The sequence below is a fragment of the Cricetulus griseus genome, chromosome 3, assembly GCF_003668045.3.
Source record: "Cricetulus griseus strain 17A/GY chromosome 3, alternate assembly CriGri-PICRH-1.0, whole genome shotgun sequence".
Taxonomy (NCBI): domain Eukaryota; kingdom Metazoa; phylum Chordata; class Mammalia; order Rodentia; family Cricetidae; genus Cricetulus; species Cricetulus griseus.
The window spans coordinates 155,183,908-155,328,086 of NC_048596.1; the positions used below are offsets into that span (position 1 = coordinate 155,183,908).

General features: G+C 43.2%; 1 protein-coding gene across 1 annotated transcript; it reads right to left on the minus strand.

Annotated features, from left to right (window-relative positions):
- Nucleotides 1–32,898: 32,898 nt before the first annotated feature.
- Smad1 (SMAD family member 1) lies at nt 32,899–97,477 on the minus strand. Its single transcript, XM_027404890.2, has 7 exons — nt 97,345–97,477; nt 70,887–71,461; nt 52,029–52,286; nt 49,193–49,309; nt 45,395–45,616; nt 40,015–40,271; nt 32,899–34,260 (listed from the first exon to the last, which is right to left on the minus strand). The coding sequence occupies exons 2-7, from the start codon at nt 71,284–71,286 to the stop codon at nt 34,117–34,119; spliced, it is 1,398 nt and encodes a 465-aa protein (XP_027260691.1). The 5' UTR covers nt 71,287–71,461; nt 97,345–97,477; the 3' UTR covers nt 32,899–34,116.
- Nucleotides 97,478–144,179: the final 46,702 nt, after the last annotated feature.

A 144,179-nucleotide genomic window follows, 5' to 3' on the forward strand; every position in this document is an offset into this window, starting at 1 on the left:
CAAGTGCCAGGACAGCTTCCAAAGCCACAGAGAAACCCTGTCTCGGGAAAAACAAAAAAAAAAAAAACAAAACAAAACTGGTTAGAAAAAAGCCTAAGGCAAGATCAAGCTTTCATAATAAGTCTCCATGTTAGCTGCAGGCTGGCAGTCCCAATGAGAAAGCACACTACATGCTATGGCACAATGTGCAGTTGCACATACGTTACTAAATTTAAAAATATTTTTAAATACTTAGCAAATATTTTTAAAATGTTCCAAACAGACCACATTTCTAGTCTCTAATAAAGATAAAAATACCAAATGAATAAGGGGTGGTGGTGATGGACCCATCATTTGGAAATGTAGGGTGTATGTGTGTGCACTGTGTGTGTGTGTGTGTGTGTGTGTGTGTGTGTGTGTGTATTACTGCATATCTTAAGACAACAAAAAATCAAAGTATAATTGTAGAATCTTGTGGGTGATAAAAGAATATGAAATAATAAACCTAATGGATGTGCACAGATATTTAAGTATTTCCATTGTATAAAAGAAATTGAATGAAATATTCAACTCAAAAATTAGAAAAATAACTTCTTCCTTAAAAAATTACCAGAAAAGAAATAATCTCTCCCCCTGCCAAGTTATAAGAAAAGTAAACATAGAAGTTCATGAATGAAGTCCAGGTGTGGTGACACAGCCTAGTGCTCCATGAGAGGTTCAGTGCAGGAGGGCCTGGTGCATGGGTCTGATGTATGTAACAGACTGTCTCAGAAGGAGAGCCACGAAAACATAGGAAACATGGTTACAAAGTAGACTTAGAGTTGTGCCTTTGCACAAACGATAATACAAAAGCACCTTGGAGAAAGCATGCACACCCTATTATTAGTATTTGAATGTATTTGAAATACCTTCAAATTCTTCTAGATAATTGAAGAGTGAGAAAGGGGGCAGAAATTGTATGATTTTTTTTCTTTATAAAGATTACCATTCTAACAATATGGCAGGCAGGCTAGCTTATTCAGACCAGCCCTCCCAAATGGGCTTGGGTGGGGAGCACAATTGAAAACTGATGGGTAGGTGGCTCATCAAACAAATTCTTTAAAGCAATAGGACCTAGCGAGGCAGTAAGGAGTTCCAACAAAGCCTGAATGGAAAAGGATGCCAAAGGTAAATTGCTGTTCTGGGAACATTTGCTGAGCCAGGTAGACCCTGGCTTTAGTCCTTGTGAAGGGTTGACAACAAATTATAGCCCAGGGCTAAAAAGATCCAAAAGGCAACTCTTCTCTCCCAAAGCCAAGTTCATGAGGGTGATTTGCTCTGGGTAAGGTTGAGCTGGGAGTGGCCCTGCCTTGCACCCAAGGGTAGTTGCCTCAGTTCCAGATAAAAAAGACTGGGAGATAAAATGTGTGTGTGCGTGACTGTATATGTGTGTGACTGTGCCTGTGTGTGTGACTGTATCTCTGTGTGTGTCTCTGTGTGTGACTGTGTATGTGAGTGTGTATCTGTGACTATGTGTATGTGTGTGACTGTGTGTGTGTGTGTGCATGTATATCTCTGTGTGTGTGTGTGTGTGTGTGTGTGTGTGTGTTTGTGTGTTACCAGAGATTGAACCCAGGCCTCACATGTGCTAAGCAAGTGCCCTACCACAGCTATGTGTATAGGCCACTGACAAACCTTAAATAGTATGTTCATTCAGGAGGTCAAACGCAAAGTAAATTAATAAACATCAATAATATTCCTTTAAAACAGCAAAATCGTTAGAAATCACAATAAAGTACGCCTAGTTTACAGACCAATAAACTCATGGGAATGGTGGTACCACATGCCATGGGGAAGGAAGCATTGCTTAATAAGCAGTCCGGGAAGATTGGTTCCTTAGGTGGGGAAGCAACAGTCCAGGCACCTTTGAAGCCGGGCTGTTGTCACTGTGCCTCCCTTTGGAGACCCTTGGTAAAAACAACAAAGAGGTCAGGTGATGATGTGTGCCTCTAATCCCAGCACTCTGCAGGCAGAGGCAAGAGGATCTCTGAGTTAGAGGCCAGCCTGGTCTACAGTGAATTCCAGGACAGCCAGCGCTACACAGAGAAACCCTGTCTCAAACAAAGGACAGACAATGTTAGTTGGAACTATCTCCCAATGTGCTGTTTTAGTTAAGTAGACAAAGATTTTGTTCGGATGGACAACTCTGCAAGTGTGAGGGGCATTTCTAAGGTCATTGCATTTGTTTCCTTGTTTCTGTGACTAAATACAAGAAGCAACTCAAGAGAAAAATGGATTACTTATGTTCACAGTTTCTCATGGAGGGGGAGACACAGTGGTAGGTGTCTGTGGTAGGTGGCTCCAGTGTGGAAACCAGAGTGGATAGAAAGTGGAACTGGGGTGGTAACTCTCAAACCCTTCCCCAAGTGACCATCTTCTTCCAGCAAGCTCCACCTCCTAAGGTTCCACAACATTTAGAAATAGCACCCCCAGCTGGGGACCAGGTGTAAAATCGTACCAATGTATGGGGGACATGCCTCATTCAAACAACAGTCATCAAAGCAAGGCTAACATCCCCACAGTCTCTTTCATAATAGTAGCACTAGTTGACAAAATCGACATAGATCCATACACCAAGAACATACTTATGGGATGTATGTAATCATGCATGCAACCATATTAATCTGTGTATAAAGTGGGAAAGCTACAAGTGTTTGTTTGGACTGCTCCTCACCTGTCTAGTGTGCTTTGGGGTGACAAGTGGAAGAAAAGCCTTAAATGTACTTTTTATGGAAGGATATGCACTTGAAGACATGAAGAAATGTATTTAACAAATACAGATGAAATTAGCATTTAAAAGCAACACCAGGGCAGGTTTGAGATGACTCAATAAGTAAAGGCAATTGCTCCCCAGCCTGGTGATGGAATTTCAATACTGGGACCGACATGGTAGGAAAAAAAAAAAAAACAAAACTAACTCTTAGAATTTGCACTCTGATCTCCATATGCAAATAAGTAAATGCAACAGTAATTAAAACTAATACAAATATGTAGTCTGTGTAGCCTTGTTTGTTGCTGGCCCCAATGAAGACAATTGTGAAGCATGATTAAGAGATAAGATCCAACCCAAGACAAACACTGAACGTGTGCATTGTGAGAGAACTGATTTCAGATCCCAGGATACTCATAACACCTCCTCTAGTCATAACAGCCTATGTTCAGGAGCATCAATAAAATGGCAAGCAAACTTTATCTTTAAGAATTTTCGAGTAAAAATACAGAGTCTAAATGAGGAGTTTCAGGTACTACAAAAACACAGGCTGTCTATGCAACATCTGGGATATGTTACTACTATATTTGTATTTTTTATCTGACATCAAATGTATCTAAGCGTCTTGTATTTGTTAGTGACGTAGTCTAAATGTAAATGCATTTGGAATTTCTAGAGCTCCGATGATTACAATCACCACAGTTATCTTAGGATAGTGGTTTATAATCTTGAACAAAGAGCTAAGATGTAAGAAGTAGAAGGGTATCAACATTTTTTTAATTGTTACATTTATAAACATTTTTGTATCAGTTTTGGGAGGTTATTGGACAGCTTCAGAAAGCAGCTTCTCTCCTTTTATCAGAAGTGGGGGGAGGAGGTCTCAGGGATCCAGCTCAGGTATCACCCCACAGTGATGGCTCAGAGCTTGCTGTGAAAGCATAAGGACATGAGTTCAGATCCTTAGTACCCAAGTAAAGCTGGGTATGGCTGTACATGCCAGCACCGGAGACAGGCAAGAGGATGCTGGGGACTTGCCTATGGCCAGCCTAGCCAGAATAGAGAGCTCTGGTTCTCAAAAATTGGCTGGAAAGTGACTGAAGAAGATATCCATCACCTGCCTCTGCCTCCTCCAGACACTAGTGGGCATAATAATTGCCACACTCTAACCCACTCTTTACCACGCTGTCCTAAGTAGACAGTGGACAAGGTAGCATGCAGGGCCTGTGACCACAACATGCTGTAGGCAGCCTGTGCTTTCAAAATGTGTTTCTTTGAAAATGTTCAGGCTGTTTTCAGGTGGAAAACCACCCCAAATTCAGACACAAAACTACACAAAAGCTTGTCCCTAAGCTAGGCAAAGAGCAATATGATATATTTTAAAAATAATATCTAATGATGGACTTTAATTTCAAAGAAGGCAGTACATTTTTTAAATATAGTAATAGTCCAAGCTGTTACCCTGAACAATAATTCAATATTTATCCAATTCTTTGTGCATCTTTGTTGAACTCAGTAACATCATTCAACCGCCTGTGATAAATACTCCTTGCTCCCTTTGTCTTGTTTTGCTTCTTTTCAATTTCACAAGAAAGGGGACAGGACTGGAGTGCTGGCTGTTTCTTGATTGATCCCAGGCACTGTTGTCAGCTTATGGAATAAATGAGAAATGCCTGTTGATTTAATTAAAAGAACCCCATTGGCTGTGCTCGCCTATTTTCCTTCTGATGCCCAAGCAAGAACATTTATAAAGAGATCAAACGCTGCACATTCCATTGTCCCAGATTTCTCTAGTCTGTCTTGACAGCTTTTGAGAGTGAGTCAATCTCTCAAAAATGGTTTATTGTAAGCCTTGCAAACCCAGTTCCTACCTGGTACTGTAAATCATTATTTTATCCCTAGGGAGAGCTGGTGAGATAGCTCTAAAATATCTCCTTCTTCCTTAACTCAAACAGCTGATAGGAAGAGGCCAGCTGTCTCCAGGGAATGCTGGCTGGCCTCCACCAAGGGATGCGGAGGAGAAATGCCCCACATCAGTGCAGACTCCGTTCCTGCTCCCAGACACAGCTCAGGGTAGACAACCTCTAGTAAAGACTCCTGCAGGCCCAATCACAGAGACTATTGAGAGTGATCAGAAAGTCCATGCACAGCTGTGTCAGTCATTCTACAGACAAATTACCACTAAGACCAAACTCCAGGAGAAGAGCAAGGTGTCGTGAGTGGCACGGGTTGTACATCTGTAACACCCACTTACCAGCCCATTCTACATCGACAGTATAAGTTTACAGGACTATAACCCTTTAAGCATGTGATTAAATAGTCAGGTGATATTGGGTAAGGGTATGTTTGTTTTTTTAAAGATTCACGTGTGTGTGTGTGTGTGCGTGTGTGTGTGTGCGTGTGTGTGTGTGTGTGTGTGTGTGTGTGTGTGTGTGTGTGGTGTGTGTGGTGTGTGTACCTGAAGTGGCTAGAAGAGGGAGCTAGATCCCCTGGAGCTGGAGTTAAAGTCAGTCATGAGCCTCCTGATGTAGGTCCTAGGATTCAAACTTGAGTCATCTAGAAAGGCAGCAAGTGCTCTTTTTTGTTTGTTTGTTTTTTGGGGACAGGGTATGCCTGGCTGTCCTGGAACTCCCTCTGTAGACCAGAAGAAGCTATGCCTAGGTGTTGGGATACTGCCTACCTGTCATTAGGAAAGAGTAGGTGGTAAATACTTACAGAGAGTTGTCCCTAAAAGTTCCAGGGTCAGACCACACTGCTTCCCTGCTTGCCTTTGACTTCTCAGCTTAAGCACACATCCTTTATTATCTTCCATAGCACTTCTTTTTCTTAGTTCTTACACAATTGGTGTTAATAGTTGGTGATTTATTGGTGTTTCTGAAGTTCATCACATACCCCTAAGGCAGAAGCTATATCTGGTTTGTATGTACTCTGTCTCAATAGCACCCTTCACCATGTGACCTTCATGTTAACCCGAGGTCTGTGGATGATGGTGTAGTACTTCAGAGGATAGGCAGCCACTCCGACATCCCCAAGTTCTTCCTGCAAGGATAGATGAGCATCTCTGTTACTCCCGGCTAGAGAGGGGGTAAAGGGGAAGTTGTGATTTCGTGCATGTCTGCTCTGTACACTGGAGTTTAAGACTGGCTTCTGTTTTGCAAGAATGCGGTCACCTACTTAATAATTACCATGTTCCCAAAAGACATTCAGCTCAGCTAAGAGCTAACGGTGTGCTTTCCTTAACTATTAAATTTTATGTGTTTAAATGCTATTATCTAATCTTACATTTTGCATTGTGTGTTATTCACACAATTCACAGCAATAAATCAGTGACTTAGAAGTTTGCAAGCCATGATGGAAATTAGAATATAAATAAGAAAACAATGTGAATGTGAACAGAGAACAGAAATCTGATGCAAATTTGGAATATGCAGCTGGATTCACTGGAATGAATACATGAAAACTGAATTGTACCAGAGTAGCCATCAAAATGCCTGGTATGTATTGCACTGGTGAAACTCTGTTAGAGTCTGGCAAGAAGCCACGGACCCTCTTGTTCTCAGAGTACCCAGGCCTTTCTGATAAGCCAATTGGACTTTTCCTGAACAATCACAAAATAATGCTTTCACACAGGAAGTTGATAAGTTGTGTCATTTAAAGGAAGAGAAGGACACAGAAACAAAAGCAAGATGATTCAAAATGGGCACCCCAAAACAAACACAGAAGTCCCAGTGTGACCAACGATGCTCAGGAGAGATGCTAATTAGATCTTGGACTCCCCTTGATCCAGATGGACTGCTGTACACAATGTGCGAGACCGTGTGTGTGTGTGCTGACACCGGGAAAGAGTCAGAGAAGGCGTTCTCGATCACCCTGTGCAGAAAGGTACGATACTCTGTGAAAGACAGTCAAATGCAAACTCCTCCCCCTGCCTCCTCTCTCTCCCTGCTTCATGCCCAGGGTCCATGAAAGAGAAGGCAGGCCCAGGGGAGCAATTTCTCTTCTCATTGTGACGTTTCTCGTCAAAGATCCTTAAATAAACTAAAAGTCTCACATACGCACTCCCCACAAAAGGAGAAGAAATGTATAAAAGAAAGGTGTTCGAGACTTCCAGCCAGTGTGCTGCCCCAGTTCCACACGGAGGAGCTTTACCGTGTAGATAGGATAGCAATTGGCTGTGAACCATGATGGGGCTCACGTGAAGGCAAGGCACCGACAGCAGCAGTAATGGGGCAACAAGCAGCAGTTTTCTGCTCAACAGAGCCCTTTTCCCAGTCATCCATGATTTTACCCCAGGAGAACAGCTTGTGAAAGAGCTCTGAGCTTGGTGGGGAAAGTGGACAGCAACCACATCTTCCTTCCTCCTTCCTTCCCTTCCTCCCTCCCTCTCTCCCTCCCTCCCTTTCCCCTTCCTCTCCCTCCCTCCCTTCCTCCCCGCCTCTCCCCTCCTTTCCTCCCTCCCCCTCCTTCCTCCTCCCTCCCTCCCTCCCTCCCTCCCTCCATCCCTCCCCTGTCTTGATCAGAGTGTAGACTTTGTCATTTTTCTGACTGTAGTTACTGGAATTTCTTATGAAAACAGAAGCATGGTATAACTATCTTAACAAGCTTGATTGCCATACTTTACTTTTTTTTTTTTCCGTTCACCAGAGAAACCAATGACAAGATGAGATATGGGTGTATTCACATTTTAAAAGAACACACCAGTAGAAGGAAATCCAGACAAAACTCTCACACTGGAAAAATACTTTGCAAAGCCAGGTGGAGACAGAGTGGAGTAGGGCTCTTTTGATTACCATCTCCAAGGGGAACACAGAACATCCCATGTATTTCCATTTATTTGTTTATTTATTTATTTGTGTGAGGGGTATGAACACCTGTACATGCATGGAGGCCAGAAGAGAGCATCGCGTGTGTCCCTCTCTATCACTCTCTGTCTTACTCCTTTGAGCCAGGGTCTCTCCATCAACCCGAGGCTCTTTGTGTTCTTGGTTAGGCTGGAAGCCAGCAAGCCCCAGCAAACTTCCAGCCCCTTGAATCTGGAGTATAAGTGTATCCAGACAGGGTTCTCATGATAGTACAACAAGCACTCTTAACTGCTGAGCCATCTTTCCTGCTATTCCATAACACAACAACAAAACAAAACAAAATAACCCCGAGGTCATGTTAGGACCATACATCTAGAGATGGCAGAGGTTTGGGACAAGCTTGCTAACACTGATGCTAATAACTGTGACTGTGACTTTCTATTTTTAGAGGCTACAGTATTAAAAAAGGAAAGACCCACGTGAGAGGTGACAGCCAGTCTGTGCCTCAACCACCTCATCTTTGACATTGTCACAAAAATTTTGGTGAAAGGTTACACATAGGATCTTGCTTTCCCTATAAGAAATTATTATAAGTTATGACTGTGATTATATTGATCACAATTATTGTGAACAAAAATGTTACATTTTAAATGAACATTGGGGAAATCATGATAAGTGAATTACATCAGGAACAAAAAGACAAATACATACTGCCTGATTCATTTTATATGAGGTGCTTAAATAGTAAGTTCATGGAGAAGGAAAGTAAAATAGAAGCTGCTAGAGTTAGTGGGTCCATTGTATCTTTTGGAATAATGTGAACATTTTTATGCTGGCAATGACAGTATGGACCTACCTATATACCACCAAAGCATATTCCTAAAAGTGGTTAAAACAATAAACTTCATTATGCATATTATACCACAGTAAAATTGTCTTATTACTGTTTTAAAATTATAACATGACCACATTTACATGTGCCCTAAACTGTTACTCTTGGGAGGGCGAAACCCCCAGGGGGAGGCTGGAAGCCAGCTCTGGACATTCTTGGTAGAGAGCATTGTTCCTGTAGAACGGAAAGGGGAGAGAGCAGATGGAAAAGCAGGAGGTGCCCTGACCCTGAAGTAGCCACTGAAGCTCCTCCATGCTGGCTGTGGACACTTGGGGGACACCTGCTGGTCCCCACAAGTTCTTACTTACATGTGGCCTTGCTACACACTGCTCTGTACAATGGACTTCCCTCCTGTTTGCATAGCCAGTGACAATGCCACACAAGGGCTCTCGTTCCCTCCTCACTGAGGAGAGTCCTATGACAGACTTGGCTGGGCTATAGAGAGAAACACATTTGTTGATATTTGGGGCACTGATTTATGTCGCACTTTACCTTAGTGAGTACCTTGACAGCCTGGTTGCAAAGTTCCTTGTTTAGGTAAGGTAGTCAAAACAAGACACCTTTGTAACTGAATGAGGACCATGGACCTTACAAGAAGATCACATTTCCTGTGGAACACAATTCCCACTGGGGGACTTTCTGGAATACATTTTAGATTGGCAAGGGGGGGCGGGGTAGAAGCCTTCCTATCAATGTTCCTTGGGGTGAATGCTAGGGATCCAAACCAGAGCCTTGTGCATGGCAGTAAGATCTCCACTCACGCTACTTTCCAATCCCATCTCCTACGTGTGAGCTGTTTAGTTCTCACTATGGGCAGGTGTTTGGGAAAACACAGTTTGGGGAGGGATGACTTGTAAGTGAAGGGACCAGCTCCCCTTTTGGCAGTCATAACAGCCAAACATGTGCTTGCCATAATCTTGCTTTGGTCACTTAGAGGTCAGATGCCTGTCTCGTGACAAGGAACCAATCAGAAGTTAGCTGGTGGCGCTATGCTTTATGCCCCTGGGTGTGCTTTACGGACAAGCGAACAGCAATGATGCACAAAGCATAGCAACCACCCTGGGAGGGCCTATGGGCTATAACAACCAGTTGGCCAATCAAAACAGGGCAAACCCTCCAAGCCTGGAGGCACACCAATCCTGAGCCTGTGCGTACCCTTAGACACTCCCCTTATGCTGCCCTATAAGATCTCTTGGGCTGTCTTTTGCTAGCCATCCGCCATGGCGGGTGGGTGAAAGACCCGAGCTAACATGGGGTTAGCTCGTTAAATTACAATAAAGCCTCGTGCAGTTTGCATCAAGCTCTCGAATCTGCCTGATGATTGGGATGACCACGAACGTGGCCTGGGACCCCGGATACCTGAGTTTTCTGGGGGGTCTAACATAAGAAATAACCATTTATATTGTTACCCACTAGTGTCTCATCATCTACTTTTCTGTGGTCTCTGCTAAGGTCAAGTGATCTAGAACAGTGAGACATACTTTTTATTATTCTGCAAGCAAAGAAACTTTGAAGAACATAGGCAACGAAGATCAACAAAGACTCATTCCTTACTTAGAGGCAGTCACCGTCAGCCACAATTGCTACCAATTCATCTCTCCTTTTGCTAAAACATTTGTAGACACCAGTGCCGCCTTTCAGTATGCATTATTTCAGCCTGATTTTTAAATTATCTGTCCCCACAAACTTCTCCCTATATTAACAGTGTAATTTGTTTGTTTCTGTTAAGCCCAAGTCTTGCTATGCAGCCCTGGCTGTCAGCCTGAAACTTGCTGTGTAGACCAGGATAGCTTTTAACTTGCAGCAATCCTATTATCTCTACCTCCCAATGCTAGGTTTACAGGCCTATGACACCATGCCTGGCCATGTAAGACCCTCAGAAAGCTGAGCTTCCAGAATCTTATCCCAGGACGGCGGCCACCCCAAACACAGAATGGAGGCGAAAGCTTGATGCAAACTGCATGAGGCTTCATTGTAGTTTAACGAGCTAACCCCATGTTAGCTCGGGTCTTTCACCCACCCGCCATGGCGGATGGCTAGCAAAAGACGGCTCCTACGGGCTCCCAAAAGATCTTATAGGGCAGCGTAAGGGGAGTGTCTAGGGGTACGCACAGGCTTATGCACAGGCTCACGATTGGTGTGCCTCCAGGCTTGGAGGGCTTGCCCTATGTTGATTGGTCAACTGGTTGTTATGGCTCATAGGCCCTCCCAGGGTGGTTGCTATGCTCTCTACGTCATTGTCGTGCACTTGTCCATAAAGCACACCCAGGGTCGTAAAGCATAGCGCCACCAGCTAACCTCTGATTGGCTCCCTGTCACGAGACAGGCATCTGACTTTCTAGTGTCTAGGTCAAGGTCATAGAAGCACATGTTCGGCTGTTATGGCTGCCAAAAGGGAAGCTGGTTCCTTCAGCCATAGTATTTTTAACGTTAAAATTTGTGTCTTTATAAGCAAACATCATTTTAATGTGCAGGTCTGCTCAGATTCACAGGTTCAGGAAATGTCTATTCACCCTGGTCCATGTTGCATGCAATGTTTCATGAGAGGATCTCATCAGTCCTTCCCATTCCTTCATGGCTTTATCTTTGCTAATTAGATGGGGCCACAGACGATGGATGCTATACATAATGATAACACATTGGCTTGTTTTTTCAGTAAGATATATTTATTTTTGTTTTATGTGTATGGAAATTTTGCTTGCATGTATGACTGTGCATCCCATGTATGCAATAACCTCAGAGGACAAAGTAGGACATCAGATCCCTTGGAACTGGGTTTGCATGTGGTTGTGAGCCACCATCTGGGCCCTGGGAATTGAACCCAGGTCCTCTGTAAGAGCAGCCAGTGCTCTTAACTGCTGAGCCATCTCTCCAGCCACATACCCTGGCTTTATAAAATAACTCTTAGAGAAATACTTGAAAAAGATTCATTTGTGAGACACCTCCTAGACGCTACATGACTTTATTGAAGCAGATTGTTGTCTCATTGCATGCTGAACTGTGAATGGTAATCAGCAGCTGTCTTAGTCAGGGTTCTATTGCTGTGAACAGAATGCACGAGTACAGCAACTCTTATAAAGGAAAGCATTTCATTGCGGTGACTCACAGTTTCAGAGGTTCAGTCCATTGTCATCATGGCAGGGAGTATGGTGGTGTGCAGGCAGGCAGGCATGGTACGGAGTAGTAGCTGAGAGTCCTACATCTTTCAGGCAACAGGAAGTCAATTGAGACACTGGGTGGTATCCAGAGCATAGGAGATCTCAAAGCCTATTCCCATAGTGACACTTCCTCCAACAAGGCCATACCCACTCCACCAAAGCCACACCTCCTAATTGTGCCACTCTCTATGAGCTTATGGGGGCTAATTACTTTTAAACCACAACATCAGCTGACATTCGAAGTTCAAGACAAGAAATTGGAAAAGCACAAAAGACACTCATTATATAGTTGGAATGAGAACACCCCCCACAGACTCAGACATTTGAACACTTGGTCTTCGATTGGTGGTGCTGTTTGGGGAGGGTTAGATGGCATGCCTTGTCGAAGGAAGTACATCACTAGGGATAGACTTTGAGATTAAAAGCCTGGAGGCACACATCCAGTTTGCTGTCTCTGCAGTGCTTGTGCTTGTGGTTGAGGGTGTGGGCTCTCAGTTTCCTGTTCCTGCCATCACTCTTGCCACTTGCTGCCTTGCTTTCCTGCCATGATGGCCTCATCTATCTAGAACCATAAGCTCAAATAAACCTGTCCTTTAAATAAACCTTGCCTTGGTCATGGTGTTTCATTGCAGCAACAGATAAGTAACGAATACACACACCAAGGAACTGGGTCTCTGAATTGAGACTGCCAAGAGATCAATTTTCTATGGCCCATGCTGTCTAAATACTTCATGTACACTTCAAACTCCATTTGCAATTTGGGAGATCCAGTGACACAGAGGACCTCCCTCTACTGTAGGAGCCTTTGCTTCCCAGACAGGAAGAAATGTGCCTCATAAGGCAGAGCATCCAGCCTTGGCCTTTGTTCCACAGTTTGTCCCTGCTACCCCTCAATGGCCTTTCATCTTTGCTTTCTGCTTCGAAACTGCTCAAAGGGACCAGCAGCGTCACAGCTCCTGTGACTTTAGCTAAAGCACAGGTCAGTCAGCCTTGCCACCAGTGAAACATCAGGCTCACCAGTCAGTCGGCACCCCTGCCGGTGAAATAATGGACTCGCTTAAAATTCATGGCCAAGTGTGTCACTAACTTGAAACTCCTGAAGAAAGAGGGTTTAGTCCTAGTAAGGAATTAAAATTTTGAGGGGGTAGGAGCACAGAGTTGTGGCAGAGTGTTGGCATACTATGCAAGAGGCCCTAGGTTTGATCACAGTACCTTAACTAAAATATTCAAAAGAAACCAAAAGTGGGGCTATAATTAAAGATATCTTGAGACTTGCTTAGAAGACAAAAGTATATATCTTCACTTAAACATGCATGGACAATTAACTCATATCACTGGATATCACTAATGAAGGGTGAGGATAATTAATTGTTTTGTTGTTGTTGTTTTGCTTTGTTTTTTTACTCTACTCTTTGGGGGCTTATTCTTCCTTTTAAATGCCTGGTCTTAGCTTGGCTTATTTCTAGACAACTTTCCTTAACTTAATATATACCATCTACCTTTTACCTCAGGGCCTTTTCCTTTTCTTTCTTCTGTATATCTTACTCACTCTTACTCCATGATTGGCATTGTGGCTAGATGACTGGTCCCTAGTGTCTTCCTCTCCCTGTTCTTACTCCTCCTTCATCCTCTCCTCCCAGATACCTTCTTCTATTTATTCTCTCTGCCTGCCAGCCTACCTCTCCCTCTCCTACCTCGATATTGGTCATTCAGCTCTTTATTAGACCATCAGGTATTTTAGACAGGCAAAGTTACACAGCTTTTTTTTAAGGTTTTGTTTATTTATTATGTGTACAGTCTTCTGTCTGCACGCCAGCAGAGGGTACCATATCTCATTCAAGGTGGTTGTGAGCCACCATGTGGTTGCCAGGAATTGAACTCAGGGCATCTGGAAGAGCAGTCAGTGCTCTTAACCGCTGAGCCATCTCTCTAGCCCCCCAACACAGTTTTACAGAGTTAAACAAATGCAACATGAAAGAACTCAACACATGTTTGCATCATTAAACAAATATTCCACAGCATAAACAAATGAACACATCTTAAAATAATATCCCACAACAGAAACCACCAAAGAACAAAGGGTTAAAATCATACAGACCAACAAATACAGCTAACCCAACTCTAAAAGTGAATTTTAGATGTTGATTTTGTAGTCCTACGGTTCAAACCCAGGGTCTGGTGCATGCTACACAAGCGCTCTTCCCTGGCCTTTGTGGCGGTCACTGATCATATGCAAATTTCTTCTTTCAATTTGTCAGATCATCTGGACAACCTAACTCACCATTTCTGAGGACTGAACAGAAAATCATCTCATAATTTCATAAGAATTGTTTGTTACATGAACAGTGTTGGGACCCAGCCCCCCCAGGGTCTCTAAGAGTTGTTTTCCAGCATAACCACAGGTACCTCCTGTTTTCCTGACCTCATCCCACTGGGATCAATATCCTGTTGTGAACCCTTTGACCTGGGGTTTTTGTAAGTTTGTATATAAGGCTGTTCCACAATAAAGATGAGAGTCATTCTCTCAGAAAGTGGACCAGGCGTCTTGTGGTTCATCCAAATCTCCAGGCTTTCACCCGATACTCAGACTTAGTGGTGGCCAAGGGCAGCCACAGAGCAGCACGCACAGACAGACTCAGCCATCTGCTGGCATAGACGATGTTTCCACAGCAAGGGTTAACACTGTCATCCTAACATGTCACAGATTTTCAGGTTTAAAATAAACCCAAGAGACAGAGTCTTCTGGGAATACATCATGTCTAAAAACTAATCAAAATGCCTTTCTTTAGTCAACATGACTCCCAGAAAGAATGAAATACGTGTTTGCTCATGTCAAGTCATTTTAAGTGAAAAGGGAAATTATTTTTATATTTTATGTACATGCTTAACTATCCTCTCTCTTCCCATGTGTATATAAGGAAATGCTCATACATATGATTAAATAATGCTCAAAATTTTTTCGAAGAAAGTATTTTAGAACAGAAAGTACATGTAGGTATGTGTACATGGACATATATATGTAATGCAAATTTGACTTTTAATGAACACATTCAAGAGGTAGCTTTAAATATGGAAATCACCTAGCAGATCATTCATTCACCCAAGTTCTTTATTTCACAGAAAAAAAAACACAAACAAAATAAAACATAATGCCCCTCCCCCCAGAAGCTGAGTACTCCTATCAGGCCTGCCTGTGCAATAATGGCACATGCACACACATAAAATGCGCAATAGTGCTCTTCTTAAGTCCAGTCACACAGGTACATTCTTCTCCCCTTGAGTCCGGGCCAGCACCCCCTCTCCCCAGGCTCCTGCAAAGCACTGACCAGCCATGCTATTTTCCAGAGGTTTGTGTGATTGCAGCAGGAGGGGGTGCCCTGCAATCTGACTCACTCTCGCTCACCACTGCGCCTTTAGCACCAGGCAGTAATCATTTAACTGTGCGGAGCAGATATTTAACTGGGCATTGAATGAATGATAATCACTGTTATGAACAACTGAAAAAAATTAATGCTTCATTAATGTCCTTTTCCCATCGTTTTGGAAGTGTGGGTAACACCCTGTGCTGTCTGTAGGGTACAGCCTTGTATTCCGAATAGCTGACTAGAGACTTCACATTCCCTCTGGGTGGGTGTCTCTTTCTCTCTTTGGTTCCGAGTTTGAAGCAGGGTCCTTAGAATTGCTGAGATCATGTTCTGTTCACTGAGCCACACCCAGCCCTAAACGGAACTAACAATTATTCTGATGATAAGGGCTTCATGCTTTGCCTGTGGCAGCGTGCCCTGACCTTCAAGGCACAGCCATGTTGGGCTTTGTGGATTTCCTGACACACACATCATCACCTGGTGTCTGGAGCATTGAAGTTCATGAGAGCTTTCCCATAAGACAGTAGACCAAGGGATGTGAATAATCTGTATAGAAAGTGAGGATCCATTAATATCATAACTTAAAATAATAACTTCCCCCAGCAATAACAATCATTTAAAAACAATAAAGACTTTATCAGTTTCTGGAATATATAAGCAGGATGACAAATGCTGGTAGGGAGCAGCACCTACTACCTTAGAGGTGAGGGCCACAGCTGTGGGCAGAGCACTGGCAAAGACTGATGTCACCCCAGAGGAATGGGAAACAAAGCAGAGAACCTTCTTCTCATCTCAGTCATTACCTAGGCTTTTGCTTTATTTCATCTTCTGGGGGTCTCTTGCATCTCTTGGCTTGTTGCCCCACCCTCCAGTTTCAAGGCCAATAACCTAGCTCCTTTCTATCATGCTTTCTCTGCTTCTGTTATCACATGTCCTATTCTGACACCAATTGTTTTCTTCCATTCCCTTTGAAGACCCCGAGGCTGCATGGGACACCTTGGGATGCACTCTCCATCTTAAGACCTGCAGCTTAGTCACTCGTGCAGGTCTCTTTTTGCCAGTAAGGAGCAGAAGATTAGAGTACTGGAGAGCTGGAGATTCCCAGAACCACCAAATCATAATTTCAGTGTGTGAAACATAACAAAAGGAGCCAGCAAGCTTTCCATGTGTAAAACTATGCAAGCTGGGGCTGCAAGAATGGCTCAGTGCCTAAGAGCACGCATACCGCTCTTTCAAGAACTGGAGTTCAGGTCCCAAAACTAATATCAGGTGGCTCACAACTGTCATTCTTCAGCTCCAGGGGTATCTGATGCCTCTGGCCTCTGCTGGTGCCTATACTCACACCCCCAAACACTCTGCCCCCCACAAATAAATGAATCTTTAAATATAGGTCATATGCTGAGTTTGATGTTGCACACCTCTAATCCCAGCACTTGGGAGGCAGAGGCAGGCAGATCTAGGCCAGCCTGGTCTACATAGAGTTCCAGGTCAGCCATGGCTGCCTTGGGAGATCATGTCTCAAAAAGAAAAAAATAAGAAGAAATAAAAACTGGTCACATAGAAGAGACTTGTCACAGACTAGAATCAGTGTCTCTCCAGCAATCCTGGATGACAAGGAAACAGTTGTGTCAATACCTTTGGAATCCTCAGGGGGAGATTGTTTCCAGAATTCTCCAGCTGTGAATCAAGAAGAGAGCAAAATTTCATAAAGCATTGTTTAAAAGCTTACCTTCATATTTGTTGTTGCTGTCTGTTCGCTTTAGAAAATGATGTAAGTGGGTTCCAGAGACTAGATCTAGAAGGCTCAAAAGCATCAGGAGGCTGGAGAAACCAAAGGTGCTCTACAGGGGTGGAAGAAAAATACATTAGTTAATGTCCACAGAGAAAGAGAGGAACCAATAGAAGACAGTGAAATACTGAGATGGCAGACAGAAAACCAGAAGATAAGTAGAGAGACGACAGTCAGACAGACCGATGATAGAGGATAGACACACATGGGTTAGATAGAAGACCGACAATCGAGAGGTGACAGACAGCCAGCCAGGTTTAAGGCAAGGAAGTAGCTAATGTAATGGTGGCCAGTAAACAAAGGAACAAATTAAAAAATGAATCTAGAACTGCATGGAGAAATCCAATCATTAATAAGTTACAGTTGTTTCCTTAATTTTATTATATGTGTCTGTGTGTGCGAGCATGTACTTGTGAGCACACATGCATGCTACAGTACACAAGTGAAGGCCAGGGATGACTTACAGGAGTCAGCTCTCTTTCCACTTTGTGGGTCTTTAGGAATTAAAATCAAGTCATCAGGCTTGGGGGCAAGTATCCTTACTGAACCATCTTGCTATCAGGTTGTATTTGAGGCAGGGTCTTAGGTAGCCCAGGCCATCTTCCAACTCACTATATAGCCCAAACTGACCTTTGTTGTAGAATACTATTTTAAGCATTTGTTTATGCTATGGAACATTTGTTTGATGATGCAAAGATGTGCTGTATTCTTTTATGTTGCATTTGTTTAATTCTGTGAAGCTTAGCTACTTTGCCTGTCTAAAACACCTGATGGTTTAATAAAGAGCTGAATGGCCAATAGCAAGACAAGAGAAAGAATAGGTGAGGTTGGCAGGCAGAGAGAATAAATAAATAGGAGGAGAAATCTGGGAGGAAGAGATCTAGGAGTCAGAGAAGGAGGAGGATTCCAGAGGCCAGCCACCCAGCTACACAGCAAGCCACAGAGTAAGAAGTAAAGAAAGGTATATTGGATAAATGTAAAAGCCCAGAGATGCTGGGCATTGGTGACGCATGCCTTTAATGGCAGCACTCGGGAGGCAGAGGCAGGTGGATCTCTGTGAATTTGAAGCCAGCCTGGTCTACAGAGCAAGTTCCAGGACAGGTTCCAAAGCAATGCAGAGAAACCCTGTCTCAAAAAAACAAAAAAATAAAAAGCCCAGAGACAAAAGGTTTATGGGATAATTTAAGAAAAGCTGGCTAGAAATAAGCCAAGTTAAAGCTTATTCATAAGTAAGAATAAGCCTCCAAGTGTGTATTTATTTGGTAGCTGGGTGGGCTCTCCAAAAGAGCAAAGAGCCAAAAAGGAAAAGAATAAAACAAAACAACCAACAACAGACCTTGAACTCTTGATCCTCTTGCCTCCAGTTCTGAAGTGCTGGGATGACAGGTGTGTGCCTGTCCAGACATTGTGGTCTGAATAAAAACTAAACTGAAATAACAATACATGAAGAAGTATTTCAACTTGGCTTTGGAAACATTTTCCATTAAAGGGTTCAGCTGGTGGATCTTGGAGCCAGATAGGGGAAGGGAGAGTTATACAGAGCTCACTGCTTGGCCCCAGATGGGCACTTGACATAGCTAGGATAACATAGATGCTGCTTATTGCCTTGGGACAAATAATTGAGACTTGGCTTAATGTGGAGAATTGGAGAAAATGCCACTAGCCTTGATGCCACATATGTAAAAGTTCTAGTACCCAGGCCAGGTATGAATTTTATCTTCATCTCACAGTGGGCCAGGTAAAGGAGCCATGTCCTGTGGGTGGTAGGAGAAAGGGTGCAGTACAGTTTGAAGACATGAAGGCCAGGAAGGAAGTGACGATCGTGACATTGCTGTGCTAGGAGTAGGCAGGAAGGGGATGTGGGAGCTGGGGAAGTAAGCTAAGTCCTCTGTCACAGGCGGAAATCAGTAATAAGGATCTGGAGTTAATAAACCAGAAATAGATGGAGAAACTTATTATCTAGAGCTGAGGGGCTAGCAACCCAGAGGAAAACAATAACAAATGCTGGCAATGGCTCCCTGCTCCACTGCTGGGGAAGCAAAATTTAAAGAGGGGGCAATGGAGCCCAGGATTGTACAGGATGATGTCTTTCTGTAATACTTAGTTGCTAATTAGCGAAACAAATGCCACCGTAATAAAAATTTTTAAACAAATGTATTTTAAACACTAAAGGTACTAAACAAAACCAGAGCCATGAGTGATGTGTAAAAGATGAAATGAGGCATAAGGACATATGGAATGATTATTGGATTAACAAAGGAAGTCCATGGTGGTCATTCAGTTTCCTACCACCCCACTATGTCTGCAGTGAAACTCCCAAGGTTTGTGCTTGGAGACCAGTGGATCAGGTCAGTCGGCATAACACAGAAGGTCTGGACCCTGGGAAGGATGTTGGCCAGCTAGTCAAGGGTCAGGCGATAAGAAAAAAGCATTTGACCCCAGTCACAGCCCATCTGCGCCTTTCACCACTTACCCTACAGAGTGACAGATGTTTGAGGAACCCAGAGTGAAACAGATCATTTTACCAGGGTCCCTGGTTCTACTGGAATATGACCACACACTGCAGGCGACCAAGGCTCTTGCTGGACTGCTTCCAGGGTTTACTTCCCCCTTGTAATTTCCTGGCAGTCCTGCTCCAATGTCAAATGAAACCTTTCCTCTTGGCAGAGGGTCTCTGTAGGGGTGCACCAGGGAAACACTTATACATCTAAGTGATAATGAGAAGTGGGTTCTTCCCCCCCTTGTCCTCCCAGGCTTCCCATATCCTTACTCCCACCCCATCTTCCTCCTCCCCCATTTCTTCTGGATTGGGGTTTTGCCTGGCCAAGTCCTCTGCTCTCCTCTGCATTTGTAATTTGCATGCATTTGTCTCTTATATATGTATAATGCTGTTTTATTTTTTACCACATTTGCATAACGTTCAGATCCATTTTTCTTCTGGTTTTTGTGTCTTCACAATCTTTTTCATAAAGAATTCTTGAAGAAGGGGAATGAATGCCTCCTTCCCTCGCCCTGGCTTTTTCATAACAACAGACTCTTCAGAAGTTGGGCGCTTTTTCTACCTCTCTTTGTCCCCGTCCTAGCAAGTATTCTGAAGGGAACAGCTCCCCCTTTTGGCAGCCATAACAGCCGAACACGTGCTTGCCATAAACTTGCCTTGGTCACTTAGAGGTCAGATGCCTGCCTCGTGACAAGGAAACAATCAGAAGTTAGTTAGTCACTAGAAAGTCATTTGTCTGCCCCATGACAAGGAACCAATCAGAAGTTAGCTGGTGGCGCTATGCTTTACGACCCGGGGTGTGCTTTAGGGACAAGCGCACAGCAATGATGCACAAAGCATAGCAACCACCCTGGGAGGGCCTATGGGCCATAACAACCAGTTGACCAATCAACACAGGGCAAGTTCTTCAAGCCTGGAGGCACACCAATCCTGAGCCTGTGCGTACCCTTAGACACTCCCCTTATGCTGCCCTATAAGATCTCTTGGGAGGCCCTAGGAGCTGTCTTTTGCTAGCCATCCGCCATGGCGGGTGGGTGAAAGACCCGAGCTAACATGGGGTTAGCTCGTTAAATTACAATAAAGCCTCGTGCAGTTTGCATCAAGCTCTCGAATCTGCCTGGTGATTGGGGTGATCGCAGTCATGGCCTGGGACACTGGATACTTGAGTTTTCCGGGGGTCTAACAATTCAGCAATAAAGCCAGCTGTGAGTAGAACTGAGGCAGGCTGGCCAGAATCACAACATGACCACTCAAACACTGAAAATCAAGACTACCTCAACCAGCTGGGACAAACATGTCCACCAAGATGATCCACAGTGAAATGCTCTTTGCTTCATAGTCAATAGTCATAGTCACGAACTATTGGCAAACTCCATATTGGCAAACTCACAGAACTGGCTGTTTCCATTGTGTATCCGGGGCATGACTATCCACAAACCCCAAGCAAGGACAGAAGAAGGAAGCGAACTATGTTCTGGACAAACTTGACTCTTCCCAGAATTCCTCAACCTGTTCCCACCTTAGCTCATAAATAACCCTCCTGTCATTAAGATTGCATGGGAGATAGATGGCGGTTTCCTGTGAGGGCCACTTCTCTTAGAACGCCAGCTTTTGCCAACAGCAGGCATACAACCCTTTTGCAGTTCTCTGGTCTCATAGAAGAAAGAATTAAAGAATGAACTCTGAGAGGAACTGAGGGACTTTCTTGGAGGCTGGGGACAGAAAACAGCAGCACAGGCAAGCTAGAGATCCCAGCAGCTGCCTGATGAGCATTGGCAAAAGGAGAAAAAGAAAGCTCTTCAAGCTGGAGGTCACTAAAGCTGGCATCTAAACTACTGCAAGTCTGTGCGTGTCATTGCACGGTGAGAGCCTTTGGAGATCGTGAGAACACCCAGCATGCCAGGAAGGCTCTCTGGCAAGCAGGCACAGGATGTTGGCTAGTATCAGGAGGAGAAAACGATGACAAGGAGAAATGCTTTCTAAACTACAATTCAGAATTTGAGGTTCCCCAGCCAATTTGCATGAGACTCCATCAAGGGAGGAGCTTCTGGAGAGTAAGCACATACCTTATATAAGGGTCAGTTACACATCCTGTTTTCTGTTCACATCTGCAGGTGCGGCATGTTTCTTTCCAAATTCGGGCTTTAAGCTGGTCATAGGTTGTAAAACAGGATTTGTTTCTTACCAAAGGTCTGGCCAAGGGAAGCACCTGCTGCCCACATCAAAAGGGTATTCTCAGGCCACTAACCAAGCCATTTGGAAAGGGGTTTTCTGATCATCCACTAGGCTATTCAAGCCAGAGGATGTTGATATCCCACTGTCCCCAAGGAGCTCCAATATGGGAGGCACCTGCTGTCTACATCAGGAAGGATGTTATCAGCCATGGTTCATGCTGTTTGTACCAGAGGGAGCTGACGTAGATGCCCATGTGTCCCAAATGGTGCTGGGAAGCAGCTGGCTGCAAACGGCCCTTCTCACGCTCTTCCCTACTGCCTAGCATCTCTGATTGTACTTTCACTCTGTGATAAAACTTCCTCCCAATTCCTTACTTTGTCTCTGAATTCTTTCTTTGGCAAGAACCTAAAATACTAGGCAGAGATCTTAATCTCAATTGCTCTCTGTTTGCTCCTTCTTCAGCTTTCAAAACAGGCCACAGCTCCACTGTAGAGAGGTGCATAACCTGGGAAGAACTTCCTGTTAGCCTACAGTATTATTCAAAAGCCAAGAAAATAGGGCTGGGGGGCTGGTTCAGTTAGAAAAGTGCTTATTGCACAGCTTGAGGACAGGAGTTCAAATCTCAGGCACCCATATAAGAAGTTAGGTACTACAGTGCTTGACTGCAATTCCAGCCCTGAAGAGACAAGGGACTCTGGGACTCTCTGGGACTCAGTGACCAAGTGGTCGGGTCAAATCAATAATCAATGAGTTCCAGGTTGAGTGAGAAACCCTGCGGGGTGGGGGGTTGGTCAATAAGTCAAGAAGTGATATAGAAAAACATGCAGTGTCAACCTCTGCCTCCACACACACATGCACAGATATACACACCAACACATACACACATAATTAAATGCAATGAAGACAGATAACTGGATGTGTCAGCCATGTTCATCAGCAAGTGTACTAAAGAGACCGAATTCACCAGCAACAGAAGCACACAACTTCCTCTCTTTCTGCACCAGACTAAAGTACAGGATGCTTCTATTCCCAAACACAAACAGGAGGGACCAAAATCAGGAATCTTCCAAGAACTTTGGATTGTACCTTCCTACAGAGCAAGCCAGTAATAAAAATGCCTAGATCCTTTCAGAGTTAAATAGCATGGCTGGCCCACGAATAAAGCAAGTCATGTTTATTTTAGATACTAAGAGCCTATGAAACTACGATTTTAAAAGCTCAAACACAGCCCTGTAATTTCATTATGCATTTTGCATTTTGACAAAGTAAGTGGAATTAGAAAGAGTACCCACAGCATTGTGGGGGAAGAAAAATCAAAGTATTATAGTGTAGTTACATTATCTGGTGTGAAATGGACATCAAATGTAATAAGCATATTGTTCACCCCTGTTTTAAATATTATATTTAATTTAGGATACATAGAACACTGCCAACCATTTACAAAGTGGTTAGGCTTTGAATGTAAACTGTTCCCCACAGATTCACATATCTAATGACTTGTCCTCAGCTAGTGGCACTGTTTTCGGAAGCTGTGGCATACTTAGGAGGGAGGGACCTAACTGGAGGAAGTCAGTCTCTGGGGATGGGGTCTTAAGATTTACAGCCCCGCTCTTTGTCAAGATTATATAAATGCAGCCAAGTTCCCATCCCTGCAGCCCAAGTTGCTTCTGCCACCACCACACTTTCCCTCAAAGCATGAGCCAATGCAATCCTTCCCACTGTAAGCGCTTCTTGTCAGGTTCTTGTTCTCGGCAATAGGAAAGTAGTGAATATAGACTATTGGCACTGAGAAGCTCGGGTGTTTCGATGATACACTGACCATGTTGTTCTCAGACTTTTGGAACTGGCTTATGGGAGGGATGTGGGGCAGTTAGAGGTGTTGTCTAAAGAAGTTCTAGAATGCTGCTGAACAGCCTTTTTTACAGTGGGACTGTGAAAAAGCAGACTGACTGCCTATGGAAATACGGACAGTAAGCAGGCCACTCACAAGGCTCCGGAGTGAATTTGAGCTAGTCACTTTGTTACCTTCCAGCCACATCTCACTAGTGTGCTGGGAATTCTAGTGAGGTTGAATCAACAGTGACCAACTAATTTGTTTAGCAGAGTAAATTTCCAGACAACATAGCAAGCAGGCCATGGCATGGTTATTCTTCCCAGCCTTTAGTCTGTGTTACATATGGATTCGAAGCAGAAAGTAGAGCACTGAAATGGCACCAAAAGATAAAAATGTAGCTGGTGAGGCCAGGAGCAGGAGTAGATGCGCACAAAGCACCTGACACTAGAGTAACCAGCTCACAGAAGTGCTGTGGGGCTCCAGGTTCCCTGGGTTTCATTCACTAAAGACCCACAGTTCTCCAAGAATCGTCCTAGTCTTCATCACCAGATTGAGAATGCTAAGACATCCGGCCTCATGGACTGAACAGATAGCAAGTTTTCCATCTCTCTCCAGAAAATGACTGGCCATTTAGGGGAAGCCAGAGAGAGAGAGAGAGAGAGAGAGAGAGAGAGAGAGAGAGAGAGAGAGAGAGAGAGAGAGAGAGAGAACCTGTTCTGATAGTGAGGGACACAGTTTGTGGCTTCAGTAAGGGGTAGGGATTTTCTGAATGGTAACTATGCCTACATAAAGTTTAGAACAAAGCTGAGCATATCTTTTTCTGCATGGACACATTAGTTGAATCTCTGAAGATGGTATGTTAGTCATTTGCTATAAAACACTGAGCAGGGCACAGGCTTTCCCAATGACTAGCAGGCAGAATGGAGGGTCATCCCACAAGGGAGAGGCAACATTCAGCATCCTTTACTCTGCCTGCTAAATGCTAGGAACACACCCCCCTGCCAGCCCAGCCCACCTCACCCCACACATCCATACCCCACACCATCCAGCCAGCCACAACCACTCCACCCACTCCTCCCTACCCCACCCCACCCCAATCATATCCTACCTTATCACATCCCTCAAAACCCACCCAGCCCAGCCCAATCATGATCCTACCAGGAAATGCTCCCCTAAGATTTCACGTTCTCTCCAGGAATGAGAAGCTCCGGGGGAAGGCTATATGCACCTTAGGAAGGAGTCTAGAATTTTCTTCTAAGTGCCCTGGAAAGCCACAGGAACCTTTTATTCTGGGAAATAAAATAAATGATGACCTTCCCTTTTCTTCATGTGTGTGTGTGTGTGTGTGTGTGTGTGTGTGTGTGTGTGTGTGAGTGACACACTCAGCGCTGTCATGGGATTGGAGGACAGGAACTCCCATCCACACTCTGGCACTGTAAGCACTTTAACCACTGAGCCTTCCCCAAGCCCTGATTAACATTTTCACTGCCCAGAGTTTATGTGAAGAGTTCCTTTGTTTGTTTGTTTTGAGACAGGGTCTTACTGTGTAGTTCTGGCTGTCTAGGAACTCACTGTGTAGACCAGCTGGCCTTGAACTCAAAGAGATCTGCCCTGCCTCTGCCTCCTGAGTGCTGGATTAAAGGTGTGTGCCACATGTTGGCTTCATGTGAAGATTTAAGTGTAGCTAGGGGAAGCATGCAGGACAGCAGCCCAGATCAGTGAAGGTTCCAGCCAGGTTTCAACTTGCCTTCTGACATCCTTTGCACCTGAGAAATGTCCATGGTCCCTGAGGTAAGTAGGTATGTGAAATAAGGCCTGCAAATTCAATATTCACTGCCAAAAGAAATTCATTTTAAAATCATTCTTCAGTGTACATTTTTTACTGTTTATTAATGACAAGAAATTTTGCATGCTAATGAGAAATGTGCTTATTTATTTTTCATAAAGAATTAAATCTGGCAGACTATTTCATATTGTTGGATGTGGAACAGCTTCAAATGTTCTCAAAGTTGATTGATATTTTGCTTTTATAAAGGCCACGTCTGAAAACCACCTTGTATACATACATAGAACAAGATGGAGGAATATGTTTAGAGCATTTTGGAATTTGTACATCCTGCCATAATTTCAAGCAAAAATTTATTGAATAGTTGTTTCTATGGGGCTTACCATCTCAAACAGCAATTTTAAAATCAAACACTCTTATACAATACATCCCAAAGACATATTTGTTCAACGCTTACACTGGAATGCCAGGGGGAAATATTTAGTGTTTGTTTTCTGTAATTAAACCAGAGTAAAAGCAAGGCAATTAATAATACTGTACAGTCATCTTGAATCCGAGAGTGCATGTTTCTGGCAGTGTTTGTTGGTAGCAGCACGTTGCCATGTACTATGCAAAGTGTGCATGTTTTATGGTCTGAACCAAGACTGCAGTGAAGTCACATGATGCAATAGGGGTGAGCATTGCCAAAAATGCCTTGGATTCATTTTGACTTTGAATTAACTTTTGATCATTGTACATTTGCAAACTCTTTACTGATGCCAATTTTTGTAACCCTCCCACCCCCACATTCAGTTGTGAGACCACCTACATGTTTGAGACCCCGAAATTTAAGAAGCCATGGAAGGGGCAAGAGATGACAGCACCTTAGCCATGGTGGGAGAAGGAGATCTGAAAGGAAACGGATGCACTGAGGATGGGTTAAGGGTGCAGGCAGAGGGACCTTCGACGGTTGTGATGCAGGATGAGTTTCTTTAGCAACTGGATAAAGTGACCAAGAAAGGGAAGATCACAGTATGGGTGAGAGTGCTCTGGGACTCATGGGTTTAGTTGTACCCATGTTAATTTTGAGATGACATAGGTCAGGAGAGAAATGTCAAGGTAGATCTCCAAGTTCCTGAAAGGTGCCTGGCTGGAGACTCGCCCAGGGATCAGCAGTACACGGGAGGCATTTTGAGCCCTGGGATTGACTGAAGGTTGCAGGTCACACTGGGAGAGTGGGTGGATGGAGGAGAGAAGGGTAGTAAGGACAGAGCCTTGGGGACCCTATAATATTAAACAAAGCATTTCTCTATTAATTATTCCATTAAGAGGAGCACTGACTTGCACACATTAATTTTCATGGGAATAATTAATGATTGATGACACTAGTTTTGGCTTATGGGTAAAATTTTTGGAATTAATTATACTCATTTATCAAAGCATGAGGATGTATGTATTCCTTTATGTATTTCAAACTATTTCCCAATGCAGAGTATGGATGTCATAATATATTATAAAACTAGTGATTAATGTTTGCATTAAAGGCAGACTATAGAAGGGAGGTCTTGGGCTCATGAAAAGTAATAGTTGAGGTTCAGTAATCAATATTTATTGGTCACCTACAGCACAGGACTGAGGGTTCTCAGTTTAAAAGTCACTTTCATATTTTCTAAAGTATTCAATGGATTCCATTTTTTAAATCAAAGAAAATTCACAAACTTAAATTTAAGTATAACATCCACACTGTACACACAACCTTAATATCTTAACTTGAACGTGATTACAGTAAATTTTCAAGTACACACACACACACACACACACACACACACCTATTACCATACCAGCATAACCAAACAAAGTAATATAGCTACCATTTAATAGCTATTACGCAGGTAATAGGTATGATCAACAGCATTTAATTATTCCCACTCTTCACCTCCTTTTCATATAGAAAATACAGCTGCAATAGATCTGGAGAGCTTTCCAGAATGTACTCAGGAAGAAGTGCAGGAGCCGGGATCTGGTGCAGGTTTCAGTACCCAGAGCCTTGTCTTCTCCCCTTACACATTCTGCGTGGTCTCCTAAGAGACGGAAGCTGGAGTCTGGAATAAATATAGAACCCTTCCCCCACTTTGAAGCTAGATTAATGCCACAATTCATTGATACGGGAGTCTCGATGGTTTGAACCTTAAAGCACTTTACTGTCATACACGACTTAGCTTTAAAGAAATGTCTGAGTGATGTTACAGTTAGTGCTTACACTAAGCAGAATTACACAGCCTATTAATGTTAAATCCACTAACATTGTCTCTCTCCTTCGAGAAAGCAGGACCTATGCTGACTTAAGTTTCTAACTCTATTTAGGCAAGAGCCAAGTCTGGGATGGAATAACAGCATTGGGAGAGACAACTTAATGGATCTTACTAGATACAAGCAGGTTATTTATATATGATGACTGGTGACAGTAGAATGTGCTGTGTATTTAGGCAGTCACCCATGGCAGAGTGGCTGCCAGATCACCTAGTTACAGACCATACATTTCCAGAAGTAGGATAGAAGACTTCCGTGTCCTGATCAGAAGAGGTCAGATTACACAACCAAAATAAATCCTTGCCTACAAAGGGAGTATGAGAATTTGGGACACAGATCTACAGGGGAAGTGAATGGTTTAAGGAAGGGTGAAGGTGACACACACAGGCTGCAAACTGCAAAGTCAGTGAGGGGAGAGGACGAGTTCTGTAGGCGTAGTGTTTCATCCCCCAAACCATGTAAGCAGGGAATGGTGGCACAATCTGTAATCCCAGATTTGGAAGGTGGAGACAGGAGGATCAGAAGTTCAAGGTCATCCTTAGCCACACAGTGAGTTTGTAGCTAGTCTTCTGCAATACATAACTCACTGTTAAAAAAATATTTTGGGAGTTGTTAATATCTAATCTTCACTTTCAACTTAATGAGACTTGGAATCACCATGGCAACACATCTCAGAGCATGCCTGTGAAAGTTATCTTATTAGGTTAACTGGAAGTAGGAAGACCCACCCTAAATGTGGACGGCAGCATTCTATGGGCTGGGGTCCCTGACTGAATAAAAAGGAGAAAGCTAGCTGAGCACCAGAAGTCACTGTTGTCTGCATTCTGACTGGAGATGCCCTGGACCAGCTGCCTCAGGCTCCTGCCACGCCTTTCCCACTATGGTGGACTGCGACTTGCAATTGTGAGCCAAAAACCCTCTTTTCGTAAGCTGCTCTTGGCAGGTATCTGACCACAGCAATGAGACAAGTGACTAAGACAGGTATGGTCACAATATGGTGGAGATAAGCAATATAGCCACACAGCCATCACCCCTATGAGAGTCATGGATTGCTAGAACTTCCCCAGGACTGCTCTATTTACCAACCTCAGCTCTAGGAACTTGACCACATTCTTGTTCTCTGATGTTTAGTTCTAGCTGTGGAAATGCATAAGCAGCAGGCCTACTGCCCACTCAGTGAAGCACACAACTCTTCCCGAGGATGCTTGGTTTGTTAACCAGTGGTCTCTTCCCTCTCGCAGCAGCTGCTCTGACTGGCCCATCTTCAGCACAGTCTTCACTGCTTTCTGTGGATGACTCACCAGGGAAACAGATGTCTCACAGCTCCTGTCCTAGCACAGGCTTTCTTCCTATTTACTTCTCTTCCAGCCTCGGTGTTCTGTTCTCCACCTTTGTCTCCTTCTCACCAATAAACTTTTTGAACTCAAATATACTGCTTCCACTCCTTTCAGCTTAAGCTTCCAAACCTTCACATGTTGGCTGCCCGTCCCCAAAGGTTAGATAACTGTCAACCTCACAAAACCTAAAATCACCTGGGAGATGGGCACATGAACATGCCTGTAGAGCATTATGTTGTTATGTTTACTGGGGTGGGAAGACATGCCCACCGTGGGTGGCTTCATTCCCTGGAGGAGATCCTTGATTATGTAAATGGAGAAAGGGAGCTGACCTACAGCATTGCATACATTGCCCTCTGTTCCTGATCATGGATGTCATGTGACCAGCAGCTGCCTTGACTTCCTTACCATGATGGAGATAAAATAAAATCTTTCTCCCATAAGATATTTTGTCAGTGTATTTTATCACAACAATGGGAAAAGGAGCAAACAAACCCCTAAACTCATAGGTCAGCAATGGCTGTGTAATTCCTATTCTCAGGCCTTGCCCTTGTCTTGTGTTGGCCCTTCTGTAAATCAAAACTTGCTTGAAGAAACCCTGCTTTCTGTGATTCTTCTCTGTTCCTTTCTGGTATCCTTCACTGGAGTTGCATTGTGGGTGCATGTTTGATCCTCAAGTGATGTCATTGATCAAGGGTCTAAAATCATAGGAGGAAAACGATTCCCACCCTTTAGTCTGATGTGCCCAAGATCATTAATTGTGTGACTCCTGCCTAACTTCCCTACACTTGCATTGGTACTTCCAAATACACCTGGTTCTCCTACTTGTACTTTTCCATTGTTACCTTGTACATATTTTCCTTCACCAGTCTTTTGAAGGTAGAATCTCTAGTTAGCATGCAGATATCACAGAGGTGCATTTTCAGAGGTCAAACCAAATAATAGGCATATCACAGGTATGTCTGAACTGACTCTTCTACCTAGAAATTTCTCTAATTATCCAAATGTTCAACCTTGAATGCCACTTCCTCTGTAAAACCTTTACCCATCTCCCTTCAACAAAATTCAACATGATTTCCTCTCTTGTTGCTTTCTCCTTATTTGGCAGTAAGTTTGTTTATACTAGGGAACTTTGGACAAGATAGCTTCTGGGTTGGTTTATTTATATTAAACATGATGTGCAGTTTTGTCTTGAACATCACTGTTGTATGACCCTTTCCCGAGGAGGTGTGAACAAACTTCTCCAGAATGATTCTAGCCACATCAAGTTTGGTGACACAGGAAGTCCATTGTGCTTATGTACACTACATGGTGAGAGGCTACTTAGAGGAGCATGGGTAACCACAAGCAGTCACATCACTGAAGCCTTGCCCCATGTGGATGACTCCCATGGCTGTGTAGATGGGGTCTCTCTACTTCAGTTAGCCATCCGCACTCTATCCTACTCAAGCAGCAATCAAGACCACACACAACTTGTGGTTACCTATAGCTGGGATGGAGGGCCAGGAAGGAGTGGCTAGAATGTCAGGGGAGAGTCTGAGGACTCTTCCCTAGGAGAGAACATCAGGAGAGACCTGACTTTGGGAGTTTCTTGCAGGCAGTCAGGGCTGTTTTGCTTAAGGAGGTAATGGCTGGTATGCTCTGAGCGCAGCATTTCAAAACTGTCACTCAGTGGTCTATTGTGTTATAGGCTTAGCTTGCAGAATTGTGCTATCAGGAGATGATGAAGTCTTTGAGAGGTGGGAATTAGTTGGAAGTCTTTGGCCATTGGGGCATGCTTTCAAAGGGGATAGTGGGAGACACGAATCCCACATTCCCTTGCAGCTCAGCCACGAGGTGGGCAGTTAGTTCGTTTCTGCCCCATGCTCCTGTAATAACATGCTGCCCTCCGTCCCTCACAGAGTTGGGTCTGCCCTGTCAAGTCACAAATCACAACCTCCACACTATGCGCTAAGAAAAGACTGTTTCTCTTGACACACTGGGCATCTTAATCATTTATTCCAGCAAAGGATAACCTGAGTTATGGAAAGAGTAGAAACTATCTCCTGTGTTGTTGAGAGGAAGAGAAACAATGTGAGGAAGCCCCTGGCTTGGTGCCTACGGCAGAGACCCGGGCATTCGTACCCTGTCCTTCCTTTAGTCCCGCAGACAGGATCTTAATCAGAGCTAATCATTTACAGTGGAGCTCTAAGCGCTTTGTGTCTGTTCAGTTAATCTCTCGATGACCAGTCAGGTTAGCTTTACGGTCTCCATTGTATAGACGAGGGAACATGTGCAAGAAACATAGGGAAACTGCTGACAAGGCCAGGGCTGGAGCTTCAGTTCTGTCAAACGCTGGAGGTGGTAGGGCCAGGGCTCTCCACTTCTAATCATCCTGGCTTTGAATCTCAAAAAACAGCCCACGTCATCTTTGTCATTTTCTTGAGCTTCATTTGTTTTCTCAATCTCTAGACAAATAGATGCTTTGATTTTTCTAATTACTTTAACAAAACATTCCCGAAAGACTTGCTCATTGACCTCCTACAGCAGATGAGAATGTTTTTTCATTAAGATTTTACTAGAATTCCATATACCTGCTCTTAAGTACAAAAGGCCTTTTTATACACCACACTGCATACCCCAGAGTCTCCATCTAGTAGGTCTCAATGAATGGAATGATCTTTGTATTTTATTTAGTACATCTTCAAGGCAGTCACAGTGTAATACCCAACTCACTAACTGCCCAACAAAGGAACTCAAGAACAGCAAAGGCAGCTTTCCACCAAGGAGAGAACTTGACCTGAGCTCTTTATTTTTATACCATCTTCAGTTATACATCATTCTTAATGGTAACTTTATTTATTCCCATTTGTTGTTTTCAAGGGTGTGTATGTGCCCACGCGTGCACGCACATGCATGCAGAGGCCCAAGGTTGATGTCAGGAATCAGTTTTGATGGAACTTTTACCTTATTCTTTGAGGCAGGGTCTCTCAATCAAATCTAGAGCTCATGGATATGGCTAGTCCCCACAGCCAAAATGCTCAGGGGAATCCTATCTACCTTCTTAGGCTGGAATTGCAGGCAGGCTGCCACACCCAACCACACTTACGTGGGCTGTAGGGTGTAAACTCTGATAATCACACTCATCCTTTACCTGCTGGGCCTCTTCCCAGTCCAGTTTTAGTAATAATAATAATAAAACAACAACAACAACAACAAAACCTATCTTACTGATGCTGGTCACAGGCACACTAACGATCTAGGCCAATGGAAAAAACAGAGGGTTCAAGAAAGGTGGCTCTTGAATTTGTGACACATTTCTAGGGTATTCATAACTTTAGCTGAATGATCCCGGCTCAAATGTGTGATGCTGCCATCTCCACTCAGTCAATGAGCATGGAGAGGTCCACAGAAGCCAAGCAGTCTAGCAAGTAGCAAGGGTGGGCAGGAAACTGTAACAGTGAAGGTCTCCTGGCCTAAGCTTCCTCTGCTTGCCATTGATGTTTTTTGGAGGCAACAGTAACAAGCAGAAATTTGGATCACTGTTTATGGGGATACATTTTGTAGTTTCAGTGGGTGGGGAGCAAGGCATTCTTTTCTTTTAAAGTGGATTTCAATTGGTGGGGGGCAGTAGACCCTTAAATTTTGGGGTTGTACACCAATTCCAGGAGAGAATGTGAGGTAAAACAGTGGCATTTGTGTGGCTAGAGAACATGACCTCAAATTGTTTCTTTTTCAGAAAAAATTTTAAAAACTACCCATGGTGGGAAAGGGGGAGGGGGATCATCCCATCCCAGTAAAACTGCACAAAGGTAACTTTCTCCTGTGCGTTCAGTTTTTGGCCTGCCCTGGCTACATTCCCCTATGGTTACCCTTCAGATTGGGAAACTATGCTACTGCGAAGCCCCTTGAATAAAAAGCTCACACACTTGTGGGCTGCTGAAAGGCTCAGTGGGAAATGGGTTTGCTGCCAAGCCGGAGGACCTGTTTGATGTTTGAAACTCACATCATGGAGGGGACCAGCTCCATCAGCTACCCTGTAATCTGTACAGGTGCACCATGGTACATGCCCTCCTTCATTGCTTTTCCCTTAGTTTTTCCCAGCTTTATGTGTCCTTTCTCCTGACTTTAGATCACTCTGCTCTTTTAGCAAGCCAGGTTCTGTGTCCCCACTTTACCAACGAGCTTTTTGTATCTGGTGAGAGCACTCAAAAGACCACATCTTACCGATCCCAAATTTTAACAAGCAAAGAAAGAAAATGACACATTTTTAATCAAAGGAAGCAATAATGACAGGTTTATTTAAAATTGTCCAGTAGAGAAAACCCGCTAGTGTTGGGATAAAGGTACTCAGTGTATAAGAGCAGAGGAGAATAGAAAAAATTAACAGAAGAAAACAAAACCAAACAGTATAAAAAACCAAAACAAAATAAAAATGTTTGAAATGGATTCCAATAAGGATCTTCTTTAAACCTGTGACTAATGAACACGGTTACTAGGTTTGGCAAACAATTCATTTGGAAATTAAAGCCTATGCCTGTATTGTAAACTCTGTAAAAACTGCTCATTAAATTCAAGCCTTTCATATACCGGGCACTGAAACACAAAGCCAGTTGATTTGCAAATAAAAGGAATTATTCATTTGCTCTCACAGTTACAGGAATTAACCAGCTGCTTAACTTCCGTGTAGAGCAGATGAGATAGAAGAAAAGAAAGGAAAAAAGTCAGATAAAACTCTAAAAAACTGAAACACAGCAAATTCAGACACCAGCTTGCTCATTTAAGACAACAAACTCAATGTTATGGCATAGTCTACGTTTGCGGTTGTCATTTCTTTTCCCCGACCCCACCCACAAATACCTTCTAGATCCACTAGCCATTTAGACTATTCCTAACCTCCAAATATTCTGTATATACATATTTAGCAAAGAGTACAAGCCTGACGTCATTCAGACAGCACTACAGTCAGCATACGGTTTTAGAAAGAATACTATATATGTCATAAAGATTCACCTTTAAAAACAAAGAACCCCATTCATTTCTAAACAAACAGTTTTAAAATATTATGAAAACCCATGAGAAGATGATTCAATGTGGGCTCAGAACCTGATGAAGAGCATACTTCAAAGACTATTAGCGTAACATTATGCCAAACACTCCAAACAAAAGGACTGCTCAGGATTGTTCTTCTTCTAATAGATAATTTGTCCCTGGCTTGGCCATCTCTTTTAAAACTATACACAAAAGTCCTGCTAAAAGTCAACATTTTAGTTGATCATACAACAGAATGTCACAATGTAAACTAAACAGATTCTTGATATCAACAGCATGTTACCAAGGTTTGTTAATTTCTCAATCCAACAGTTGGTCACAGAGGTCAAGTATTATCAAGGCTCCCTTGTCAGGTCTTCACCCGTCTTGACATATCCATCCTTCAAGTACATGCAAGGCTCAACAGTTTGCAAGAGACAGAAGCCGAGGCCCTTTAAGACACTGAGGAAATAGGATTGTGGGGCGAACCCATCTGGGTAAGAACTTTATCCAGCCACTGGAGAGGGCCATGCAGATGTATCTCAATCCAGCAGGGGGTGCTAGTAACATCCTGCCTGTGGTACTCGGCTCCCCAACCCTAGGAAAAAGAAAGCACAATGGTGTCATTTAACTCTTTATCTCATTGAGTCACCCTACCAAGTAAAAAGATCATATGATCAGTTCACATAATTATGTTTGGACTCTTGGCTATGTCCCACAAGAAAACAAACATACCACAAATGCATGGGTAATTTGGTGGGTAATTTTTGGGGATGGACATTGGCCACCAAAAGTCTAGCCAAGGACCCCAGGATCACCTATTTTGTCTGGTGTAGTGGCACATGCCTTTAATCCCAGCATTTGGGAAGCAGGAACAGGCAGATCTCTGTGAGTTCCAGGCCAGTCAGGGGTACAGAATGAGACCTTGTTTAAATAAATAAATAAAAATTACTAGTCTTGGGTAATTAAAAATTTAAAATACATTGAATAGTTGTTTGAATAAAGATATTTTGGCCGGACAGTGGTGGTGCACGCCTTTGATCCCAGCACTCAGGAAGCAGAGCCGGGGGATCTCTGTGAGTTCGAGACCAGCGTGATCTACAAGAGCTAGTTCCAGGATAGCCTCCAAAGCCACAGAGAAGCCCTGTCTCAGAAAAACAAAAACAAAACAAAACAAAAAGATATTTTAAATATTTATTTCCCACTACATTACTGTTATGTTAAAACTTTACTTACTTACTTACTTACTTATACTTTTAGGACATATTCTTACTGAGTAGCCCTGGTTGGCCTAAACTCCCTATGTAGACCCAACTGGCCTCAAACTCAGAGCTTACCTGTCTGATTTCTGAGCACTGGAATAAAAGGCATGTATTATCAAACTGGCTTTACTTATTTTTTTAATATTTTATTTAAAAATTGTGCAAATATGTATGTGAGTATGGATTTCCCTATGAATGTGTGGTATCTGTGGAGTTCAGAAGATGTTGGATCCTGGAGCTGGAGTTACAGGCTCTCGTGATCCACTTCAGCTGGATGCTGGGACTGAACCCAGGGCCTCTTTAAGAGTCCTACACCTTTAACTGAACAATCCCTTGACCCTTTATCTGTGTGTCCATGTCTGGAGAGCACAGGGGTCTACACTGGCCGTCTTCTTCAATCACACTGCATTGTATTTTCTGAGATGAGTTCTCTTGCTGCACATGGACTTTTGCCAAACAGGCTAGACTGGCGGCCAGCAAGCCTAAGGGATCCTATCTGTCTCCCATGCTGGGACTACACACAGCCCTGCACCCAGCTTTTTGTTGTTGTTGCATATATGTGTATGTATGTACACCACAGTGTGCATGTGGAGCTCAGAGAACAAATCTGTGAAGTTGGTTCTCCTCTCACCTTTCACACGTGTTGTGTAGCAATTTCTTCAAAGATAAAACCTGTCTTAGGGGGAAGCTCCAGAATTGCTGAATGTTCTAAGGGGAGGTGAAACATTCCACCCTCTAGACAAACTCCTTAAAACTTAGGAAGCAGACATCTTAAAAACTTTAGAAAGTCCCTGAAACTGACCAGACTCACAAGGCCCTCCCTCCCCAGGCTGATATGAGCAGTAAGGACTGCTGAGACACTCAGACCGCCTAGGCTGCCTGCTTCTGGGATGACATGCTCCAGCCTGTTGAGCTGTCTGCATATAGGTAGCAAACTCCAGATTCTCAGCTTTTGAGAGAGGCCACCCATGCTGGGGTGGGCTCTTGGCGATGTAGCTGTCTTTGAGTCATTTGTGTTCCTCTAAGTAACCCCAATAAAACTCAATGGTTCTCCAAGCTGAACTTCAATGGTACCCATACTTTGGTCTGTCATTGGTTTCCTCTCTGAGGTGAGTAGACATTTGTTCCTGTTTCCTCAAGAACAGTGTCATACAACGTGCCTCATGGGAACCGAACTTGGGTGCATGCTTACCGCACTTACTGCACAGCATGCCGAGTGTTCTAAGAGGAGGTGAAACATTCCACCCTCTGTTTCATGCTGTGCAGTAAGTGTCTTTCCTTTACCCACAAAACTATCTCACCAGCTCCCTGGCATTTTTTTCTTTTTGAAATGGGTACTGGGGATCCAAATCCAGTTCTTATGGCTGCATGGGAAACATTTCACAGACTGTCTCCTCAGCCCTATTTTTTTTCTTCTTTCAGACACCGTTTTTCTCTGTAGCCCAGCTGGACTGAAATTCACTATATGGTCCAGCTAGCTGCAAACCTGTGGCAATCCTCAGGCTTCAGCCTCCCATGTGCTGGGATTACAGGTGTGGGTTACCATGATTAGTACCCTTCTACCCATTTCTGTGACACCAGGATGGAAACCCAAGGCCTCTCACAGGCCTCAGTGACATCCCCAGCCCTGTCACAGCTATCATTGAATTCTGCCTTTACAGTGAAGGTGATGTCAGACAGACGGACATTCTGCTTCTTCCCCACTGACATCTGAAATTCTTCTGTCAACAACACAGATCTCTTGATCTTTCAGTCTCAAGTGAAACTGACAGAAGAACAGTTACACATTCCCAAAGTTCTTCTTGATACCTAGTCATTGCCCTGAAGCAACAGGTTCTGGCATGCATCTGGCCAAGAAGGTGGTTTGCTAGATGGCTTCAGAATGACCAGGTAGGACAAGAATGCTCCACAGAAGTCACCATGAAAGCCAGGTAACAGGATACACCTGTAATCTCAGCACTAGTGGGAGGCTGAGGAAGAAGGATCATGACTTCAAGGTCAGTCTGAGCCACACTGAGTTTGAGGGCTAACCTGGGTTATACAGTCAGACTGTCTTAAGTTGAAAATAAAAAATGGTGTTCGTGTGGGTGATAAGAAAAGCATAAAGTTCTGCCTGATCCTTGCTTGTAAAGAATAATAGCCACTAGAGTCTTTGACCTCTGCTACATACTTTCTGCATCAGTTTTAAGAAATACACAGAATATGAAAACTTTTAGGACAAAGTTGGGGCACATGAACTCCACCCATGTATATGCATGTATGTCCCTGGGTTTGAATATTCAACAGTGACAGTTACCATGCAGGTCTGTCTCTTCAGAGAGTGAGTTATTTGAAGATGGGGGCTTACCACTGACCTCCAGCATCCAAGATGGTCACCAGTATGTGACAGAAGCTCCACAGATACTTTCTGGGCCAAACCGATTTGGATTTTTCAGATAGGGAGGATTTGGTTTTTAACATTCATTAAAGTATAATTTTATGTAAACAACAAAAATCATCTAAAAATAACATGAGACTGCCTATTAATGGTAGAAAGACACCCTGCACCATTTCTACAAGACACTTGGAAGAGCAGTGAATTGAGGCTCCTTCTCTGCAGAGCTACAGAAAGTATGCAAAGCTTTTGAGGCCAACATATGATGTCTTGTGTGGTGATGGTTATGTTATGGTGACCGAGCTTTCAAGAAGATTTATTATTTATTATGTGTATGTGCAAGCATCTAGTGCATGTGTCCGCATGTACCCATGGAGGACAAAAGAAGGTGTCAGATTTTTGGAGACAGAGTTACAGGCAATTATGAGCTGCCTGGAGTGGTGCTCGAAACAGAACTCAGGTCCTCTGGAAGAGCAGCAAATGCTCTGAACTGCTGAGCCGTCTCTCCAGCCCACCAGCTCGTTCTTTAGTAGGATTTGTCTATCCTAAACCCCCAGCCATATCCATCACACCTTGCACAGGCTTCCATGCTAGTGCATGTTAAATTTTTTTTATGCTGTGGTATTATTATTAAACCCACTGGGAGCCATATGCATCTTGAAGGTAAATGTTTTAGAAGCATTTTTTTTCTCTTTGTATTGTCTTTTTGGAATAGTGGTAAGGTATTTGCTGGAAGAATGATGTTAACAAATTCTGAATGTAGCTTTGGGCTGAAGAGATGGGTTATCAGCTTAGAGTACTTGCTGCTGTTCCAGAGGACCTGAGCTTTGGTCCAGAAACCCACCGCTTCTAACTCCTGGTACAAGAGATCTGACACCCTCTTCTGACCTCCATGGGTGCGCACACACACACACACACACACACACACACACACACACACACACACTGATAAGAGTAAAGGAATAAATCTTTAAATACCTTATATTAAAGTAAATGTTTTTAGCTATACAAAAGTAACTATTAACTGCTAGTTGTGTAATGCATTTTTGAAGTCAAATGCAAGGAGAAAGCTTATTGGAGCACAGGAACCAAAGCTTCTTTAAAAACTCAATAATCACAGCGCCATCAAGGGACCTTGAGAATAATTACCAAGGTCCCAATGCCACCCAGACCCATTTTACAGGTCAAGAGCAGAAAGTCTGAGAAAGTCCTGTACCTCAACCAGTTAACACAACCACTAAGGAGTTCTCCCTTCCAACAATAAGCACTTCGGCAAGTTGCTGGCCTCATTTTAAAAATCATCTGAGCCAAAATGTGAAGTCAAAAATAAATGGCGCTCGTGAATAATGAACAAGGAGAGACTCTGTGGTCACATTTGTATATGACACACAGGACAACTTCTTCAAGGGGCAAAGAAAGGCCTCCTTTAGGGTTAAAGAGGCACCACATTTGGCCAGAAGGAGGAAAACTCCTTTGATCTGGATGACGATGAACAAAGCATGGCTCTGGACTCAACCCCGGTGATGAACACATCACTAAACAGGCCCAACAAGAAGTCAGAGAGCTTTTGAAGACAGCACATGAAAGATGACTGCCTCACCCAGGCGTGTAATTAGCACTCTTCCTCAAGGTAAAGCGGGATAAAGACTTATCATGGAGACTTCAGAGACCAGGCAGTTACTAGACTGTGCTGTCATCAGATACACACTTAAAAAATTATTTTTCAATAGCTTCTTAAAAACTTCTGTCTTAGCCACAGAAGAGGACAGAGCTAAGCAATGACTTGGATGCTCTCCTTTCGGCGATATTGCAGAACACTCAGCGTGAAAGGCAAGAGCCCTGCTAACTTTTGAGGTATACACAAGGCACAAGATTTACTAGAAATACTTAAAAAAATATATGACCAACTTAAAATAATTTCCAGTGTGGTTAACTTTCCACTTACTTATTTTGTTACATTTATTTCCCTCCAGCCCTGTGTGTGAGTGGATATATACACACGTGGAAGCCAGAGAAAAAATTAGAAGGAGTTGGTTCTGTCTTTCTATCACACGGGTCCCACCAAGAATCTAAGTGCCATAGGTGCCTTTTCTTCCTGAGCCACCCCACAGACCATGCAAGATCATACTATCTATAACCAATAAGCACCAGCATCCTGACCATACTAAAAGCAGAGAAGAACAAAGACACATTTATTTAGCTGATCTCATAGAATGGTCGTGCATTTAAGCTTCATGTTAAATACATAACATTTTCTATGATATTATAGTAGCTATGGGTCCGAGGACAGCACAGTGAGTGGGACACTGGCCCAGCATACCAGAGCCCCGACAATGGGGTGGTAGAGGCACACAGGCCTAGAATCCTAGATGTAGAGCTGATGGATCAGGATTTCAAACTTATCCTCAGCCAGCTAGAGGCCTGCCTGGACTACATTAAACCCTTAGCTTGACCAGGAACAAACAGCAAGATGGCTGGGGGGCAGGGGGAGATAAAGGTGCCTGCCATCAAGCCTGGAGGCCTGAGTTCTATCTCTGGGACCTGCATGGTGGGAGGAGAGGACTATATTCTATGTTCCCATGACAACCTCTTGGACACTGGTGCTCTTGCTGGGCGCTGATAGGAATATATACCAGGAAGGCACAGGTATACATATTGGAAATAGCAGGGGTGGGCGGGGGGTCAGGCCTGAATGAGATGGGCGGGCACTGCTCACCTTCACGAAACTCATTCGAATAGTGCACATTTTGGTGAGTTCATACACAGTCTCAAAACCATGGTTCACAGACTGTGCCAATAGCTGAGCAAACTCTTGGTTGTTGAAAATTTTCAAGCTACACCCACTGGGGATCTTGCAGACAGTGGTGGGATGAAACCCATGATGGTAGTTGCAGTTCCGACTCTGCACAAAGATGCTGCTGTCACTCAGGCATTCGGCATACACTTCTCCTCCAACATAGTACAGGTGGACGCCTGTGAGAGGACAGATCATGTCAGTCATAGGGTGAAAGGCACCCAGGCAGAGTCAAATTTGGCCACTCACATAGCCATTCTGACAGACATCTAGCTAACCATATTATGCTTGTGATAACCAGTGTGTTAGGGAACTAACAAAGTCTCTCAAAAATAATAAAGCATGACACTTTCATTTTGGTGTTTGATGTCCTGCTTGACCAGAGTTGAAAGTATATGCACACTCTAAAAATAGAGCCTAATAAAACCTGTAGTTTCCTGGGGTATCCTGTGTGCTTAAAATCTTCTGCATTTATGCCAAGGCTAAAGTGTTCAGAAAACTTCAGAGAGAGAGAGAAGGGATGACCAATAAACACGGAGGAATGAAACCTGGGTTGAAGAATACTGCTGGAAGCTGTAAGACATGAGGTTTAGTTAAAAACAGACGCCTTTTAAATAGAAAAAAAAAGTGCTGTGTGAAATAAGAGCTCGCTGAAATAACTACTAAAAACAGTAACTGAAAACTTCTTACAACTTAGAATGCTGGGAGACCAGGCAACATCCCACCTTCTCAGGGAGAAGGGGGCAGAGACCTGGATCCCCTCCTAGTAAAGCTGAAAGAAGGAGACAACCAATTCTGCAAAGTTGTCCTCTGACTGCTACGTGCCCCGCTATACACACACAAAATAAACAAAAGCAAATCTTTAAAGAGGAAGATGGACCCTCTGGCTAAGCCTCACGAGGGAGTAAGAAGAGGCTAGCATACAGGCAGGTAGTGTGGCTTTGAGCCCTGCAGGTTACCCTGGAACGGCTTAGTAGAAAATGCTACTGTGACTGTCTGAGGAAACACCATGTGGCATTTCTACAGATACACAGGGCTAAGACTCCAGTATCAGCTCTACCCACTGTGGCAGAAATCCATTTTGTTTAGTGATATAGATAGATATATTTAAGAGCAAAAATATAGAGAAAACTTTTTAAGAAGAAACCCCCCATATCAAAAATGATGACTTTTTAATTTAGAAAATTAAGATAATATATGAAAATATAAAGATGTGGAAAATATTGACATTCCTTCAGCAACAGAGAAAAATGCTTGTTAATTTAATAGTCTGCAGTACTGTGTCCAGTTTTGCAATCATTAAAGCCTCTGTTGCAAACTCTCACATTTCTGTATGACTGTGCTGCTCTGTTTAACCAGGCTCCCTCAGCAGACCAGTGTTGACACTAATTATCTACTATTGCAGTCATGACAAATGTCAGTGGATGGTTTTTACTAATATCTGTAAGAGGCATTCCTGGAAGTTAAATGGCTGGATCGAAGGCCTTTGAATCACTTTGCCAAACGACTTTCCAGAATGCTTGTGTTACATCAGCACTGTGAGTGCTATGATCAGCTGACCCACAGCAGCACTGACACTGAGCTTACACAAAAGCCAAGTGTTCACAGCTGCAAAGGGAATTGCTTTAATTTGCACATGGGGCTGGGCATACCCTTGGTTTAGTGGCCATTTGGGTATCTCCTGTGAACTCACTGCCTTGACATCTCACCTATTACCCCACTGCGGTTGTAGGCCCTTAATCATCATTTTTTTTTTATGAGTTGTGCATTTAGAGCTAGATAGAAATAATTTATTTTGTATTTTCCTGTTACTCTTTTGTCTTTCAATTTTATTCATTTTACATATGTGTAAACATGTATAGAAAGATGATACATAGACAGACAGATAAATAGATTTAGGTATATGTTTCAACCCAGAGACGTTTACAACCCTTTAGTTGAATTTATGATTTTTGTTGAGATAGAAAACTACCTTTCAGATCAAATATATTTTCATAAAGCTTTTTAATTGTTTGCCTTTTTACAGACGCACACTAATCACTTACACGCATGGTATACACTCAGGACCACTAGGGGAGGCCACTGACCTGCTGCCGTCACTAACCTATCCTCTATGTCAGTAGAGAATGAGTCCAATTTTATTGCACTGTTTTGTCTACACAGTTATTTATTTGTAGTTTTGCAATGTCATTTTAGTCCTAATGGCACATTTTTTCTTTATGCAGCCATTAAAAAATTTAACTATTCTTATTTACCCTTTCAAGTAATATTGGCATCATACTGTACAGCTTCCACAAAACATCACACTGTAATCTAACTTGTTTTAAGTCACAAAAATTTAGAAGGAATTACTATCTACTTGAAGTGTTTTCACAGTATTAACCCACCCCTTTAATGAACAAAGGCTGCCTGTATATTCGATTTTTCTCTCTCTCTAGCATAGCCCAGTGGGAGGAAGTATCTCTCCAGGTGGCTTTGGAAGTTTAAAGTCTTGTGCCATTTCTAGTTCACTCTCTTTGTTTTGTGCTTGTGGTTCAAGATTCGAGCCCTCGAGCCCTCTGCTTCTGTCCCAGCCACCAAGCCTCCTGTTGCTATGTTTCCCTGCCATGACAGAACCATGAACTTAAATAAACTTCTTTAAGTTGCCATGTTCATGGTGTTTCATCACAGTGACAGGTCAGGAAACTGGTTGTACAATCTTCTGGGTAAGCAGAATGACAGAACAGTCTTGAAGGGAATCAACACATAAGAACTTTCTAAAAAGTATATGGAACCAAGAGCTCCTGGCCTGCTAGCTTCACTCTGAGAATCCATCCCAAGAATATTACCAAGTTGGTCATGACATCTACAATAATGTCTACAGGATCTCTTAGCTTCCTGCTTGCGGTTCCAGAGGTAAGTCCTTAGCTTCTACTTAAGGATAGGTAACCTTGGCTTCTTCATCATTCCTAATTCTACACTGGGTCCGTTAGTCAGACATCTGGAGGGACTTTAAATGCATCCCTAGAATCCTTACTTCCCTCCTAATTTCCTAAAGAGGAAATTCTACCATACTTTTTGCTACTTTGGGGGAATAGTAACCTTAAATTTAATGAAATACGCACTCCTTCATTCTAAACGTATTGACAGAAAATGTCAGAGGTCTCCAGGCACAAGAAAATGCCCATCTGTGATATGAACCTAAGTTCTACCATTTCACCATAGGCTGTCATTTCCATCTTCTCTTCCTTTGGTCACATTAAGGAAATGTTCACCAAGTTCCACAGTTGTTAGGTTTCCTCTTTGAATCTAAGAATAAATGTTAAAAATCTTCTCAAATGTCTTCTCAAGCACCTATTAAAATAACCGTTTTACCTGATGAATTGCTGTAGATGCTGGTTCTCTTTTTACTTTATTTATTTACTTAGAGACAGGGTCTCACGATGTAGTCCTGGCTGGCCTGAGAGATCTCCCTGCTTCTGCCTTCCACACATACACTACTCATTGGTGACTTCAAGACGGAGGACCAACCAATTTACTGACTATGCAGATTTTATCCACTGTATAATTAATTTTATGCTGCAACTAATTTTTATTTGCAACTAAAATAGTTTGGGGAGAAATACTTTAAAACATGCAAACACCTCGATTCTCATAAAAATTTCTCTTCATATTTTGTTCTTAATACATTTACTTGTTCTATATGTGTGTGATGTGTGTGCGAGGCATGTGCTATCATGTGTGTGAAGATCAGAGTTGGCTTTCTCCTACCATGTGGTCCTGGAGATTGAACTTAGTTTGTTAGGCTTGGCGAAAGCCCCTTTACCCACTGTGCCATCTTACCAGTCCTATTCTTACTACACTAGTTACAAAGTGGTGATGTTTGCATTCTAGCACTCACTGTCTATTTAGCTACCGAACTTGCCAATTAATTCACTTCTCTATTAGTATGGCAGTATCAATTAGGGTTTACTTACTGGATAGGATCTGACTATGTATGTAGTCAAACCTGACTTTGGATTCTTGATTTTCTGTTCCAGGAGTTATGTCTTAAGATCCACTACTGCAGTTAATCATCGTTGCTTTTCATTATGTCTGGATCTGGAATCCAGTCTCAACTATGCACATATCAAAAGTGATTTTTTTAATAGCACCAACATTACCGTACAGAGTAATGTTGCCTTCTCCAGAGTCACTCAATAGTACAACTATTTACATAATGTGGACTCTGCAGTGTCATCGTAAGAGCACCTGAAAGGTGACATGCCTAAGTTACATGACACACTACACTGTTTTTTATGTAAGGGAGCTGAGCATGCATGTTACAGGATACGCTACATTGTTTTAGATAAGGGAACTAAGCACGCTTGGATTTTAGTCCTCAGGACCCCAGAACAAACCCGCCACGGACAGCTGTATCCCGAGAGGCACCAACATTTTCAGAAACTTGTCTTCACTTTGTGTCACGTGAGATGCACCAGGCGCAGCTCATCACAGATTTGGAGGCAGCCAGTTTGCCTCAGTGGGGATAGATATCTGCAGCAATGATCTGGACACTAGATGTGCTTATTGCTATTTTGTATCTTTGCCTTCTCAGCTAACAAGGCAGAAACCACATTCATATTCAGAGGGTATATATAGACAGGCTCCCATACAGACATATGCACAAGAGCATATAAACACACGTCATGTCATTAAATTATGATTTTACACTGACACTTCCGAGGAATGCCACACCCCTTCTTGATTGCATGTTCCACAGGGAAAGCTAAGCTCTGAGCACTACCCACACATCTGGTCATTGACTTAATCATACAATAAATACATATAAATGTTATACAACTGTTTTAATCTACCACTAGTAAATAGTTAAGTCCCCTAAGAAAGATATTTGGGATGCTGAGATGGTTCAGTGGTTAGAGGTGCTTGCCACCAAGCCTGATGACTTGAGTTTGATTCCTAGTATCCACATGGCAGAAGTAGAGAACTGACTTCCACAGCTGTCCTCTAACCAAGGAACTTACACACACATGTACACACAAACATGTAATACATAAATGTAAGAATTGTTTTAAAAGATATTTCACTTATAACAAAATGTTGGACAGCGTAGTGCCCCACAATAACAAAGCAGTGTCAGCTGACAGCTAACAATATCATGGGATCTTAGGATCAATGACTGGAACAATTTCCAGATAATATGAATTCGAAAAATACTTCAAACAGCAGCGTCTGAACATCTGGCATTTACCACAAGAATCATCGGGTCACTTCTAGAGGAACAAAAGATGAACATTTGCAGGAGGGGTAAAGGGACACTTACCTTTTCCAATATGTCTCCTGGTGTTTTCTATTGTGGAGTTCCGGTTAACGTTGGAGAGCAGCCCAAGGCAGAAGCGGTTCTTATTGTTGGAAGGATCAGTGAAACCATCCACCAGCACACTTGTGGAGGAGGCGTGGAACGCTTCGCCCACGCGGTTGTTGAGCTCATAGTACACAATAGAGCACCAGTGCTTTGGTTCCTCATAAGCAACAGCTTGAACATCTGAAAGAAGGAAAGAAATTTGCTCACAGTTACGCCTGGAGCACCCCAACGAGAAACCGCATTGTAAAACTGGCTGAGCACGGTGGAACGAAGTCAGGGAGTGGCAACTAGTCAGGGAGGATCACATGGGTCATTTCTGTGAGATCCAAAGTACTTCTTATTAAGGGTAGCATTCTCCTTTCATTGGGGAACTGGCAGAGATCCGAAATACCAGCTCAGCAAGCTGGGCAACAGCGCTTGCTGAATACAAATGACCTATTACTTGCTCATTAACATACAGAAATAATTGAAATCACTCCTGCTGGCACACTACCTACAAGAAATACAAGTGACCAGTGGGAAAGCAAGTGGCACAGGAACAGGAGGGGCCCGGAGATGTGCCAATGGGGCTGGTGAAGAAAGGAACTGCTTTTGGCAAAGCCTTGGCAGACCTCTGCTTTCTCAAGGCCCTGAAAATGAACTTCTTCCTATCATGAAGAAGCTGCTTGGCTTCACAAGAGCTAGTGATGGCTGCAGCTCCAGTTTTGCTATAGCTCAGGAAGAAACCGTGCCAGCTGGCCATTCCCCCCGAATGAATCATATCTCTCTCATCCAGACTCCATGCTAACTTCCTTCTATTTGCTTCAAGTCATGCCGAGCAGGTGTGTTTGTCTCTCCCTTCCCAGAATGGGCCAACAATGGAAACTACCCAGCTTTACTGACAGGATGCAGCTTGTTAGGCCCAATCTCTTAAGGCTGATGAATCTCCAAACAGAAAATGCTTCTAAATGCTTTCAACCAAAAGGCTGGGAAAAGAGCCCTTTCTGCATCAAAACCTCCTATGCATGCCTTTTGAGAGCCCAGGCACACAAACCACACCATTGCCAACTTGATCATTACTGATCTGAGCCTCACAGGGCTTCTGTGTACAAACATAAGAAATGGAAAGAAAATCCACCAGGAGTGGGAGATAGAGAAGGACTTCCACATCCTTTTGTTTGTTTGCTTGTTTGCGGTTTTTCGAGACAGGGTTTCTTTGTAGCTCTGTAGACCAGGCAGGCCTCTAACTCACAGAGATCTGCCTGCCTCTGCCTCCCGAGTGCTGCCATGTTCTTAACATAACTGGCAAGTTATTTGCTTTATATAAGTAGGTTAGCTGAAAATATACTATTTCCCTTGTTTCTAGGCAATGCTTCCCTGTCTGCTGCTCTTCAAAGAGCAAAGCTTTAGTAATTCACAAGTGCCAAAACCCAGAGAAGGCTGCGCCATCCGTCACATAGGCCTACTATCAGCTTTCAGCATTGTTAAAAATGCTATTCATCTGGACACATTTTTTCCTATAAAAGGTGAGGAAGATCTTGTGAGACATATGGTCTTTATCACAACTATTCCACTCTGCCTTTGTAACAACAACAACAAATAAAAAAAAACCTAGCCATAGATAATATGTAACAAATGGGCACAAGTGTGTTCTGATAAAGCTTTATTTACAAAAACAGAAAGTGGGCTGATCTGTCTGCGGGCTGTAGCTTGCTGACCCATGCTCTGGGGAAACCACCACAGGTAACAACAGGAGAAAAGTCAAAGTTCTTTTCCTTTGAAACTACGAGGTGATTTTTAAATGGCTCTAAATGGGAACATTTTTAAAGCTACTTTAAAGGAAAAAGAACTTAAAAGTAAGTCTCTATTTGGGGGTAACAGAGATAATCTCATCATTACCATTATAGGGTCCACAGAGGGTATCTTGCTCCCCAAATAAAAATTCCAAAAGTGGAATAGGGGCTATTCTCTCAATCAGACCCTTTACTTTCCAACTCCCAAGATCTAAAGGTGACTAAGACCCATAAAACATAGCCTATAAAGAAAACTTCAAAACAAAATTACAACTAAGTTTCTTTGAGATTATTATCATCATTTTAAAATTTTATTTTTGAAGCAGTTAGGGTCACATGGGTACTTCCTATATGCCTTCTCATACCAAGATCCCCCATCAGAGTGGTGCATTCAGTACAACCCAAGAGCCTACGTGGGTACATCACCATCCAAAACTCAGAGTCAGAGTCAGCACTAGAGCTTGTTCTTGGCAGTACAGTCACACACGAGCAGGGCATGCTGCTATTGGTATTACACTGGCACAAAGGCAGCACAGCATCTAACCCTCAACAAGCATCAGCGACTCTGACGTCTGGCTGCCTCTCATGTACTGGAAATGGGGTAATGAACAAAATCAGATGAATTCAGCAGGCATGCTGCTTTTTAATTTCAACCTGTTTCACACCCAGGCTGAGCGCTTGGTGGAGGCCTCCTCCAGGAGTCACTGACCCTGAGCTCTGACTTGGCAGAGCAGCATGGCATCTCATGGCAGTGGTAAGTGTGTGACTGGTGTTAGTGGGGTGTCAGTGTCTATTATCTGATTCTCTGATCCCTTAAACCTACTCAACTTGCCACTGGGGCCCGGGGAAGAAGGTGGGACCATCCACCACATCATTCCAGGGCTTTAATAGGCCTGATGGCGAAGACCAGCCGGCGCTACCCCACCCCACTCCACCCCAGAGAGGGAGCATGATGAGCTTCAGTTCTGCTTGTAAGTTCTTTGAGAGGAAAGGGGGTAAAATCTTGTCCTTTAAATTTTTTGGTGATGAAGTTAGGTTCAAGTACAGAAAAAAGGAAACAAATACCATTACTTGTTTCAGATAAGGCCATAAAACAGATGTGGCATATGTGTGTCTTTTCTGACATCACGGCAACTGTTGGGAGACCAGCTGTATGGATTCTAGTGTGATCACCCATGGGAGTCTGCTTTGAACTACAGTGGATGGCATGTTCCTCGAGGCCCACTTAAAGATATGTCTGACAGCATGGATCTCAAGTTATTAGTTACTGAAGACTTGAACACATGAGCATATAAATAACAGATGTATTTGTTATGTAAAACAGGACTCAATCATTTCCTCTCACTATCTCTGTATGCCAGACATCTCTTAACAACCTCTTGTGTATATAAGTATGTGAAACAGCCATACAAACCCGTATTTATTGGTGATAAATCATAGACAAATGCATCTTAAACAGTTATCTGATATATGTGCATATATGTTTATAAATGTATACATGATAATATACACCACTTACTCATTTATTGAAGGTGAAAGCAAGGACTAAGGACACAGATAGGCTTGTTTATTTTTCCATAACTAATAAATTTTGGCTGATTATTCAACACTGGTCAACAAACAGCATCTTAGATTGTCTTCAGAGGTGACTAACAGTTCGGTTTTCTAACCACCAATGCTGGAAACTCACTTCACCTAACTATGTAACACAAAATGGCAGAGCACTGCTTACGGCCATTTCAGAGACCAGTGGGAATCTGAGACCTCCATATTCAATTCTGAGATCTTAAATGGGACTGTGACAGAGTGTAAGTAAAAAGATGGGTTCTAGAGAATTCTTTCCATTAGGCTTAAAACAACAACAAACCTGTTTTCCATATTTCTCAAACAGCTACCTTTTTAAGGTCTAAATGAGTAAAAGTAACATTTGGACAGGACATACAGACAACACTCTAAAAAAGGAGTAAGTGACAACTCATTTTACCTCCTCTGTTGATCTCGGAGGGCAGTGCAGGTGCCATCATATTCGTGTCCATTGGCTGAGAGCCATCCTGGGCCATGGGGTCTTCAGGAGGCAGGTAAGCAGGTGGGGGTGTGTCAGCTACAAAGTTTGAAAGAAAAAAAAATTCATGCTTCAGGCACATACTCTCCTCTGAGAGCTGAGAGCTTTTGTGTATGAGTAGGCCTGCTCACGTGCATGCAGATGCATGTGTGTGCACGTGTATGCAGGGGTCAGAGAATAACTTTAGGTAAACATTTTCCTTTTACTTATGGTGGGGGTCAGAGCATAACTTGGGGAGTTAGGTCTCTCCAGCATGTGGGTCTCACGATGGCAATAGGTGCCTCTGCCCACCGAGCCATCTGGTGAGCCCTCACTTTTTTGGTGGTGGGGTGGGGGAGCAAGGTCTTCTAATGCCTAGTGCTCTACAGGAATCCAGGCTGCTCAGCCAGTGAGCCCCAGGGCTCTCCAAGTCCCTGCCTCCTTGTGCTGAGATCACTAATCACTCAAACCAAATCAAGCTCCTTACTGAAAGATTGGCCTACACACTCGAAGATGGAGGGGTCAAGGTCAACCTTGGCTACATCAGGCCTTGCCTCACCCCTCCCTCATTCCCACCACCAAAAGACTAGATGCTGAAGACACTGGACTTTAGGTAACAATCACACCCCCAAACTTTGTTTCCAGTGACATTTCAGTGAGAAGAAGAAAATGTGAATCAGTCCCAGGAGTCCCATGCCTATCTAGGATCAGGTCACTTTAAACCCACCAAGAAGAGCCTATGGATATGCTCTTGTGCAGCAGACCCCAAGAACCCTGGGGTTTGGTTTTACTGATGTAAGACTTCCTGACAGGACTTGGTAGGGGAAAGCTCTCCCAGGCCTGAGAGCAAACATATGGCCAGGAATTCGCTCTCTGCTTGCTATAATCTACTAATTGAGACTTGGTTTCCCATGACTTTAAGCAATCTCCTTACTACCTTCACCCCAACCATTTAAGCAGTGACTAACTTTAAAAATCCCCAATAACAGAACACTAGGCAATAAATCAGCTTATCTCAGCTGTCTTCCATTTCAGAATTTACATAGAACCTTCTAAGTCGTTTCCAACAAATAATATGATTATTGAAACCACACACACACACACACACACACACACACACACACACACACACCCCTACCTAATGCAAGCCTGGCATTTTCTTATTGTGAAACACAGGGCATTCCTTTTCCTGACTTGAAAACCAAGCTTCTCATTGGTTTGTGAGCCTACCAAGCATATACAGAAGAGACTTGAGAACAAAATTTTGCAGTAGGGATCCACGAATGCTTGGGTAAATACTTAGGGGACAACTGTAGAATCCAAAGAACAAACTTGGCTTGTTTAGGGCTCCCTGATGGTTCCTCCCTTCCCAGTCCCAGGCAGAATCTTAACCCAGCTGCTAAAGAGCAGAGAGCCAGCAGGCCTTGGAACCTTCACAGTCAGTCCCTCCTCTCACTCGAGCCTCTTGCTGAAGCGGTGAAGTTAACTCTGCTTGCTTCAAGCCAGGAGCAAAGGCGCAGTCTCTTCTCAATGGAACCCAATGAACTTACACCATAGCAACCCTGGCAGCATCAGGGCTCACAGGGGTCATTGCTGGTGGTGCTCTACCATCCCCACTAGATCACTGCCCTTCCTCTTTCCTCGCAAGGGCCTGTGCTAATCCCTGACAGTCAAGGACGAGAAGAAGTCTAGTGATAGCCTTTGATTCTTTCACTGGGGCTCCCCTGGGGTTGCCCCTGCTCAAAAGCCCTATAAAACAGACCTTTTCACCACTAACCTGTAGACCAGACAGACCCAATGGGCTTGCCAGGGAATGGGTGGCTAGGAAACCACCAAATATTATTAGTTTGGTTATTAAAATAATCTATCTCCCATCTTCATCCCAAACAGAAAACATAAATCAAAATAAACAGGCTGAAAACTAAGTGCTTAAAAAGAAGAAAGAGGAAGCAATAAAGCATGGATCACGTTTTAATTTCTGAAGGTACAACATGGATGCTGAAGTGAAACTTAATGTAAAGACCTTAAGTGGCTCTACAAACATGCCTGCTCCATCATTTTCCCTCACAAAAGTACCCATACATTCCATGATGATCTTTTATTTATCGTGTCCCTCTTGGTGTTGACTGGCAAGAGCTCTGGCACTAATATTTGGATGCTTGTTTACTAACCTGTTATCTGAAAAGTGTAATCTTCTAATTAGTCACTTATTTTGATAACTATTACACCATCCGTTATGACTAAAACAGGAAAATAACTGCTTTTTGTCTTTGCTAAGTTAAACAAGCAGATGGTCTCCAGCACTTCTGTTGCAATTCCTTGTTGTTAAAAGTACATATTTCTTGGGATTACATCACTGGCTAAATGACTCTAATTAAATTGGGGGGGGGATGATCCCTCAGGAAATAGCTCTTCCGCGGCTGCATTGATAGCAAGGGTTCTTCAATGTCGGAAATGCTCGCCAAAGCCGCTTCTCAGAACAGCAGTGTGTGTAACATGACATTTTCCCCTTTCTTTTTATGGAGAGCAGAGACTGGAACAATTGTGCCACTCCCAGAAGGATGCAGCTGTTTCAAAACTTTTGAAAACAAGAGGAAAATGTAACAGGACTCAAACAAGCCATCCTCTTCTCCAGCTGTACGTACAACTCCCCTCCCTACACTGATATTCTCCAAGCACTGGTTCACCAGGATGTGCTCAGGGTTCCATCCACCCCGCCTCCCGGCAGGCCACGCCCACCCACCTCCCCAAGGCAGTGTCCCCGAATGCCCCCTCCTACCTGGCATCTGGAAAGGGCTGCCTGGGTCTGAGCTGGTGGGGGAGTGAGGGTAGGTGCTGCTGCTGCTGCCTGGGGAGTTGGGGTAGCTGCTGTTGGGCGAGTGGGGAAACGGGTGGGTGCTGGGCTGCTGGAAGGAATCTGGAAACGTGGCGTTCAGTGGCATGTGAGGCTCATTCTGTCCCAAGTTGCGGAACTGTGCCAGAAGGCTGTGCTGAGGATTATACTCACTGTGCCTGGGAACCAGCACGGGAGGAAGGACTGGGGACAGAAAGAAAACAGAGAGACAAATGAGAAAGGTGAAAATCGGTGGGTAATTACATCACAGTAAGTGAGGACACACGACCTGAACTCCACCCTGCTGTCACAGGGAAACTGACTTTCCGCTCCAGAGTACAGCCTAGATCACAGGACCCCAGCCTGAGCACAGGGCCATTGGCCTGTTGACCTAGGAATGCCTCAAGATACAGTTTCAGATTAAAAATAGATGCTTTATTCCATTTAAAAATTTCCTATTCACAAAAAAAGCTAATGCACAATTAGCAATATACATCACCGGCTAGCCAAACAGCTTCATAGATAAAAGGGTTTGTCACACAGCTAAAGACCTCAGTTTGATCCCTGGAACTCAGGTAAAGGTGGAAGGATAGAACAGATCCACAAAGTTGGTGGAATCTCAATATGGGCATGACGGCATATGTACCCCCTCCAAACATGCATCCCCCCCCCTCTCTCTCTCTCTCTCTCTCTCTCTCTCACACACACACACACACACACACACACACACACACACACCCCTAGCACTGTGGCATACACCCACATCCCAGTACTCCGGAGGGAGGCTAAGGCAAAGGGATCTGAGGTTGGGGTCCAGCCTGGGCCACTCTGTTTACATATGTACATGTCGCCACCAACACTCTCATTGACAGTCTGCTAAAATCTGGGTTAACATGTATTGAATGATATTATTTACCATTAAGTGTTTTAATTGACACATTAACGCCTTTTAAAACAAAAAGCAGTAAACAGCAAGCATGTGATTCCCAAAGGCAGGGAAGGTGGTTAGTGACACAGCCTCTGAGGTCCAGGGTGTCCTGGCAGCCATCCTTAGAAGCGTCCTTTCTGCAAGGACCTGCATGGATGCACCCACTTCTCCAGTCCTCAACAGGGCCAAGGAGGTCACAGAAGTTACGGTCACATGTGCCAACTGAAAACCCCAAGACAGGAAGTCCAAGAGGTGGGTACCTAGACAACAAAAAGAGTTGTCTCCTGGAGTGAAAGCTAAGAGCCTTCGGTGATGGGAACCAGCACAGCTACTCCAGAAAATCCCAGCAGAGCCTCCACCATATGGCCACCTAGAATGGACAGGCTGCCTAATGATGACTTATAGAACTCTGTCCTGGGGAGTGCCACTAGACCCCCCATGTCCTCTGGGGTCACCAGGTGGCTCCCCTTAGTGATAAAGACCTTCAGGAGCCCCGCTGCCCTCTCGGTCTCAAGGGAAGGAAGGAGCTGTTGGATTGGCTATTGAGAATGGTGACCAGGGCCCCCAGTGCATTTCCCTAGAGAAATGTTGTGTGACATTAGAAATGGAGTGGACTTCGGGGCTTTCCAGTGCTCCCATTGGAAGGCATGCACAACTCGTGCTTATCACTTAGCTGTGAACCGTTGGTAAGACAGATTTGGGGAAAGTAGTAAAATTCCTCATACTCATTTGTCAATTACCATGAAGTGTTAACACTTGTAGATTTCCCTTGCTATTTGAGTATAATAATTTATTTCTAGCATAACGATGGAATCTGCCCAAAGCAAGACAGTATTTTCTACTTTTCCTTTCCAACATTCAATTGAGGTGAAAACTATATCAAGGAAACCCCTAGTAAAAAGCCTATTGGCAGCAGAAACCTATCTCATTTGTGCTATGAAACACAGCTCAGTATCTTGAATTACTTATGTATACATAAACATTCCTTGTCTTTCAGCTGCTGCAGTGTGAGTTAGCACTTCAATTTGCTCCTTCTTCCTGCTTTTCTTCCTTTTTTGACTCAGCTCCCTGAAGCTTTTCCTTACATTAAGCAGATTCTACTTCCTAAGCCACCTATTTTGGTAACTCTCATTGTCTAACAGCTTCAGAATGGGACTGTTCCTACCGCCAGCCACGGGGGTGAAATTAACTTCATGACAGCAAAGGACACTGTGCGTCTGTACCCCAAGCTCTGCACAGTCCTGCTGTCATCTCATTTGGTAGTGATCTGCATCAAGGCACAGTGCTGAGGTGGACCCAGTGCACATCGGAGACATCCATCAGCGGTTAGATGACCATGGACATGAACCATCTGTACTTGAAGACCTCTAGATGGTGAATGTGACAAGTGACCTTTTTCTCATCCCTGACTGTTTTACATTTTCACGGTACTGTGGGTCGAACCCAGTGCCCTGTACACACTCAGTATGTATACCACCACTAAGCTACACTTTAAGATGACTGCCTCTGCTGATGTAGTCCCAGGTACCTCTAGTTAACTAAGCTATTCTAAATCTACAGTAAGGTGCACAAATCTTCAAATAAACAACGTTTTAACCCAATTCATCAATGGCTCAACATCATTCTTGTGAGATTCACCCAGTTTTATGAGTAGCAAGTTACTCTATGTATCTGCAATTTATCGGATGATATAGTGTGCCTCCAGATGACCTGGGGAGTTTCCAGGATGGGATCATTGTAATAAAGTTTCTGTGAACATTATTTTCAGTCACTTCTTATTTTGACACAAACTGTCATAGTAGTTAACACTTTTATTTTCTCTTTTAACATTAAATTTATCATCATCATCATGTATGTGCCGTGCGCAGTGTGTGTTGAGGTCACAGGACTTCTCAGAGTCATTCTGCCCCACTTTTACATGGGTTCTGGGGACTGAACCCAGGTCTCCAGTCTATGTGACAAGCACCATCACCCACTGAACCATCTCACCTTCCTGATCCACCCCCATTCTTAACACTTCACCACATTTACTCAGTCATTCACTCTCTTTCCCTCTCATGCTCCAAACACTTCCCACCCCACCCCTGAATGCTATGAGAGCAGGACAGACAGACAGACAGACAGACAGACAGACAGACAGACAGACAGACATACATACATACATACATTTTGCTTCTTAACTTCACAATAGTCAAGATACACAGTAGTACTAACTTCCACAGATACATGAGACCATTACTGACACAGTAACCATTGGTGTATTTATATATGAGTGATTTTACAGACGCCTCTCAACTTCAGTTCCTCTGACAGTAGCTACCGTACATACTGTGCAGGCGACATTATGCCCTTCTCTGGGTACATTCCCCAAAGCCAACCACATCTGTCTGTTTCCTTTCAACTGCTCAGTTAGACTACTGCCCATTTCACTTACCATCCACAGCTACTGTGCCTTTTTGTAATTACAGTTGGCAGATCCTCCAGACTGAGCACACCCTCCATTGCTCTTCAGACTTCACCAACCCTGAATGTACATTTTGCTTCAATCAACTTTTGCTTAGAGAGTTGAAGCATGACTTTTCTGTCATTCCATTACCTGTATTTTTCAGTCAGAATTCTACCCCAAGGAGGGACTTCCCCATCTCTGGCTTCCCACTCATCTATAACAGCCACTGGCATGGATTTGTGAATTCTTGATAAATGGGCTGAAATGTTCCTATTCTTGTCTATTTTGTGGTCCATTATGTCCTACAATTGGCCACTGTTTTCTCTTCATGCCTTTTAAAACATGCTGCTACTCTTTAAGCATTTCTCTAATTTTTGAAACATGGTGCTCCTGGCTTCTGTCTCACTTCTTCCTCTATCCCTGGGGCCCTGGTCCCTGCTAGTAAGGAACATCATAGACTCAAAAGTCACACTAACTCTAGGCTGTCTGTGTGCACATGGGGATGTATGCAGTAAGGCTTTGTTTGCAATGCTCTCCCTAAGTCCAACTCAACTCCACCAACTTTTTATTTGCCTTTCTTACTATGTATTCATCTGTATTAAAGTTGGAATTTTTGAGGCAGGGTCTCATGTAAACCAAGTCAGCTTCAAACCTGTAGCCAAGGATGACTTTGAACTCCTGATTCTCCTGCCTCCACTTCTTGCACACAGGGATTATTACAGGCATGAATCAACTTGCCTGGTCCAGTTTCAATACACTTATGAATTCCCTTAAATACATTAATTTTCTCTCAAAATGACTATATTCATACCATCTTAGGAACTACACCTAGGAATTTGTTTTATTTTAAATTTGTTTGTGCAAAATACTTGAATTCACTCAAGCAAAATATTTGAATTTGCTCAAAGTGTGTTTGGGTGTGACTCGAACCTTCAGTGTTAAACTTCTCTGCACAATTTATTGCCAGTTCTCACTGATTTCGTAAACCCAGAAGACACTGACATGGTTCTGAAGGTCAGAACAACATATCTCCTATCTCTTCTGCTCTGTTCCCTCATCCTAACCTCCTCACAAGGTATCTAGCCAGGTTCCTTTTATTCATTCTTTCTGGTTTCTTTTTTGCATGCATACACAGGTAGGTAGGTGGGTGGTGGGTGGGTGGGTGGGTGTGGGTGGGTGGGTGTGTGTGTGTGTGTGTGTGTGTGTGTGTGTGTCTTGCTCAATGGGAGAATTCATCCCTGAACCCTTCTGGGGTATGCAGAGTTTCCCAGTTTATTTAGGTTTCTGATCCACTGGTTTTGTTTGTGGCATAAGGAATGCTTGTAATTTTACCTTTTCTGAATCGTGAGCCAGATACTTTCAATGCCACTGATTAAGAGGCCATCTCTGTCCTGAGGACTGGGATGCTACCTTTTCCATAATGTTCTGTGTAAGTTCTGTCTGTTTTCAGACATTCCATTCTTCTCTAGTCTGTGCCCAGGTTAAACTGGCTAGTTGTTGTTTTAAAATTACATTTTGCTAAGTGTGTGTGTGTGTGTGTGTGTGTGTGTGTGTGTGTGTGTGTGTGTGTGTGTATGTGTGTATGTATTTGGTTTTGAAAGACAGGGATTCTCTGTGGAACCCTGGCTGTCCTGGAACTCACTTTGTAGACCAGGCTGGCTTTGAACTCACAGAGATCCGCCTGCCTCTGCCTCCTGAGTACCAGGATTAAAGGCGTGCGCCACCACTGCCTGGCCCATACCACAGTATCAATGAAAGGGGTTGCAATGCCTGACAAGCCCAGGTCCTGTTGGTTTTGCTTCTCAGTGTTCAGCTGCATGCTTCTCTTTCCCAATGCCGTTAGTTACCACCCTGTATGCCTTTTGGAAACAAAAAAGTTCTTGAGTCTTTACTGAGATGCTATCACATTCATAAGTTAACAGTAAAGATCAGTATCTTGGTGAGGAAATGCTTTCTTTAGAATAAGGAAGAGCTAGCTGGGTGAGAGGTGGAGATGTAGGCAGGAGAGTATTGAGTACAAAGCTACTCTGGGCTACAGAATGAGTGCTAGGCCAGCTTGGGCAACTTAGTGAGACTGTCCAAAAGAAGAGGCCAGTTGGTTCTGAACCAAAAAGAGGTTCAGAGGTTAAGAGTGCACTCTTCCAGTTCCTAGAACCCACATGGATAACTCCATCTTCAAGGGAGCCTCTCCTGGACTCTGGTCTCCTGGACACATGTGCACAGTCAAAGAGGAAGCCATGAGTACAGATTAGCATGCATGGAGGCCCAGTTTTATACCCAGCACTGGAAAAACAAACGAAAGCACTTTGAAGGTCTGTTCACATCTATAGTGGCTTTGTGATTTGTATACAATGTCTGTAGTTTCCTAGGGCAGCTGTAATAAAATACCAAACAGTGGAGACTGGAATAACAGAAATTCATTTTCCTGTGGCCCTGGAGGGTAAATGTCTGAGATGAAGGTACTGACAGGCTGGATTCTGCTGAGACCTCTGTCCTTGACTCCTGATGGCCTTCTACCCTGGTATATCTCTTCATAGCCTAACCCTGTCTTTTTTTTTTTTAAGGTTTTATTTATTTATTATGTCTACAACATTCTGCTTCCATGTATATCTGCACACCAGAAGAGGGCACCAGATCTCATAACGGATGGTTGTGAGCCACCATGTGGTTCCTAGGAATTGAACTCAGGACCTCAGGAAGAACATTCAGTGCTCTAAACCTCTGAGCTATCTCTCCAGCCCCCCTAACCCTGTCTTGTAAGGATGCTAGCAGACTACATTAGGGCTCCCCACAATGCCCTCATGTCAGTTTAATCTTTTCCTTAATCGCCCTGTCTCTAAAACCCACATTCTGTGGTACTTGACATTAGAGCTTCCACATGAATTTAGGAACACACAACCTGGGCGGTGCAGGTGCACATGGCGCCTTCCAAGTTCTCGAATCCCTAACTTCACTTTAGGGCAGCACACATGGTTTGGAACTGCAACCCTTCCATTTCCAAAAATATTTCTTTCTGTAAGACACCTTTGAGAAGCCAGATTCCAAATTGCTTCTGAAACACTGTCAGTAACCTGTCCTTTTCGTTTTGGCTCTGAGGTTTATCCATGGATGTGGAGCCTAATAGTTTTACTAAGATTTTTCTCCAAGCTGATCAGGTAGTATGTTCAGAGAACCCTGGGCTGACAACCACCTGAAGTCTGTGTGTGTGTGTGGGGGGGGGGTTCATGCAAACATGCATGTGGAGGCCAGAGGTTGACACCAGCTGTTTTCCTCAACTGCTTCCCACTTTACCTTCTGAGACAAGCTCTCTCACTCAACCTGGAGCTCATCAATTTGCTGGATTGGCTGGACCTCCAGCTATAGGAATCATCCTCCCTCCAGCTCCCCAGCGCTGGGATTGCAGGCACATGCTGCCTGGAAACTGCTTTGTGTGGGGTGCTTGGGATCTAAAGTCAGGCCTGCAAGCTTATGCAGGAAGCACTGTACCATCTAAGGAAAGACAGAAGACATCTCTCTGCCAAGTCTTTATTTTAAAAATAAATTTTAACGATTTACTTTAATTATGTGTATGTTTTTGTGTGTATCTGTGAACACATATGTACATGTATGTTAGTGCCAGTGCCCTCCGAGGCCAGAGGCATCAGATCCTCTGAAGCTGGAATTACAGGCAGCTACAAGCTGGCCAATGTGGATGATGAGAACTGAACGTGGACACAAGAGCTGTGTGTGCTCTTTAGCCACCGAGCCATCTTTCCAGCCCCTGGCTTAAGTCTTAGGATGCTCTCTCCTCCTGACCTTTGAGAGGATGGAGTAAGATTTTTCCTTTCCTCACTGCTATTGATACCACTTTTTCAAACTCCGAATCTCTTCCCATGATAAATTAAAATCTCTTTTCCCACCAACAGGGAAACCAAACAAAGAATAAAACTGCAGGATACTGAAGACTGGGGAGACATTTGTGATTCTGCTACTGGACTCTGCTTTTCTGCATTGCCAAGGCACATCGGAAAGGACGATCAGGAACAGCTAAAATTATATAGCGAGCTCAACAGCATTCCTGTACACCCCAGACTGGAGCTTTGTGCAGAGACTCAAGTATGGCTTGAAATTCTACACCAGTGGTCAGTGGCAAAGTGTGGTAGTTCAACCTGACAAGTCTTCAGCTGTGCTATGACCCTCCAAATGTTCTCCAAAAGGCAGCTGGCTTTTGATTAACTCACAAGAGAGCTCTGAGGACGAGGCTGCCAGGCCCTTGCCTATGTTTGTTTACGAAGACAGAATGGCAATCAAGCTACCTTCCTGGTGCTGCAGGAGTGAAGGAGATGTTTAGCTAAGTGACCGGAGCAGGGTGACTACCTTAGGGACTCTCAGCAAATCACCCGAACATCGCTGTGCGCAGGCAGCCCCCTCTGGAGTCTGCCATGACCTGTGGACACCTACCCTAGTTCAGCAGTACCCCACGCAAAGCTGTCCAGGGAACATCCCATGACACTGCACTGGGGTCGCCGAAGAGCAGAGAGGTGGCCCAGCCTGCCTTGCAGCAGTTCTTAGCAAATGGGCGAGTGGCCAGAGCAGCTGCCTAAGACAGATGTCCCAGATAGAATATACTGTTGACCTTGTGAGCAGAAACCTTTCACGTAAAGAAGTGGAGTGGGAGTGTAAGATGGTTTTCAAGTTCACAGTATGTATGTTTATAAAACAGAATTCTTTACATCAACATATGTCTTGGGAACTGAAGAAATGGCTCTTGGAGCCTTAACCCAGGTTAAAATTTAACAGTAATAAACAACAGCTAAAAACCTTTATCTTTCTGCTTGCCCATGGGTGGTGAGCTGAGGGAGGGCAGGGCTTGAACTATTCGATAAGGTCCCTGAGCTGTGGCCATAAAAGTCAACAGGAGGACACGGCTCCACCACAGGGTGTTTCCGTGCTCACTCCTCACAATGCAATCTGTTACTCAGGGAGGCAGGCTCAGCCTGGCTAAGTATCTCATTCTGGATCTAGTGTCTGATCAAAGCGGACCAAGGCTTGAGTCAAAACCTGTTCAAAACAGAGGAGGTTGAGAACATCGCATCAAAATTATCTTTCCGGTTCCTCCCTCCCTCCCTCCCTCCCTCCCTCCTCCCTCCCTCCCTCCTCCCTCCCTCCCTCCCTCCCTCCCTCCCTCCTCTCTCTCCCTCCCTCCTCTCTCTCTCTCTCTCTCTCCCTCTCTCTCTCTCACTGTGTGTGTGTGTGTGTGTGTGTGTGTGTGTGTGTGTGTGTAAGAGAGGGAAGGAGGGGAGGGGGGCAGAGGGAGAGAGGGAGACTGGGCTGTTTTCCTCAATTGTTTCTCTATTCTTTTGAGACGGGCTCTTTTACAACTTGGAGGTCACTGTTTTGGCTAGACTGGCTAGGCCAGTGAGCCCCCATGTTGTGTGTTTCTGACCCTGCACCCAGAAATGACAGCCATGTGCCACCACGCCAGATTCTTCCTGTGTGTGCTGAGGACTGAACTTACGTGTGTGCAACACACACTTTACTAAGCCATCTCCCTACACCCATGCTTAGGTGGCTGTTTGGAGAACTACATTTTCACCAGACTGTTTTCCCCAAGGAAGACACTAGTGTTTGCTTATAGGAATATAGCAATTACTCTGAAGAAGTACTTTCATAAAAGGCAAAACTGCAAACAATTCCAATATAAGCAGAGAAATGAATTGTATTCAATACCAGCATAGAGCTTTCTTTCTTTTTTCTTTTCTTTTTTAGAAAAATAAAAGCCAAACATTCAATTTATTTTAAAAATAGCCTAAATATAACTTAACTTTTGAAAACTCAACTTCCTGGAAAATGGCAGGCCACTGATTTCTGCCCCATCACTGACGATCCTGTGAAATATGCCTCCACAAGACTCTGCTAACAGCATGCTGGCCATGACTGGGGGGCCTACCTGAGGCTCCCCACCAGCTACCCTCCCCACCAGCTGTTCAAGGCTCCAGCAGTCTCAATTTCACTCCTCTGTCTCTGCTCACCTCCAGCACTCAGTTCCTTGTCTTTCACAAGCACCATCCTTGCCTGCTCTCCACCCAATGGGAGCACTGTCCTCCCCATGCACCACTGTGGCTGCACAGGATTTCCCAGTGACAGCTGTCATGCTTTTATTACTCATTTGACAACCCTCACCTGGTGAAGCATCATGCCCTCGAGGGCAGAACTGTTGTTCCTTCCATCACCCAGAGCCTGGCATATACAAAGGTCCTTCATGTGTTTTCAGGGAATATGCTTGAATTTTACTTCAATTCCTGGTCTGTTTAAGTTGATGAATATAGTGAAGCCTTTCTCAAGAGTGTGTATTCTTCAGACACTCACTTCAAACAACCGAGTGTGAATATCACCCCAGACACACTAAATCAGAACCAGAGCATCTGGGGGAACTCAGCCTGGGTGAAGGATGATGAAGGGGTCACTATACACCAGTACAGGGCACAGGTCTCTTGTTTTGTGTGTTTAGCTATAGAAATAGAGCTTCAACGTTCTCACCTGTGCCAACTATCCAATGAAGACCCCTTGTACCCTAAGATTTCATACAGTGGCAGCTCTGAGTCTTAGGTAGAATACAGATTCAAACCAATAGGGAACAGGAATGATCAGCTTGGCCTTATACAGCTGAAAAGAAAGCAGTGTCCAGGGACTTCGAAATGGTTCAACAAGTAAAGGTGTTTGTTGCCAAGCATGAGGACCTGAGTTTGAGTCCTGGAACCCACATAGAAGGAGAAGTGAATCCTGCAAGTTGCTCTGACTTACACACACACACACACACACACACACACACACACACACACACACACACTATGGTGTGCACCTCTCCCCACACAGACAGACAGATACAAAAACCCTCACATGCACATATGCACATGCATCTTACAGGTGACTAAAAGGATAAAAATAAAACCTAAGAGTGGCAATGGAGGACAGGGAGAACAAGTAACTTACCTAAGAATACAGAACCAGCATCCAATGGGGTTAGGCTACCTATGGTTGTCTAGCTAATACCCAGTGGCTCAGAGTCAGTGAAGCTCTGGACCACCTTGGTCTTAAGAGCTCAGCTAACAATCCACTGACACATTCACAATGACCCCAAGTGGCAGTTCAATTAATTATATTCAGCTTACTCTAAGTTCAAATTGATCCCAGCAAATGTGCTCTGTGAATGTGAGACGCTGGTTTTCTAATGATGAATACCGATGAATGGGAAATAAACGCAAACACAACTTCCTAAGCACTCAAGACACAGGCGCCAGTGCTCCCCACTCTCCCTTTCAGCCAGTCCACAGGCTGGCATCACAGGCATTACAGATCACATGCTCTAAAACTTGTAACCCTGGTGTCTGGCTCCTTCGTTAAGGAGAAGCCAGCTGCTTCCTGGTTCGTGGGAAGCAGGTCCCATGTGGTGCTAAGTGGCATGGATTTGAACTTGTATTCTAGCTGTCCAGTTTCAAGTTGTTCATTACTCCACCTCCACCTCCAAGCAGCCTTGGCACGTGCTCCTAAGGTCAGAAGTAAATGAGGACACATGTGTGGCTTAAACACTGTAGGGCAAAACATGGGCAATGAGATTCATTGTCACTTTTCTTATACTGTTTACCACTAGTTTTCTGGGGTATTTGCTTCAAGAAGACTTGGTCACATCACAAATTTCATTTGATTCTACAGACAGTACAGAGGTTTCTCCTCATCTTGCATAAGCTCCATCATTCTCAAGAATGTACTAGTGCAGAGACCTCATCACACATTGTGATTAAAAGCAACTTCATAGTAACCCTAAAGAGATGGACAACCTCAACTGTCACCTTCCCTGACAGGTCAGCAGCCAGAGTGCCTCAAGGAAGGCAAGTGAGTGGCCCTTGTAAGATAAGCAAGTGGCCCCTGGTCAAACCACCCAAGCTGAGTCGAAGCCTAACCCTGATCATCCCCTATCATGTTTCCATGTCATTACTAAAGGAAATTGGTACCTTCTTATTTGTCCTTTCTGTCCTAATCCCTAAGGGATTCTACTCTACCAGTCTCCATGGGCTGACCCCTCTCACTGAACTGTCACCATAGTTTGCAATCTATTTCTGTTTTAAGAATTTTCTTGATGAGATGGCATCAAATCTGGGCGGTCTCTCTTGTTTCTGCTGCCGTGTTGTGTATGCAAGCTTCTGACCCATTCTCCTATCTCCCCTTCCTATGCTGCCATAGCATTCCTGGGATTACAGATATGGGCTTTTTAAGGGCTTTAAAGAAGAAACAACACAAAACAAAAATCCCCCGTGGGTTCCAGCTATAGAAACAACAAGGAAGAGCTTGCCTCAAAAGCAAGATAGAAGAACTAACTCCTGAGATGTCATTCTCTGACTTCTGCATGGATGCTGTGATATGTGCCAGCCTCGTGCTCCTCACATACAGCAAATGAGAAACCTTCAAATTCTCTTCCTACGCCTCGTTCTAACTGAACCTCTCAGAGGCAGGGTGCAGTCTTTAGGTCATCTAATGGCTTGTTAGACTTCTTTGGCTAATACAAACCTAACAGAAAATCATCCGAAAGGGGGGAAATTTTTATTTATTTATTTGTTTGGTTGGTTGGTTCATGGGGTTCCAGCTGTTTCAGGTTTCTTTGCTTGGTTCCATGGCCTGTGGTAATACAGCACACCACAGCTGGAGCACACAGAGGAGTGAAGCTGTTTCTGTCACAGCAGGCAGAAACCAGCAAGGGGGTGTGTCCCAGTACCCCTTCAAGAACACATCCTTAGTGACCTATCTTTCATTAGGCACCACCAGCAGTGGCTCAAGCTGCTTTCATCTCCCCAGACTGACACAGTAGGACACTTGTATGATAGCAATGCCCATAGAAAACATATTTGCTAATTTTCCTTAGTCTTCGCTGTTCATTTAACTTGTTTTCCTTGGCCTGCTTCATTAATAACACTCACTTACTCCATTCTCTCTCTACCTAAAAACTGATTACAGTCCTCTGTACAGGGCTGGGGGGGTAGCTCCGTTGGTAAAGTACTTGGCTGGCAAACATGAAGACCTGATTTCCATACCTAGAATCCATTGTGCCAGGCACAATGACTCATATTCCCCTCACACACACACACACACACTGGGAACGTAGTTACAGGAGGACTCCTGAAGCCTGGTGATTATCAACCTTGGTGACAAACTGTTGCAAAGGGAGTAGAGCCCAAAGTTGTGCTCTGGCCTCCAAATGCACACATACACATAAAAAAATCCTTGGGATATCAGGCATATATGAACATCTCTGCATTGCCCCATGGGCCAGTGTTAGCTAGAACATGGTGTCCAGGTGTGTTACAATTGAGGAAGTCCTGTCAGTGCTATTCTGAGGTTTATGGTCATCCTCCATCCACGCCTGTCATTCAGTTTAGTATACACTACTATAATTACATGCCAGTCTTTTTTGGTGGGTACAGTTCCTGTAGAGCTCTGTGTTTATTACAAATGTCAGAAGGAAGAGAAATTGAGATGTACTGGAACACAGTGCATGCTGTCTTGTTTTAACTTTTATAGTTAGTATTGTTAATTTACCTCCAATCTTCAAAATCTTTGTAATGAACTCACCTTGGTATCTGACTTATAATCTTAAAACCTTCAAGGAAAGTCAATATTTGCCCCCTACCCAGCAAATGCACTGCACAGGCGCTTTGGGATTTAATGATGGGTCACATCCCCCAAAACCATGAGGTCAAAATACTCTAAGTTGAAAATGCACTCTTGCCTAACCTACCTAACCTAAAGCCCACCCTTGTAGCACCCTAGGGGCATCATCACCTTGGGAGCATCTCCCAGGGGCATCACCTGGGGTCATCAGCTCCCTTTGCAATTTCCACAGATGGTTTGTCTGACTGGAACTGATACTTCATACATCTCCTAGCATCGCCAGCACCGTGCTGCACATTGCCAGCACAGGAAAGAGTCAAAATCGGAGGTTCCATTGTCACTAGGTACAAATCATGTCTGCACCATATCATATAGGGTCCCTGGCTGTCTTAGGGCAAAGCACTAGGGTGGCTGGGATGTGAGACAAACTGATGACCTTTCAAAGAGCATTGTTTGTTTTGTTGTTGTTTTTTGAGACAAGGTTTCTTTGTGTAGCCCTGACTTAGAACTCACTCTGTAGACCAGGCTGGTCTTGAACGCAAAGAACCTTCTGCCTCTGCCTCCCAAGTGCTGGGATTAAAGACATGTGCCACCACCAACTGGCTCACAGGATGCTTTTAAAGTTGAGATTATTATGGCTTTACATTCAGCTTTATGTGACCACCAGAGGGATACTGTCAAATAAAAAACCTGCAGCATCCTCAGGACTGCTCAGCTTGCTTCCTTCCTTGGCATCCATTTCCCCTGCCCTATTCCTGCTGGGCAATAATGAATCTTTCTCCAGTTCTATAATGTTTGAAACGTTCTCTTCCAGGTAAAATTTACCAAGCCACAAATTACAGGGTGAATGGACAGCTGGAGTTGAAGCCCATATTCAGCCAACAGGTGGAGAGGCTTTTCAGCGTATTTCAATTTTAAGCAGCCAGCAGATTAACAACAAAAATGGAAGTCTCAGACTTTATTTGTTTACGGGAAGAGGGTGGTATCTTATGAGACACGCTCTTACTATGTGGCCCCAAATTCTCAACTTTTTGCCTCAGCCTCCTGAATGCTGGGAATATAGGTATATACTGGCACACCAGACAAGTCTCAGAATTTTAAGCTCAGGTGTGAGAAGGACTTCCATGGTGAAGTTCAAAGTGCAAAATATCATTTTAAAGAACCACGTGGAGAAAAAAAAAGAGGCTAGCAGCCAGGAAACCCCCATTAAGGCACTTTGAGAGCAACGGACAGCAGCCGAATGATCTTCTCAATACCACAATTAGGTGACTTACTCAGCCTTGGTCAGCATTTACTTTGGGAAAAGAAAAAGAGGCAATATTTAATCTGACCACTAATAAGCAGCCTCCACTCGGAAGGCTAGTAAAAGTCCGAGCAAACAGTCAGACTGCTACATCAGCGGCAAGGTCAATCTCAGAGACTCTGGGAACTTTCTGTTTCCTAAGAGTGTCTACATGTGTGCAGGAGAACAATCCAAACATGTTCTTGAGAACTGTATGCTTCAATAATGGGCCAGAGTACGGCCTTTCCACAGAAAAAAGGGTCTCTGCTTTGCACATGCCACCGAAGCGACAGTGAACACAGAGGGAATGTTTCTGAAAGGGCTGAGGTTTCCCCTACCATCATGTTTCCACTATTTTATCTGCAATACACGCCACAGGTTAAGAAGAAACTGGAGTTACTTAAACGGATTACATTATTTTGGGGCGAAGAAATAGAAAGCAAAGATACTCAAAGGAACAATGACAAAATCTGCACTGAGCCAAATGAAAACAGATTCAATTGCCTTTCTCTCAATAACCTTGACAACTAACTGAAGGAAAAATCTAGAAAGAACAAGTCAGTTTTCTATCTGTATCAGAACAAGAAAACCCCCAAATGCTGAGTGACTTAAAGATTAATTCGGTAGCACCCTGGGAATGGCAGAGCCTCACCACAACAGTGGCCTTGCCTGGCCTGGATACTTACCCAGGGGCTCAACAAACCCCTAGCATTAGTATCAATTACAATTCCAGCAATGCATAGCTGTCATGTGATCATACACGGACTTGAAGTATGAAAGACAAAAGTCAAAACCCTGATTTATTTAAACCAAACACATCTCAGCCTTGTCCTCCAAGGGTCTCTAGAACTGTCCCGGGAATGGCTCGTAAGATTCTTGGCTGAAGAAGACAAAGATCATGAAGCTCAGAGTCATACTCAGACTCTCTGCCTCATCAAACCTTTAAGTCAGAGCAAGTTCCTAAGTAACAGAACGGTGCCAGGAATGGCTTCCCTTTTCATCTCACATCAGCAAGGACATGACCAGAGAAGAAGGAGGTTTTCAAAGGCTGCACACAAACTGAAAACTCATCTCTACCAAGACAGATGGCCATATAGGTAAACTAGTCACAGCATTTTCAGTGATCATCAATAATCCCTGTCCCTGTGGTAGCTGCCGTGACAGAGAAGTTAGTATGCACGCTGCCTGCCCTATGCTTTCTTTACTCAGCGATTAGCTGAACAGCAACTGGCTGTGAAGTATATTATCAACAAGCTCAGGGTTGCTATGGGAAAGGCGCAATCTCTCTGGGGTAAGAAAAAGGTAGGATCAAGGATGAGTCCCAACTACACAGATCTCTACTAAGTTTAGATTTGAAGGAGAGAGAAGTGGGCTGGACCACGAGAGAGGAGGAAGGAGTTACAGAGCAGGCAGCACTAAGGGCCTGTATAGAACTCCTGTGCCCAGAGCCCTGGAGAAATGGAAAGCAAGTGGGGAGGGGGCAGAGAAGGGAAGTGGGGAGGGGGCAGAGCTCTACTAAAGAGCAATGGGAAAGTGCACCTTTCTGTCAGGGCCGACCAGGCCGGGGGGGGGGGGGGGGCACGGGACGGACACGGGACAGCGGCAGGCTGGCTCACAGGGAGATGGAGGCTGGAAAGGACCCAGACCCAGAGTGCTCTGAACAAAGACCTCAGCTGTGAGTGGACTTCTCATGTTCAATCCCTTCTGCTTTCCTCGTGTCTGACACCCAAGTCCCTTGACTTGGAGGAGTCACTTTCACTACTTGAGTGACATTAAAATTTTCCCTGTGGACCCTGTGACCTGAAACACATATACCCAGAGTCTAATCTGTATGTATTACTGGCACATTTTTCTGACACTTCCATCTCCATTTCAGTGTCTGACTGAGAGAAACCATGTGTCTGTATGAGCTGTTCCTAAAAATAAACAACAACACAAACTTACATCCCATCTGGTTTGACAAACAGTAAAGAATGTTAATACAAAAGCCAATGAGAGCCCAGCAAGGTTGCTAGGAAAAGGGGGAAATGTAGTCCTAGTCCAGAGCAACCTGAAAATGTAATTTTCAAAGGGGCCAATAAAAAGTCACTCGAAAATAAAGCTAGAAGATGTGTAAGAAGTACACAGTGAAAACTTATAGAATACTAAATAATATTATGTATGATGGTCTAATTCTATCAATCCTTCCCAAATGAAATTCCAAAGAGGAAAGAGACCTTCGAAGCACAAGATAATCATAAAAGCATATATTCTACAGGCATACAGAATAATATGGAATGAACAAGACAATTGATTCCAGGAAAATCTAATGTCATTATATATTCTAAAATCATACAAAATAACATGTGTTCCGATGAAAATGTATTAGTATAAAACATGCATGGAGATAAATGTCAAACTCAGAATGGCAGTCACTAACAGAAATGTAATCAGAGGGACACATTTTATTAGTTTAGTTTATATGCTCTCTTTCTTAAAACAGGCAGTGGACACAAAAGCCTTTGCAAATTATTCCCTAGTCTTTACTTTTACATGACTTATATACTCCACAAAAATACAAAAGGCCTTTGGAGACCAACCTATTATTGGATGATTGGGCTGGAAGTTTGCAGTCTACCCCTGAGGTCTGAAGTTCCTGTGAGAGAAAAATCACCTGACCATCCCAGGAGCAGGAACAAGGAGGGAGGCCATACAAATCTGACACCATCCATATTTGGGGACCCTCAGAAATCATCAGCTAAGTGAACCAATCCATCAACAAAATCATTCTGAATGACAGACACTGCGGCAACTCAATGCTTCAATACAGAACCACTTGTCAACTGATCTGCCTGTCCAGATGTAGAACCAAGTTCTAGGGCAAACTATATAAATTCGGAATGTAGTGGTTGATATCCACGGGAGACTGGTACCAGAGCTTCTTGGAAGCCCTCATCTGCAGACGTTCAGTCCCTGGTGTAACATAGCACAGTATCTACGTGGGGCCTCTATGTGTCTGCCCCACCCACACTTTAAATCAGATCTGAACCACCTTTGATGCCTAACACGATATCTTTATATCACAGCATTTGCTGTGAGACAGTCACTCCACTGATTAGAGAATATGAGGGGCTTCTGTCCTTCGCTAGCTGCTGCCACCAAGTCTAGGCATCCACAGGAGTCAGTCATGTAGGCTGCACTGTTCCAGGTGCCAGATCAAGAGAAGTAAGCAAGCGGCCACATAGCACCTAGCCCAATCACCTCTCAAGGTCCTGGACTCCTTCCAGAACAATGGACGGATTAACCCTGAGACTATGGGAGGGGCAGAGCTGTGGTGGTCACTAAGCTGAGGTCAGGCCAAAGCAAGCCAACCTATACAAGGACCTCCAGCACTGGTGACCCTGGCAGTGTCAGGTACAAGCACCTCTGATCCCTATGTGGTGGCCATGGTACCTAGTCAGAGGCTTGAGGTGTTGAAAAGGAAGCAGGCCCTCCCCCCCAAGAGTTCCTGGGCTCTGAGCCCCAGAAAGAATGAAGTCCACTGAGTTTTTCAACCACCAAAACTGAAAGAGAAAGTATCAGAAAGGAAGAGTTGGCCTGCTCAGTAGAGACAGAGTTCTCTTTCTAACTATTTTCATCTGCAGCTGATTCTATGTATATCTGCAGAATCCACAGATGAGAGAGGCCGACTCCAGCCTTTACCATAGCCCAATGCCACACATGTAAAGACTGAGATATCTTAAAGTAACAGCATCATTTCCTCACACAACAGGACATAGCCCACAGGGAACACACCACAGCACATGCACACTTCAATACAGATGACAAAGAGCGCTGTCGTGAAACATGAAGTAGCATTGGTCACAGCTGCCCCACACTGCCTTCAGTGCAGGCGACAAGACCCTGTGCTTCTGTTGTCCGCTGACACACTGCACAGCTAAATTGCTAAAAAGACACACAGAACCAATGTGAACCATAGAAAGAGAATTCAGACACAAAACTCAATTTTCAGAACCTGAGTCTAAACAAAGTCACTTAGAAGGAAGGAGGCTTTTAATATGTATGAAATACTCCAGGACTGCTAAAATTTGGACTGGAATGTACCCCCAAATGTTCAGGTGCTGAAGGCTTGTCCCCGCAGCCTAGCGGGAAGTCTGCTAGTCACTGCAGGGAACCATAGGGCTCCAGCCCCTTCCTCTTGTGACATGAGCTCTGCTCTGCCACCATTCTACCCCAGGATGCTATAGTGCTACAGGACAGAGAGCCCTGGAGCCAATGGGGCCAACGGCTGATACTTTCAAAATCACGAAGTAAAGTAAACCTTCCTCTTTATAAAGTGATTGTTACAGACACTTGTTACAGTCGGCAAAGGCTAACTAGATAGAGTTCCTGTGCTCTTTTGCACACGCATGTATGAATACACAAAAACTTCCCCCAAATATTTTAGAATTACACCCCACAACAGAAAGGTGTTATTGCTCTTGTCTCAACAGGCTTCACCGGGCACAAACAGTCTACCCCACTCACCAGGGCTCTCCACGCGCTTATAGTGATAGGGGTTGATGCACACCTCCTTTTGCTTGGAACCGAAAGGAAACTCACAGCACTCCAGAGGCTTCAGTTCATGGTGGCTCTGGAGGTCCGGCCAGCGCCACACTCGGCAATAAATGACATGAGGCAATCCCTTCCGGTGGGACACCTGCAGCCTGCCATCCAGGGAGCGGGGAATGGTGACACAGTTACTTGGCTGCCCCGGGCAGCTCAGGGCCTTCTCCAACTCTTCCATGGCCCCTTTCTTTTTCTTCAATTTTTTCACCAAAGCGTCCACAGCTTTCTCTGCCCATTTTTCTTCTTCATCACCCTGTTTCCAACCTAGAAGTCTCTTCACAGCTGGACTTGTGAAGGAAAACAAGCTGGTTACATTCATAGTGACTGGTCTAGTTCTTCACGCTCCTCACAGGGTGAAGTGGTGATGTCTCGAGAGGGGAGAGGCCAGAAGAGAGTTCAGCTTATTTACATCGGTTCTCTTTAGTTTCTCTGTAGTTCTGAAAAGTAGAGAACGGCTCTTCCTCCTATTCCAAGAAGGGACCCAAAGTTAGCACCTGCAAAAAGAAAGGATAGGAAACTGGCTTTAAAATCACCTCTAGACACACCACAATTAAACTGATAAGTGCCAGATACTAAGCACTTAAGTCTCTCTGTACGGGTGGTCCCTGGCTAATACTGCTCAGCTTCACACTTCAGTGACTTTATTACCGAGATGCAACCCCAGGCTAAGCTCGTGAGAATGTGTATTCTATGATGCCAGAAGCTGAACTGTGTTCTCCTAAAACTCATGCATTAAAGCTCCAGTGCCCATTGAAACCCACTGCACTTGAGCTTGGAGCGGCTAAGGAACTCACCAGGGTTAAATCAGATTATAAGGGTGGGGCCTGAAGGCAACAGGATTGGCGGTCTTACAAGAGGAAGAGAACAGACTACTCAGAGCGGCACCGTGCCCTGGACAAAGGTCATGTCAGTGTTTGGGGCACAGCTATCACTCAGGCAATTTGCATATTACCACCACAAATGTATATGCAAGTGACAAGCCTCAACAGACACCAAGCAGAAAACTGCAAAAAAAAAAAAAAAAAATGAAACAACAATGATTCCAACCCACAATCCTGTGGGAGAATGACCTATTAACTGACAGACACAAGAGAAAAGTGTAAATGCGTGACCCAGTTTATATGGAAACCAGCATGTAAACGAGTAAAGTCATTTGGAATATACAGTATTTGGGGCAAAGGAGCTACTTAGTGCCTAGAGTGACTGACTGCCTGTACAGGCCTGAGTCCTGTACTCAGAGTCCACACTAAGAGCAAGAAGTGGTGGTGCATGCTTTTAACCCCAGCCCCAGGAGGGGACAGGTGGGTCTCTTGCTGGCGGGTCAGCCTAGACCAGCTGGCAAGATTTAGGCCTTGAAAATGAACAAACAAAACAACCAAGATGGACAACTCTTGATAGCTGCAACATGTGCACACAACCACAAGTAACAAACAGCAATAATTAACATCTCAGTATAGCTAAGAAATCAACAATAATATTGTTATTAGAAGTAACCACATTTTAAACATGAGTCATGAAGAAATTACAGTAGAGATGAAACATTTTAACTGAATGATTATAAAAAAATGACATAAAAATATTAAGATATAGCTGGACAGTGGTGGCACACGTCTTTAATCTCAGGTAGAAGCAGGCAAATCTCTGAGTTCAAGTCCAGCCTGGTCTACAGAGAATAGCCAGGGTTACACAGAGAAACCCTGTCTTAAAAAACAAAAAATAAACATATAGAGTAAGTAAGATGTGACATGCAGTAATTATATGAATGTTTATAGCTAAAATGCATTTACTGGGAGAGAGGAAAAAAGTCTGAAGAGTTGGACGGTGATTTAAGCCCAAAGAAAATACAAGGAATTGAAAAATTATTTTTTAAGTATAGTAGAGAAAACCTGCAAAATCAAAACACTAATAAAATTGTATAATCTCTTAGCAAGAGTGATCAATAAATCAGAAAATCACAAATGACCAATAATAGGAATAAATTGGGGACAATCTTCCTGATCCTCATTCTTAAAACAATAGAGACCATGGTCACTGTAGCGAATTGGGATAGTCTGCACTTCCGGCTTCCTTGTTGGAGGAAACGACCTGGCCATTCCATCTCACAGTTAGTGTATCTGGAGCACAGCATGGTGCCTGGTACAGACGGATTCTCAGTAAATGTTTGATGACTGGGCTCCAGAAAACTTAGACTAAGATGAAAAGATTGCACATTCCCTAAGTTCCCCCAAGGGTAAAAAAGGCTCAACTTCATTCAACATAGAGCTACTTGTCCTTTTGAAAAAGCTTCACCCTAATTTACTAGTTATTTTGAAGTTTTCATTTAGCAGGAAAGAAAAGAGAAAACAAAGTTACGCTGTTATCAGAAGTCACACCGGGTTAGCACGCACCAATTGATATGGTAATTCACTATTCAGTAAAACTTCACTACCCCCAGAACTGGAAAGACCGCTTCTTCCCAGACTCCAGAAGCAAATTAGAGAGAGGTTCTGAGTTTCCTCCAGCCCTTTTTATTTACCCCCAAAATAGCTTTTTAATATTTTAATCACTGACTTTCAAATGGCAGGGCTTGTTTATCTCAAAATCACTTGCAGGCTGCTTTCTGACGAGGGTGCACTATATGAAGTAAGTGTGTTGGGGTACCTAGGAGCCACCATTCTGGATCTTCATCCTCCCCTGCAAACAGCTATCCCAAATGCCTGGAACTAGGGCATGGGGGTGGGGTGGGGGGAGGAGAAAACTCTGAAGAGGCTTGATGTTTAAGGCAAGAAGCAGGGCACAAACATCCAAGTAACTCCAAGGAGCAGATGGCTATTGCATTGTCCTCTTCTGCTGCTCCGGGGCCTCATCCAGAAGGAATGCTGACCAAGTACCAAGGGAACACGATGTGGTTGGTAACTGTTGTTAAACATGCAGAAACCAGGGTACAGGCTGATACTTGTGTGAATGTTCCCAAAGCCTCACCTTTAAATCCTAACTCCTTATAGTATTAGGTGTCCCCTCTGGGAGGGGGGTCAGTCACAGGAACAAAGTTTCTGAACTCTCCATGGGAGAGTTTACCTTCTCCCTTCTAAGGGGCCAGTGGGGAAGATGCTACACAGGAGGAAGCACCCCAACTGTCAGGCTTGATCTTGGGGTATCACTAGCTACAGTACTACCTGGCACAGAGGCTTGAATAGATGAAGTCAAATACCAACACAGAATAGAAAAAGACAAAGAGGAGCGAAGAATTAACTCCAGGAATTTCGGGAAGTTTTTCTGAAGAGGAAGCCTCAGACAGCCCATGAAGGAGAATTCTGCAAACCAACAGAGTACAACAGACATTCTGAGCACTTCCTATCCCCCAGTTTAATCTTACCAACAAACTCTGAAAAGACTTCCATTTTCTTCACTAAACAGGAGGAAGTAAAATTGTGAAAAATCAAATGTTTTGTTCCATGCCCCATGTTCATCTGTGAGAGACAGAACCCCTTTCCCTAACTCTACTGCACAGACTGCTAAAGTACAGTCCTTTACTGTACTTAGCTGTGGGATAGGACTCCTAAAGGGTCAACCCTTGTGGAGGTAACAACAGCCAGAGCAGCAGCAGCAGGACTGGGGAGGACAGTACCTGCACCTTCTGTGTCAGCCTGTGGACACCGGGAGGTGACTCAGCATCACCGGGAAGGTAGGAGCTTCAGGGAAGCAGGCCCCCTGCACACACCACGCTGGGAGGACAGTCGTCGCCCAGGCAGTCAAGGTCTGGATGACACTCACAATAATTAAAACAAAAAGATTCCAAGACTAGGAATATAATCAAGACAGCCATAAAAAGATACAGGCTTGACAACTAACTTGTGTGCCTCTGAGAGTTAAGGCTTTTCCAGGTGCATGTCAAACAGGGAACCCACCTCACACAAGGAACTCAAAAAATGAGTTCTACCGATTCGGAAACACAAGCAGATTTTTTCTGTCCCTTTTTGTACTTCCTGCCTTAGTTTATGTCAGAAGCTAAGTGGCCTTATCAATTTAAAGCGCAACATAAAAACATGAGTCAGCACAGATTTGCTTCCCTCCTGTGCAAACACAAACATTTCACACTGACCAAAAACAAAACAAAAAAACTCTTGAGCCCTCAGCCACCTTGTAAGAAGTCAGATTTACTTGCAGAGAATATTCTAAACTGGAAAGAGGAAAAAAAAATTCACATCAAGATTTTCATCAGAATTATTTATAACCGGAAGATAATGAACTATACACACATCCACTGTGAGGACTGCATCAGCTTTGAAGCTATGCTCAGAAGCCTCTGCTGAAAAACAGACACCACCATGAGAGCAAGACAAGGTGAGTGTGCCCACAATAATACACACTAGAAATGCCACCTATGTCCCCAAACTCTCCAAGTGGCCTTTACTGAAAAAATTATTCATTATGAAAATGCTTGCCGATTAAACGACAGAAACACACACGCACGCACGCACACTTCAAGAGCTGAAGCTGCCTGTACTCTGTACTCAGAAATCGGATGAGGTGAGGACCAGGAGAGATGGCTCAGTAGTTAAGAGCTGGTTCTATTTTTGCAGAACCTGGAGTTCGGTTCCCAACACCCACCCGCATCCAGTGGCTCACAAGTGAGACCTCCAGCTCCAGGGGATCCAACATCTCTAGCCTCAAGCCTCTGTGTGTACTGCACTCACATGTATCCCCACACACATAACTGGGCTGATAGTGTGACCCAGCTCCAGAAATAATAAAAGGGTAATTTAAAAATGGTTCTTCATTCAGAACTTCCTAGAAACTCTGTCACAAGGACTTCAACGGGCACCACTAGAAGCCATGTCAAACATTACAGCAGTCATCTTTGAATGCTAACTTTGAAACTTATGGGGTCTTCTTTATCATTGAAGGGTGAAATTTAATTGCTGAATAATTTGCTTTGTATTAGAGGAAACAGAATCAGCCGATTGTACAATGGACAGTTTCCTTATCCCCATTTCATCTAGTAAAGAAACACGAAATTACTCAACTGGGTAAATATCGGCACCTGCAGTCTCTGCCTTCAAAGCCTCCAATTCCCTCAGTAGTTGACTGTCAACACACAGTTGACTCTCCACAACTATGAGTTCTGGATCTGTGGATTCAACCAACAGCGGATATTTTTTAAAAAATGGATCTTGGGCAGGCAAGATGACTCTCTGGGTCGTGGCCCTCAATCTTGGCAATCGAGTTTGATACCTGGAACTCATATAAAAGTGGAAGGATAAAACTGACACTGACAATGTCCTCTGACATACACAGAGGCACTGGCATGAAACATTTACGCTCCCCTTCAACAACAGAGCAGAGCTCTTTCCCCAGTGCCCTACTGAGTTAGGTGCCGGAAGTAACCATTGATGATGCAAGCAGCGAAGGGAAATGTGCAGTTTACAGAGGTTTCTGGGTTTCCTCAGAGCCCTGCAGTCCATCTCCACAGGTAGGAAGGCCTGAGAGACCTTTAATAAGAGGTGGAGAAATGAGAGAATCAAGGACTCAGCTTGGCCAGTTCTAACCCTGGTGTAGAAACCAGTGGGCTGGCCAAAAAGCATGATTCCGTATTTACTGAGGGGATAATTGAATTTTCTAGTAAGACTGTCAGAAAGTGACTGAGAAAAATAAAGTTGAAGGCTCACACTACCTTTAAAAAGTAACTGACAGGTAAGTGCTCATCACGAGCCATTCCTTCCTCTTCACTAACGGCACAATATCACTAGGTCAAGGAGACCGAGCCGAACAAAGGGATAGGGTATTAATTAACTTAACTTTGAAACTGCTTAACATCTGAGTAGGTTATTCAAGGAAAAATCTTCATAAAGATTTTGTCTGATCCATATTTTTAAGGAAAGTATTTTCTAGTAACTTAATAAATCAACTGGGCCTGCTTCAGACCACATCATGGCCACTGTTTTACACAGAAGGATCCTGTGGGCACACAGAACAATCAAGACTCACAGAGAGGCTTGTAGGCCTACCTCATTCATTAGTTTTAATATAAAATACCATCTGGCCATAGACCCTGGACATCACAACAGCATACATCCCCGAGAGATCCACTCAGAGGCTCTCAACCTGCCTGATGCTTATACCCTTTACTACAATTCCTCATGATGTGATGACCCCAGCCATAAAGTCATTTTGCTGCTACTATATAACCGTAACTTTGCTACTGTTCTGAGTTGTGATGTAAGTATGTGTGTTTTCTGATGGTCTCCAGTGAAAGGCTCATTCGCCCAGGGGTCACCCCCCACAGGTTGAGAGCCACTGGTCTAGAGTGACCTGAGGGAAAGGAGCAGCTAACCTACTCCAGCATCCAATTCACCGCCCAAGGAGAATTCTGTTTCCTCTGCAATAAGTAAACCAGAACATCAAAGAGGAGACAGAGAGGAGCACACCAGGGCCTACAATGTAACTTTTGTTATTCTAAAATGGATTTAAAAACATTTAATTTCTTACACAGAAACAATATCCTAACAGAAGACTAGAATTATAAGACAAAGGCTGTAAGGAAATTTTCTTTTTCACAAGCTTAGTAAGAGTAACATAAAACATAAAAAAACAAAACAAAACAAAAAACAACAACAACAACAAAAAAAAAACAACCCTAGCCAGGGGTAGGTGGTACACGCCTTTAATCCCAGCACTTGGGAGGCAGAGGTAAGAGGATCTCTGTGAGTTCAAGGCCAGCCTGGTCTCCAGAGCTAGTTCCAGGACAACCTCCAAAGCCACAGAGAAACCCTGTCTCGAAAAACAAAACAAACAAACAAAAAAGCCAGACATTAGAACCTCCATGGAATGGCCCAGCATAAGGACTTCCCAGAAATAGCCAAACACCCATCACCCAACAGATAACCAGCTTTGGTAAATCAATCTTGATTGTCAACTAGATTGGGTTAAGAAATACCTAAATTAATTACCCACACCTCTGGGCCTATCTGTGAGGGAGTTTCCAGAGAAGATAAACCGAGGGTGGTAGAAGCCCTGCCCTGATTGTGGGCAGCCCTTCCTATAGGTTGGGGCCCCAGAAAGGTTAAAGGGGTGAGGGGAATGGTGAGGCAGAGTGACGTGAATCTCTGAGTTCAAAGCCAGCCTAGTCTACTTTCTGAGACTGAGCTAAGGCTACAGATTATAAAAAAAAAAAAAAAAAAAAGTGGATTGTATTAAAGACTGGCATGTTTATCCCCCTTCCCCAACAAGTACAAGACAATTGTCGGGTGGGAAAAGTTAATACTCTTGTTGAAGAAAACAGTAAGGCAGGCAGGAAAAAAAGATAAGTTAAAATTGCTATATAATTCAATGTCATTACACAAACATAAAAATGAGAGTGGGCCTCACTCAGAAAACACCTTCTAACTGAAATGCTATGATCTGGTTCTTTGTGATCGGAAGGGTCCATTCTTGGAGCAGAAACAGTGAACTACCTGCTCATTGCTCCCACTTAAGCCAGCAATCAGTTCTCAGCACTCCCCTAAGAGCGAGGGTCAGACATAGGCAAGTAAGACTTTCTGCCAATCAAAATAGCAAAGAAATCCCAGAACAAGGGGAAACTGGGGGTTATACAACCTCTCAATATTCCTTCTGTTTGTTTGGTTTTTTTAAATAACACGTATTTATTGTGTGTGTGTGTGCACATGACACCTTGCTTATGCAGAGGTCAGAGGACAACTTTCAGCAGTTCCCTCCTTCCACCATGGGTTGGGTTGGACTCTGGCTACCAGGCTTGGCAGCAAGCACCTTTACCTGCTGAACCCTTTTCTGGCCCTTGGTGCATGTTTTAAAGACTTTATTTCACTGCCAGAAAGTTAGGCTAAAATGAACTTGTAGTGAAGCCCCAGGAAAAAATATTTGTACAAAATTCCTATATAAGAAAACAATATGAAGACGCTCAGAGACCACTGGACTCTCATCTGTTCCCAGTCAATCACGGATTGATGAAGGAGTATCTAGTTGACCTTGCTTTCATTTAAGAAAGTGTATCTTTCCAGAGTTGGAGTCTCCCCCGTGGGGAGTGAAGGGGGGTAGCAGGCAGTGGAAAAGCAAGCCCAGAGAGCTTGGTCAGACCAGGTGCTTTTAATGTCCAAGCATTAACAGCCTTTTCCAGTCTCAGTGTGACAGGCCAGCAGGCGCTGCCATATGGTCTCTGCAGAGTGTTGATTAGGTAGAAGACCTGGAAATCAGCAGAGAGAGTGTGAATCTCACATTACCACTCTCAAACCTACAGAGGCCTGTGACATTGCAAATGACTTCTAAAGCAGTGTCCCCCTTGATGAAAAAAAAAACGACAAAGAATCTGTGGATGTCACCACAATAGGGCTTCTCAGGATACCATTGCAGTTTATATATTTAGATGATCAGGTATGTGCCTCAATGTAGCTTGCCTGTATTAGAAAAGGCAACTCATTCTCCTCCTTCCATACACACAAATCCTTTCCTGACGCGCTGAGCCCCAAATGGGGCACTAGCTCATGCCTCCTATATTCCCCAAAGAACAGCAAGTTTCAGGGTATGTTTTAATCTCCTTAGATAATTACTTTTTTGGTTGAGGAAACTGATGCCAATTCAAAGTTTCCTTACTGTGCCCAACTTCAACCACCAGACTTGCTTTTTCTTCATCTCTTAATATTTCCCCTAAACCCTACTGGGCTGTTTCTCTTAATCAGCTCTAAGGGACCTTGGGCAGATTCAGGTCACACAGCCTCCCCTGAAAAAGCCCACCAAGTGAAATTCAGGAGAGACAGCCCATTAGTCATCTAACTACAAACGACAAGCCACAATTCTCTTTGAATCACTATCTTGAACAGCTATTTTACAGACTGCAGAGAAGGCTAAATGGGACAAAGTCCCCCAAATGCCGAGTAACACCTGACTTGTCATAACAGAAGCAGTGCAGTTAGGTGAGCCTGGAGAGATGTGGCTACATCTCACAGACCTTCCCAGGATCCGACTGTCTCAGAGTTTGACGCCTCTGGACACACTGATCCCTCCACTTTAGCCAGCACTGACCTATACGGAAGTCCAGTTTGCCGTTGGACTTGGTGGTGGACAGCAGACAGAGGCAGGTCTCTGTGAGTTAGTTCAAGGCCCGCCTGATTTACCTCATAAGTCCCAGGCCAACTAGAGGATATATAGTGAGTCCCTGACTCAAAAAACAAAATGAAACAAAAAAGAGCAAGGTTTTAAAAACCAAGTAATTTAAATAAGAAACCCATAGATGCAAAGAGATTTGAGTACAGGAGGAAAACCCATCCCTTCCCTTCCAATGCCCACTGCCTAGCTTCGTTCCGAACACTTGTCTGTTCCTCTGAACTTGCAGGTGCTGTTTGTAAGAGCGGTCACATCTGTGGGGCATGCTGATGTACCGTATGAACTCTCTCCCTATATTTAGATCCTTCAGCTCCAGTCTTAATTGCTTATTTCAATCAGGACCCTCTGGAAGGGAAACACATCCATGTCCATCACGGGCATCAAAGGAAACATCTTTACGAGTTATATCCTTTTGCAAACCAACACATGGTCTCACGCCTCTCTCCCGATTGTTGAACCCCTCCTGTGGGAAGAGCATGGAATTTTATTTCTTTTTATCACTTGAAAAAATCACTTCCCTCCTCATTCAGTCAAGCTGGGTGGAGGCCACTTCCTCCACAGGTGAGAGAAATAAAACTTGTTGCTTTGACATTGTCAGGAATTTTAACGTTAACCATTTACTTTATGTTTTCAAAATGGAAACAAAAGGCAGACTAAAACCAAAATTAAAATTAGCCAGGGCCTGTTATTCAGGCTTTCAATTTATTTATTTATTTATTTATTTATTTATTTATTGCCATTTTATGATAGTTAAAAAAAAGAGCTCTTAACTTGAAATGGCTTCAACTGCTGCCCCCATTCTATAGTTGCTATGTCTTCTGATCTTCAGTTACTTTGCCACAGCATACTGATGCCACCCCCAACCCAATGGAGCTGTTACAGGATTAAATGTGATATATAATGAGATTGGTATGGAAACAGAAGCATGCTGAAACATTTGAACATATTTTAATGGAACAATTTGACAAGTGATGCTCTTTGGATACTGCTTATATATGTAAAATGAAACCTGTTCATTTTCTCTTTGTTTAATTAAGTTCTAGCATTATTTTTAATACTTAAAAAAGAAGGAAGCTACCCCAGTTATTTAATTCACTCAGCAAACACCAAGGAAAGGTAGTGTCCTGAAACCTATGAACCTGTACTCTGGTGTCAAGGACACGCCCTGAAAGCAGACCCAGGGAGCACGGCAAACAGTGGGACAAGTGCGAAAGCTGGCTGTCAAGACTTGCCTGTAATGTTCCAAGAAAGCTAGGAGTCCAAGATGGCTGGAGTGGAGCGTGGATGAAGGGGACAGAAGGAAGCAGGGGACCAGCCTGATGTGGGAACTGTTGCAAGATCTGAGTTCAAGGAGACACATCTGACGTACCATTTAACAGGGTTACTGAAGCCTGCTGGGCTGTGACAGACTGAAGGGGTGGTGGGAGAGTCTCAAGGAAAAAAGGTGGCAGCCATTAAGATATAGGTGTTAATTCCCTATAGAGGGATACTCTCTCAGCCTAGATATAAGGGGGAGGGGGGCCTCGGTCCTGCCCCATCTGATGTGAAGGACTTCAATGATCTCCCACGGGAAGCCTCATACTCTCGAGTAGTGGATAGGGAGTGGGATGGGAGACGCTGTGGGGAATGGGAACATGGGAGGGAGAAGGAACTGGATTGGTATTTAAAATAAGGTTGCTTTTAATTTAAATAAAAATGAACAAAACTGTTTCCCATAGTTTATAAAATTTATATATAGAAAATCAAAAACAACCAACATTAAACTCATAGTGGTCCATTTGAAAACATGTGGAATAGAAAAGTATTAACTTGATGTTGACATACACAGTGATTAGTATTAAGTCACTGTTAAATTGGAGTTCACAAATAGTTTTTTAATCATAGCATTATATTTACATTAGAATGCTAACTAGAAATATTAGAAGACAGAAATGAAACTATTGCACAGATTTGCCCATCACAAAGGCACTGATCCGGCAATAAATAGTAAAAGCCATAGTTTATTTCACTGAAGTGTATGAACCCTACCATTTTTTCTCCTTTTCCTGTATTCTCTTGTAGACTTTGATAGTTGGGAATGACTTATGCTGTAGAAACAAACTGAATAAATAAACCAGCCTTTAACAGAAAAAAAAAAAAATAGGTGTTAAAGGCCTGGACCACCATGGTCTGTCAGAAGTGATCAGATTCCATGAATAAAGAACCCTGCTAGTGCAAACAGAGAAAATAGTTAAACAGGGTAGAGAGGCCTACTTAGTTTCAGAAGTATGAAACCTAGCATTATGGTGGCCAAGAGACTTCGGATTAGAGGGGTAGTCTCAGTCCTAAAACAGGAGGAGGTGACCAACATGCAGGGAGAAACACGAGTGACTGACAGGGGAGGGAGGGAGAAGTGAGCCCAGTACAGCTCCAGGAGGATGGTGATGTCTGCAGGTAGCCAAAAATGAGAGGGTGCTGAGAGAAATCAGCCAGAGTTGAGAGAGCTTAAGAGGAACATGAGTATCTGTGTTCATACCCTGCTCTAGAGAACACACATATATAACAATACCAGACACAAACCCATTGGGTAACACGGTTATTACTTTTTAAAAAAAAAATGCTACAAATCAGAATCTCTCCCATGAAACCTCTTCAAAAACTCTCCAAGAAACAAAACCCTGCCTCTGTGCAGAGGGTGTGTCTCTGCGACCTTGTCACAACAGACAAAACTGAAAGTGGGGGTCCAGTTACCTTTAGGTCTAAGCTGGGAGCCAGGGGTGCAGGAGCCAACCACTTCTTTTTACCAGATTCTTGTTTTCACATTTAAAACCCCAACAATAAGAGCTGAAAGTAGGTAAAAGGTTCATTCTGAAAAGCCTCGAAAGTTAGCATTGTGACCTACTGATTTTTTACGCACATAAAGGGGAAAGTAGTTGAAGGAGTGTTTGCACAGACTGGGTACCAGCAGTCTTCAAAGAAGCACACAGCATCTCTGCGCCCATCTTAGAAACCATGACTTGCCTACATAAACAGAATATGGGCGCAAATGAATTCTTTTTTAAAGCAATTCAGCTAAATGAACAAAAATTTAATTTACGAGATGGTATGCTATTATGGAAAGTAAGTTTGTTTCCCATTAAATCCTCTCTCCATCAACAGCTCACCACCAATATTCTCAACACACACAATTATTGCCAAGAAAAGGGGGAAATGGTCTCTATTACCCAAACATCTTCAACAGTAAACTGTCTCTGCCTCATTTCTAGACTACAGGTGAGTTGGGAAAAAAACTAATTTGTGGAGATAAATTTTGGCGAACCCCTGAAACAGGTGCTGAGCAAGCCAGACTTCCTTCTCCCACAGAACCAATGGCAGCCCATTGCCAACCTTCTAAACATGGATGGACCGGCCAACAAACATGTGGCTGCTTCAGAGAAACCAGAATGGTAGCTCTGAGCCAATCAGTAAGAGTTTCTTCCACCTGAGAGCAAACAAGCCATTTTTCACTATATTTAGGAAAACTAAAGCTTTACTTATAGGCAAGCACAGACCAAAAGGTTTGCCTGTCCCGTAAGTCAGGTCTTTCTGCCTTGGATCAAGTCTAGTCCTATCCAGTAACCCCTGTAAAACTTACCAATCAGAAAGACCGACCCACGGCAATGCTCTCAGGAAGGCTCGAGAACCCACTTTCCTCCAGTACCTGCTCGATTACTGGACAGTTTTAGTGTTCACTAACCAATAACTAACAAATTCTTGAAGGGCTCACCACTGATCCAAAAGCACAGAAGAAAGGAAAGAAGTCTGAAAAAAGAATTGCCACCACCACCCAGCTTGCAAGAATAAGTGTGGAGGGAAGGAAGCATGAGCCACGCCATACGGAAACTGGAGACAGGCACAGGGCATTGTCTACTTATCCACTAAGGAACACACACGTGCCAATGCTGTTTTTTTTTTTTGTTTTGTTTTTTTGTTTGTTTGTTTTCTTTGTTGCTATACCTCTGTGTATCCTAAGCTATGTGGCTGCCTTATAATGGAAATCCAAAAGACCAGTCATAGGGACCAATTCCCTTCACCCCAATGGAAATCTTGTCAGGTCTGCATTACTTTGAAGGCTGTAAAACCAAGAGCCAAATGGCCAGTGGGCCAAGGGAACATATGAGGCCCCCAGCCACTCCTGTTTCCTGAACAATATCCCTCCCTTGTTTGATGCATAAAGTGTAAGGATTTGTCTAGAATTTTATTTTAATTCCTCTGACTCCTTCCCTTAACTTACTGCTGTTGCTACTGTCTTCCTTCTTGGTATGTCCCCAGCTTAGAACACAGGCAAATCACAGGTTTTATCGGGATGGCCATAACAAAATTCAATTCACTTTGACCAACATTACTTTGAGTACAGTGAAGCAAGATGGGAACTTCACACCAACAGCCCACACAGAGGCTCCACTCCTGGGAACTCTTTCTTAGCTGTCTGTAGAAATTCATTTTCTGGGCTGATCATGAGGCAGCAGGTAGAAGTGTGTACTGCCATTTACGAGGCCCTGAGTTCCATTCCTGGGACCCACATGTTTAAGGGAGAAAACGGACTCCTGAAGGTTGTCCTCTGACTTCCAAATGTGCACCATGGCACACCTGCACCTACCCAGACACACACACACACACACACACACACACAAATGTAATTAAATAATAAACGTAATTAAAATGTTCTATTTTCAAGGTCTTTTATTAAAAACATAAAATAGTGCAAACACAAACTACCAGGCTCATTTCCCATTCTTGGGGTATTACTTTTCCAACTGAGCAAGCACAGAGGTGAAGAAAATTTAGCCAAGAACTTTTTCAAGCATCTTATTTTAGTAAAGATAAAAATACAACAGTCACTGTACAGGCTAGCACACAGCTGCAACAGTCCCAGTGCTGTCTGGAGAAGGCGGGGGTGGGGGGGGTGAAGAGTGGAGGGGAAGACAAAGCAGCAGATATGGCAGACACACTAGTCAGAGACATCACTTCTGTTCCCCTCCTGCCACCAGAGCCATCCTTCCATGCCCTGTTCCAAGACTTTTCCACCTCAGCATGACAGCAATTCAGATGCACTCCTGGCTTCTGGCTCCTACAAGCCAGCTGCAGCCCCCACACCCTGCCTCCAGATTGTGACAACTCAATCACCTCCCGGACACTGCCAGGTGACCGTGCTCTGCTCTACCACACCTCGCCTCCTTTTCTTTTTGCAATCTGAGCACTTCAGGGCTCGGCAGCTTTCCTTTGCTGCATTGCTAACTCTTGAGTTTCTGGTTGCAGCTCGATACAGGGAATGATGTCCAACACACACCCTTTCTCTTTAATATGTATGTGTGTATGTGTGTAGTATGTATGTGTGCACATGAGTGTAGTCCCTGAAAAGGCCAGTAGGGGGCCTTGGATTCCCCTGGAGTACAAGATACAGGTGACTGAATTGGCTGATGAAAATGCTAGGAACCAAATCTTTACAGTTGAACCATCTCTCCAGCCCCGCATCCTTTCTAGCTCTTCTCTCCTCAAAGAAAAACAGAGTCCTCAGTGTTTAACAGATCTGCTTCAACACTTACAGGGTCCTCCTACACCCTACCACCAGTTCCCCCAAGTGTGAAAGCCACTCAGGGTCCATACCCACAGGCACTTACAACATAAATAACACAGCAGATTTCCTAACATATTTTCAAAACCATCAACATGGAAAAATGCACTCAGCACATAGCCAGTGTGCCAGGACGACACCTGGCTGTAACAGGATTCCCTGGACAGCCAGGTTTCCTGTGCTATTGACGTTGACCAGACTCTGAGAACAGGCCAGGTGGGAACCACTGTGCTTTCGCACAGAGATCATGAAGACACCCTGCATACCCTCAAGGAACTCAGGTTAACATGATAACTGAAATAAAAGGTATTACAACAGAGGCCAGACTAGACAAGCAGGTTTGTGCTGTTCCTCAGAGTTACAAGCACCTTACTCCAAGTCCTGTATTTATGATCCTTTATCCCAACTTTATCAAACTGTGTAAGATATGCATTAAGTATAAATATATATTTTAGGCATCCAGAAACTTGCTGGAGAATTAACTAAGGGAGAAAAGTAGGCTGGCAGGAACGACTTTCCCAGACAGGCTAGAGAGTTCAAATGGACTAGGTGCTTGCCTCCATACCTGATGACCTGAGCTCAATCTCCCAGAGCCACACAGTCCAAGGAGAGAACTAAGTCTTTCATGTTGTCCCCTGACCTCCATGGGCACAGCATGGTATGCACACATGAGGGAAAACACAAACTTAGAACACCCTACCAGCTGGATCCAACTTCCTTCCCAGTCCCTTGATTTTTAGAGATTACCCCAAGCATACATGAACTGCCTTTAAACTCAGCTACAAAATATTAATAACAGCTATCCAGCCTTTCATACTACTATAAGGCCATCGTACCAACTAGATTCCCCCCACAGGTAGAAACTACACACTTTTCTGTCCCTCTCAAACCACACAGTCTTGTGCGGGATGCCAAGGAGAAGTGCACATGGTTTTTGCTGAGTTGGTTAATACTGACTTAAAACACAAAATCCCAACGCCAGATGTGCCCCTCTGAGAAGGCTTTCCTGGAACACAGACCATCTCATCCTATGCAATATGATGACTCTGTTTGGGCACAAATAGATGCTATCTAGATTTTTGTGCCAATCACCTAGACGATAAGTTCATTTCTTTTTAGTTAGCAAAACACATTTAAAACCTATCAAACATTCTCTCAAGCTTGAACAAACTAAACAGAAACTAACTACATACAACAGGGGAAACATCGAGGTTGTTATTAATCACTCCAGACTGCAGAGCCAGCAAGGGCCGTCAACAAAACAGGAAGCTGTAACAGAAGACACACCACCAACTGTCCTGAGCTTTTAAAAGGGGGTTATGTCTAATTTCTACAGAGCTATTTTATTTCCCATCAAGGAAGCTACTGGGCCAGGGAGATGGCTCAAGTGGGTAGAAGCACTTGCCTGGCAGAGTTCGATCCCTAGAACCAAGTAAAAAGCCAGGTGTGTCAGTGTGCATCTGTAATGCCGGCTCACCAGGTGGAGATGGAACCGCCTGAAGGCTTGCATTGCCTGAAGGCTCATAGAACAGCTACTCAGGAGTAAGCAGAGCAAAGACAGCAACATCAAGGCCTCAAACAAGGTGGAATGTGAGGGCTGAGTCCCAAAAGCTGACCACACACACAACACTTAAAAAGCCACTATATTTAATAAAATTAACACTAAAACAGTCATTCTTCCCTTCCAACTTAGCTCAAAGTGCTTGAGTGGCACATGTGACCAAATGCATACCAACTCAGGGTACCTCCTCCTAGTCACTCATGATTCTCAGAAGAAACTCTAAGGATGCAGACAGGATGGCTTCAGGCAGAACAAGGAGTCTCAAGTGAGATAGGCGAGTCTTCCTCTCCACCTTGAAACCATTTTCAGGCAATTTAAAGGGAAGGCTATGGTGAGAAAATAGACAAATTCTCTCTTGTAGCTACCCAAGAGCCTTATACCAGATGCTGAGGCAAGAAGGGATTTGATTCAGTTGAGTCAGGATTTCTCGTACCATCAGCAGACCTCCTTCTGGGGAGCATATGAAAAGCCTTTTAAAACCCCTGACCACTATTATCCATAACAGAAAATCAGATTAAATCTGTACGCCCTTTCAACTTCAGGAGAGCTTTTACTGCACAGGGCAACTTTTCTCACTGTGATTCTTCATAAACTAGTCCGTCTCGATAGTCAAAGCCATGTTCCAAGACATCAGTGGATCTCACATCAATGAGTAAATGCCACTGTGAAACCTAATACTACAGCAGCACAGGTAAGGAGAAGGGGGTGGGGGAGGATTTCAAAGTGTCCTAGGGAGTACTTGTATCTTCGAGGCTCATTAATCCTGCCAGCTGACTGAGCAATGCGCAAGAGCCCTAACAGGGCCAGAAATGTGACTAAATTCCAGTTAGATGACCCCTGACCCCAAGAACTGTAATGGAGGGAAGCAGGCTGCTCTGGAGGAAGTGGGTGGAGTTTACATGTATCTTACACCCCCTGCCATTCCTGGTTCCCCGAAAGGTTGCTCTGATACACTGGTTCCCTTTCCTTCATTCCCAGTGCTGCCAGACAGACACATCCTGATGCACGTGGAGAAACTCACTAAGGTCCAAGACAAAACACTGCTCCCCTCCCTGCCAGTGATGAGCTGATGCAGAGCACATCCCCTGGCCTGTGTTTCAGCTCTCTGTGAATTACTAGCCCATGTTTTCCCCAAAGTTTTCTCTTAGGGCACTGCTTCCTGCTGTGTCTGGAAGGTCACAGTAACACAGTAACACTGTCATGACACCTAATGAGCACTCAGCTGTGCTGTTTATACAAATCTGTGTTTTTTACAGTGGAGAATGTTAATGAGGGCATATTGCATCCAGTCCAGATAAAGGGGTGCTGGAGAGTGATTGAAGAACAGCAAGCAGCAGGAATCTTGGAGAAAGATGTGGTACAATGACAAAGTCTGAAAATTTGTACGTAAAGCACTTCCTGGGCAGTTCCTAATGACAGTTTTTAGAAAGAATGGTAAAGGAACTCAGGGATGTAATCCCTTTAAAGATCTAGATAAGTTATTTAAATCGCTCAAAGTCTTTAAAAATTAGTATCCTGAATTTATCCATGCCCTTTTCAGTTGGCCTCCCACCCACATACGGGATTAAATATCCTTATCTTCTGTTTGTTTGGTCTTTTTGCACCATTCATTAGTGTTAACTTTTTTCCCACTCTGACAACACTTACTTACTTACTCCGGTGCTAGCCGGGATTCTTACCATGTTAGATGGGAAAAAAGGATGGCGTATGGCAGTCTGGGGGACTGTAGAGTCCTCTGGATGTGGCTCCAAGGGACAAAACCAAAGAAAAGCTTTATGGATATGGCAAATGTCATGTCAATGGGTGTGAACCACACTGTAACCAGTTTTCCAAAAGTTACAATGTGAGCAAGTTTGGGGCAATGATCTTAAACAGGCAGCCAGCTCCCTGGGATGGCGGGGAGTGGGGGGGCAGCACTTCCTGTGTAACCTGGTTCCCGGCTATACATTACAGGGGTCAGTATTTGTCATCTGTGCTTCAGATTATAATCACACTGTCTTTAAGGCTGTGAACCTCTTCAACCTCTCTATATAAAGTCTCATATTAAAAAAAGAGGGGGACTAGCAGGAGTGCAAGAATCTTATTTCTCATTTCTTAATATACTCATTCATTCTCTCCACAACTACATTCACTGAATTATGCCTTTCTCCCTCAAGCACAAGTGACAGGCATGCCCTCTCTCTGACCCTCCTCTGAACTCTACTCACCTCCTAGTTTCTCCATTCCTACATCTTTCTCTCAGCTGCTTCTTTTGACTTCTTCAGACATGCTTCTTCTGAATTCCTAGGTGTGGGCTTGGAAGGAAAAGTGCATCTCTGTGCTGTGTCTCCTGTCCTTGGTTCTCTCCCGGTACACAGCAGATGGCTAGAGAGACACTCCCCTCACCTTGCACAGAGAGACCCCACACAAAACTCTGAGTTCTGCATCTCTAACTTACCTACAAAACCTAACTAGGCATCCCACTGAAATCCACACATCAATTCTAATTTACCACCTCCACAAGCCTTGCCCCTCACTGCCATGCCCTGGCTGTATCAGCTTCCCTGCCAGAGGCCTGAAGCTTCAGGTCATCTCTGGCATCTTTCTTCTAATTCCACAGCCACGTAATGGCCAAATCTTCATTAGTTTGTTCTTACTGTTCTTCATCCATTTTATCAAAAATTAATCATCACATAAAAGAAAGCTTTAAAAAAAATGCTGTGTCCAGCATCTACTGACCCCAATTCCAAACTCATGTCCAAGTCTGTTCAGTGACTTCCAGAGAGTTTGCATTCTGGCATACTACAAGCCCTCAAAGTGTTCATTTCAACTTCTGCTATCCTATCCCCCTGCTCACTGAGGTTAGGCAGGTCAGCCCACTCGTGGGTAAATCTGTGCTGCTCAATTTGATAGCCACACACTGCTAATGTGAACACTGAAGCCGAGTTAACTGACAGGAATAGAGGCAGTGTCTCAATTGCACTGGCCACACTCAGTGCTCGACAGTCACCTATGGCTCTGGGTGGCAAGCAGAGGACACTTTCGCCACACCAGAATTTCCATTGGACAGGGCTGCTACAGGGTCACTCACTCTTGCTCATCTACTGTGCTCCCTATCGATACAAACCCCATGTACTTCTATACCACAGGAGGCCTCCGTGAGACTAAATCCTAGATTGCTCTGTAACAATTCTTCCAGTGTTAATTGGTTTTTTTCTTTCATTTTTATGTGTCTTCTCATGAATTACTGTAACTCTTAAAACTTAAAAAAAAAAATCACAGGTGAATGACTACAATACTACACCAAAAAAAATCACCAAATAAGTGATTTAAATAAATCATTTATTTAAATAACCCTCTTCCATTAAAAGTTTTCTTTCAATGTAAACAAAAGACCTTGCATTTAACTAAATGAGTAACTTAATTTAATACCTAATTATAGTAGTTGAAGATAATTAGCTACCCTTTTTTTTTCTTATGGTGTCTGAAACAAAGGAAAAATAGTTATACAGGTCTGAAACACTTCTACTCTGCAAACGTATAAGAAAACCACGGACAGACAAGTAGAGTTTAAATAACTATACTCTTAAAACTATCTAAGATTATAAGAAAAATATAGCACAGGTACTGTAAAATTAAGGAAAATTGTAAATAAAAGCATTCAAAAATTCGGTATAAGAATATGTTTCTGAATCAACAAGTAGCCCTTTTCTATCTCTTTCCCAAACACACTGTGAACATCCTTTGACATCCCTGAGCCAGGAAACGTATGGATGTTTAATTGTGGATATGTGTGTTATGTGTCCTTTCTTTCATTGCAGGTATGTCTCTAACAACAACAATAATGAGAAGAGGATGAGGAAGAATAAACCACCCATCTCCCACACCACAGATGTGGGTTCTTCAAAGAAGAACTCGGCTACTTTTCAGACACTTGGAACCATGCAGAGAGGAGAATCAACGGGCAAGGACTCCCGAGCCTGAGAGGGATGATGCTTTCTTCTTAGGAGGGAATCCTTTCTCAAATTGTTTCCAGTTTATAATGAAAGTTTCAAAGCTGAGCGGCTACACTGTCCAAATATGGCAGTTCCCAATGCCTCCTCCAGAACTGGGATTGAACTGTTTGTGGAACTTTTTGCTCTTCCCAAGGGAACCATAGTGTCCTTTATGCAAATGAACGCTCTGGACATCCTGCTCATCTCTGCAATCAGGCCAGCAAGGACCTCCAATGCTATTTAGTGAACTAGCTATGCCCCATCTCAGCACACACCTAAATTACAGTTTGGATCTGAACGGTTACAGTGTATCGTGCTTCTTGGCTCTAGGCTTTCCTTAGACTAGCAGCTGCAGTGAAGTGCTAAAACTATTTGGTGTGTTTTTGCTACTGACCAGATAATAGTATTTCTATTACCAGATACAGCCAGAGAAAACCATGCAAAAAGACCACATTTCATGACAGATGTCCCTGTTTCCAAAACATATCCTACAATCTTGGTACCGAAATTGTAAGACCACGCATAGAAATACCAATCTCAACATCATTTTGACTTAAACTTCCTCCATCCTTTTAGAGCTAAATTATCTCTTTTCTTCCCAGACCCTTTCCAACCCTCTCCCTGCTCCCTACCTAGCTCCTTAAAGACCCCAAACTTCAGCTTTTAGTGAGGGAGCGTACTGTTCTAGAGTCAAAAGAAGGGCTTCCTGCTTTTCTCCATATGTCTTAACTGTCTAACGTGAACTTTGGCCACCTATTTCTCATAAGATCTCATTGATTAAATCAGATATGAGGTTTTTCTTTTCAGTTTCTACAATGAAAAAAATCAATTTTAAATCTGTAAAAAGCAAACATTTCTCTATGGTTGTCAGATTTAATTGCTACTTAGCTCAAAAAATGTTAGGTATAAAAACATCAATATCACGCCCCCCCCCCCAATTCTTCTTTCTTCCCCTCCCCAAATGATCCAGGATGTGCTCAGCCCAATGCCTCAGGAACAGAGTGTAACAGGAAATAACAGATAAGTGAACCCTCAATACTCAGAGGACCGGGTCTGGCTTTCTGTTTCAATCAGTTAGATGGGAAATAGTACACAAACCAGGTAATTTCTCTTGGCCTCAGATTGCCCAAACTGGTAGGACCCGATTGGATTAGAAACCTTTTAAAGCAATGTTTAACAATGAGCATCTTTAGTCTCTAACGCCCTTGGCAAGATGGTCTCGTCAGTGCACTCACCTTACGCACACAAACTCACCACTACACATCATTTCTGGATAGGAAGAGGGAAGTAAAAAGATGTCAGACTCGAAAACTCTTCCTCCAAAAACAGCTAAGAGCAAGTGAATTGTGAGACTTCCTACAAAAGCTGTCCCCAAGGAATTTGCAATGAACTATTCTTATCTCAGTGCTGGGTTTGACTGCTCAGGGGAAGTAGAGCAGTTCTGATAAGACAGATAAACTAGACTACCACAACTTTCTTCAACAGCATCATCAGCTTCGGATTGATCACAGATACACAAAAGGCAAGCGGCAGGAATTACACAGAAAAGCAGGGAACAACTGACTGGATGTGTAAATGCCTTACTGTCAAACTTAAAGTCATGGGCTGCTTAGATAAACATGAACTTCAGTTTCTCTCTTTTAAACAGGGGTGACAGGAGAAAGCACCCCCAAAACTAAGCATGGCATTGAATGAATTTGTCTAAAGGCCTAAAAAGTAAAAGCAGAGTCATGTCCACACTGAAAAAGCAATACCTATTGGGTATTACAAATCCCAGCTTAACTGAACCTGAGGGTCTCAAAAACAAACAAACAAACAAAAACAACCCCCCAAACAAGCAAACAAAAAACCCGGCCAACATGTCATAACCAAATATTAACTCAAAATCAGAGGCATAATGAATCCAAGGTGTTTCTGGCTGCCCCTGCCGACTTCACAGAGACTTAGAACTGGAACACGCAAGAGCTTTGCCCTGCCCTCATGCCATAGTAACACTAAGGGCAATACTTCAGCGCAGATGCGAGACTATCACATGCTATGAATCGAAGTGGTTTTTGTTTCTTTTTTTGTGTGTTTTACTATAGGCAGCAAATTTTCACCTAAAACCTTGGTACAGCAAGAAAGCTCAGAGGGTAAGGGTGCCTGCTGCCAAGCCTGATGACCTGAATTTGGTCCCCGAGTGAAGGGGAACAGACTCCAGAGGGTTGTCCTTAACCTTCACAGGTTGTGCACCACCCATCCGTCCCCTACACACACAAATACATGGTTTTTTGAAAATAGCAGTTTAATTATGGAAAACAAAAACTTTCAATATTTTCCTAGACCACCCCTCAGCATGTATTAAATTAGTATCCCTGGAATGTGTTATGTTAGAATGTTCGATTCTAAAAATCGATATCCAAGTGGCTGACTTGAGTTCTGTAAAACATTCAATGAATCTGACTTGGGATTAGGCTAGAATACCTCCTAAAATAGCCCGAAACACATTTCTGCCATTTTACACCACATAATTAGGTTGAAGTGGCATTCTCCTCAGCATTGACAATTATAAAATCAAAATATGGATCTACTCTGAAAAAATCTGAAGGGGCTCAATGTCCTATACTATCAAATATCCAGCTAATTTTAATGTAAAATAAACAAGAGGAAAATTCAGTTTCCTCTTTAGTAAGTGGTAAAATTGTATGAATACCAAAGAATCATCTTAAAACCTAGTTCTCTGCTTCTACCATATAGGTCCTAGGCTCACATTCAGGTCACCAGCCTTACTGACACACTGAATTATCCTACTGGCCTTTAGCAATGCACATCTTTTTATGACTATCAGTATGTGATCTGCAGACATACTTCATACACCTGTATACTCAGGATCACAGATACATTTCTTGGGCGAGAAGAGAGTTCAAAGGGAAGACAGTTTAAGGAGCCCTGTTCTAAGCAGAAAACAAACAAAAACAGTTAAGAATGAGGCTAAGGGCGGAGTCAGGTTGCTTAGTTCATATCCCTGCTTAGACTGTAAATCATAACTTGTCAGTTGTGCAGCCGAAAGCAACACACACACTCTGCCTCAGTTTCTTTACCTGTAAGATGGGGATGGAGAGAGGTCCCACGCTTAAATAATTTATAACCACTATAAACAATGCTGGCACACAGTAAAAACTCAGAAAGGAAAAAAAAAAAAAACTATAACAATTTCCATCTACCAATGACAAATAAGATCTGCTGAAAAGCCAACTTCTTTTTATCCAGCTTCTTCAACTGTCACTTTCAAACTACATGTCTGAAAAAGTTACTTGTACAGGGGAAGGTCGTGGGTCACTCTTTAGATTCTAGAGTCTAGACCTTTCAGTGAGAATAAAACTGTCCCATACACAGTCCATTCAACACGGCAGTCATATGCAGCAACTTGAAATCTGGGTGGTGCAGACAACATGGTATCTTAAATTATAATTAATTATATAGACAAGGCTACTTCTACCTTATCAGACAGCATGTCTAAATTGTGAATATGTTTTATAAAAACTTAAGCAAAAGTGAGGATCTCCCTGCCCCCTGAGTTGCTGTTGTTTTCAGTGGAAATCTGGTATCTATGACCTGTAAAGCAATAACATGTTGATACACATATCACTACAGCATAAGCTCAAAGCTAGTAAATGACCAGAAACAGAGTATGTGATCCTCTGCTATTTTAGAAGACCCAGAAGGCCAAGTTAAACACACACTGACATGAGCATGCCTTGACATACAAGTCAGAACCCAAAGCATCAACTGCAGATTTCTCTTCTCTCCCTCAGAAATCACAGTTCAGAACGCTGCTTCTGCTTTTAGAGATACTAGGGTCCTCCACCATCTTCCCTTTCCATTATAAACAAAGTCCATGTACCACTCGGATCTGAAGCATAACGCCAGACTCCTGCTTAGCTGCCCCTGTAATATGGTTTAATTATGATGACTGAACTAACAGGCTGACATCATAGACTTTTACAGGCTGACCCCATGTCATCCTGATGTATCATTTTGCACCAGTTCAGTGCTGTAAATCAATTTAAGATCTCAGGCAGGTTGAAAAGGCTGGTAATGACGCTCTCTCTGCCTCTCTGGAGACTACATTATACACAACTTACATTATTTATAAAGTCTCAGCGATGCCTCCATTAGCCTTGTAAGACCACACAAATGAGATCTTTTAGACACACACAACTTGGCCTTGATTATGTAGGCTACTGCAGCTTAAATACGCTCATCTAATTACATCAGGCTTTATTCTTCTTCCAATCCACCACATTATTGCACTTTATCTTGAGGCCAGTATCGATGGAAATCAAGATCAAAAACTGAAATTTTGTTTTTACCTAGTATGTGTAGCTGGGGACCTAGATTTATTTTCTCTTAATGCTCACATGAACTTACCGGAAAAAGAATTGAAATTCCAAGATGAACAAGAGGTTAGCATTTTTAATTCAAAAAAAAAAACCCTGTCATTCTTCCAAAATGTAAAGGCCATCCTCTCCCCACGGGTACAAAGCTAGAGAGGATACTGTAAAGGAAGAATGTTTTTGGTTACTACCTATAGCTGCCAGGGTCAAAACTAAATCAAGGACAAATCCCCAGCCTCTGAAGAAACCTGATCTTCCTCCAGAGTCTCTCTGAGTCCCACCCCCAGAAAAACATCTCAAGACTGGTTTACAGCTTCCTAAAAACTGCAGAATTACACATATGGTAAGCCACCTTCAAAGAAATGTCATATAACTGAAAATGAGGAAAGCAGGGAACGAAAGGGCAAACATGTTAAGTCAGTTTAGGTACTTAGGCCTGGTACCTTCATCATAGTGACATTGGTGCAAAAAAAAAAAAAAAAAAAAAAAATATTTCACCAACTGAAAACATTGAGCGAGTGAACATCGCCTTTGCCTCAACTCTGTGAATGGTTCCAGCACAGCTCATCTGCTTCCGGTACAACTTAAAGTGGTAATTATAAACAAGAAGAAAAATGAACCTGTCAGGGAACAGTTTTCTCATTGTGCTGAGGTGTGGGCACGTTTTCCACCCCAGGCCCTGACAGGGAGAGATGCTGTAACACTCATGCTGTGATTTCGCCCCAGCAACAGGAAGGCACTACACAAACCAAGGAACTCCTTTCGGTCCATGCTCTGAAAACTTCAGATGTCACCTAAGAACCCAAGAGAGAGGGAAGAGGGAGGCCCGGGGTGACAACACGCACTCTATCACAACGCTCTCTTAGAGGGCTGTGGCCCAGGCTGGGGTTTTCAGATGGAAAGCTCTTGGCTGGATTGTCTAGTACCGTGCATTTAGGAAACTGCATGCGCCTCCGAATAAACAAAATCCGCGACTATCACAGTATGGAGATGTGGTCGGCGACGGTCCTTCCTGGCTCCCCGGGCAGGCACCTCGGGGAGCCGCTGTCCCCCGCAGCCTTCGCTGGCAGTGCACAGAGCGGCCGCACAGGCCCGCGCTCGCACGCCCACCGCCCCCACCTCGAGACAGAAACACTAACAAAGACGGCCGGGACGAGAACAGTTGTTCCCGGCTCTCGGAACGCGCAGTGAAGCAATCGAATCCGGTAAAGGGAAAGGAATGAGGCGACACTAGGCGACGCAGGGGGTGTAGGCGGAAGGAGGGAGGGGGGAAAAAAAGACGCGAGGCCGCCAGACCTTTGAATAAATCAGAGGGAACTGCGCTGCGAACTTTCCTTAACCTCGCCCCCCCCCACAGGCTGCGTGGGGACCCCGAAGGGTGAGCGCACCCATCGGGGAGACCCTCGCGAAGCGAAGCGCTGTCCCGGCGAGGGACTGCAGGCCGGTGAGCGGGCACAATGGGGCTGCGGCCCGAAGCGGAACGGGGTCCCCGGAGAGCGGGGCACGCCCGACAAAGACGCGGAGAGACAGGAGAGGAGGTCCGGCGGCAGGTTCGCGGCCGCAAGGCGCCATCATGGGGGGGAGGGGGACCGCGACCCGGGGCTCGCCCCAGATTCCCCCTGCGCGGGTCCCGGATCCTCCCCGGATCGCCCCTGGAGCCGGTCCCGCATCCCCCAGAGCCCTCCCGGATCCCCCTGGAGCTGGTCCCTGTCCCGGTGCGCCCCGCGAGGCGCACGACAAGTCCCTCTCCAGCCAGCCCCGGTACGCTCGGCTTTACCGGCTCGGCGGCGCGCCCATCGGCGGGGACGCACGAGACCGGGCGCCGGGTCCCGCGCTCCGCTCCGCTCCCTGCCGCTGTCCCCGAGCCTCGGCCTTGGCCTCGCCGTGCTGCGGCCGCTCGCTCCCAGAGCCTGGATTGATCTGGTCGCGCTGGCGTCAGGCAGTCGGAACCGCCCAGCCTCCACAGCCCGCCTGCCAATACCCGGCTCACTACCCGCCCGCCGCTCGCCCTCGCTCACACGCGCACCGCGCGCGCCCGCTGCCGCCTAGGGATCCTCTCCAAATTCCCGGCCCGCGCGGTCCCTGCTTCAGACTCTGCGGTCCCTGCCTAGCTGCCAGTCAAGTTCCAAAGCCTGTGTTTATTTTCGGAAATGTTCTCGAACACGACCACCGAGCCCACTCAATATTCCCACAAACGCCTTTTAATGGTCCTACAATCACTGATCCCAGTGATTTACAGGCCCTCCAAGTGGCATATGTCCCAAACTGGGTGACGTGTTAAGCACTGCTGTGGCTTAACACCAACCTCGCACTAGGTAGATGCATTTGCTTCTAGTATGTACCCTTGCAGCGTCAAATGACAGAAGCCATTTGTATGTTTGATACAAGGTCTGTCGTAACCCAGAATGACCTCGAACTCGCTTTGTAAGGGAGAAGGGGGACCTTGAACTTATGCTCCTCGTCCTTACTACTGCACTACCACACACGCCTTTAGTTATAAGGCCCATGGCCTTATAATCAGACCCATGGCCGCATGCATGCTAGACAAGCACTTTGCAATGAAGTTTCATTCCAGTCCTTTTGTTCGCTTGCTTGCTTGCTTGCTTGCTTGCTTGCTTGCTTGCTTGCTTGCTTGCTTTGTGACAGGGTTTCGCTGTATAGCCCAGGCTGGCCTTGAACTGGGAAACATCCTTTCAGTGCTGCAGATTTTTGGTGCAATCTTTTAGATGGCCTGCTTTCCCAAAACAGCAACAACACAAATGAGCTCACATCTTCCTGATCTGTTCAGACACCAAAAATTCCTTCTTGAAACAATCAACTTTTCTCTTGGTCAGTTTCTGGAAGCCGGCATGAAATCTTGGACAATTATCATAATGTTGAGTTATGTTCAGAGAAGAACTATTCTAGGAGTAAATGCCCCACAAACCAAAGAAGGGAAAAAAAACATTACCAGCAATATAAAGAAAGTACCAAAGGCCACTACAAATTAACAATACTCTCCAATTATTCCTGTACCTTTACATGCCTAGCATTCCACTTAAAATTCTTATTAATTATTTAAGTATTATATCTGTATTCCATATTTAATTATTCAAAGGAAATGCAACAAATCCCATAAACCCATAAAATGCCATTTATAAATTATACATAAGAATATTTCTGCTAATTAAATTTCTTTCTTCATTAAACTATTTGAGCACTTACTGGTCAATTCTTGGATTTTATTTTCCTTAAAAGCAGCATTTGACAGAGTTGGTTGTTCTCTGGTCCCTTATGCAACAGCTGGAGTGAGCCTGGTTAAATGCTACTGGGAGGCATTCCCCTACCTTCCACAGAACCTCTTTTGATGAAAAGAATGAGGTATATCCATACACAGGAGCACCACTCAGCCACAGAAAAGGGGTGGAGTACTGCCATTTTCTCCCAGATGAAATGAAAGCCTGGGTTCCATCCTCAGCACCAAATAAATGAGGTGTGATGGTGCTTACCTGGTACCTCACAAGAAGATCTACAGTTCAAAGTCATCCTTGGCTGTATAATAACTTCAAAGCCACTTTGGCCCCCATGAGACTGGTCTCAAAAACAAAATAAAAGCAACCAAACAACAAGGCATTCTGCCAAATGAAGAAAGACCATATTTTATTTACTTCATTCATGTGAGATGTTCATAGTAGGCAAATACATAAGGACAGAAAGTTGCCTTGGACTGGGTGTGAGACCTGGGGTGATCACTAAGGTTACAGAATGGGAAAAGGATTAGAAAATAATGAAATCTGATGGTTATGCAACTGTACAGATATAGTAAAAGCCATAGAATTTTATATTTTGAAAGACTGTGTTATATGATTGTGAATTTTATCCTGATAAAGCTGTTAAAAGGGGGGGGCAGTGCATGGTTCTTGATTACACCCTGAAGGGAGGGCTGAAGAGATGGCTCAGCAGTTAAGAGCTCTGGCTGCTCTTCCAGAGGACCTGGATTCAATTCCCAGTGCCCATGTGGCAGCTCAAAACTGTAACTCCAGTTCCACTACCCTTTCCTGGCCTCCAAGTATACCAGACATGCACATGATACACAGATACACATGGCAGCAAAACACCCATACACATATCATAAGAATAAATAAAACTACAGATGGCCTTTCTGAGTGTAGTCCTGGTATCCCTGAATGATAATTATTAACATTATACACACTATAAATTTTTATTTGACCCTGTACAAGTTATTTCTTTAAGTGGTAATAAAAATTTGGATACTCTTTCACAAAGAACATTTTTGAGACATTGTAAATTCTGACTAACCTCACTACTAAAGTCATTTCATTAATTAAAAAAAAAAAACTTGGATTCTTATTTCACTCAGAATAAACATTCATACCATGCATAAAGGCCATGTATGATCTACCTCCTCTACCATCCTTCCCACTCCAACCTGGTTTTTATCTCTTGTTCTCTTCCTCAAGTCACCCTAGCCACCAAGTTCTAGTGCTTTGCCCTTGCCTCCTGAGAAAGCCCTTCCCAGAGATGTCCGGGAAGCTTTTCCCACCCATGTGTCTTCTTCACCCACACCAAGTATGTCTCATGAGGCCTCCCCAGGTCAGTGCCTGAACCCCTGCTGCTTCTCAACTCCACCCTCATAAGTTCTCTTTCTCAGCAGTCATCACTCTGACATGTCATCCTTCCTTTACAACCAGACACAGAGGTGGTTTGGGCTTATGGTTTTGTTTGCTTGTTTTGCCTGCTTCCATTACTCAGTGCCATTAGAATCTAGCTTCTTTGGCCTTCCAATGTGGACTGAAAACAAGCACTCCTCCAGGTCTTCAGCAGCAGACTAAGACTGCTGAGGCATCCAGCCTTATGAACCAGCAGCTACTGGACTCTATTGTGCTGATGCCCACGATTGTATTACCCAAGCCCTTCATGTAAGCCAATCTAATGCATTCCTTTCATAATGTGTATTCATCCTATTCCTGTCTTCTGGAAAACCTTGACTAATACAGTTTCCAACCCTCCCAGCTGAAGAAAGAGCAAGGGACTCTTGGAAGATGAGAAGCCAGAGCAGTGGTGCAGGGAGAAATAAAAGCCAGGAGGGAAGGCAGGAGGCTCCAGTGCACTCAGGCTGGTAGCTGCAGGACTGTGAGCCCCAGACAGGTCATTTCTTGCTGCCTTCTACTCTCAGTGAACTGTCCCAGGACTGCTTCCTGAGAATGGGAGAGGGTGGCCAGGAGACTAGAGGGTAGAATAGTCATCCTCTGAGAGTCAGCAGGCATACAAAGTACAGAAGTGCGGTGGCGGTGCCAACACACTGCTAAGTACCCATTTGAGGTCAGCAATCATAACTTTGAAGCAAACCTTGTCAGCCAGGTTCAGTTGACCAAAGGAGGCTGAGCTGGGCTTTTTCACTAAAGCTGGGGCTTTGCAAGTGAGTGTGATGGGGGGAATTAAAGAGCCAGACGCTAGAAGGCACAGACAAGGGAGTGACCACAAGGAACTGGGTGGTGAGGACAAAGGTGAGATCATGAGAAGATGGGGAGATGGTAGGAGTGGATTGTCAGTGTCCAGTGGGGTTCGTGAGTTTCTAGAGTTGAGGGGTGTTCCCAAAACTGGAGAGCATTTGAGAAAGTGGTGCTTGAGACTCACACTAGATAAAGCTTTCTAAGCACGGGGCACAGGACTGAAACCTTAAAGGCATGTTCTCTATCTCTAAGCATCTCCCATGAAGTTTAAGCCATCCTCATCATCTTTAGATGACACCATTTGATTAGGGTTTGTGAGGATGATGATGAAGATCATCCTTTGTTTGCTGGTTGCCTGCCATTGTTCAGAGCCCTTTACACACTTATTAATTCCTTAGGCCCTTGAAACAACACAGCAAGGAGCTGGAAAGTTGGCTCGGCAGTTAAGAGCACACACTACTCTTACAGAGGACCTGTGTTTGGCTCCCAGCACCCACATTGGGTAGTTTGTGTCTTCCTATAAATCCAGCTCCAGGGGATCTGATGCCCTCTTCTGGCCTCCACAGGCACCTATATGCAAGTGTACACACCCTTCCACCTAATACACATAATTAACAATAAAAATAAATCTTTTTTAGTGTGGATGGCATTATTCCTGTTTTGCAGGTGAGGAAAAGGTGCCAACTGCTAAGTGACTAGCTGTTGGTCACACAAGCGTGTTGATGTCTCTCTGGTACTCAACCTGTAGCAGATGCATTGCAGGCAGGCTACATTCTTTTTGCTAAATATTCACGGTACTGTTCAAGAACAGTTTCTGTCTCCAAGCCAAGAGCTTTAAGCAAACTCACATCAAAGGAACAATGAAAAGTGAAAGTGACTATGATTTTTTTTTAAATTTTCAGTAGTTTTGCTTCCAGTAGCAATCTCCTTTTGAAAGGTCTGTGTCCATTGACACACCAGAGGAATGACTTTTGCCTGCTTTTAACACAAAACCTAAATAAGTCATGGCTTAAAAGACCCCAGGGAGGATTCAAGGGGCTGAGGGACAATTCAAGGGCCTTAAAACTAAGTTCTCTCACATTTTCTTTGCCTTTCCTTCACGGCTAGTTACAAAAGAGCTGTTGTAGCCTCTGTAGAAGAGATGGTTTGAGCCTGAAGCACCGCTAAGGGAGACACTGCTAACCAGTACTGTTGGTGACCAGCCGTCACCATCCCTACAACCTCTGCTGCTGATAGCTCTGCTGCGGTCTTTCCCATGACAAGCAAGGCTAGAGAATGTCCTTCTTAATCTGGATACGTCGTCCCTATGTGGGAGAAGGTAAAGGCAGCAAGCTCAGATGGCTTGTACTGGCTCATAAGCCCTGAAGGATGGATATATGTGGAAGGGTGGTGTATGTGTGATGTGTGCACATGTGTGTGTTCAAATGTGCTTCCGGGAAAGTCACTACTAGATGTCTTTCTCGCTCTCGGCCTTGTGTTTTGAGACAGTTTTTCTTTTTTTCATAGAACCGGAAAGGCATCATTTCTGCTATGTTGGCTGCCCAGCCAGCTCTTGGGACCCACCTGGCTCTGCACTCCACCCCTAGTGCTATGGTCACCTGCATGTGCAGCCATGCTGTGCTTTAAATGGGTGCCAGAATTCAAACTTGCATCCTCTTGTGCAGCAAGCACCCTTACCCATCAATGCATCTCCCCAGGCACAGTTCTCAAGTATTTTTCAAACTTATTTAATACACGAGTGTGGAAGTTACTCGGGGTGAGAGTATCTGCAGCAACTACAACAAAACTGGACAGACACCATGAACTAAGGTCCTTCCCTTTCTCTTTAGAAAGCCAGTTGTTAAACATTTACCAGAACACCAGAATCGGCAAGCAACCAGGACTTCCTGCTACAAGAGGCCTTTCTCCCCTCCTTACCTTCATCAGCTATTTCTGACTCATGAGTCAATTTTATTAATGATTAAGCAGGTGAATTTTTAAGTGCTCACCGAACTAATCCCCTACCTTTTCCTAACATAGTGGTCCTGGGCTCATCCATTTATATTGGTTCCTATTCTTCCCTTAGGGAGTGTGCAGTGTTCTTTGCCAGTTGGTCAGAAGTGCCATAAGTCAGCATTTCTGTTCAAGTCATTTAAAAAGAAACAATCATTTTGCATATCAATCCCCCACCCTGTTCCCTCTCCCTCCCATTCTCCCATGCCCCCTACCAACCCCCACAACCCACCCCTCACCCACTCCCCAAGGACGGTGAGGCCTTCCATGGGAGATCATCAAAGTCTGTCGTATCATTTTGGGGAGGGCCTAGGCCCTCCTCCATGTATCTGGGCTGCAATAATATCCCAACATAGGGAATGGGCTCCCAATGTCCATTTGTGCTCTAGGGATGAGGTCCCATAGCCTGCCCAAGCCTCCTAACTGGTACCCACATTCAGAGGGTTTGGTTCAGTCCAAAGCTGGTTCCCCAGCTTTATGACTGGGGTCCATGTGCTCTCATTAGGTCAGGTCAGCTGGTTCTGTAGGTTTCTCCAGTAAGGTCTTGACCCCTTTGCTCATCCCTCCTCCCTCTCTACACATGGATTCCGTGAGTATGGCTCAGTGCTTAGCTGTGGGTGCCTGTTTTAGCTTCCATCAGCTACTGGATGAAGGCTGTTGAGGGGGCCTGGCTTAGTCCTATATTTGTTCCCCAGCTGTCAGACTGGGGTCCATGAGTTCCCACTTTCTCAGGTCAGCTGTTTCTTCAGGTTTTCCCAGCGTGGTCTTGACCCCTTTATTGGTCATTCCTCTTTCTCTGAAACTGGATTCCAGGAGATGTGCTCAGTGCTTAGCTGTGAATTTCTGCTTCTGCTTCCATCAGCTACTGGATGAAGGCTCTAAGATGGCATTTAGGGTAGTCATCATTCTCATTATAGGGGAAGGGCATTTAAGGTAGCCTCTCCACTATTGCTTAGGTTCCTAGTTGGGGTTATCCTTGTGGATCTCTGTACAATTCCCTAGTGCCAGAATTGCAAATCTGGCAAAAGGTTTTAGTTTTAAATCCCAAAACAGCCTCTGATTTCATATTCCAGCTGTTACAAAGACAATCCACTTTTCTAAGTGTAGAGATAATCTGACTCAAGCATACTTCATGCTTTCAAATAATTCCTGCTTTCAAAATTATTCTTGTACTGTGCACTGGGCATGGTGGTGCATGACTTTACCCTAACACTTAGGAGGCAGAGGTAGGCAAATGAGTTCCAGGCCAGCATGGTCTATATATGAAGTTCCAGGCTAAACAGTGCTACATAGTGAGACCCTGTCACAAAAAAAAAAAAAAAAAAAAAAAAAAAAAAAAAAAATCTGTATGAAGAAAAGCCATGAAGTGTGTGAAGTGTTATTATTTCATCTTGGCAATAAGAAAAAGGTGATGGCTTGCTGCTGCTGTTGCTGTTGTTGTTTTGTTTTTGCTCTCTGGTACCATGAAAGTTATCCTTCAGGGAAGAGGCATTCAGGTCAGTTCCAGCTCGGATGGGCACATCTGAAGTGCATGGTGTCTTCAGCATGGGGACTCGCCTTCCACCAAGGGCCATAGCAATAGTCTACCATGTTTTGGGGAGTCTGTTGGACAATCCTGACCAAAAATTTGAAAGGCAACACATGGTCTTGGCTCTTGGTGGAAGCGTTTTCAGCACAGATAGGGAAATTTCGCTTAAACTATACATGTATATCTATACACTGATTTACAGGTAGTATAGTTAATACTGATTTTAGGTAAATAATAGTTTGATTCCGCATGGCTTTTTCAGACATCCTTACTGTTATTTTACCCCATCCCTACTCCATCCCTAATTAGAGCTCTACTCTGTTGTTCTCAATTTCCACTTCAGGTTACCTGTGCCCTGCTACCCTCTATTGTCCCCTAACCATCACAATGGTCACCCCGTTGTCCCAAACCCCTGCAATGATCCTCTTTTGCCCACTAGCCCTTTTTTGGCCCCTAGGCTCCACAGTGGCTCTCTATTGCCCCCAGCCTCCTGCAATGACATCCCCCATTGCCCCCAAGCCCCCACAATGTTCCCCCTTTTACCCCTGACCCCGTAGTGGCCCCCTATTGCCCTTCTAACCCCCACAATGGCCCCTCTTTACTTTCAAGGTTGACAATGCAAAGTTTAATGTGAGGGTTCACAGCTTCCATTCCAAATGCTAGCCCTAACTGTTAATTTCCACACATGATATTATTATTAGCAAGGTTTTCATAATAAAAGATTTTAAAAGCTTGTGGCCTGTGAGGATATAAACGTATGCTCCCAATTAAAAGGGTAGTGAAAGAATAAACCAAAACATATTTGAAAGTTGAATAAATTTGAAAAGGAATGGAATAGAATGGAAACTGGACTTATCTGACTATAATATGTTCTGTGGATATAACATTGAACCACAGTCATATTTTACATAATTATAAAGCAAAAGTATTATTCTGAAAAAGTAAAAACAATACAATTAAACAAATCAACCTCAAAATACAGTCCGTGACACAGAGGGGAATTATTTTAAGTATCTTATGAAAATACAGTCACCTTTCTAGGCATGAAGGCACATACTTTTAGTCCTTCCACTTGGTAGGCAGAGAATGGCAGATTTCTGTTAGTTTGAGGCCAACCTACATAAAGTTCCAAGACAGACAAGGCTATGAGACCATGTCTAAAAAGAAAAGAAAAAAAGATAGAGTCACCTGATTTAAATCTTTTGTAGGATATAATCTAATGACAAAGAGAACTGAAAAGGACAGAAAGAAGGGAGGAAGGAAGGAAGGAAGGAAGGAAGGAAAGAAGGAAGGAAGGAAGGCTAAAGAAAGAAGGGCTATTTTCCATAGCCATGTCATTAATAATACTTGACATTTTGAATTTTAAAATGTAATAAAATATAAGACAAAACTAATTATTTTAACATTGTTACAAACCACCATTGGGACATTTCCAGGACTCTGGAGCCAAATGAGCCATGGGAGTTTCATCCACAAACTTGTACTCTTTGCTTCATCTGTGGAAGAATTAATAGCCCCATGTCACAAGCTTCTAAGAGTTAGATTTACATATGCTGGCCTGGGTTGTCATGACTGCAAAAGTAGAGACAAAACTTAGCAAGTAATGATGTTTACAATTTATATGGATTTCCTTATTGGTGAAGACTATTCAGATGTCTGATAAGCACTGTGCCAAAGAAATACACTGGAAGGGAGACTGTTTCTTCACATAACAGCATGGTTAACATTGAGGAAATGTAGTCAAGTAGAATAAAGTCAATCAAATTATGATATATATTCTATATACGCTGTGTATTGTGATATCTATATATGACACACACATTACACTAACAATAGGTAACATAGTTTGCAACAAAAACTTGAGTCCTACTCATCTGAATTTATTTGAATTTAAATCAACAAGGGATACCTTGACTCATTCATAAATATTGAGCACTGTCTTTAACTGTCAACTTGACACAGTCTAGAGTCATCGAAGAAGGAAGTCTCAGTTGAGGGATTGTCTAGATCTACTTGGTCTGTGGTCATGTCTGTGGAGGGTTTCTTGATCTCTGTTTAATGTAGGAGGGCCAAGCCCACTGTAGACAGCATCATTTCCTGGGCTTAAGCCACTTTAGAAAGCTAATATTAGCCAGTGGGCAAGGGACCAGCCGGCACTATTCCTCCATGGTTTCTGGTTTAGCTTCCTCCTTGAATTTCTGCAGTGATGGACTGTGACCTGTACGCTAAAGTAAGCCCTTTCCTCTGCTAACTTGCTTTGGTCAGAGTGTCTCATCACAGCTGCAGAAAGAAAACTAGAACAACTAGTTTCTAACTGTGCATGGTGTTTGGACGCATTGTTACCTCCCAGCAGCTCACCAGGAGTTGTCATACACACAGGACAATTCATATAGTGGGTAACCCTGGGAGCCAGAGTCAAATTAAGCACATTCCCAGACACCCCTTGCCATTGTTTTGAATTGCCTTTGCATGTGCCGTCTCCTCTCTATGAGGACAGCAATGCATTCAAAACATGAGTGCAAGATTTTTTTCAGGGTGTCTTTTTTTGTTTCCCAAATGCCTGTGTTTTGAAATCCCCACTTAAAGGCCTCCAGTTGGTTTTGGTTTTGGTTTTGGGGTTTGTTTGTTTGTTTTCTGAATTAGATATAAATGCTTTTGTCTTTTAAATATGGTCTCCTATGCAGCTCAAGCTGACATCAAACTTATGACCCTCCTGCCTTGGGTTCCAAAGTATGGAATACAGGTATGCACCATCTCAAATTATAAATGTTTTAGAAAAGAGAAACCCTGTGACTTTTCAAAATTCCACTCTTTCAAAATTCTTCCCACATAACAAATAGCAAGAACCATTTCTTGCTACTTATTTATTTAGGCTTATTATGTGATGATGAATGTCAAAATAAGAAAAAAAATGTGGTAAAGAGTCCCAGAAAACTCCCACCGATATGTCTTTCCCACAGTACAACAATCTTTTTTTTTTTCTTTTTAATCAAATACAAACCATTCCTTCAGGCAGGCAAAATGACTCGGCAGGTAGAGGCACTTGCTTCTATATCTAATGACCAGTGTTTGCTTGTCAGGCAGACCCATGGAGTGGAAGGAGAGAATTGACTCCTAAAAGTTGATCTCTGGCCTCCAAAGATGTGTTATAGCATGAGCCCTCCTTTCCATCCCTGATAAGTATTCTTCCTTCTCAATATGTGTGGGCAACCCTGCCTCTTTCAGTTACTCTCTTTGGTGAAATAAAAATGCCAGTGCACTTCCGGTGCAGGAATCCTGGGTCAGAAGCACTGACAGTCAGCGACTTTCTTTACCTAGAGCCTGCCCACTCTTTCAAGTTGCAGGTAGACTAATGCAAGGGTCTCTAGCAGTGCAGGCCCTGGCCCTAGAATTATAACGTTAGTCAGCACTGGCTAACCCACAACAGGAGAGCAACATAGTCTGGAATGAGTCTTCGGATGCCTCTCCTGTTGCATGTCATGGTTAATGTTCATTAGGCCCAGGAAAATCAAGATTGACTTCTTCCCCTTTGAAAGTTTCACTTCCTTTCTGTGGGATACTCCTCCGTGGGAGAATGCTCTTTGCTTCAATTTAGCTCACAGGGACCTGGATGGAAGCCCTCTGCCACACAGGCCTTCTCCCCAGAACATGTCTACCAGTGTGCTCCTGCTCCTTGTTCCCTAGGGAGATTCTTAGTGAGCAGAAATGAAGCAGTTCATCTTCAATCCCCCTTTGTCCTGCTTGGATGCTTTCATATCTGTCAACTCCCTAGATCACTTATTTGTCCAATAAATACTGAGCGTCTACAAGGCCTGCTATAGGTGAACAAGCCACACAGTACTCTTGCTTCCATGGAAGGGATGTCCTGTGGATTCAGGGAACACCTGCTAATGTTGGAAAAGCACCTTAAAGAGCCAGATTGCACAAGACTGCTTCTTCCAAGGGCTCCCCTGCCTCTTCCCTGGGGCTATCTTCTCATAGATGAATGGATGGGAACAGGGCTTGCTTTTCATCACTGCCCTCCACATGTGCAGTAAATATGGGCAGAATGAGCTGCATGTAAGTGCTATGAGAGTGCAGCTAAGAAAACTCAATGGACAGCATGAGGGATGACTCACTCTGCAGAGATTCCTGTCACCCATGTGTCTGGAATGGTCTTTATTAGCTTGTGATACAAGCACAGTACTTCACTTCTATGTATTTGAGCACCCACCTGCCCTTGGTGACAGGAAGTCCCCTGACTTCCAGAGGCTCCTCTACCAGCCTGCAACTTACTCAACTTAATGACTTCGAAGGAGCCCAGTCCTGCTACAGAGAACCGAGAGGAGGAAGAAAATGAAAGTGTCTTTGCCACCAGAAGTTAAAGATGAACCCCAAGCATACCAACGTTAAGGGCATTTGCTCATGCCTGTCGGACTCACTCTGAGGCTATGTCCAGTTTAAACTATACACGCTCAGTCATTCCCCACCATGCTTAACACTTTACCAGTTGGGCCAAGGCTAGAAAAGATCCAGTTACAGTATGTCCTGTTGGAAAACACCATTCCCACTAAACCGGTTTCATCTGACTTAGCATTCTGGGCCCATAGGCACATCCTACCAGGAATCATACAAATGCCTACATACAAAGGGGAAAAGTCAACATTACTTACCAACAAACACTCATTCGGGAACAGGGACACCTACTCATAAACACAGAGAAGGATTGTCTCTCTCTGTCTGGTTTTCACAGCATCAAGTGCTCTTCACTGATTCCCTTCAACGAAGCACTGTACTTAGGACTTGTTCTCTCTCCCAAGTCTCTGCTAACAACTATTCTACTGTTGAGTTCTAGACGACCAATGTTTTAAGATTCCATATCAGTGAAATCATGGAGTGTTTGTCCTTCTGTATTTGGGCTGCTTCACCTAATACAGTGTCCTCCAGTTCCATTCTGGTCTTCACAAACTAAAGGATTTCATCTTTTCTCATAGCTGAGCAGATTTTCATTGTGTTCATTACTAGGTTCCTTTTATCAAATTCATCAGTTGACACATTGTTTTTATTGAGGGCCTTACATGTTTAGAGATTATGAAAGAAGTTTATGCACATTAAGAACTTCTAAGAAGCTAGAGAAATGGCCAGTGGCTAACAGAGCATACTGCTGATGCAGAGGACTCGTTTGCTTGCCAGTAGCCATGTTAGGCAGGTCAAAACTAGGGGCTCCGAAACCCTGTTCTTACATCCAGGGGCACTCACATGTACATACCTACATAATACAGATCACTTAAAAGTAAAATGAGTATTTAAAAAAGAAATACCAAAGTACAAAGACATAAAGTAATAAATGTGTGTTTTTGTTTGTTTGCGTTTTTGGTTTTGCAAGATAGGGTTTCTTTGTGCAACAGCTCTGGCTGTTTTTGTGGAACTCACTCTGAAGACCAGGCTGGCCTTGAACTCACATCCATCTGACTGCCTCTACCTTCCAAGTGCTGGGATTAAAGGTGTGTGCCACACCATCTGGCTTTGTTTGTTTGTTTTGGATAAAGTAATAAATGAGAGACACTTTATCATCTTTTTTTCATCTTATTCAGGTGTTTAAAATTGTGTCCTTGACAAATAATATTTAAAATTCATGAATGCTTTTAACTGTAAAAGAAATGTAAGACCCATGATATGAAATTTGTGTAACAATCTTCTTTGGATGGTATGCACCTGTAGTTCTGAAGGGACCAGCTCCCCTTTCGGCAGTCATAGCGGCCGAACATGTGCTTGTTTGACCTTGTCTTAGTCACTAGAAAGTCAGATGCCTACTTCGTGACAAGGAACCAATCAGAAGTTAGCTGGTGGCGCTATGCTTTACGACCCTGAGTATGCTTTACGGACAAGCGCACAGCAATGATGCACAAAGCATAGCAACCACCCTGGGAGGGCCTATGGGCCATAACAACCAGTTGACCAATCAACACAGGGCAAGCCCTCCAAGCCTGGAGGCACACCAATCGTGAGCCTGTGCGTACCCCTAGACAACCCCCTTACGCTGTCCTATAAGATCTCTCTGCAGCCCCTTTGAGTTGTCTTTGCTAGCCATCCGCCATGGCGGGTGGGTGAAAGACCCGAGCTAACATAGGGGTTCGCTCGTTAAATTACAATAAAGCCTCATGCAGTTTGCATCAAGCTCTCGAATCTGAGAGTTTTCCGGGGGTCTAATAGTTCCAGCTACTTAGGAGTCTGAGGAGAAAAAGTGGTTGGATCCTTCGAGATCAAGACCAGCCTGGAAAACATTGTAAGAGCATCCTCAGAAAACAAACAAAAATATTAAAATCTTCTAATTTATTCAGAATAATAAATCCCACTCTTCAGAAAAAATACCTGTGAAACTCTACTGTTATAAAAATTGTCATAAGTTTATAAAAATAAACTATTTTAGGATTCTGTGTGTGTTTGTGTGTGTGCGTGCGTGCGTGCGTGCGTGCGTGCGTGCGTGCGTGTGTGTGTGTGTGTGTGTGTGTACATGCATGAACAGAATAGATCTCAGCATCTCTACAAGTCTCATGTGCCCAGCTATTCCCACACCTGTTTGTGTCCAGTTTCCTCCTTTCAAATATTTACTACATGGATGTTTGTGGGGGAGGGTTGGCCAGAGGATAGCTTTCTCAATATATTTTCTTCTCCCACCTGTGGATCCCCAGGATCAGCAGCAAGTGCCTTACCACAGTGCCCCAGGGTATCCATTCTATTCACACACACACACACACACACACACACACACACACACACACACACACTGCAAAGCCATTTTCTAGACACCAGTAGATTCCTCTTCTCTTTTTCAAGCTGTTTCTTTCTCATTCCAAAAGTCCTGTTTTTTCTTGGCATCCTCTCATCCTGGGAGTTCCTCCATTCTCTCGGCTGCTGCTAAATGTCTTTTTGGAGTTACTGAGCCCACACTCATTCCTTAGCCCTCGTGGCCTGGCTCATTGACCACTCTGATAAAATCCCCTCTGAGGTCCTGAGGCAAACCTTCCTATGACGCTCTCTTAGCCTCTGACTCTATAGTCTTCTGGGCACAATGACCTCTTCTTTTACAAACATTCTTGCTCTCCTGAGCTGTTGCATCATCCTGGTCCTTCCTCTGCCCGCAGGAGTCTCCTTTATCCCAGGACTGCCCAGGGGGTTTTTGTTCTTCCCTCTATCTGCTCAGGGATCTCCCTGGAGGATGTCTTCAGCTCCCAAGACAGTAAACATGTTGACTTCACCTGTCTGACATGAACTCTGGAGTTTCACAGTGCAGGCTAGCTGGCTGCTTGTCATAGTTGAGACTTTATTTCAAAGTTAGCATGTCACAGCCACAGCCTGCTCCTTACATCTATTTCTAATGTTTCCGCACTCTTGGGGCAAGAGAGGTAACATGCTGGTCATCTTTCCTCCAATGCCCCATGGATTCCAGCAAAGATCTACCCCCTCTTACCTCTTTGTTCTAAATTCATTCATCTCCCTGCTTCTCAACTGTGGTATTTATTTATGTTTTCTTGTTGTGTTATGAGTTTCATTATAGCCTTTCAAACAGAATGTTTTTGGTTGATTTTCCTTGCTTCACCTTTGCCCACTTCCATATCGTAAGTCTTTTGTTCCCTTCCCTCGTCAGCACTTCTCTTCCCCCTTGACCACCTTGTCTAAGCCTTTGTGTTTTTTGTTTTTCAGCCTTCACCCAGGACTCGCATGATCTGTATATGAGAACATACATTCAATTTTATCTTTCTGGGTTTGGATCACTTTGCTTAAGATATAATTTTCCTACAAATTTCATAATTTTTGAGTGCCTTGTATAGGTTGCACAGCATTGTGTGATCTGTGGAGATTTCTCTGTTACTTTCTAGTGACTTAATTTTTTTTTTTCTTTATTTACTCACACACATGTGTGTAGTCAGACTTTTTCTGTCCCACCAGCCAGCTCCCAAATAACCACATGGAGAGTTCTTATTAATTATGGAAGCTCTGCAGATAGTCTATGCTTTTTTGTTTAATTAGCTCTTATTGTTAGACCCCTGGAAAAACTCAGGCCTCCGGGGTCTCAGCCCAGGACCTCGGTCACCCCAATCACCAGGCAGATTCAAAAGCTTGATGCAAACAGCATGAGGCTTTATTGTTGTTTAAGGAGCTAACCCCATGTTAGCTCGGGCCTTTCAACCACCCGCCATGGCAGATGGCTAGCAAAGACAACTCAAAGGGGCTGCAGAGAGATCTTATAGGGTAGCATAAGGGGAGTGTCTAAGGGTACGCACAGGCTCAGGATTGGTGTGCCTCCAGGCTTGGAGGGCTTGCCCTGTGTTGATTGGCCAATTGGTTGTTATGGCCCATGGGCCCTCCCAGGGTGGTTGCTATGCTCTGCTTATCATTGCTGTGCACTTGTCTGTAAAGCACACCCAGGGTCGTAAAGCATAGCGCCACCAGCTAACTTCTGATTGGTTCCTTGCCACGAGGCAGGTACCTAACCTCTAGTGACCAAGTCAAGGTCAGAAAAGCACGTGTCCGGCTGTTATGGCTGCCGAAATGGGGAGCTGGTCCCTTCATTATAACTTAAATTAACCCATTTTTATTAATCTACATTCTACCACATGGCTTTTACCTCTATCCCATTTTGTGTGTCCAACTTGTTCTGCCTCTGGCTGGTTTCTCTCCGTATTTCTGTCCTTCCCAGCATCCTCTCTGACCCCCAAATCCTAGCTATTGGCTATTCAGCTTCTTATTAAACCAATCCAAGTGACAAATCTTCACAGTGTACAAAAAGATTATTCCACAATACATGTATGTATGCATGCATGACTGTGCATGTGTGCATGAGTGTGTGTGTGTGTGTGTGTGTGTGTGTGTGTGTGTGTGTGTGTAGGCACCATGGTATGTGTGTGGAGGTCAGAGGACAGCTTGCAGGAGTCATTTCTCTCTTTCTGCCATGAGTCCTGAAGATCAAGTTCAAGTCACAGGCCCAGCAAGTACCTTTACCACCAGAGCCGTCTCACCACACCACTTGTGGCCCTTTTGATGGCTCTTAGCATAAGCACATACAGATCAGTAATTCGCTGAAAACTCATGGGGTACCCCGTCTGAATAACCATCTGTCTGGTACTTGAGCCTACAGATTCTGACTGTCTTAGTCTCTCTAAATTCCCATCTGTGTTTCAACTTCAGGAGACACCAGGCTGTGATTTGCTCTTCCGGTACTATAGCCTGAGCACTGAACTGAGATCAAACTGGGACTTACCTGCTGTGCCATGCCACCATATGTTCTGTGTCTTGAAGCGTTGTGTTTCACACTGAATTCTTGGTTGATCTGGAATGCTTTTTTCCTTTTAGTTGGTACACAATAGGGGTTATGAATATAAATGTGTCTTCTCTCCCAGTGTGACTGGATCTGGAGACAGGACCTAAGGAGGTAACTAAAGTTAAATGAGGTCATCAGGGCAGGTCCCTGATCCAGTGAGCTTTGACCTTTAAGAAGAAAGTGACACAGCACTGATGTACATGTGTGGATGAAAAGTGCTTTGAGGACTAAGGGAGCAGTAACCATCTGCAAGCTGGGGCTGGAAGGGTCTTTTGAAACAGTCCCTGCCAGCACCTGGGTCTTGCACATCTAACTTCCAGAATTGTGAGAAAATAATTTTATAACATTTAAAAAATCTGATTTATGATACAATATTATTGCAGCTCTAGAATATTTGTGCAGCAGTACTCCAACTTTATTAGTAGATAATCAGTATACTAATTGGTTTTGTTTTTGTTTTGAGGCAGGGTCTGAATATGTAGCTCTAGCTGGCCTGGAATTCACTTTATGGATCAGGTTAGCCTTCTAACTCATGGAGATTCATCTGTCTCCGTCTCCAGAACACTGGCACTAAAGGCATGAACCACCAAGTCCAGATAAACTGATGGTCTTATTTTTCTCTCACAGACATTTCTCTTTCTGCCATATCCCACATCTCTGTTCTGAGCTCTTTATTCTAGTCCACTGATCAACATATTGACTCTTACGCCAGAACACCATCCTAATTGCTAGAAGTTTCAATGCTTTAACATCAAATGGGCAATTTATCTGATGTAATCTTTATCATGACTACTAGTGACTCGCTGCTGGGGAGACAGCTCACTGGGTAAGTGTTTGCTGCACAAGCATTAGAACCTGAGATCAGATCCCCAGAACACATAAAATCCAGGTGCATCAGTATATGTCTACAACCCCAGCACCGTGGAGGCAGAGACAGGTAGACTCCGGGGCTCACTGGCCAGCCATTGGAACCAAATCAGTGAGCTGCAGGTTCAGTGAGAGACCCTGTCTCAAAACAAAGATGGACAAAATAGAGGAAAGGAAGACACTTAGTGGTAACTTCTGATATCCACTCCTATGCGCACACATGTACTTATTCATGCCTCCCCAGCATACCTGTATACATATATGGAACACATATGCACAAATAAACACACACACACACACACACACACACACACCCCACAGGGCAGAGAGCGTACTGGTGATTCTTCTGAACAGGTATTAGTATTAGTTGCCAAAACCCACCAAAAGCATCTTGGGGTTTTAATTAGACTACATTGAAACTGTAGATCAATTTGGGGAGTGTTACTATTTTATACCATTGTTGTCTTGTGTTAGTCTGAGTTTTTGTCTCTGTAACCCAGCATCTGAGATAACAGTTTCAGGGAAGAAAGATTCATTTATTCTGTCTTTAAAGAGATCTACTCATGGATTTACTGTTTGAGGCAAAACAGTAGAATGGTATAAAGCTGTCCTATCATGGCAACCAGGAAGCATGGCAAGAAAGGATGCCTCTGCTAGTGGGCCTCCCCCTTCCCCTTTAACTCATCCAGTTTACTGGATGGTGCCATCAACATTCAGGGCAGCCCCCCATCTCTGGACACATCATCACAGACATGTACAACACTATGCTGTACTCATCTCCTGGGCCTTTTCAATCTAATCAAGTTGACAGTCAAGATGAACTGTTCTTCCTTTTCATGGACATAGAATTAGTCTCAATGTATTGAGATTTTCTTTATCGTTTTTGCAATACTGTTTTACAGGATATCCATGTCTTGCACTTTTTGTGAGTTTTATTCTTAAATACATTTTAATTGTTATAATTATGAATGATTTTTTAAAAAAGTTTTCAGTTTCAAATTTTAATCAAGCTGTTTTCTCATAGTTCATGTATTTTATCCAAATCAATAAAAAAGAACAAAAACTGTGACTTTATCTTCTAAGAATATCATTAGGTAATATAGTAATATTATAGAACCAATCAAAATAAAATAGTCATATATGTGATGTACTGCAATGTTCAAACTGTGCTTTTCAATCCACAGTCATGTTATAGTACATACTACTTAACACGTGTTCTGCAGTGCCTAAGGCACATAGACTAATAAGGCCTTTTGAGAATTCTCTGTTCAGACCTATAGCCTATAGCCCATTACTTGATTATGTTGTTTGTTTTCTTGATAGGTTGTTTTTTTGAGATCTACATTTTTTAGACATAAACCTTCTGTGGGATAGGTAGCTGGTAAAGATTTTCTCACATCCTGTGACTGTCTCTTTGCTTGAGTGACTGATTCCTTTCTATACAGAAGCTTTTCAGTTCCAGGGGCCCATTTGTCAACTGTTTGCCTTATTTCCTGGGTGGCCAGTCTCATTTAGAAAGTACTTATCTATGTCTTTTTCTTGTGGTTCAGTCTCTACCTTCTCTTCTAGTGGTTTCGGAGTTTCAGGTTTATGGAGTTGATTTTTTGATAAGGCTAGGAGGTAAGGGTCGAGTTTCATTCTTCTACTCATCCACATCCAGTTTTCCCCACACTGTTTGGTGAAGATGTCTTTTCTCCATTGCATATTTTTGGCATCCTTGCTAAATGTGGCTGTAATTGTGTGGCTGTAAGTCTGGGTCTTCCGTTCTAGTTCATTACATTGCCATTTTTATGTGCCAGTTACTATGGTATTTTTGATAATATGCTCTGTAGTGTTACTTGAGACTGGATATTGTAATGCCTCTAGCATTATTCTTTTTGCATTGGGTTGCTTTGGTAATCCAGGATCTTTTGTGTTTTTGTATGAATTTTAAGATATTTTTTCTTTGAAGAATGACAAAGGGATTTTGATTGGGATTATATTAAATCTGTATATTGTTTTTGGTAGGATGGTCCTTTTCACAATATTAATTCTACCAACCTATGAGCATAGGAGGACTTTCAACATACTTGGATGTTTCTATTTCTTTCTTAAGTATTTTAAAGTTCTCATTATAAAGGTCTTTCACCTCCTTGGCTAGATTAACTCCAAGGTATGTTTAATATTATTGTAAATGGGACTGTTTCCTAATTTCTTTCTCATTTTTTTTCAGGATATTTGATTGCACTGTGAAACTGTGAAACTGACTGTGTTAATAAATCAACCTTGGGTCAGGAAGCGAAGCCAGGGACTAGATGACAAGAAATAGCCATAGAATGTAGAAGGACCCAGGAAGAAGGACAGAAAGATGCACAGGAAGGAGTATGGAGGGACTTAGAGATTTGCAGTTTTTTGAGTTTTGGACAAGTGGAAAGACATTCTCTTGCTGAGTCTCCACCCCAAAGGAAGGTCAGCTGGTTGTTTCTTGGCCTCTCTGAGCTATGTTAGGTTCTCACCCCAACATCTGATTGCAGGGCAGTAGTTAAAATATCAGTAGATTTTTGCTGGGCGTTGATGGTGCACGCCTTTAATCCCAGCACTCGGGAGGCAGAGGCAGGTGGATCTCTGTGAGTTCGAGACCAGCCTGGCCTACAAGACCTAGTTCCAGGACAGCCTTCAAAGCCACAGAGAAATCCTGTCTCGAAAAACCAAATCAGTAGATTTTGTGTGTTAATTTTGTATCCTTCCCAATTTGCTCAAAATTCTAGAAGTTTTCTGGTGGAGTCTTTAGTGTTTCTTATGATCATATCATCTGCAAACCAAGACAATTTGCCTTATATTCCTATTTATATTTCCTTTATTGCCTTCTCTTGTCTTACATGGAAAAGAAGTAGGGGCAATGCTATTGCTTTGAGTTTTTCTCCATTTAACATGATCTCAGCCATGATTTGGTTAGATATAGACTTCATTGTGTTGAAGTAGGTTTCCTCCAACACTATTCTTTCTAGGACTTTTATTATGAAGGGATGTTGAATTTTTTTTGTCAAAGTTGTTTTTGCATCTCTTAAAATAATCATGTGATTTTTGTTTTTAAGATGGTCATGTGATTTTTATCTTTATTTCCATCTATATGATTTGTTATATTTAACCACTTGGAAAGGCTGAACTATTCCTGTATCTGATTATGGTCAATGATTTTTTTATGTGTTCCTGTATTCGGTTTGCTGTTATTTCATAGAGAATTTTTGCATTTACGTTTATGAGGGCTATTGGTCTATAATTCCTCTTGTTTTGCTGTGTCCTTATCTGCTTTTAGTGTTGGAGAAATAGAAATGCTGGTGTAGCTCTTCTCTAAAGGTCTGGAAGAATTCTGCTGTGAATCCACCTGTACTTGAGCAGTTTTAGTTAGTAGATTTCTTTTCTTTGTTTCTTTTTTCTTTTTCTTTTTTTTAGATTTCAAAACTTTATTTTCTATGTATGAATGTTTTGCCTACATGTATGTGTATGCATCACTTGCAAATCTTGTGCTCTCAGAGGCCAGAAAAGGAGTGTTGGATCCCCGGAACTGAATAACAGATAGTTGTGAGCTGCTGTGTGGGTGCTGGGAATCGAATCTGAATCCTCTGTAAGAGCAGTGGGTGCTTTAAGCCATTGAGCCGTCTCTGCAGCCCCAATAGATCCTTTTTATGACTGCTTCAATTTCTTCACTTGTAGGTCTGTTTAAACTACTGATGTCATCTTGATTAAACTGTCGTGAGTTGGTCAGATGTAGCTAGAAATTCATCTATTTCAAGTTTAGCAGCTCATTGGGATATAGATTTTGAGAGCATGTCCTTAGGATTTTTCTGAATTCCCTTGTTGTTTGTTGTGATGCCTCCCTATTCATCTCTAATTTTATTAGCTTGAGTCTTCCTTTCCTCCTTTGGCTAATTTGATTAAGGATTTGACATTCTTGTACATAGTTTCAAAAAGCTAATTCTTTATTTCATTAATTCTTTGTTTTATTTTGTTTGCTTTCATTTCATTAATTTCCAATCATGGTTTGATTATTTCTTTCCACATACTGTATTAGGTTTGGATTCTTCTTGTTTTTCTACTCTTAAAATACATCAGGAAGTTGTTTATTAGTGTTCTTTCTTATATTTTTAAATGTAGAAACTTAGAGGTACAAGTTCCCTTTTAGGACTGTTTTCATTGTAGCCATTGTATTTCTTCAATGTTCCATTTAGTAGTGTGTTGTTTGTCTCCATGAGTTTGTGTGTTTCATGGAATTTCTTTCTATGTTTATTTTAAGCTTTATTTCACTGTGATCAGATAGATTAAATGAAGTCATTTCAATTTTTCTAATTTGGGGGGGGGGGATGCTTTGTGTCCCAGTGGGTTGTCTACTTTAGAGATACTTCCATGGGTTTCTTGGATGTGCTTTCTAAAGTGTTTGGGTAGAATATTCTGTAGGTAACTTTTGGGTCTGTTGTCTATGATTTATCTGGCTCCAATGTTTCTCTATTTTTTTTTCTGGATGATCTATCCATTGACAAAAGTAGAGTATTCAAGTCACCATTTGAGTTTAGTGAGTATATATTTAGAATTGTAATGTCCTCTTGGTGAAATGTCCCCTTGATCAGAATAAAGTGACCTTTTAATTTCTTCTTATTAGTTTTATCTATTTTCCAGACATTAGAACAATGTTGCCTGCTCATTTCCTGGTCTCATTTGCTTGGAATACTTTTTTCCATCCTTGGGTTCTAAGGTTGTGCCTATCCTTGACAGTGATGTGTGGTTGTTGCAGATAGCAAAAAGATGCAGCCTGTTTCCTTTTTAAAACTTAATTACATTTGTCTATTTATTTGCTTGTGCATATGTGTATGAATGTGTGTCTTTGTGTGTGCAAACACATGCCACAGCACATCTGTGGGAGCCAGAGAAGAATGTGTAGGAAATAGGTTCTTCCCTTCAGGCGTGAGACAAGCCTCCTTAACTGCCGAGTCATCTTGCCAGCCCTGATCCTGTTTTCTAATCCAATCAGCTAGCTTGTGTCTTTTGACTAGGAAATTGAGGCCAGGAATAGCCAGCTTTCTTGTTAAGAGGAGTCTATTAATTGCTGTCATTTTGTTGATTTTGTGGTATTTACTTTCTTCGCTCTCCTTTGCATAACTGCTAGTCTACCACCACTTTCTGTTTTTTCTGCAGCCTCTTTGGAGTGCTTATTCTTTCCCTTAGTGTAAACCATTCCTTCCAGGGTTCTCTGTAGAACTGGCTGGTCAGTCGTAAACTCTCTTAGCCTGTTTTCTACCATGAAAACCTTTCTTTGTCCTTCAATTATGATGGACAGTTCTGCCAGGTAATGTAATCTAGGTTCATATCTATGGTCTTTCAGAACCTGAGTCAAGTTGCTCCAGCTTCTGGCTTTCAAACTTTTCACAGAGAAACCAGACATATTCAAATGAATCTGCCTTTCTATGTGATTTGGGTCTTCTCTGTTGCAGCTTTCAATGCCATTTCTTTGTTCTGTATGTTTAGTCTTTTAACTATAATATGATATGGTCGCTTATTTTCTAGACCTGTTTATTTGGTGTTCGGTGTGCTTCTTATATAAGAATGGGCATATTTTCTAGAGACTTAGGAAGTTTCTCCTATGATTTTACCGAAAATATTCCCTATGCTTTTGATCTGAAATCTTTCTCCTTCTTTTATGCCCATAAGTCATAGATTTGGTCTTTTCCTAGTGTACCAAAGTTCTTGCATATGCATATGCAGGTTTTAAAAAATGTATCATTTTCTTCGATTAAGTGAGCTGGTTCTTCTACCTTACCTTCAGGCCCTAATGTTCTGTTTTCTGTGGTCCATCCTACTGTGGAGCTCCACTGAGTATTTATTAGACTTACTGAAATTTTCATTTCAGTGTTTCTATCTCTTCAATGAGTTAAATGTTCAATCTTTCATTCCGCTGTTTGTTTGTTTTCTTGGACTTCAACCAGTTCTTTGTTCTGTCCTTAAAGTTTTTTATGTCCTCTTTGAGTTCTTTGGATCTTTTTGTAATTGTTCTTTTGAATTCTGTGATTTGAATTTCACCTAAATTGTTCCCATTGGTGATCATCACTATGAAAATAGTAATTTTGGTGGCACTGAATCACCTTCATTTTGTGTGTGTGTGTGTGTGTGTGTGTGTGTGTGTGTGTGTGTTGTTTTTGAGATAGAAACATGACATCTTTAGTTAGGTCATCGATTTTATCTTTTGCCCACAAGGTTAGAGTTCCTAGGCAGAGCAGTGGGCTGGATGTCAGGGAATCCTGAAGGTGCTGAGCCAAGGTGAATTGTTCTCTTACTAGGACCTGAGAGTCCTGAGGTTGGGTATGACACCGGGTGAATTGGGAACAAAGATAAAGTGAACAGATCTCTTGCCTAAGAAAGTCTAAAGTCTCTTGCCTAAAGGTGGGACAGTGAGTTAGGCGACAGGATAAGGTCCGAAGGAAGACAGGGCAGAGCCTAGGAGATAGATGTTCTATTCCAGGTCTGACCACATGGGCTGCATGCCCAGAGATGTAAATGGACATTGAGTGGCCATTTTCCCTTTGTGGTTGGTCTACATAAATAAGTAAGAGTTTGTGTTTTTACTACCTTGCCAAACTATTAATTTCAATAATTTGAGGTACGGCTTTTTTTAAAGAGTTTTTATGTATGTATGTCATTTATGAAAATGACATCGTTCCTTTCAATCCTTGCCTCTGTTACTATTTACTCTTTACTTGTTGTGCTGGCTTTGAATATCTAATACAATGTTGAATAGAAGGGGATATTTTTGTATTGTTCCTAATTTTAAAAGGGATATTTTCAATATTCTTTATTTAAAATGATATTTTATCTCACATGAAGGGATGCTCTCTCACCCCAGACACATGGGGGAGGGCCCAGGCCCAGCCCAGGATGATGTGGTGGACTTTGGGGAGCCCCCATGGAGGGCCTTTCCCTCCCTGGGGAGCAGAGGGGGGAATGGGGTAGGGGGCTGGTGGGGGTTGGGAGGAGGGGAGGGAGAGGAAGAAGGGATTGACATGTGAAGCAAGCTTGTTCCCAATTTGAACTAATAAAAACAAATAAAATGATATTTAGAGAGCCTGGTGAGATGACTCAGTGGGAAAAATGCTTGTTGAGTAAGCATGAGGACCTAAATAATTTGTTGATAAGTTTTATTCTATGTCCATTGAAACAATCACATTGTTTCCTCCGTAATACATTTTGGGGTAACCTATATTTATGTATTTTCTAATAATAATTCATGCATTCTTGGGATATGCATACAACTTAGTCATGATGTATTTTTTGGACATGTTAGATTTGGTTTGCTAATATTTTATTTAGAAATTTACATCATGTTTCTAAATTTGATTGCCTTTTCTTTTGATGGTCTCTTTTCTTGCACCTTATTTTCCTTTTTGGTTCAATGTCAAAGTTGAACTGCCCCATAGGATGAATTCCTAAATTTTTCATTTCCTAGCATTTGGTAAAGGCTGTGATGTACAGATAGATACAATCTGAGTTACATTTAAAGCATTATGATTTTTTTCTAATTTTAATTTAAAAATTATGCATTCTATTTTCAAATATGCCAACCATACTGTTTATATTAGTCCTTCCCACTGGAACAACCTGGCTCACTAGCTCAACACTTTCTGTTCAGTTTTATGGGATTTGTCTTTAGTGTTTTCAAATTAAGTGTTGGTTCTAGGACCCTTTCCTTTCACAATGTCTTTCTAGCTTGTTGATCTCTGCTCTTGTGCTTATTGTCTCCTTCTTACAGCCTTGTATTGCTCTGCTTCTGAATTATTAATTGGACATTCGCTGCATTAATTTCTACTCTGCATGTTTTCTATTATACTTCCCCAAATGCTCACTTTATCCTCATTCCCCAAATTGCTTCTGTGTTTTGTTTTGTTTTGTTTGTTTTGTTTTGTTTTTCTGAGCAGGGTTTCCTATAGACAAGGATCAAACTGCCTATGTAGTCAAGAATGACCTCCTGCATCCAACTCCTGGATGCTGGGGTTATAAGTGTACACAAACATACTTGGTTTTTATTCTACAAGTTTTGAAATATACATGTTTTGATAATCAGTATAATCAGTTTTGTGTTTTTACACTAATTTTAACTTTTCTTTTGACAGTGCTTTGGTTGCCTAATTTTAATTTATTTAATTTCTAAACTACTAATGATATCCCACCATGTAATCCACATGAATGTGTGTTTTTTCCCCTCACAGAACCTAAATGACTTGGTTCAGCCAGAAAAATTGCCTGATGTGACTACTGTCCATTTTTTTTGAAAGAGTTCACAAACAAAACAGAATATATCATTTTTTGGCTTGAAGCAAGCTGCCAGGCTCTCATGGTTCTTTCCCTCACATGGTCAATTGCCCTAGCCATGACACTGACATCTCCTGTCAGTCCATGCTCACAAGAAGTCACCGGGAGTCAGCAGGAGAGCCCATGAGAGCAGTCAAAGCTTAGGATCCCCTAGTGACTGTGCTGTGTGCCTGGGCAAGAGCAGAGCCCTGAACTAGAGAAGAGAGAGATATGTTGTCAATGGGAATAATGATACATCAGACCACTGGTTTTCGTCTCTAAGGTCATGTGCTCCACCTACTGTGAATATCTCACAGCTCCTCGACTGAGCATGTTTTCTACATCTGGAAAGTAGTCCCCAATTCCTCCATAGTAATGTCACATAGATAGCACTGAAGTTGTTCCTATAAAGAGTTATTCCAATGTTTCATTACTTCCAGACAATGGCCTGGTCCCATGTCATGGGGCTAGTCTCACATCTCCTTCACTATGGAGGCCTCCTGACTATATACTATATTCCATGGGTTTCCCTAATGGTCCCGCACATTTGTTGGACATTACCTAGGTCTTTTTTTAAGAAAAGGATTTTGTTTTCAGTATGGATGTGTGTATGAGTGATGTCACATGTGTGCAGGTGCTTGCGGAGTCCAGAAAGGGCATCAGATTCCCAAGAGATGGAGTTCAGGCAGTTGTGAGCCACCTGATGGCTTCTGGGAATCTAGCGGTCCTCGGGAAGAGCAGCAAGTGCCCTTAACCACTTACTATCTCTCTAACCCTTATCACTATAAGACATTTAGCAGTTGAGCTACACATCATGCCAGGCATGATAGCTAGAATTCAGCTGTGGTATCTTCTTCCCCTGCTGGGCAGGAAGAGTCATTCTCAATCTTCATCCTAAATTCCTTGTTTTGGGTTGCTCTCAGCACTACACACAGAACCTCAGGAACTCTGAGAAATGGATGCCATGATGTACCGGAAGAGGACTGCTCAAACGAGGCTCAACAGCCCCATTTTTAGAATCTCAACACTCTCCCCTTGGAAACTTTCATCCTACCATCCCTGTAAAGAACAGTAGACCTGCAAATGGTAGGAGCTTTCTTCAGATGCTCTCATGTATTTCACCATCTCCTTCTCCAAAAGCTCCTGGCCATTCCTGTGAACTTCTTTCTCCTTGCTTGATCTTCAGTTCTTTTCTCCCAGCATGTTGGACTGAGCTCACTGAGGCCTGGGACCAGACATTCCTTCTCTAGCTCCCCACTGCTTCCACCACCCCTTGGACCTATCCCAAGAGGTTCCCATCAAGAGCCCCAGTTACTGTTCTGAAGTAGATCTAGAGGAAGATGATTAGGGAGTTGTAGCTCATCTGGATTTGAAAGCAATGTTTCTTAAGGCTTTCTGATCTTAAGACCTAAAAGCAGGCTGTTCCTAGAAGGCCAGTACCTGCCCAGGCTCCCCGGGGAAGAAAGGCAGAGCATGTTACTGTTGTCACTGTTGACCCTGGAATAGGAGGGTGAGCCAAGTACTGACCTGTGTAACAGTGTTAACGTCTTACAGCGGCTGTGCTGGAGATCCAGTTCAGGCTGGTCCTTCACTTAGGCTATCTATTCTCTCATCCATCTTTCCCTTCTCCTGTTCATTTCATTTTACATTTTCCTTCTTTTTATCCTATTTTTATTTTCTGAGATAACGATAAAATTACATCATTTCCCCTTTCCCTTTATTCCCCCAAAGCTCTACCATGTATTACCCCACCTGCTCCGCTCTCTTTCATATTTATTCTCTTTTAAAAAAAATTGTTAGCCGGGCGGTGGTGGCACACGCCTTTAATCCCAGCACTCGGGAGGCAGAGGCAGGCGGATCTCTGTGAGTTCAAGACCAGCCTGGTCTACAAGAGCTAGTTCCAGGACAGCCTCCAAAGCCACAGGGAAACCCTGTCTCAAAAAACCAAAAAAAAAAAAAAAAAATTGTTATAGAGGAATCTAAAATGGCTGAAAGACACATAAGAAAGTGTTCAACATCCTTAGCCATCAGGGAAATGCAAATCAAAACAACTCTGCGATACCATCTTACTCCTGTCAGAATGGCTAAAATCAAAAATACCAATGACAGTTTATACTGGAGAGGATGTGGAGAAGGAGGAACACTCCTCCACTGCTGGTGGGAGTGCCAACTTGTACAGCCACTGTGGAAATCAGTATGGCGACTCCCCCAAAAATGGGAATGAGTCTACCACAAGATCCAGCAATTCCACTCCTAGGCATATACCCAAAAGAAGCACATTCATATAACAAGGACATCTGTTCGACCATGTTCATAGCAGCATTATTTGTAGTAGCCAGAAACTGGAAGCAGCCTAGATGTCCCTCAACTGAAGAATGGATACAGAAAATGTGGTACATTTACACAATGGAGTACTACTCAGCAGAAAAAAATAATGGAATCTTGAAATTTGCAGGAAAATGGATGGAACTTGAAGAAACCATCCTGAGTGAGGTAACCCAATCACAAAAAGACAAACATGATATGTACTCACTCACATGTGGACCTGCCTTATGCTACATAGTAGTGACCGTGCTTTATCAGAGCTGTTTTTAATGATGTTGCTCAGAATGGTTTCCTTCCAGATGATGATTGAGAAGCTAATTTAAAAACAAAATGGTGCCAGGTACCACAAGGGTAACAGAACTGTGCTGTTTTTCTGGGATTTTGTTTTTTTACTTTTTTTTCTTTTTTCTTTTTTTTTTTTTAAATGGAGAGTGCTGGATGTCTCTAAAATTTTGTTCAAATGAATGTAGAACCTGGAAAAGCTGTTGCTGCTATTGATGCATAGCATACTGCCATTATTGGTCATTATATATAATTATCAATAAAAAAATTCAAATAATTTGAATTTTTGGAAACTTTAGCTGTGCTGTCAATTTTGGAAAAAAGTATCCCAGTTTACCGCATTCAGTTGGCTTTGTACAAAAATTAACACCCATATTGTTCTAGAAATGTTGAACTTAATTTTTTTCCATTTGTACAGGGGTAACGCACTGTATTAATATGTAAGGTCTTAAAAAAAAAAAAAGAAGGGATTTTGAGAGCCCATCCCATATGAAGGGATGCTCTCTTGACCTGGACACATGAGGAAGGGCCTAGGACTGGCCCAGGATGATGTGGTAGACTTTGGGGAGCCCCTTTTGAGGGTCATACCCTGCCTGGGGAGTGGAGGGGGGTTGCTAGGGGCAGGTGGGATGTTGGGGGGGAGGGGAGGGAGAAGGAGAAGGGATTAACATCTGAAGCAAGCTTGTTCCTAATTTGAACTAATAAAATAAAATCAAAATTAAAAAAAAATTGTTGTTAGAAATGTATGTATGCATATACATATTTATATTAATACATATATATACATATATTCTTAAATATGTAAGTATCACCTCCTTAGTTCGTATACATGTTACTTACATATATATGCTTTCAGGGCTGATCTTTGGGATTGGTAACTGATAAGTGGGCTCTTCCCTGGGGAAGGCTCTTTCTCCCACTCTCAGTACTCCTTAGTTGCTTGGAGTTCTTTATGTAGGGTTGAGGCTGGGTATCATGTCCACTGGCATTGTCTGTGTTTAGGTTATGCTTAGGCAGCCATGTGGTGAGACTTCATGGGTATAGTTTCTGGCATCTCTGAGAGGCACTCTCATAATCTTCCTGTTCCTGTCTCTCTCTTAAAGTCTTTCTGCCCCCTCTTCCACAGTGATCCCTGAACCTTGGGTGTGGTTATGTTGCCTTTTGGTTTGTTTACTGTAGGGTTGGGGGCTGAGCCCTTGTCTAGGCAAACACTCTACCAGTAAGTTAGGCCTTGTTCCTAAGCCATTGTTTCTAGCTACTGAGCAACATTCCTTGATTTGTGGTCACTATCAATAAGAGAATCTGGGTTTCTCTCCCGCTCCTCCACCCTAACAAGCATTTCAGAGAAAAAGATCATCCTGGATCATCCTCTCATTTGTCCAGATTATTGTTTACTCAGTAAAATTTCTGTGAACCAGGATGGGTAAGAGAGGGTCCTAGTCCTTTGCTTTCCAAAGAGCTGTTGGTAACAACCCTGAAGAAGAGTTAGCAATGTAGTTGTTTTCTTACCAAGGATGGTGATAGGGAAACACAGCGTTTGTCCGAACAAAGCTCAGATGACTTATAAGGAGGCTTGTGAAAGGCTCTCACTTATTTGGAGCCACTCCCAGGAACACCCTGAAGACAATTCTGATTCAAAAGAAAGTTTTGCAACAAGTGGGCTCTCCCCTGCAGGCTCCCGGGACAGTTCAGCCAGACTATGAATCAGGCGCACTGTAGAGGCATCCATGCACAGATGTGGCAGCGAGCTGCCACGCAGTGCAGTGCAGGGATTCAGAGCTGAGCCAGGCACAGGCTCCCGGGTCATCTCTGGCTGGCCTCAGTTTGCTGCCTGAAGGTGGATTGCAGAACCTTTAATGTGTTGCCAGAGGGGTCACTGGAGGGTTGTGTTTTTGCTCAAAGGTACTGTCACCCTCTTGTCTCTGCCCATAAGTCATAGCCCTGAAAGGCAGGTACTGGCAAAAAATGACTCCAGCTGCCCAGGGCTTCTTAAAACAAGTCCCTCAGATCTTTTGCCATCTATCTAATAATATGTAGGGAAATTGTGTGTGTGTGTGTGTGAGTGTGTGTGTGTGTGTGTGTGTGTGTGTGTGTGTGTGTGTGTGTGTGTGTGTGTAAGAATACTGAGTGCAGAGCCAACACTAGAATCTAGATTATTCTTGGTCACAGCTGACACAGTGGGGCCCTGCTTCCAAGGGAGCATCCTATGGGCCACCCCCCACCCCACCCCACCCAAACCCAAACCCCTATTGGTTAACACTGGAAATGGCAGGACAGAGGCAAGAACAAGCTTCAGACTCTACATGCAGATGGTTCCACTTGGGTGCAAGTAAAAGCCAAATTCTAGTCTCCCCTTTGCTCACCGGCCTGGGAATCTAACTATCTGGCCTAAAGAAGGCATCTTTTCTTGCCTGCTCAGTCAAAAGGAGATGAAGCAGCTCTGCAGACAATCTGGGATTTTCGTGAGAGTCTCCTTCCCTGTTAGAGCACTCTGTGCTGACTGTGGCCCCATACAGAGGGATGTTGCCCCGACATATTTAAGCCTCGGTGACCAACCCACTGAATTTCTTGGTGATGGGGAGTACAAGTAAGTCTCTTGAACACTTATTCTCTGAGATTTTCACGTATTCATACAATGTGTCCTGGTCATATGCACTCCCTGTTCCCTTTCTGCAATCCCTGCCATCAGCACTTAATATGCTTTTTGTTTTTAATAACCCACTGAGTCCAGTTAGTGCTACCTGTATGTGCGCCGTGTGGGGCATTCCACTGGGACCCAGGAGACCTGCCAGTAGCCACCCCTGAGAAAAGTGTCTAGTCTCCCCTTTGCCCCAGCAGCCCCCCTCCCCGCCCGCAGCATCTACTGCCCATGGCTCTTTAGCAATTATGCCACATACACATTTAAATACTTAGCATTCATCACAAGTCTGGCTCTTTTAGCTTTTGACACAGAAGAACCTTTGGAATCCCTAGAGGCAAACTTTAATTTGTACCAAGTGTTCAGAAAGAGACTGCCCTGCAGGTAGACAGGTGTTTCCTAACACAGGTGAGCCAAGCCTGGCGGTGGGAGCAAAGCAATTTGCGGTTCTCAGAAGAGACCATATTTCTCAGTAAGTACAGGCCAAGAGGTGAAATTGTTCTCTTTCTTCATTTTCTAGTGTTTAACTAAAATGTTAACTTTTTGTGTCTGTGGGCAAATCATAGGGTCAATTGTTTTCTAATGCCATCCAACCTTGCCCAGGATGACCACAAGCAAGGTATACACCGGGCTTCTCCTTGGTTTCCCAGATAAACTATCTATAAACAGAGATGTTTCAAAAACATCAACACTGGATTTCCATGAATAACGGGATTTATTTTCTTATATAACATTTTTACTTTTTTGTTTTCATTTTGATTTTTTGAGACAGGGTTTCTTGTGTAATAACCTTGGCTATCCTGGAACTTACTCTGTAGACCAGGCTGGCCTCAAACTCACAGAGATCCTTTTGCCTCTGCCTTCCAAGTGCTGGGATCAAAAGCATGCAACATTTTACTTTTAAAAATGACACATCTTGGGGCTGGAGAGATCTGACTGCTCTTCTAGAGGATCTGGGTTTGATTCCCAGTACCTGCATGGCAGTTCACAAGTGTCTATAACTCCAGTTTCAGGGGATCCAGTGTCCTTTCTGGACGCCATAGGTACCAGGCACACAGGTGGTGTACAGACAGATATGCAGGCAAAATACCCACATACATAATAAACAAACATATCATTTTAAAAATCACACTTCTTACCAGAAAACCACTTTGCTAAGAAAATAGTAGACACTGTTCCTGGTGTTACTGACCTGGCTCTTATCTGGGCAGATTACAGTCTTTCACTAATATCTCCACTTAGATCTGGGGAGAAAGCCTCATCCAGGAGTTACACTGCTAGAGATAAGAGGTACTGTTGCTCTCTTGGCTCTTGGAGAAATCTTGGAAACACACGTGCACACCCAAGCTCACACACAGGGAAGCCAGGACTCCACCAGGTAACACCTGAATGCTCTGTCTCCATGGCACCTTTTCACATGGTTTTACTCCTGATTAATTTGAAACATTACTTAAGTACCCACTATGTGCAGCACCCAAGACCTTTAATAAACGCTAAGTATATAAGGTCATATAAGACACAATTGCTAGGGGCTGCAAAGATGGCTCAGCTGTTAAGAGCACTGGCAGCTTTTCAAGAGGACCAGGGTTCAATTCCCAGCACCCACATGGTGGCTTACTACTGTCTAAAACTTCACTTCCAAGACATCACATGCCCTCTGTGGGTCTCCACAAATAGCAGCACACATGTTGATACGTGTGCGCGCGAGCGTGTGTGTGTGTGTGTGTGTGTGTGTGTGTGTGTGTGTGTGTGTGTATGTGTGTGTGTGTAGGCATGCACACACATGCACATAAAAGTAAACGAATCTTTTAAAATCAGTTAATGTAACATATTTCATTAATAGACAAACTCCATCTCTGTTTGCATAGAAAAACATTTTAAAGACTTCTACACCAATTTCTGATTATAAAACACCTCTAAGCCAGCAGAAATGAGAGTGCATTTTCTCAGTTTGATAAAGAGAAGCTATAAAACATCCACAGCTAGTGTAATTCTTCATGCCAAAATTCTTAATACTTTCCCCCTTAAAATCAAGAATAAGTCAAGGATGTCTGCTGTCACCAATTAACATTATATTGGATGTTTAAACCAATTTGATGAATCTATTTTTTAAAAGGCATATAAATTATAAAGGAAGAAGCTGATATGTCTCCCACTTGAAGAAGACATTGTTTACACAGAACTAATAAGTTATTTAACAATCTTGAAAGATGTGATATCAATAAAAAAATTAACTTTCTTTCCATATACTAGAAATGAGCAATTAGATATTAAAATTTATAAAGTTTTGTTCATGATGGCATTAAGCAATGTGACACTTAGGATTACATCTCAAGCAACTCATTCAAGTCTAATACACTCTAAAATGTTAGATGCCAAGTGTGGTGGCATACGCCTGCATTCCCAGAAGAAGCAGGTGGCTCTCTGTAGTTCAAGGCCAGCATATATATTTGGTTTTTCAAGACAGGGTTTCTCTGTGTAGCTTTGGAGCCTATCCTGGCACTCGCTCTGGAGACCAGGCTGGCCTCAAACTCACAGAGATCTGCCTGCCTCTGCCTCCTGAGTGCTGGGATTAAAGGCATGCACTACCAATGCCCGGCAAAAGACTCAATATTTTAAAACTGTCAATTCTCCTGAGATTTTTTATTGATTCAATCAACGTCAATCAAAATCTCAGCATGCTTTTAAAAATTAAATTGTCAGGATGTGGAGGATATAGCTCAGTGATAGTGAGTTTGCTTAACATCTGTGAAACTCCGAGTTCCATTCCCAGGACCAAAATACATACAGGAACACCTGCAAAGTCCCCTTTGCATGAAAGATAGCATGGGCCATAGACATTTTTGTGGGCCTCTGACTTCTGATGAAGCTCTTGCACAGAATGAACAGAAAGCTACCAACTTAAGTAGGAAAAAAAAAAAAACACACCACAACCAAATGAAAGAGAAGGTAGAAGATTTTAATTTGAGGTATACAACCAAAAAGGTATACAGACGATAAAACAAAAACAAAACATGAAAAGATGGCTATGCACCTTGACACGCACAGCTCTGGGGTTGACATGACTAGGACAGGAGGTATGAAGGTCATCATATTTGCACACCAAACACATCACAGAGTCATCTATCCAGCCTCTGATTGTGCTAATGATTCCACAGATGGAAATATGTCCAAATCTATCAAACTTTATGCTTTAAATAAGTGTGAGTAATTGTATGTTAATTATACTTCCATAAAGCTGTCTTTTGTTTGTACTGGAGACTGAACCCAAGATCTTGCACTCAGCTATGTCATCAGCTCCCAGGGTCTCATAAGTAGCTCAGACTTTCCTTACCAAAGTGCTAGGTTTATGGGTGTACACTACATGCCCAACAATAAAGCTATTTTTTAAAAAAGCAACAACATTAAGTCTGTTTCTGCATATTACTTAGAAGGCTACAAATATTCACTGATGTATCGAGAGCAACATGACTGTGTCACTATCATCAAATATCAAGTGGCCCAGTATCTTCAATTTCCAGAGGGCCTGCTTTCACATGAAGTGTTTAAATCTAATTAACGGTCTCAGCACGATTGTAATGAGTTAGTCCCCCTGTTTTTTTTTTTTTTTCCGAGACAGGGTTTCACTGTGGCTTTGGAGTCTGTCCTGGAACTCGCTCTGGAGACCAGGCTGACCTCGAACTCACATAGATCCGACTGCCTCTGCCTCCTGAGTGCTGGGAGCCCCTATGTTTTTTAATACACTAAAAATACCTTTTATCCTGGTGCTCTTCTCTTATAGCCAACTATTTGTGACAGAAAGTTAACTTTCACCTGTGCTGTGGCAACGAAGATGGTAAAGAACATTAGGAACAAAAGACGAACATAGTCTGCCTCAAACCAGAAAAAACAAAGGGCAATTAGATGTATAATTAGGATTATGTCAGCTTGGTTTTGTGCCATAATTTGGACTTCTTCCTTCAAGAATGGTGGTTTAAATATTTCAATCCTGGAGCTAGTGAATTCATTTAGCAGTTTGCTGCTCTGGCAAAGGATCCTGATTTGGTTCCCAGCACCCACATGGCAGCTCACAACCTTTTTCAAGTCCAGTTCCATGGGACACAACACCTCTCTGACCTCTGAGGACACCAGGCATGCACATGGTGCAGATACATACATGTAGGCAAAACACTTATACACAAAATCAATCTTTAAAAAAATTAAATAGTCTCAGCCTAACAAAGAAGGTGAGTGTTCTGGATACTTTTATATCAACTTAATACAATCTATACATCTGAGAGGAGGGAACCTCAAAAGAGAAAATGCCTCTGTAAGATTTGGTTGTAGGCAAAGATAGGGCATTTTCTTAGTTGGTGATTGATAGGAGAGGCCCAGCCTATGGTAGGTGGCACCATACCTGGGCTGGTGTCATGGGGTCTATAAGAAAGCAGACTGAGTAAGCCATGAGGAGCAAGTCAGTAAGCAGCTCCCCTTCAAGGCCTCTGCTTCAGCTCCTGCCTCCAGGTTCCTGCCCTGTCTGAGTTCCTGCCCTGATGTCCTTTAGTGATGAACTTGCTTTTGGTCATGGTATTTTATCACAGCAATAGTAACCCTGCCTAAGACAATGAGTCTCTCATTTCCATATTGCCATGCCTTGCATGTATCTGGTGGTGTGTGGCACATTGACAAGGCAGCTAGAACTCACTGATGGCCATAGAGTTGGGGCCAAGTCACCTTTCTGGAATGAAATCCTATTATCTGTAGAATGGAGGTAATGCTTCCTCCCTAGGGTGGGTTGCTCTGAGATGATGATGATTCTTCTTCTTCTTCTTCTTCTTCTTTTTCTTCTTCTTCTTCTTCTTCTTCTTCTTCTTCTTCTTCTTCTTCTTCTTCTTCTTCTCCTTTTTCTTTTGTGGTTTTTGGTTTTTGGAGGCAGGGTTTCTCTGTGGCTTTGGAGGCTGTCCTGGAACTCACTTTGTAGACCAGGCTGGTCTCTAACTCACAGAGATCCGACTGTGTCTGACTCCCGAGTGCTGGGATTAAAGGCGTGCTCCACCACCATCCAGCAAAGTTCCCATCTTACAACATTCTCTAGATGCTTTTGGGTAAATCACATCTGCTGATTTTCAAGGCAACCTTGATGTCAAAGGAAGGAAGCCAAAAATATATCAAATAATGGAGCCATCATTTGAAATGTGTATAGCCTTTTGTTCAATCACTAATTTGAGCAATATGTTGCTGGAGAATTGTCAAACTTGTTATGCTGTGGACATGGCTTATTTGTCTTTAATCCTACCTACATCTCAAACAGCAGTTCAACAGTGGCGTCCTTGGAACTTCTCTGTTTTACCTGTACAGATATTAGTTCAGACTGCTTTTTACCCCATGGCAGGCGAATGACAGCTGCTGTTACACCTGCTATAAGGAACTTCAAATGAAGAATGACTTGATTTGGCTCATGATCGTAGGCAGTGGTTTCAGTCTTTGGTCAGTTGACTCTACTGCTTTGGGGTCTGTGCAGAACACGGCAGGGGGTGCTGTTCCTTTCAGGGTTGCTGGAATGCAAAGACAAAGAAAAGAAGAGACCAGAGTCCTTCCTCACTCCTCAGAGGCAAGCATGCATGATGCGCCTTCCTTCCACTAGTACCCCCTCCTAAAGATTAGACCATTCCCCAGTGGTGCCAGAGGTTGGAGAACAATCTTATGGGTTAAGTCCACTCAAGATCCCAACCTTAAAAGATGGCTGTTATGGAATGTTATCTTAACTGGGCAAAGATGTGAAGGTGTGTTGCATTTGTTTTACCTTGCCTGCCTAAGGCACCTGATGGTCTAATAAAGAACTGAATGACCAGTGGCAAGGCAGGAAAGGGATAGGTGAGGCTGGCAGGCAGAGAGAATAAGTAGGAGGGGAAATCTAGGCTCCAGTGGGAAGAGAAGAAAGAGGAGAGAACGAGGGAGAAAGAGAAGGACATTCCTGGGGCTGGCTAGTCAGGCAGGCAGCCACCAGCCAGCTAGACCAAGTAGGACTTACACAAAGAAAAGCCCAAGACAAAATGTAGATGAAGAGAAACAGGTTAATTTAAGTTAAAGGGGAAAAAAGCTAGCCAGAAACGAGCATAAGTTAAAGCTGAGCATTCATAACTAATAATAAGTCATGATTTGGGAGCTGGTTGGTGGCCCAAAAGAAAAGGCCTACTACATATGGCTACTTGTCTTTGATGCTAATTTGAAATCTTTTATGTAAATTTATGCTTGTTTGGTCATCATGCAATTTTCACTAATATAACTGCTGAAAAGGAGAAATAACTATTTGCTGCATAGGTTTAGACTTGATCTGACTGGGACAATAGGGAGTGAAGAAATGACAGACACAAGTAATATAAAGCTGGGATTGGGTAGTCCATGTGCTCAGACAGAGACTGCCAGCAGCAGCCCAGAAACTCAGCAAATTTACACTATATATCACAAGTGAGGAGGTAGGTTAGCTGATCTCAGTGGGTGGTCTTTGTGGGGGAGCAGTCATCCAGGAGGAGGAAGTCGTGGTCAGAATCTTCTGTGCATGCTGGTTGAGTTGAAGGTCTGCTATGCATCGACATCTGTGCTTGGACCAGGGGAAGTTTTTGCCATCCCTCTGAGCCTGACCCAGGAATGCCTTGCCATCCCTGTGAGTCTGAATAAGTTCAAAGTTAATTACAAGAACAACTCATACATTTATTTCTACATCACAGGAAAAGGACTGAGTATCAGGATGCCTGTTCTGTTCTCAATGGGTGTCCAGTATGACTACAGATGGACAGAAGCACATATCCTCTGATTTGTCTGTCATTTAAAAAGTCTACATGTATCTCAATGGGATTTCTGCTTTTGTTTGTTTGTTTGTTTGGGGTTTTTATAGGGTAAGTGGAAACTCCTTTTGTTTTGTTTCTAAATCAAATTTCATTGTTGCTGTGAGAAAGTAACATAGTGCTTTCATGCCAAGGGCTTTGTCTTGTTTTTTAAATAATAATGTGTATGTTTTCCCACTGAAATAGGTACTCCAATATTAATCAAGTGAGTATTGTCAAAAAGAGTGTTTTTGAGAAGAATACATAGATGACCTCAGCATTTATAAAGATAATTATCCTATCAAGAAAAGAATCTATCCACCTTAAATATAATATTTAAGTTCACTGATGGTCATCTCTGTTAAAAATCAGGCAATATAGATTACAGATAATTCATAACAAACTGAATACAGCAGTCATTCTGCTCATGTATACCTGTGACCGAGAATTTATCAGAACCACAGGTAGCACCTTCATGTAAGTGCTCAGGGTCATACAACTAATAACGTCACTGTTTTATTCCAGGAAGCATACAACACATGTTTTGCCTACAGGTAAGGTCTAGCTCCTGATAAATGTGGAACATTAGAGCTCTTTGTTGTAAACCTTTTTTTCAAATACCTCACATAGGATTCATTTTCCTTTTGCCGAGTACTGACTCTGAAACCCTAACAAGAAAAAATGAGCATCAGTAAACAATGTTGAGTCTGATGTCTTTGGAAGGCAGGGTAGCAGGCTTGTTTGTGTGTGCGCGCCCACACTCTAGTGTGCACACACACACACAGAGAAAATATTTAACTGAACATCTGTTATTTTCTCTCAGATTTGGATGTGATGATATGAACACCAAGGACACAGCAATAATCAAATGTTGACAATCAGATTTAGACACTGAACATAGTAAGTGGCCAAAATGTTTGTAAATTTCAAATATGAACTATAAAATCACAAAATGTATAAATTTGGGTGAGTTAATTGTGTGCATCATGAAAACCCATCTTACTACAGTTGATGCTATCCTTAATGTAAAAGAGTTCGCCTCAGGGAAGCCAGTCTTTTGCCAGAAGCCTTCCCATTTCAGATAGCACAGCTAGACCTGACCAATGGTGTTAGCTTACCTCCTCAGCGCCTCAGGTTGTCTGTGAAAGGTTCAGGCATTATGCTGGCCTGCCCTGGTTACCTGGCAGAATGCACTCAGGCAGTACTCTGGTCAGTCCAGGGTTCCATGAGTACTAGTCTGCATGCATGTGTAAAGGACCCCTTTAAAAGACAGACCCCCGGCTGAGGTGAGTGTCCCCTCTGCTCCCACCCGACTCCCTCCATCACCCCTTGGATCTCTCTGGGTCTGCCCCTGGCACAGAGTGGACCTGCCTTGATAGGGAGGACCTCCCTGAGTCCGGAAACACCTCACTCTTGGTTCCTCCTCTGCCCTGACCTCTGTTGATGGAGGAGAATACCAGGAGAGGCAAGATCATCCAGAGCTGCAGACACTGAAGTCTTGGCCCACACACCCCACCAGCTGACAAGAGGAGATAGAGAGACCCCACCTGCACCCACTGGAAGAAGAGATGAGAACAAGACAGAGTAAGAACACACTCAACAACAGAAAGACCAATAAGACACCACCAGAATCTAGGGACTCCACACTAGCAAGAACTGAAAAGCCCAACGCAGAGGATGAAGAAGAGATGGACCTTAAAAATTATCTTATGAAGATGATAGAGACCATTAAAAAGGAAACAAGAAAATCCCTTAAAGAAATAAAAGAAAAAACAAGCAAAAAATTACATGAAATGGAGAAAAAGACAAACCAAAAAATTCAAGAAATAAACAAATCTCTTAAAGAATCTAAAGTAAGCCAAGAAAAAACAACCAAACAAGTAAAGGAAACAATTCAAACAGTTCACGGTTTGAAAGCAGAATTAGAAACAAGAAGGAAAACACAGAATGAGGGTATGTTGGAAATAGAAAAGCTGGGTAACCAACCAGGAACCACTGATGTAAGCATAACCAATAGAATACAAGAGATGGAAGAGAGAATCTCAAGAGTTGAAGACTCAATAGAGGATATACAGTCATCGATCAAGAAAATCTCAACTCCAACAAATCCCTAACAAAAAATAATCAGGAACTATGGGACACTGTGAAAAGACCAAACCTAAGAATAATAGATATAGAAGAAGGTGAAGAAATTAAGCTCCAAGCTACAGAAAACATATTCAACAAAATCAAAGAAGAAAATTTCCCCAACCTAAAGAAGGATATGCCTATGAAAGTACAAGAAGCTTACAGAACACCAAATAGATTAGACCATAAAAAGAAGTCCCCTTGCCATATAATAATCGAAACACCAAACTTACAAAATAAAGAAAAAAATATTAAGAGCAGCAAAAGAAAAAGGCCAAATAACATATAAAGGCAGACCTATCAGAATTACACCTGACTTCTCAATGGAAACTTTGAAAGCTAGAAGATCCTGGATAGATGTTCTACAAATGCTAAGGGAACGTGGATGCCAGCCCAGACTACTGTATCCAGCAAAGCTTTCAATCACTGTAGATGGAGAAAGCAAGATATTCTATGACAAAGCCAGATTTAAGCAACACATATGCACAAATCCAGCCCTACGGAAATTACTGGAAAGAAAACTCCACCCCAATGAAGATAACTATGTTCAAAAAACCATAGGCAATAGATAATCCCACTTTACCAAACACTGGTGGGAGTGCAAAGTTGTACAACCACTTTGGAAATCAGTATGACAGTTTCTCAGGAAAATGGGAATCAGTCTACCTCAAGTTCCAGCAATTCCTTTCTTGGGCATGTACCCAAAGAATGTATATTCATACAATAAGGACATATGTTCAACTATGTTCATAGCAGCATTATTTGTAATAGCCAGAACCTGAAAGCAACCTAGATGCCCCTCAAATAAAGAATAGATAGAGAAAATGTGGTACATTTACACAATGGAGTACTACTCAGCTGGAAAAAAACAATGGAATCTTAAAATTTGCAGGCAAATGGATGGAACTAGAAGAAACCATCCTGAGTGAGGTAACTCAGTCACAAAAAGACAAACATGGTATGTACTCACTCATATATGATTTTTAGACCTAGAGCAAAGGATTACCAGTCTACAATCTACACTGCCAGAGGAGTTAGGAAACAAGGAGGACCCCAAGAGAAGATTGCATAGTCCCTTGAAGAAGAGGAGGGGGACAAGAACCCCTGAGTAAAGTGGGAGCACAAGGAGGGGTGGAGAGGAAGGAGATGGGAAGGGAAGAAGGGGAGGGGGGAGGAGAACAAGAGGACCGAGACAGGGGAGGAATAGAGGAGGGTAAGAAAGGAGATGCCTTGATAGAGGGAGACAGTATAGATTTGGAGAGAGGGCTGGCACAGGGGAAATGTTAGGAGATCCACAGGCATGACCCCAACTAAGAATCCAAGCAGTGGTGGAGAAGATGCCATTAATGCCCTTCCCCTATAATGAGATTGATGTCTCCCTTGGTTGCCATTCCCAGAGCCTTCATCCAGTAGCTGTTGGAAGCAGAAACAGGCACTCACAGCTAAGCACTGAACCATACTCCTGGAATCCAGTTGTGGAGAGGGAGGAGGGATGAGCAAAGGAGCCAAGACAATGCTGCAGAAACCCAAAGAAACAGTTGACCTGACCTCGTGAGAGCATGGAGACCCTAGTCATAAAGCTGGGGAAACAGCATTGGACAGAACCAAGCCCTCTGAATGTGGATGCCAGCTAGGAGGCCAAGACAGTCTATTGCTCCTCTAACAGTGGAGCCAGTCTTTAACCCTGGAGCACAAATGGACTTTGGGAGCCCATTCCCTATGGAGGGATACATTGCAGCCCAGATACAGCAAGGAGGGCCTAGGCCCTCCCTCAAATGATATGACAGACTTTGAAGGTCCTTGGTGGACGGCCTCACTATCCCTGGGGAGGAGTTGGGGGATGGGTTGGGGGGAACATGGGAGGATGGGAGGGTGAGGGAATGGGGAGATGGATATTTAAATATAAGTAATAATTAAAGAATTAAAAAAAAAGACAGACCCCACCCACTTACACACTCTTTGCTCTCTTCTCGTCTCTCCTCCTCTTGTTCTCCCCTCCCCTACCTGGAATAAACCGTATGGTTAATGTATCTCATATCTTGTGTTCCATAGCACGCTTTCTTTCAAACTTAAACAAAAGAACAAGAGTCTGTTATCATTTTGACTGTCTTTTCATCTTCTGATGCTCAGCTAAGTATGCAGGGACTTACAGACATTTGTGCTCTGGAGAGTCCACTAAATGATCCAGGGGACTTCTGGTTGTCTTTGAACATGAACAGCCACCTCTGCTCTTGCTTCTACAAATATTTGCTGAATTTACCCTGTGCAACATAGTTTCTGGCTACGGCTACACACAAGACACATTCCCTCTCTTAAAGAAGGTGCGGTCAAGCAAGTGACACACAAATACTTCATCTCAAGTAACCAAATGATAAGGTTTTGCGCAAAGGAGATTTTTGCAGCTCCTCTTTCACTGAAAAATTCGGAATATGCCTGCAAGTATTGAGCACTTACTCGATACTAACCAGAGACAGGAAACTCTATCTGCCATTTCGGAAGCAATGGTAGGCATGTGCAAGTGAAGATCTGACTACGAAGCCGCTCACAGTCCCATTCCTTTCTGTGAGACAGGCATAGTCTTAAAGCAGGTACAAGCACACGCCTAGGAAACACCAGCATCTTATGGGGATTAGTACCGGTGTGCGCCAGAACAGAAGGAAAACACTGAGAACCAAAATATTACTGTTTTTAAGAGACACTTTTTATATCTGCTGATATAATCACATTTTACCTAATTATACCAAAGAACAGTTTTCCCCAGTTTAGGATGAATTCGATGATAAGTTTTAATATTTCACCAGGTGATCAGTTGTGGACCATTCTCTTGAGGAACTATGGCAAATAACTTTTATCTGACAACATTGAAGACTTCAGATTCTCAACACAATGAAATTAATTATAAGAATCAGATTCAGCTTCTAATTTTAAAGAAATGTGAAACTGAACAAAAATGTAACTATAAAAATAATTATATAGGTCAATAAGAGTGGTAAAGAACACTAAACCATCCATTAAAATACTTCAAGTGTGGAAAATCACAAGTTCAAGACCATCCTAGGATGCTTAGTGTTCCAGGTTATCCTGGGGTAGATTGATTCCTTATCTGGAAAAAAAGAAAAACAAAAAGAAAGAAAAGCCAAAATATCTCCTGTAGGCTATAATGAAGGAGAAAGATAAAGGAAAGTCTCGAATGTGGGAAATTTCTTACTGATGATGTAGCCCTGAGCTGGTAAACAGGGAGGAAGTGGGGGGAGAACCTTAGTGATTGATAGGAGGGGCTTTAGGAGGAGACCAGAGTGGAATCACAAACAAAAGCTGACCAATCAGTATGAGAAGAGTAAGAAAAAGAAAAGGCAATTGAACCAGCAGACAGACCTAATGCGGAAGCAAGCAGAGCTGAAAGACCCTGTAAGACGACACTAGTCTCAGCACAAATGAGCTGGTCACTTCTGGGGCTGTGCTGTGCTCCCCAGGACCTCAGAATGAGACTGAATTTGGACACAGGATATTTTAATGGGTAATTGTTTAAAATAAGAATATTATGTGAGTCCATTGTGACTGGTGGCCTTAGAAGCTGAAGAAATCTGGCCCTATGAGGAGACCCCAAGGATACACACAGAGGAAAGAACAAGGAACACATGGAGATAAGACAGCTTTCTACAAGGCAAGAAGTCTCTGGACCTCCAGGCACCTTGATCTCAGCGTTCTGGCCTCCAGAACTATGAGAAAATAAAGATCTGTTGTTTTTAAAAAAATGCTGCAAGCTGGGCGGCGGTGGCACACTCCTTTAATCCCAGGAGGCAGAGGCAGGCAGATCTCTATGAGTTTGAGACCAGCCTGGTCTACGAGAGTGTATTCCAGGACAGGCTCCAAAGCTACACAGAGAAACCCTGCCTCAAAATGCAAACAAACAACAAAAAGAAAAAACAAAACAAAACACACACACACACACACACACACACACACACACACACACACACAACAAAAACAAAAGAGACTGAAGCCCAGAACCCTAGCACTTGAGACACAGAGGCAGGATGATTTCCATGAATTTGTGGTCAACCTGTACTATAGTTAGGCTGTGTCAAAAACCCAAAACCCAGACTTCACAAACACCCCCTAGAGTGATATAACTTGAGACTGTGGAGATAACCCAGTAGGATAATTTACTGTGTTTGTTCTAAACAAATTCTAATCAATTCTCCTTCTGTTGCTTGACAGCTGCTTGCTGACAGCTTTCCTTGTCCATCTCTTCATCCTGCAGGGGAAGGTACGAGAAGTCTGGTGTTCTCTCATTAGCAGTAACAGGAGATTCAGCCCATAACAGGTCCTATCCCATGAGACCCTCAGCCAGAGACCACTCTATTAAGCACAAAAAACAAAAAAAACCCAACCCTACACCAGTCTCTTCTCTGATCCCAAAGTCCTTTTAGAACCACCCCACTTTCCCACAAAGCCTTGCCATAACAGACATCTTCATTTCCCCTGAGTATGTATAGCATCACCCACGTCAATAGCTGGACCAGATTTGGGGTGTTAATTCATTCCCTCACACCCTTATGCCTGTAGGGAGACGATTTTGCATGTACTTCCTATTTTGTCGTTGAGGAAACCAGGACTCCGTTGCTGGCTGCAGGTCACATAGGGAGTAGCAGCACTGGGTGTGACCCCCAGGACCACACTCAACAGAGTCATCCTTCTGTTGGCCAAACCAATCCGAGTAAGTTCTAGCAAGCCTCGCTGGTCAGTGTGGCAGGACAACGAAATGTTTGAGGAATGTCTCCTCTGACCCTCTCCTGGTACTGGGTGGCCCAGCGATCTACACACTGTATCCAGATAAAGAAGCAGAAGACTCCAAATGTCTTTCCAAAAGAGGCAGATGACACCTGTTAGAGAATGTGTCATGCAGTTCCGAAGTCCTCTTGCTGCTAGGAAGCATGGAGGGAGGGAGGATCATCATGAAGCCTCTCTGGAATTTTGGCAGCAGCAGGAGTCAGTGACATGGAATCTGCTATGAACAGAACCAATGCATTTTTAAAGTGAATGAAAAACAAAAATCAGGCCAGCTAGCTGGCTCAGCAGGTAAAGGGGCTTGCCACAATGCTTGAGGACCTGAGTTCAATCCCCCAAACCATCTGGTAGAAGGAATTGACTCCTTCAAGTTGTCCTCTGACCTCCACATGTGCTATGGCACATTTTTTTAAAAGAATAAGGTAGAAAATAGTCAAGGCTCAATTAACCAGGACTCCCCTGTTCCTATACTTTTCTATATCTTTGTACTGTGGTGTGTGTGTGTGTCTGCAGGAGCACTTTTGTGTTTGCTCATGAATGTGGGGCAGATGGACTTGCTGTTCCTCATGTTCTCTCTGGGACTTGCCAAATAGACTAGTGTGACTTAGCCCTTGAGCCCCATGAATGCGCTGTTCCTGCCTCAGTGCTGGGTAATGAACACCCCACACTGAGATGTTTTCAGGCTTGGGTCCTCATGCTCAGAGAACAAACACTTTACTGCCTGAGCCCTTCCCATGGTTCCTACATAAAAGTGAGTGCATGAAAACCTGGAGTGTTACAGGTATCATGTGTTTGTGGGGGTTCGCACCAGTAAAACAAAAAGATTGAGAAGGTTTAGTTTAAGAAGGGAAAGGGTAACAAGGATATGAAAGTAACTGTTTCTGGGGGGTACCAAGATCTTTCTACTTTTCCAGGGCCAAGCACTTTACAATGATTAGTTCATCTAGCCCTTAGAGTAACCCTTCAAGGGGACATTTCCATTGTACAAAGGAGGAACAGAGACTCAGAAAGGAGCCATGTCTTATCCAAGGTCACAGAAGACCTCACCCTGAATCATAGCCTGTGACAACTGGAGACATTGTCAACAGACTACACTCCCCAAACCATTCTGTAAACCAAAATGCTGTCACTGGGAGGTCTGATTGCTTTTCCCAGACACTTGCATTAAAGGCAAATCACTCATTAGGTACATCATAAATTCTGTGAAAATGAATGGCTCAAAAAGTAATTTTTTACAAACACCTTCATGATTTTTCTCATCTATTTAATATTCTTCTTTAAACTGTATATTTTCATTCTCACTTTTTCCTAAGTTTTAATATTCATAGAAATTATAGGCTTGATGAGCTACATACATTTTCTAGTAGATATTAAACATGTGACTATTAAATAGATCATCTGCCTCCACAGTGGCTTTTGTTTAAATTGTTTGGGAAATAATGTTTTTGTTGTTGCTGCTGTTGTTCTCTTTTGTTTTTCTCATGAGCAGAAGGAATGAAATTCCCTCCCCGGAACTGATCTGATATGTTTCAATATGCAGTGTCCACTGTGGGCTGTGTTCTAAATGCTCTTTCCCAGCCTGTTGTAGTGGAACTCCGGTAGAATCATTGTACCTAGGGTAAACTTAGAAAGAAACAGTTGTTTTCACTGTATACAGGGTAAACATCAAAAGGAACAGTTGTTTTCTATAAGTACTTAGACCTTGAAGAAAACATTGTGGAAAACAGTGATTGCTTTCTGTTGTCTATACAGTTATCTTTTCTGAAGAAACTTTACAGCCTTCGCCTGACTTTGTCTCAAGGCTATCCCACAACACCTGGAAGTTCTTGGATATTGGGTATTGCAAACAGTTCACAATAAGGACTAAGGTTGCAGGGGTGTAAAGTTTTCCTTCAGAAAAACATGTAGATTATATCAGGTCTTTGTTATGAGGAACTTGTTTTACCCAAAAAATCAACTTTTGTATAACAATTGTGGCTGCTCTTGGCCACTAAGTGCCAAAGCCTAGAGATTTGGATGAAGTACAAGACTCCTTGTCCTTTTCTGAGAGAATGTCTCTCACCTTTATTGTGGAGCAGCCTTATAGACAAACTTACAAAAACCCCAGGATATTGATCCCAGTGGGGTGAGGTCAGGAAAATAGGAGGTACCTGTGGTTATGCTGGAAAACAACATAGCTCACGGGGGCTGGG

Coding starts and splice junctions, on each gene's coding strand:
- Smad1 (XM_027404890.2), bottom strand. CDS start 71,286: ATGAATGTAACCAGCTTGTTTTCCTTCACAAGTCCAGCTGTGAAGAGA. Junction 49,310..52,028: donor CAGCCCTTTCCAGATGCCAG/GTAGGAGGGGGC, acceptor CAAACTTTGTAG/CTGACACACCCCCACCTGCT. Junction 34,261..40,014: donor TTCGAATGAGTTTCGTGAAG/GTGAGCAGTGCC, acceptor TCTTTTTCCTAG/GGTTGGGGAGCCGAGTACCA.